Source organism: Filicampus tigris, chromosome 4, assembly GCF_054856515.1.
Source record: "Filicampus tigris isolate MCC_2025a chromosome 4, RoL_Ftig_1.0, whole genome shotgun sequence".
NCBI classification, from domain to species: domain Eukaryota; kingdom Metazoa; phylum Chordata; class Actinopteri; order Syngnathiformes; family Syngnathidae; genus Filicampus; species Filicampus tigris.
Genome location: NC_141220.1, coordinates 9,617,398 through 9,735,018, shown reverse-complemented (window position 1 = coordinate 9,735,018; position 117,621 = coordinate 9,617,398). Strand labels below are relative to the sequence as shown.

The following is a 117,621-nucleotide window of genomic DNA, read 5'->3' as shown; positions in this document are numbered from 1 at the left end:
TAATGGACCTTAAAGGAGGGGTATCATGCTGAATCAACTTTTTTAAGCATTTAGCCATGTTAAAATGCCTTTTCATCAGAAAAAAACACCCCCAAAGTCGTGTGTTCCTTCATTCATCCATCTTCGAGCATTCCTTCTGTAAGCACCAGCCCAACCGAAGAAAACGACATTGTTGTTACGTAACAATGGCCCGTACTGCCCCTGCCGAATAAACACACGCCCACTTTCTCCATAAGCCAGCAGTGGGCGGCCTAACGCGTATATTTTTGCACCAGAGTTGGGGTCTCTGTGGAGCATCGTGCACTACAAATTCATGGTCGGAATCTGGATCGAGAACGTATGGCTCCACAATACATTTTTCCATCCAGAGCTGGGCATCATCTATCCGTCTATAACTTCTGGCCGGTATTTCCGGCTGACCCATGTAGTCCCAGTCCGTAACTCGTCGGTGACAGCCAATCAGTGTTGAGAACATAATTTTCACTTCACACGAAGGCATGGTGAAATAAAAACAAAATTGGGCACGTCATAGCATCTGTGGGACTGAAAGGTCTACAACACTGTTTTATTATTATTATTATTTTCTTTATTTGGCTGCATGTGGAGTACCTGCGTGTGACGTGGTGCCGGTAAAGTCAGTTCTCTATGCCGCTTGGTTGACTCGGACCGACCGTGCAGGTCTGAAATACAGACGAGAACTCATATACGGACTAAAATATAGACGAATGTCCATGTTTCTTTACTATTTACTGTTTGGTGGGCGGTGGCACAACACCGGCTTTGGGACGTGAAAGAGGCACGACAGCCACACATGGGAGAGGCGGGGTTTTGGTGAACCAGGCCTCTTACTTCGGAGTTACAAAAACAGCCACCAAAATAACTAATCTTTCATAAGAAATTTGATCACCATTGTGCTATCATGATGTATATGCCTATAACTAACCGTGTAAAGCTTAAAATGACATGATACATCTCCTTTAAGATATACATATATATACATATATATATATATATATATATATATATATATATATATATATATATATATAGATAGATATAGATATATATATATATATATATATATATATATATAAGCTACACCCTTAAATGTATATTATAGACATTAAACAGCGCTGCTACCATGCTTTTCATAATGTTACAAATCAATCTGACGTCATAGTTGTAATTCTGGTTCACATAATTATGAAAGGTGGAGATCCATGATTGACAGATGAAGTAAGGAAGCTTTGGAATTAGTAAGAGCAGTTATGTTGTTAACTAAGTCATTACTCAACTCGGTCACGTCATGATCGAGAACAAATGAATCAAAAGAATGAATGGCGGTGTTGTAACTACTACACGACACTTGCCCGTTGGATAAAGGAACGTTGGGCGGAAGGTGATGAAACAACCGGTTGTACAGAATGTGTTATGCCACATATCCTTTATGTTGTCCTGACTAAAACCTGCCAGATGGGGGCGTGAAAGCCGCACTGATCAAGCAAATGATGGAAATAAACCACAAAAAAATAAGTTGCGTAGTAGGATAGTACACGCTTCATTAGGTACACGCTGTCTAACATACACATTCTCGGATGAAATAGTTCTAGCAGGAATTATGCTTTTGAAAGATAATTCAGTTTTATTTGATTAATTTATTCAATATAATGTATTTACTGGAGCTTCATTTTATTTATCTATTTTGGGGATAATAATTCACAATTCGTAAAAACCCCACAATACAATACAACGTGTATTTTTTCCCCCACTTTTTTCCAACTCAAACGTTTTTCATCTGTTGTTAACTTGTTGTTACATTATATTGATCTCAAATGGTTACTTAAGTAATTTATATATTTATATTAAGTTCAATTTGATCGTATGTATTGCATTGCGAAAAGAGAATCTTGTTAAAGTTAAATATAGCAAACAACACAGTACTATGACCTTCTGTACGTTCCGAACAATATAATCAAAGCACAATAGAGAGACAAATAAATAAAATTGTATTGTATTGTATTGTATTGTATATAGGTGATGGACTGTTAACAACACAATCATATTAAACAAAATTGTGCTTTTTTTCCTCTCCATTTGTCCTCAGAGCAGTTAAATATACATTATAATTTAACTATTCCAATGCGGTGTTGTGTGCAAAACATGAAGGGAAATGAATGGATTTCTTAACGTATATTCCGACATAACTTTCACCAATGAGCCAAGCCTCATCTTTACCTGTAATACGATGACGAAAGAAAGCGTTGCTACATGGCGTACGTGCTGTGGACACAATTAAATACGTTTTAAGGCACGCTAAATTGGTTAGTAATGTGACTACTTTCCCACGTTGTTCATTCATTATTCCAGGTGTTTGATCACTGTGGCTGTAGGAATTGCATTTTGGTGTCAAAAATTGTTCAGGATGTGTTTTTTCCGCATCGTCTAGGACGTGACACTCGGCACGGGCAGTGTTCCCGGTGGCCACGCCCTCGTCTCCCTTTTCTCATTAGCATGCGTAAACGTAATAAGGCGAGGGAGGAGGGAGGGACCGTGGAGGATATGTTTAAATAGCAACCCAAGCCTTCCCCCCAGCGGCACCTCTTCTGCGGGAGAACTGCGACAGCAACCAACGCAACGCAACCAGAAGCATTCCAGCCTTTGCACCTAAGCTTGAACGGTAAGGTGATTTAAAAATGCACTAAACCAGCTAGTGTCTTTAAATGGTGGTTAAAGTGAAAATGATTTCCGGGTATATAACGTTTATTTGACCGGAAAGGGGCGTGATAAGTTTGTTACATGTCGGGCTTGTATCCGAAAGAGAAGGCACTGCATCATGTCGGTGGCCAAAAGGTAAAACACTGTATGTATGTATGTAGGTATGTATCTAATACGTATGTATTATTGTTATTATCATAATTATTAGACAAAACTATATAAAAAAACACGTTAAAGATTACCAATATACACTAGTGTTTTTTGTTGTGTGTGTGTGTGGGGGGGGGGGGCGTGTTTTTAATATTACAACATGATGAATTGGATGCAGTAGTTATTCAGTCTCGTCAGGATCGTAAAGTGTCAATTGGGTAACCACCATAGTATCCAACAGTTACCTTTCCCACTTGTTGCCGACAGTGTATATACACAGCGACCACTTTTCGACCTTTGCTATATTTGCCCTGCCAACCTAGTGTGTCTTCTTATCACAAGGTTAAGCGAATTTCTATTGCTGCAGAGGGTCTTTGCGCGTCGCAGTGTAACACAAGTGTAAAATGGAGGCGCCCCTCCTCCAGTCTCAGACCACTGGCAGTAGTCTCCATCCTGACATTCCTGTTTGACCAACCGTACCTAGCAATTAATATAGAGACTCGTATCATCAATTCTGACGTCCAAAAAATGATATGCTGAATTTAAATGCCAATCGTATCAAATTGAGTTTTGGTTGTTATAGCGATACACTCGATGAGAAACAGCTCGTCTAATGCAGAGATTTTCTATATCAAGACAACCGTAATAATACTGTTAAAAGAAAATAAATCTAAAGCTAACCATTGCCACCTCTTTAAAGGCAGAATTAATGGTCCATCTCATCTATTGGATGTCATTAGCTTGCATGTGTACCAATGGTACCAACAAAATGTGATATTCCTATAACCAATACTTAATTTTCTCAGGTTGAGAAGCAAATAAATACCATTTACATACTATGTTCTAAACATATGTGTGATAGGCACGGCAGTGGGTAAAAAAACAGCTTTTCCAAGTTGCACTTAATGAATGCTGAGTGGAAAGTTTTGTCTGTCGTGTTAGTGACATTCTACTGCTGTGTGTCTATTTGCACTTGTTGACTGTCTCTCTGATCGCCTGTTGACCAGTGATAGGAGAAATGCCCCCCCCCCAAAAAAAAAAAACCCACACACATTGGTATACGATAATGTGCAGTCCTGGTTTGTGTAATGGTTTCCTTCTTTTGTATGCGTGTGTGTAACAGTTGATTGCCCTACACATTTCAGCTAAAAAGTATACCACAAAAGCTTGCGTACTATACAAGAATGACCTGTCAGTGGTAGTGTACACCTGTGCTGAAAGTGATCTTTTGTTGAAATCTAACTCCCCTACCAGTGTATCCTGCTATTGTCTGTGAACTCTCCACATTAAGAAGTAACCTCCACGTCACATTGACATGCAAAGGCTTGAAAGTAGTGAACTCTCGTGGAACCATAAATAGTATCTCGTGTGACGTCAGCTGGGGGATGGGCTGTGCTGCACGTACACATGATCCTCGACTGCCTCCCCCCACTCCTGAGAAACTCCGGGTGTCTCTCTAGGGACATTATGAAGCAGGGAGTACTTGTCCAGGCAGTGGTTGCTATGGAGATCTGGTGAAGTGAGACTCTGGGAATCAATGAGTACGCTCAGCAAACAAATCAATGGTAGTATCCATGCAGCAAGTGACAGGTGTAGAGTGTTAGAGGGATATTCTCATAATGATATGTTTATTATTGTGGTCCATAGTTTGTAAGCAATCACACAGAGCGCTGTTACTAATATTCTGCCTTTTGTTTATCCTCTTACTAAATAACCATTTCATGACAATACATTGCCATTCAAGCCGTCTATCTATTTTGTGTAGCGCTTTGGCTGAGAGGGTGGCTACACCCTGCATTGGTTGCCAGCCAATTGCTGGGCACATTTTGATGAACAAGTTACCATTTACACTCACTCACTCACTCACTCACTCACTCACTCACTCACTCACTCACTCACTCACTCAAGAACATGTTCAGGGAGAACATACATTCCACACAGAAAGGCCTGAATTTGAATGTGCTAACCATTGCTGCACTGTTATTCTAAACCACTCGCAACTTGTGACAATAATTAACAGTTTATTAAGATGTACCGAAAAAATAAAATCCCCCTTACTTGGGTTTCAGCATCATCGTGTCCATTTGACTGCCATTTCGCCGATCCATTCTCACTTTTCTTTCCGCAGATGGCCACCAAAGACAAACTGATCACTGAAGTGCTGAAGGAGGAGCCAGGGAGCAGCAGGAACAAGGTGACGGTGGTGGGCGTCGGCATGGTGGGCATGGCCACCGCCATGAGTGTTCTGCTTAAGGTAAGTGACAAAAAGCACAGGGAGAGCATCGGATTGTGAAGACAAGGCTATTGTTGTTGTGCTTTGCAATGTTGTTAACTTGCAATGCATTACTGTCTGTAGCATGGGTGGGCATTTCCGGCCCTTGAGGGACATTCTGCATGTTTTCTATGTCACCCTGGTGCAACCCACCTGATTCAAATGATCAGAATCGTTATCCAGCTTCTGCAGACCTTGCTGATTATATGATCATTGGAATCAGGTGTGTTCCAGCAGGGGGAGATGGAAAACAGGCAGGATACTGGCCCTCGAGGGCCGGGATGGCCCACCCCTGGTGTATAGTTAAGTCAGACGACTCTAAAGGCCTAGACCAATCAGACGTTGGCCAATTGTGACCGCAGCTTACCCCCTGTGGCGTCGGGCCAGCTGTCAGCACATCAAGCTGGAAAAATACACTGCAAGGACAGATAGCGACGCTGACTATTAAAGTACCTTCTGCGCATGCGTGAGATGTAATACCCCTCCATACCATCGGTGGCGGTAGTCACCATTCCTCATGGTTAGAAAAATCCAACCGGAAAGGCTCCGACGCTACGACGGTGGCCACTACACCAATCAGAAGGCACAATGTGCCGCCCTGGCACTTCCTGACCTTTGACGTCGGCTTGGTGTATCTAGGCCTTAACATTATGATCACATCTTAGTGTCAGACAATGCAGTTGTAGTGTAAACCAAGGCAAACCAAATCACAAATAATTAACGTATGATAATAATGGTATAAAATCAGGTGTATATGACAGTGTGGAGGAGAGGTCCACGTTGCATGTAGTTCAGATTGCTACCATTTGCATAGAAAAGGCTACCTTGGTTTTACTCAAGAACACATTTTCTTTGTAGTCTATGCAATTGCCAGTTGTCTGGTGTCCTGCCATCCATGTGGTGTGTACAGTGTGTGTGACCACACAGTATGGATTGGCCTCTCACTTTCTGTTAGCTGAATCTGTGCCAGAGGTGGGATAATGGAGGCACTGTTAGAGAGCGCCCCTGTTTTAAAAAACAAAAAATAAAAGCTGGGCAGCATGAAAATGCATGATGTGGCTCTTTGGCTTTCCAATACCCCTTTTGAATTTTAAGTGGGCCTCGCTGTAATTTAGATAATGGATCGAATACACTCTAGAGCAGCCCGCTTCAGCCAAACACAAAATTGTGAAAGACATAGCCCATGATACTGTGCACTGTTGAGTCAATATGAACGCATGACAATAAAATGACTGGTCAAGCCTATTTCTTGGTCACTGCTATTATGAATGTCTTCCCTTGATGAATAATCTGTTATGTTATAAAACATAGTATTGTGCTTTTTCAGTATCATGATTCCCCCCCCCCCATCCCCAATATTGTGAGTCGTATTACAGTATCATGAGCTTTTTTAGATCGCCAACGTCCCCACAATAATTATCGCATTATGAGGTTTATATCCTGCTCATATCGTATTGGGACATTTGGATATTGTTACATCCCAAGTATACACTCAATTTACTCACAAATTTACTTTGCGTAAACCTGGTCTTGTTTAGTTGAATACAAAGCTGTTATTCTGATTTATGAATGGCAACAGATGAATACACAGGTTAATTGTACCTCCTGCTAGCTATTGGAAGAGTCCTTAATTGTTCCGCCTGTCGGTACACATTGCTGGCATAGATCTATATGTCGTCAATAATTAGTATTTTTTTTTTTTTAATTAAGTCAAATTGGATAATTTCCCGCTACACAATTGATGATCTCACACTCAATTCTCACACTTGAACGTGTACGTACTGTATTTGCTGATCAGGATCTTTGTGATGAGCTGGCACTGGTGGACGTGATGGAGGACAAACTGAAGGGCGAAGCAATGGACCTGCAACACGGCTCCTTCTTCCTGAAGACGCACAAGATTGTGGGAGACAAAGGCGAGAAGAGTACAACAAACCAAATAAACGAGAACAGCAACAATGTGCTCGTCTATAATTAGGCACGCGTGTTTGAATTCTCCAGACTACAGCGTGACGGCCGGCTCCAGGGTGGTAGTGGTGACTGCCGGCGCGCGCCAGCAGGAAGGCGAGAGCCGCCTCAATCTGGTGCAGCGCAACGTCAACATCTTCAAGTTTATCATCCCCAACATTGTCAAGTACAGCCCCAACTGCATCCTGATGGTTGTCTCGAACCCAGGTAAGGAAGGACTACTGGCACTGGTTTGACAGACATTATCCATTACCCGCCGGAGTACTTCTCTGCTGTTAATGCATTTACACTCTATAAAAAAAAAAAAACTGTGCTACCAAGTCCATTTCATATAGGGTATGTAAACCACTTTGGGTTATTCATTTGTAGTAGATTTCTAATAGTTGTGTCATAATATTTGAGTATACAATGAAAGAAATGATGAATGATGACACTGCAGCATCCTACACCACAGTCTCCAAGCGGTCCAATTTCTTGTTGTTCCCAATCTGTCCGCACTCTTAAAACTGCTCGGGCAAAAGTAACCCAAATTGGGTGAAATCGTAATCCCAACGCTGGTTCCACGGGTGGGCCACCCCGACTTGAATTTGAACCTTGCTCCCCATGATGAAAACCCACTCATTCACCATATTTTTAAGAACGTTGCATTAAATTTACTTCAACTTCAGTACCCGACCAAAATGGCAAACAACTTCATAATATTTTTTCCCTATGCTTGATCTAAACGTTTCTTGAATTCAGATAGTTGCCATATAAAATAAATAACTTCAGTTTTTTTGTCATGTTATAATGTTGTTGTTGTTGTTGTTGTTGTTGTTATAATTTTTGCCAGGGGTTGTATATAGTTAACTCATCGTATTGTCCTTCTTTTCCCTCTCAGTGGATATCTTGACTTACGTTGCTTGGAAGCTGAGCGGTTTCCCGCGTCACCGCGTCATCGGCTCCGGAACCAACCTGGACACGGCCCGCTTCCGCCACCTCATGGGAGATAAACTGTCCCTCCACCCTTCAAGCTGCCACGGCTGGATCATCGGAGAGCACGGCGACTCCAGTGGTATGTGGCGCTTCACTATAAATAAAACAGGAGTTGGTAAACGGGGCGCAGCTTAAATTTAGCATCACATTAGTGGCCAGTCATTGAATTCTGCTTTATCTGAGCTATTTGGCTTCTCTTAGTGCCCGTGTGGAGTGGCGTGAACGTGGCCGGCGTCAGTCTTCAGGCCCTCAACCCGAAGATGGGGGCTGAAGGCGATAGCGAAGACTGGAAGGCGGTGCACAAAATGGTGGTTGATGGGTGAGTACATTTGGTGCAGCACTGTAAAGCAAATGGTCATGTACTTGCATGCCCCCTATTCCTCTGTGCGATTGCAGTAAAGTTGAATTTGCGCAAAGTCCACAATTAATTTTAGTGTAGCCGACCATCCTAAATGAGGAATTTGAACATGGCGCCAAGCCAACAGGAAGGTGGTTGTACGCTGTAGCACGACAGTAAAACTTACACTAGGGTTGGGCAAACACTTGTACTCCAGGGCCACATTTTTTTAAAACTGACAGATGGGACAGGTCATTCATTGATAAGGTAAAAAAAAAAAAAAATGCTTTGTAAATGATTGATGGGCTGGAACAAAGTGGGCTGTATTTGCCGCCACTTACTTATACCGCTACTACTGGGAAGTCACAGATCTGCACTTATCACTCAATTTCATTTACACAGCAAATTAAAAACAACTGCAGCTGAAAGAATGTGCTGTAGATAAATAAAAATCAAACATAAGACGGTTGAACACAAAGCAAATCCAAAACAATTCAACTAAGAGTCGGGACAATAAAAAGAGGGCGGAGTCTCATAATAGCCTCATGCTGTGTTGAAAGCCAAGGAATAAAAATGGGTTTTAAGGCAGGTTTGTCTGTTAACTTTATTATTGTACTAAGGAGGACCAGTTTGTCAAAACAGGTTGACATTAAAGCCATTAAAGACTTTTTATTTATCCTCCCGCCTTATGCCATGTGCCTGGATGCACTTTTTTCTTGTTTTATTTGGACAGTGAAGGGGCTTGTTTAATGTGCAGTCGGAGGACATTCCATAATAGGGACGGCCAACAGGAAAAGCTCAATCTCCTCTGAGCTTCCACTTAAACGGTAGTATCTCCAGGAGCAGCTGTCAACATTGAGATTGCAGCAATAGTTTGTCTTAGGACACATTTATAATGCAATGTCCAAGACTAAACTTTTCTGCTCGCAAAGTGTTCCTATGGCAGGACAATAGGGTTCCTGATATGAGATTAGAGGCAATAATACCTTATTATTATGTTATCAATACTGCTCATATGAAGAATGTTGGCATTTCGAAATGCGCATAATTGCATCACATTCTGACAATGTGTGTGTGTGTTCTACAGAGCCTATGAGGTGATCCGGCTGAAGGGTTATACTTCATGGGCCATTGGGATGTCTGTGGCTGACCTGGTGGCGAGCATCACCAAGAACATGCACAAAGTTCACCCCGTGTCCACACTCATCAAGGTAAGGACACTTCATTAGGTACTCAATCTGACAAGCTCCTCCACCACAGCTGTTTTGTTAATTAATCCCTTAAGTGTGCTATTCACAAAAAAAGTGGCTTCAACCCCTGTATGGGTTCTTCTAAGATTGTGCCAATAGAGTGGTATGTTATAACTAATACGTGTGTTGTTCGTCAGGGGATGTACGGCGTGAAAGAGGAGGTCTTCCTGAGCATCCCTTGCGTCCTGGGCAACAAGGGCCTGTCGGATGTCATCAACATGAGCCTGAAGCCCGAGGAGCAGCAGCAGCTGGTGAAGAGCGCCGAGACGCTGTGGGCCGTCCAGAAGGAGCTGACTCTGTGAACGGTGTAGCGTCCCGTGGTACCACATTTCGACCCCAAACTAAACGTCATAAAACACTGTGCATTAGCCCAAGCGACTCTCCTGTATTTTCTGTGTCCCGCTGTGGCAAATGGCCTCCATTAAGACCTATGAAGTTGCAAAAAAGTGGAAGTTACTTACAGATAATAACCAAGAATATGTGTCATTTTCTTTTTGCTGTCTGCTCCCATCACTGTATGTATAACCAGAAACACTCACAACTATTTAGCTTTAAAGGTCAGCCTTTGTTGAGAGCTAGGAATTTGTGTCTCAAATACAACACGTATGCTGTTACTGTGCAGTGTTATGGCTTCTTTCACACACTCCTTGTATGCTTTGTGTTTATTCTGTCTACAGTGTGATGGTTGTATGTTGGGTTATTTTGTCCACTCGTCAGCTTGTGTGTGTGTGTTTTTTTTTTTTTTTTGTGTCTGATGGAGACATTCCATTCTCAGTGGGGCCGGATTTCCTGTCCCAACTGATGTTGTGATAGTAATCTAAGGCCTTCTCCACACATATGACCACAAGTGCACTGACAAGTCAAATAAGTCAAGAGGCAATGGAAATTCATTATGCTCCTTTTATGTTTGAGGATGCTTTTGAATGGAAATCATCAATACAGACAACAAACTTATGTTGTTCGCGCCCCCTAACACCCTCTAAGAGAATTGTATTTATTTTTCTCCATATAAACTCTAAAGGACATTAACAAAGTGTAATGGTGTTATTTTCTCAATAGCCGTTACTGCAGATGATACATATTTATTGTTTCCAGTATTATTTATCATTAAGATGATAACCGAATCACTGTATCTGGACATATTTTTATGTACTGTAGCATCAAATAAAGCCAGGTTACAGAAATAAGTCCCTCACTTGTCTGCCTCTTCATTTCAATTAGAAAACAAAAATATCACATGCCAGTGTACTTTTATAAAAAGTAATTTTCATATTTACAGCTTGTTTTTGCAGTACGACTTTTAATAGGTCATAGCCATCTATGTAGGATGGGCAATAAATCATAGACAAGTCCTCACAGGTTCCAGGGTTCAGATTGCATCTTTTTAATGTTATTGACAATGGAGATCAAAAGATCGTGCTCTCGTATCGACGCAATTTGGGAAGTGCAAGAGAACAGTTAGCCCATGTTTGATGTTTCATTTCTTTGTATTCAGTTAGCAGTATTTTCTAGGGCTTTCGCATATTCAAATTTATTAAGACACTTTTCTACGGGGGCACTGATGGTGTAGTGGTACACACGCCTGAGTTGTATGCGGGTAGCGAGGGATCGGTTCCCGCTCAGTGACCGTGTCTATGCGACTGGCTGGCGACCAGTTCGGGGTGTAGTCTGGCCTTCGCCCATTGTCAGCTGGGATAGGCTCTAGCACCTCCCGGCGACCCTGTATAGGATAAGCGGCTTGGATGACATGACATTTTAATTCGTCCATAAACCACCCTTTTCTGAGCTTTCCCATACTCAAAAACGTCAACGTTACAGCAAGCACATGCAGTCATCCCAATGTTTTTTTTTACGGGTTTGTTTGCGTGACTGCCACCCACATCTCCAGAATTCTTGGATTATTCATTTACACAAATAAAGGTCCAAAACACTAGCTATATAACAACCCACATATCATTATTCATTTATACAAAGGCACAAAACCAGTTTCACTTACAGTAGTAGCCTCGCCCATCCCGAGAATATCCACCAACGAGTGTGAAAAACACAAAGCCTGAAAAGTTTAGAATTTAGAAGTAGTATGCCATTTCCCCTAAAGTTACTTCCAGACTGCTATCAAAATTTAACCACATTTATTAGACACATGGGTGACACTGAATTCACGAAAACCCTTGCATTTTTCTTCCTCGGTCTTCGTCAAAGATCCCTACACTTTATTACATTATTCAGCTCCACAAGGTCCCAGATGAAGAGATTTCTAGATGCCCCCTACTGGCAGACATGTATACATTCCCAACACTGCAATATCCTCCCAACTTCCTTGTTGAAATCAAAGCCAATGAATTTAGATAAAAAGTTGTGAATCATTGTTAACTCATTCACTGCCATGGATGACTTTCCCCGTCGTTTCACAGTCCAGCCATTCAATCCCAGGAATTTATTCATATTTTTTACCATTTTTTTCAAACGTTTGAGTAAAACAGGGTCTGAAAATGTCTGTCAGTAAATGACTTAATTTGTATGTTTTGCTAGGAAAGGAAAGCTTCACATTCATAAATATAAATTTCTAATCATTTTGACATCATTGTCAAAATTTGGAATAAAGAGAAACATTCAACAGCACAGCATAGCACTTGGCAGGTCTGCCTCACTGTTCTGAGTTTCAAAGTTCGAATCTCAGCTCAGATCTACCTATGTGGAATTTGCAAGTTCTCCCTGTGCATGCGTGGGTATTGTCACGGTACTGAGGCCTCCTCCCACAGTGCCACTTTCCAAAAACATGCATGTTCGGGTTAATTTGGGGACTCTAAATTGTCCTTTGTCGCGAATGAGAGCGTGAAAGCATGTCTATGTGCCCCACAAGACTAATGAGGTCAAATACTAAAGAACAGCGATTCCTAACCAACGGATGACATGTGGCAAAATAAATATAATGAGAATCACACACGGTGTGTTAAATTATCCAATTTACTTCATTTGCCAGAAAATTGTTTAATTGCAAATATATCCTTGTTCACCTAAGACAGTGGCATATCGTGACAGGCAGGCCATGTTTTTGTGACACTAACAATTAAATCTGAGTCACTGTCACTCCAAAACCGGTTGTAGTGGGGCGTATAAAGGCAAAGTCACTGAGACCAGCTTAAGCGCAAATAAAAATGTTGATTTGCCATCAAATCAGCTGTCTTTAATTTGAACGGATTTACACAAATCTACAGATACAAAAGATGATCTATGGTTTAATTGGAAACAAATAACAGCAGATACTCTATGATACATTTCAAAGTGCATTTAGTAGAAGGCTAAGTTAAATGAGAGGTGTTGTCATAACTTAACATTTGATTAGTATAATCCTCTTTTGTACCCTATAACACTCAAAATCCTTTACAAAAATGGTTTATACAGAGAACTAATTTCTCACCAGAAACAACAGAGTGGACAGCAAAAATAAAAATAGTGGATATACTTTGTAAAAATGTCCTCAAGAGAGACTGTACAGAGTAGAAGAGCTCCTGTACATGATTAGTTAATGCAGCCGAACAGTCAAATTGGAGGGCTAACCTGAGCAGCTGACATGTACAATGAAAGTGGAAAGAAAAGAGGCAAAACATGAGGGGAAAAACAAAACAGGTTCATGGATTAAAGCATATCCGTAATAGGAAAAAAAAAAAAAAAAAGCCTTCTGAATGTGGCTCAGGCTGCATGCAGCACTAAATCAAAGGTCTTCTTAAGGTTAACCACTTTGGGTATTTATATCAAGAGCTTAACCTTTTCATGACAAGGGGTGTCTCAACCGCGAGCCCCCGACATTTTGTGCTTACTCAACAAACAAGGCTGCCTGGCTAATAGATAGCCTCAGTACACATCATGTTGTCGTGTGTGTGTGTGTGTGTGTGTGTTGGGAAAATCTCTCAAGCATTTGGTTTGATCCAGGTCACAAGGACAAATCTTAGGAGTGTTTAAACAGCCCGGTGGTCCAATAAAGATGGAATACAACACAAGAGGGAGAAGAAAGACAACCAGAGGGCCTAAAGACATGTCTGTTTCCTGCGAGTGTCGCTCAGTAGAGGTCGCTGAGGCCAGCGGTCTTGCGGGCTTTCTGCATAAGGGCGCGGAGCTGGAACTGCTTTCTGGACAGAAGGCGTACGTGCTGCAATAAAAGAGGAAATGAATCAACACTGATAGACACACTCAACAGTGTGTGGCAGTATCTCAAAACTGTGTTGAAATGGCCACCTTGAGAAACACCTCCAGGTCGATGACCCCCCTACGGAGGGCCTCTCCAAGGTAGAAGATGGTGTCCTCAATGGCGTTTTCCTCAGCGTACAGGTTCAGGATCTGTTTGTACAGGGGGGCCGTGGGAACAATGATGTCATCGATGTCGTTGTTCTCCGACTGGTTCTCCATCTTCTCCAGGGCCTCGGTCAGCTCCTCGTCCTTGCGCTTCAACAACTCGATGTTCCTGTCGACGTCGGCCTGGTCCAACAATATTCGATAGGCAAGTTAGAACCACGGACGAAACAACAGCAGTAGTGAACCCCGTTCCAGACCCACCCGCTCGAGGTGAAATACCATGATGTAAACTTTTTCACAAATTCAGACATGCAGTTGTGAACATGATCATTGATGGACTGGATTCAAAAAATAAATAAAATGATAGATCATGATAAACAGCACATTTCTGTGACAAAAGCGGGGATTTACACGCTCCACAAAAATTTGCAATATGGCAGCGGCGCAAATGATGAACCGTGATATACGCAGCGCTGGAAGGCTGCATTAAAAATCAAAACAAAACTATGGGATTACCACTTCCTGGTCCAATCTGGAGATCATGTCCTCCAGTTTCTGATGGCCCTTCTTGAGGTCTTCTTCTGTTCGCTTGAGGGCATCCAACTCGGCTTGAGCCCTGTCCATCTCCTCCTTCATCCTCCAGCGAAGCTTGTCACTCACAGCTGAGATCAGCGACGCACGGATCGTGTCTTCACCTATGGTGCCATCTCTGTTGGAGCCTAAACAAGGTGACAGTCGCTTTTGATCCAAATGTCTTCTTTATCCTCCCTTTTTTCAATGTGGACTCCAAGCAATGGATTAGTCCAGTAAAAATGAATACAAAATGAATAAATGCATTTTACTTAACTTTAGGGAAAAAATGCTCAATGAACTCAAGAAATATTCGAGGACTCTTGAAAATGTAAAAGCTGGGTGGGCTGAAGAATGTAGGGGGCTGTGAGACCATCCTTTCCCAAACCAATGAGATAACTTTTATTTAGCCTTGCATCTTAAATCTTTTCTACTTTTTTTTTTACAGTCTTGGCAATATGCCAGGTCTGGCTCGGTCAATTCAAGTACACTTAAACTTGAGAATTTTAACTTGTCACTTTCTATGGATTAAAAATATGTTCATATGTACTTGACGCTTCCTTTGTACACTTGTCACAGCCTTTTTTCCCCCCACTAATATGTACAGCTAACCATCTATGTCGAAGTTTAGATTCTTGGATTAGAAGAGCAATGCCAGATGGTTTCTTGTGATGCATTACTTGCTTGAACGTTTTTAAATAGGTAAAAAAAAAAAAAGGCAGCTCCATCACCTGATTTGTGAAAGCACCTGAAGTATGCATTCATTTGCATACATTGTGAAAAAATGGACCACAACTAAGAGGGAATTATCATAAATGCAGACAAATATCATCTTATGTAAGGTACATCTCTTTAGAGTCAAAACCACAGCATGCACTGGTCAGTCTTGAATCAGCACTACAAATGTCAGAGCTGAGTTCTCCCCGCACTACTAAATATAGGAGACCACCAAAAGTCCTACAGATGGCAGACAGTTAGTTCACTGATGTTTCACAACTGCTTCCAAGGTCAGTCTTTCAGTTTTTGTGTGGAGTTACTGTTACATCCCCGAATATAGCACATATAACCAGAGAGCACTCTCTTCCTTGGCCTCTAGGCCCACACTGTACATGGCCTTTAATGCTCCCAACTCGAGTTACATCAAATGACCTTTCGCTGTCGGTTCAGCATGCCACCAAAGTCAGGCTCAGGGTGAAAGGCTTTCGCTAAGAAGGTCACATGGCTGAATTTTACTTAACTCCACACAAAGATGGAGAAGCTTCAGTCCATCTGATCAGATTCATTTGTCTGGCAATTTACAGAAAAATGCATCCAAACTAATCAGAAGGGGGGGGGGGGGTTGGTGGAAGGTCTTTGACTGGCCAAGTCAATCACCGGACCTCAACCCAATAGACCATACATTTAGAAAGGGAGAAACCTTCATAAACAAAAGGGCTGCAGTCAAGGCCTGGAAAAGCATTTGAAATGAAGAATACAACAGTCTGGTGAGGTCAATGGGTCGCAAGCTTGATGCACTTATTGCAAGTAAGGGTTATGCCACCGAATACTAAATGTGATTCACGCTAAGGTCATTTAATAATGTCTGTTCTAATACTTTTGCTCATTTGAAAAGTGGATGGCATCAAACACGGCACTCTGTCCTGAGTTTTTAACACACCTGGATGTACATATCATTGAATAAAAGCTGGAATTCTAAACTTTTGTCTCAGACTCATTTTTTGATCTGAAACCAAAATGTCTTCAACACACTACAAAATCAAAGTGTCCTCGTCATTCCAATACTTTTGGAGGGGACTGTATATATTGTACAGCAATATGTGTAACAGTGTAGTTGTGCTTATTTTTCCTGTACTGTACAGTGAACCGTCACCTACTTACTGTTTGCTATTCACAAATTTGAATGTTTTTTTATTTTTTTGCATCGGTTCCCCAATCACCGACAGATAGTGGGTGTTTTGCCGTATAGTCACTTAGAAATCTGTTGCTAAGAAAAAAGTAGGCTTAAATCGAAGTTTGTATTAGGTAAATAGTTGATAGCGAAGTTGTGGGGCTGGGTTGCATTGTGATCACGCTGAAGATGCTGTACAAGGGGTCCTCGGTTTACGACAGAGTTCCATTCCATGGGCATCTAGTACTATGCTAAGACATTAAGTCAGAATGACAGAAGATATTCATGTGAATAACACAGGCCAAATATATACAGTAAAACAACCAAAAGAAAAAACTAATAAATATGAGCCTTGTACCATGTCACCACATTCTTACGGCACCACTGCGAAAACTAATTTGCTGCGTGCTGTTTGTAACTTTGTATCGTATGTTGTTTGTATCGTAAGTCCTAAACAGAGTACCGGTACCTGCTGTACATTCAAGTACAGCAACACTATTGTCACAATGGGAAACTATTTGTATGTTGTTGGATTTGACGTAACGATAGAAGTTGAATCTTAATTGTCATTGCACAGTGTACCGTGTGTGTCATGATGGGAGATGCTAGATGTAATACATACCCACTGTGGACACGGGAGGCTGGGCAGGGTAGTGTGTTGGACCAGAAGAAGCTGGGTAAGAGTTACCCCCTGGGTACTGGTAAGCTGGGTAGCCGCTGCAAAGGAAATACAAATAATATTTTGTAATCATACTCAGACATTTTGTAGTGTTGGACGCAACATACAAGACTGAAGGTGTGAAGTAATAAAGCAGCTTCTGCTAATGAGCACGCTTGTCACACAAAACTAGTGTATGTACATGATTGTGAAACAGCTTACCCTGCATTCGGACTTGGGCCATAAGGTGAAACTGCAGGCATGCCAGGGACGTAAGACGCTAATGTAAGATGAAGAGTACACACAATTACATCATCTGAGTGTCTGTTTATTAATTCTTCTTCATAGTGCACCGCTATAGGAAATGGGCGCCACCTGGTGTTAAACCGGGTAAAACCAGTTATTTAAGTGCTTGGGGGAAGAAAATAAAAACACAGTGACTACTTACGATTGGGAGGTCCGGCAGCTTGGAAAGCCTGGTAAGGAGCTTGTGTGGTAGGGCGAGAAAACACCGGAGGCTCTTCACCGAACACCACGATCATCACCTGAATGAGACCATAGAGGTCTGACTGAGGCTGGAAAACAAAAGAGGAAAAGGTGAAAGACCCTCGCAGGAAAAAAAAAAGGCACGTTTGGTAGAATTAAACAACAACAGCAACAAAAAAACACCCAATAAGTTATGTCAGGTAAACATAAACGGTATTTGCATGTTGAAAGAACCTAATGTAAGACTTGCTACAACCACAAATTTAAGATTTAAATGAGGATTAAGGCCTTGATTAAAGAACATCCAAATTAAGATCTGAGGAGAACCAGACAGCATGATTTTAACAACTCTTTAACAACACTAATGCCCACTTCCTGATTAGTTGGACTATTTCATATGATGCAAATGTCTGTATTGTCTTGTGTGCAGGCAACTCTGCATATTTAAGCCATCATTATAAAGATGTTTCATTACATGTATACAGATGGCAATGTGTGTCATGCACAACACAACCACTTATTTGCCACCTATCTCAATTTTATGTGACCATCAAACAACAGCCACAAACCCTGCTGCTTGCTGTATTTGAAGCGATAAAAGGCTACAGTAACTTTTCTTAATGGAGTAAGACTAATACAAGCAAATCAAAGCTAAAGAAATAGCATTCATATAAATACTGATTTCTGTGTTACATATAGATTTGATGTTCTTTTTTTCATTTCGGTATATTGTTCAAACGTCAAGTTTGGCAGACTCAAGTGTTATGTGTAGACGTAAAATAATAATAATAATGATAATAATAATAATAATAATAAGTAGGGATATTCCGATCAGGTTTTATGACACCGATACTGATCATGCATGAGTGAGATCGGCCGTTATCGATATGGATTCCAATCACATGGAATATCTGTATATTTTTCCATTTATTTATGGTGACTGCTATTAAGCAATATTATCTGAAAAAAAGAAACCAGCCATATTATTACCGTCATTTTGACAAAAATCTATATATATTTTCAAAAGCACAGAGAAATACAAAAGCTTTACTGGCACAATACAACAATTACTCAGTCACAAAGATAACTGAAAAACTTAAATTTACCATCTTTTAGTAACACAGTTTTTAACAGATTAAAATAATCAGCAGTCTCAAAAGACTTAATTATGCAAAAAGTCAAATAAATAACATGCCACCTAAACGTTGCATGGTTCAGAATATAACCAAAGTAGAAAAAATAGTCACATGCCGGCTTCACTTGAATAAACTATTCAATAAGTTCATAAATTGAAACGACTCAGGAACTTTATCTTGTGTACAAACTATCAGTCCGTCTGTTAATCTTTTGGTGAGTTATAAAATGATATAGTGGGTCTGTTGCCCACAAGTGACCTACAATGCGTCTCCCTGTGGCAAAAATGCCACTTTTACTGCGCTGTGTCCGCCTTGACTTTATTCAATGCAGTGAGCCTCGTAAACCCACCATAGTCTCCCAATTACTTGTTCTTCAAATGTCGGATTAAGTTGGTTGTGTTGAAACTTTTGGCCGTGCTCCCCGTGCGAGGTACCTTTTCATGACATATACAGTATTACAAGACGCAAACTCCACACTCACAATGCTAGGTTCACACCAACTGCGGTGGTCGGAATATTCGATCAAAGCCTTTTATTGTCGATCAAAACATCCGATCACCCGCAGCTCATGCTTCGCAGCCTTGTGTTGCGTCCCTACCCTCTGCTCGCAGCGGAGGCGCGGCTGCGTTAGGGAGCCTTTCTGGCGGTGCGTTTCAATTGGAGTCAATGTAGCTCGCGCGGGCGGGCGGGCGGGCGGCCTCGGTTGCGTGCAGGGCGGCGCGAGTGATGCTTTTGCACGGAGGGACGTCGTCGCGTAATAAACAAATAAACTTTTTTGCCATTTCGTCTGACGGCAGCCAAGCATGAGCTGCGGGTGATCGGATGTTTTGATCGGCAATAAAAGGCTTTGATCGTTACTGTTCACGTAATTTTTCCCGAAAGTCGCCCGGTGGATGATTTCATGCTGCTGGAGTTTATGGGCGATTCCTTGAATAATCGATGGAATACTCGATTCCAAAAAGATCTGTTTGTGACAGCCCTAAACAGGCATAAATGGTGTTTTAAGGGAATGATATATTCAGTTCTGTAGAACTTCGAATACGTCATGATAAATTCATTCTTGTGTCATAGAGTTTGTTTTATGTCAAATGTAGGCCATTTTAAAAACATATGGTAGTTGCTTAATAAGGCCAGAATTCCAGCCCTATTGGCCAAACAAAGCGTGCAGTTGTAGACTCTACTGCTAACAAACTTACATGCTTCCACTCATGTAGATAGGGTAGGTAGATTTTTCCATTGGCATCAATATGTTTACCAGTTTTGATCATCATGGTGCTGGTTGGTTTAACAAAACAAATCGGCGGGTTGAAGGGATACGTGTCGAGCAACCAAAGACACACTGGGATGTTGTAGACGTTGCCTATAAGGAAACACACTCATTACCAAGTGCAGGCATATATCTATTGATCTACCACCTCCCCCAAATGACATACTTAAAGTAATTTTTCTCATTTGTTAACATGCAGCGCATCAGCATGAAGCTGACAAATGTTTAAGTGACTGGGAGCATGTGATGCTTTTCAAATGACTAAACAGAATAATTAATCATAATTTTAACAATGACATCCAAAATAAATATAAGAACACTTATGTACCTCTATAGCTTACAGGGACTGTTCCTGTTAAACTCATCAGGTCCCTTGTAGAGCCATCGTTGAACACTGAAAAGCAAGTTGACCGGTGAGGGAAGGACAAAATAATCACACATACTACTGTATATTGAGTCACACAAGAATGAAGTAGAGTGGAACCTCTAACGACTAACACCACTGAGTCGCACAATTTGGACTTTGGACTAACAGTGGGGATTGTGACTTTGGATTTGTATTTGATCTTAGGTTCCTATGAATATAAGAATTGATAAGGGTATTGGATTACCATAGCCATCCATTACGGGCTTCAGGTCTTTGTAATGAGAGATGACATTGGTGATTTCACGAACAGTCAGGTCCCTGTATTTGTATTGCTGGAAAATATAAAGGAAAGAAAAAATACAGAGTGGACATACAAAAGAATTTTCGCCAACTGCCACCTAAATGACTAGTTATGTAAGAATATTGACGAGGATTACAAATATATAACATATTTTAGTATATTCTGCACACAATAGTGTTAACTAGTAACTGCACACTCGTTACTTGCAACGTGGTTTAGACGGAACATACTGAAGAGCGGTTTAAGAAGTTCGAAAGATCCCTTCAATGTTTTAAGTGGATAATTGTACTAAATGATGTTAGGACATCGGAAAGTACACGTTCCAATTATGGCAACAGTTCATATTGACGACGCTGATCAGATTAGAGAGTACAGACATTTTATAACACATTATGATGTTTCACTTACACGCCATACCAGGAAACGGCAAGTCTACTGTACTGTCATATTACGTTTCGGTAATGGTAGCTATCATGCTAACAAATTACGAGACGGTTTTACCTTCAACATTTTCTTCAGAGCGCCTTCGTTGATAACCGCCATTGTTTCCAAGTCAGGCTGTCTTTCAAGGAAAACTGAGTAAATGTTAGACTAGCTGGCAGAATGCTAACACCCTGAAGCTCGCTAGCAAGAATTCCGCAAATGCTAGGCTAAGGTTAGCACAGCCTCGGGCCAGATTAAGCACTAATATCGAGTTATTTAAAATAAAACGTCCAGTTGAACAGACTGAATGTTTGTCTTGTTATCTCAGATTGAAGCAGTACAGGTACCAACAATGGTAAACTGACTGCTCGGTACAAACGACATATGCTTCAACAACACTAAAATACAAGATTAACAACAAAACGAATTTCCGGTACTACGCTTGACATTTTCCGGGGTAATGAATGACGTCATATTTTTGGAAAACTTTATTAGAAACACAAAATTAAACATCATCTGTTGTTTTAATGTAATACAGTACTGTAGTTGTAGTTTTTGGTTTTCTTTCTGAAGACTCTGAATATAAAAATGTGATGAATAATATATTATTGCTGGCGAAATATTTTATTCACACGTGTAAATGGCGCAAGATAAAGCCCATATTCACATCCTTTAAGAGACAGACGCAAGATAATCATATAGCATCCCTGAAACGCATGACATGTAAGAATGCTGTATCCGTGATGCAAAAACTCTCAGACTTAGAAATATTTGATGACCTCTGATGCATATTTGTGTGTGCGAGGAGTGCGTGTGTGTTTGTGTGTGTGTGTGGGGGGGGGCATGTGTTTGTGTAAGAGTGTATGTAACATGCAAATTCTCTTCTATTTAATCCAATAATGTTCATCGTGTCTTCTTATTTGTTAAGTAATTTTAATTTCAAGGTAAGAGAGTTTTTTCTTCAGTTAGATTATTGTCATTGTCGCAACAAAAGAAACTTGAAAATCACTTCTCTTCTATTTACTTCCTACTAGTGCCTTGTTAACCGCTGTTTAATTGTATCCACATATGTTAACTGCCAAGATGTTTGTACATTTGCTTTTCATTAATAATAAAAAAAAAATACATTACTGTAGTGAGATTTTGGTGAAGCGTTAGTTTTCATTTCTAAGTTTGGATCGTTGACATTTCAGTATTTACTCATAAGATTTGCTTTGGATTGAATACCCATTATACAACAACAATTGTCAAACAATAGAAAATCCATGTACCATGCATCCCCCCAACACAATAATTTTTTAATTTTTTTTCTGGGTCACACAAATGTCCTTTTTTTGGAAAAAAAAAAAAAAAGAAAAAAAAGTTCGTTAATAACATAGCTCAGAGAAGTTATAATAAAACATAAAACCAGAGTAAAATACATTTATTTACGTCATCCTGTGAAAGGACAAAAGGAACATTTTGTTTTAGGGGGGGTCAATGTCTACATCCGCGGTTGGTACATTTAAAATCAAAGTACAGTTTAGATAAATGTTTCATGTGGGAAAAAAAAGTAATTTAAACATTTATTACACCTAGATTACACAGATCAGTAGATCAGGTCAGAAGTCACAGGTGTTGACTACAGTATGTATATGTAAATGATGACAAGGAAATACATCTCAGCTTTACCGACATTTACATTGCAAATCATTCATAAAATGATAAAATGTTACATGAATCAAACAAAAATACAGCAACCAATCATGTCCATGTGGTACTGTGCACAATATATGTTTCACAAGCAACAAATCAATATTGAAATCTACTAACAGCTGGTTTCATTTCCTTGAAGGTCAGGTTGGCCATCTTGTGTTGATAAAGACAAATACAAACTGCCGTCTGGCCGGAAAAGCACCTGTGATTGCTTGTGGAACTGCAGTGAACCTAAAACAGGTATTGAGGACAGGTAAGTCTAAAGTTTATGAACATCATCATACGCAATCTCCCACTTGATCAGACATGACCCAGTTATTACTTTGCAGATTGCATATCTAGGACACAGAAGAATGTTTTGTTGTTTTTCTTAAATTGATTCGTTTTTTCTGATTCACCACAAACTTATAACAAGACACAACATTTCTGTACATGGAAATATTCCTTATTTATTGGTTACTTTTTTTTTCTCCATATCACAGCTTAGCCTGCATGCTATCTGCATGGACCGGTATGTATACATAAAAAAGTCTTTCTTTCACAGCACTCAAGAGTTTGTTTTCCTATAAAGCCGTCTTATCTATTTGATATAACCAACATATTGCACACAGTTGTCACTATGACTGTGTCAATCAACACTGATTTTTGAGGGCCTTTTCCTTGACACAGCACTTGAATTTGAGCTTAGCCTGTGCAAGTGAACATATTGTAATGTTGTGGCCGGTTGGCGAACAAGATGTGTCGGAAATGTTCCAGGACTGATGTCACAAAAGATACACATTATTTCAAATCCAAGCTACAAACTATAAGTTTTTTCCTTAAGTAAAGTAAAGTAATCCCCCTGGAGTCAAATTCACTTTCCCAGAGCAAGTAGCATGTTTTGGCATGTGGGAGGAAGCAACATGGAGAACACATGTACTGTATGTGGAAAAATTCAAGATTCAAACACAGAGGCACTCTATTTTTGTACCTGGTGCAAGTCTAGCATGGCGAGCTGTTGAACTCTGCGTGGAGGTGGCCAAGACAAAGTTTTGATATTTTCACAAAACCACGCAGCTTAAAACGAGCATTTTGTGCTGTTAAGGGCGTGAACACCAACTTGATTCTCCACCAATCCTAGCAGCTCTTCACATTCCCTTTATAATTGGCGTGCGTGACAAGCAGTCCTTGACATGGATGAAGAAACTGATTTGCTGGAGTCCATACAGGAGGTCAAGGCACACAAAGATCACAGATCTGTGAAATGGGGACTTAGAGATGGTCTTCAGCCCCAATCCTATGTTAGGTGTGTGTGCCACCTCGACTCCCCCTCACCAATCTGGCTGTGCCGCAGCCAGGGGCGTGATTTCAAAAATATAATAATAATGATAATAATAATAATAATAATAATAATGATAATGTGTTCAATGAATGGATGTCTATGGTAATTCAGAGGGTTTGATGCATGCTGTTGTCATATTTCTGAATGAAATACAATGACCAGATGTCCGCAGAAAGCAGAATCTGTCTGCCTGTGCCCTGATCAAATTCACCAAAACTACCTGCGCCCATACTTAGACGTGGTTCCAGTGGGCGTAGAGCTTAGTCTAATTTGAGCCACCAATTTTCCAGGTGTACCAGGAGCATGTCACAGGAAACACCCTCCATACGCCAGAACGGCCACTATGGTGAAGAGTGATCTGCCAACTTCCCAAACAGGCAAAATGAGGCCGGCACCGGCATGAAAATCAAGCAGGTATTAACCTCACGTGCATCTGCGCCATCTATGAATATAAAGCCCAGAATGTTGGGACGCACACATGCAAACTAAGAGGTCACCATGCTGCCCCTTTGTACACTATAAGAGGAAATAGAGTGAAGGTCCTGGTTTTATCTTTCTGGTTGTTCTGTATTTTTGCTAAAGCATACAGTACAGTACGGTGACATTTACTTACAGGACACTTGTGCAGGCTGAGGATGAGGCTGCATACAAATAGGAGGGAAGTCTCCAAACGTGGCAACCATCACCTGCAGGAGGCTCACCAGGTCACACTTCCCCTGAGAGAGCCATGGAAGGGTCAGTGTACCCTACGCATAGCTGTAAACCTCTCACATGTGCCGCTCACCTGCTTCCACTCCTGCAAATATGGCAGCAGGATGGCACCACTGCTGCAGACGTAGTTTCCACGCAGGATCATCATCTCCCGCGTGGGCCTGACGTAGCAGATGGGGGCCGACTGAGGGTAGCTCTCCTCAAGCCACACACATATGGGGATGTTGTAACTCATATCTAATATAGTGTCAGGGACAGTTAGAATATTTATCAACATTGGTGAAATGCTTTGTTGTGTGGACATAACAACTATTGCCCCTGATATAAAATGTTAAATCATTACCTTTAAAAAGGATGGGGATAGTTCCTGTTAGACTCATCAAGACCTTGGCGCATCCGTCATTGTAAACTGTACAAAGTAACATGACTGTTGAGTACTTGTTGAAAGCCACATTTACCAAATTCACTTTAGTTAAAAATTGACTTTTTGTTGTTGTTTTTTGTGGCGTTAAGTTTCTTACTGTATTTATCCACCATTGGAACAAGGTCTTTGAAATGGATCAATGCAACTTGTATTTCACGGGCCACATGGTTACGAAGATATGTCTATGCAATAGAAATGGGCATATACACACAAAAATGAATAACACCGTTAGAGATAATACTCGATGTCAATATGAGTGTCATGAAAGAATTATCTAACATATATCTATGTATCTGTATACATACATACAGTATATTGCAATATATTCCCTTACCTTCGGCAGCATTTTCTTTATGGCGCTTTTGCAGGATGTCATGGTTGTTGTTGTGTGGATCTAAAACCCCAAATTTGTCTTGGCCTGTCTTTTAAGATCACCAGCAGTCACTAACCTTTGAGTTTTTCTTTCCGTGTGTTTATGGACAAGCACACAATTTTATGAGCCCCTAGAAGCCAATAAGAGAGCAGCGTCATGATAGTACAATCACGTGACTTACAAACCATAATATAATAATTAGGCTACATGACTCAAACAAACATCTCGGTTCTGTGATAAAGGTCTCTTTTTTTTTCAACAAATAAACAGTATGTGATACTACTGTTGTCTGTTATCAGACATGAATTTTAAATCCTGACTAAAACAAATTCACCTGTTTTTATCAACTTACTAACAATTGTATGGAAACTCCTAATTCTACACTAACTTTAAAATGATAAATGAGTTGCCCTGAGGAAATTACACTCAAATTGTCCCAGTCTGTCATCTAATTTTCCCATTCTTGATTTTGAGTACACTGTAATTCTGAATCCATTCGTCAGCGGCTTAATGCCTTGGGCTTCCATTTATCATTCTTATTTATTTCGGTAGTAGTTTTGGTCTGAGAGTTACCACCACCAACAACAACAACAAAACATTTGTTCAACAATAACAATTGCAAGCCATTTTCTACACTTTAGATTTTCCAGTGGGCATCTGATCTCAATTCAACATCAATATCACATCAAAATCATTAAGTTGATGTCACATTGCTGTTGAATTTATGTCATATGCCCACTGGGTAACTTATAAAAGTAATACACACACGCACGTGTGTACTGACTAGTAGTATAGATTTGTGGGAAACATATGAAATTCACCAAATTTTGACATATTAGGTATCAGCCTGACGCCAATGATCTTATGGAATGTGGATGACTATGATAAACCCTTTCGCTTGGCCCTGTATATATGGATTCTCAAGGAGAATAATACATTTTAGAGCAATACAGCAATACCCTCTTCCGTCATGCGCATACAGACAGCACATTGAATCAGGGTGCTCTCGCTGGTCTTTTCCTGTAGGTTAATGGTCATGTTTTTTTACTTGCTGACGTGTTTATTTGCTGTTGTGTTTAGTTGTTGTGTTTTTTAAATTTAATTTACTGTTGTGTTATTTCTGTTTTTTAATTGCTGTTGTGTTCACTTATTTTTTGTTATGTTTTTTCATTTGCTGTCATGCTTTTTCATTTGCCATTGCGTTGTTATTTTCTGCAGAAACAGTCATAGTCAATTATTTTGATCTAAGTCGATGTGCCAGCTCTCGCCTGTAGGTAGCAGCAATTTGCAGATGCAATGGTACATATGAAAGGAGCACTCAATACAGTGACGAGACCACAAGATGTTTATCTTAACATCTTTATTCCTGCCCTGCAATACATTTGACACATTTTTTTTAAAGAGTACATACATCTTAAATAGCTAAACAGCCAACATTTTTACAAATTCCAACCACACTTTCATTCAATAGTGTTCAAGGGAAAGAGAAGCCCTTGAGACAACTGTATGAGGAGTCCAAACCTCCACAGGTCTGTACAGTCTTTTCGTGACATGTATACTCGGAGTTTACTGGCTAAGTATCCATGCGGCAAAAATACGACACATTCTAAGACGCTGAGAATTTATGCATAGATTTATGGAGTTGTGGCATTATTATGGATTTTATATATAAAGTTTGACAGGGAGACAACAAGCATTTGGGACATCACAAACTTTCCATCAAAATGTTTCACTCTAACAGTTGGAATCATATGACTTCAATACTTTCAAAAGACACATTCACAGTTCATACACCCTTCATTCAAGCAATGAATGAAAAGTTCAGAATTACTTAGCATTCACACTGGAGCATGGTTGTTCATGCTATTTATCGTTTATTTATATGTGTAGTGGTGAAAAAGTGACCTCACCTCCACAGTAAATCGAAAACAGTTTTATGTTTACATGGGTTGTGAGTGGGATTCATAAAGAAATACAGTCATTAAATATAACTAATTGAGCAAGACTGAGGCAATTTTGCTGTTATTGGCTATATACTACAGAAAAACTCATTCTTTCAGACACACTTAATGTTATAATTTGACCTTCAATTTCTGTACAGAGCATGTCTAAACCCAACATTTTCTGTAGTTGCATACAAAGTAAACAACAGACAGAACTTCTCGTGTGCATACATAAGAAGCTACAAAGTACAAACAGGTAAGAGCAGTCTTTTGAATAAGGTAGCAAATGAATACAGTAGTAAAGAACACACGCGAGTCAGCACTGAGAAACACAGCGACGCACCCCCTGATCCAGCATCCATTACACATATTAACCGCTCACATACATGTACAGTACACATATGGTTCTTGAGGGTTGTGAGGTGTGTGGGAAGTTGAAGCATTCCGAGGCATGTGTGAGTGTGTGTGTGTGTTACACTCTGCAAAGAATGACACTTCTTTAAAAATTATCTAATGAGGTGAAGAAGCACATGGAACAATGATAGCGAGTTGCTTTCTAAATAAGCTGTATCTCTACCTTAAACCTGTTGTGTAACTGTGCAAGCATAGCATGTTGCTCCTATCATATAGGCAAATGCCTCCAGCTGTAGCAACTGTGCAAAAGCACTGTACCCTCCCTTGCTAACAGTGCAATGTAAATTGAACAGATATGAATCCTACTATACCAGCACCAATATACTGAACAGTAACCATTGCTGTTATTAAGATACTATTATTATTATCAAAATCACAACTTTTAGCAAAGAATGTAAGGCAGCTGCATTCAGAACCAAAATGTAGAAAAAAAAATAATTTAAAAAAAAGAAAAAAAAAAAAAATATATATATATATATATATATATATATATATATATATATATATATATATATATAATGTGTGGGGGTGTGTGTGCGTGTGTGTATTAGGGATGGCACAATATCAGCAATATTGTGATATTGCAATATTAAAATTGCCACGATATATCGTCGTCGTCATGCCACAATTTTAATAGCAGCAAATCTGTCTAAAAGCCCAAGTTGTTTACCATTTGTGCAGTTCCGTCTCTGGTGGTTAGTTTATTAGTACAGTTTAATTTGATGCCGTCTATGTTTAAAGGCCTACATACACTAATCCGATGTTGGAGGTCGTGAAACATCGTGGCATTTGACTGCGCTGTCTGATTGGTGTAGTGACCACCGTCGTAGCATCGTAACCCCCAGATCAGGAAGCGTCTGGTGGGTGTTTCAGCATGTTGAATCGGCGTCGTGAGTCGTGACATTTGGCCACTCTGATTGGCTGTTAGCTAGCAAATCAGCGCTCGGAGCACCAACGGGAAGTGACAAATGCGGATAAACAGTGCCTTTGCTGCCTTAATCTTCTTACAGGTAAAAGAACGAAGGTTCATAATTTAAGTATTTCACAATACCGTGTCAAGAACGTGAGGGTGGGAGTTCATCGTGAGCGAAGAATATAACAGAATGTATTACTTATGTTTTTATAATCCGCCCCTGGCCAATAAGCTTTCCGGTTGGATTTTTCTAACCATAAGATATAGTGACTAACGCCACCGATGGTATGGAAGGGTATTACACACACACACACACACACGCACACACCCCCACACACACACGCACACACACACACACAGTATATACATACAAGTATAGGCAAGTCATGAAAAATGTTGAGTTCTTTTAACTCAATTGAGCTCAGTGATTTTGTAATCTTCCACCCAAAAAATATTTTCCAGTTCAAACCAAAATGCACATTTTTTACAACGAGGCTGTTAAACTGTTAAACAACAACAACACCTTCTACAAATTCCCAAGTCAGCCTCCATCTTTAAAGGGAGGTAGTCGGATTATTTTCTAAGTGGGTTACGTGAGTTGTTATTGAGCAAACAAATGTCCAACGCCTACCGAGGCCGAGTGCGAAACCAGGGTGCAAGTGGATTGAGTATTTCATGGTGAGGCGAAAGGGGGTTGGGAATCCGAGATGCTGCCTGAAGGACCAGTGTCGAGACTGAAAACAATAAATTAGTTACCCAGCAAGACCACATTGGGGTTGATTATAGCGATTAGTGGTTTTCTCACCCGTCGACATGGAGCGCAAAAAAAAAAAAAAGGAGAACAAGAGGGCTGGCCAAGCTTGTTCAGGTAGCCACAGAGGTTGTAGTCAGTCCAAAATGGCTCTGGTTCAACTTCTTATCGTGAGACCAAAATTATAATCTTTTATTTAATTTTCATTATTCAGTTTTTTCTTCCTATATTAAAGTCCATGCTGTGACTTCTTGTGCTGTAGCATTTCTTTCCAAGCTGCGAAGGGGAGCTGTGGAAAAAGGTGGCAGTATACAAAAGTATAAATATGCAGTATAATACAGAAAATGGAAATACTATCACAATGACTTCAGAATTCTATTGGAGGTCCTAGTTTTACAACAGTTCTGTCCCTATGGTGGAAATTTGTGGGTAATTTGGAATGAGCTATAGTATATCACTAACCTACGCAAAAGCAGTAGTAATATCATAATTACAGCAAATTATTAAGTATTTGTATGTAAAACACTTCGAGGCCGTGAACAAAAAATAATCAAAAGAAAAAATGCAAACACAGTGGTAAGAGAGCGTTCCTTTCTGTGATGCATGAATACGTTTTCTTCCACCACTGCGGAGTAAGCCTAAGGCTGCCTTAAAAGTAAAACTAGTCTCACCTTCATCATGACACCACACAACGACAGCTCATACAGTCCTGACCACTCTCATCTGGTGGGTTCAGCTTCCTCAGCTTGTGTTGCCTGATTTCCCTGACCAGTGTGTAGAAGGCATCCTCTACTCCCTGTACATAGCAAAGTATAGACAGAAATGACACTACGTTTACTTCGTCTTGTTTTACGTCTCTGGCAACCTGTTCCAGTTTACATGATTGATCAAAATGTAGAAGTGTTGATTTCTTATTCAGAAAAAAGATGAAAAGTTTCTGTGCAGTTGAATTATGACGAATCGTAAGAGAGTTGCACAACAAAAACTTGCCCTCAGGGAGAGGAAGGCCTTCAGCAGAGCACACCAGGGAGAAAAGTGTCAATGTTACCATGCATGGAAATCATCTCAACTACTGTTCATCAAGATATCATACTAAGTGGAAAAAAAGTCCCTCATTTATATCTTTGTATCTCCTGACAGACCTACTGCCAGTTCAGTGATGAATAGGCCAGCCTGTATGTAGACGTACATGATGTACTACTGTGGCTCAGAGAGCGTGCTATGCAGCTTTTGCTACTTTCAAATGTGTTTCTGCTCTCCAGCCAACGTAACCTGGAAAAGAGTGGATGCCTCCAGCACAACACAATAGTTCCAGCAATACAATCTCGATATATTTAACAGCTGTCATTACATGACAACACCAACAAAATAAAAATGTACAGATTTGATATCTAGGCTGGTATAACTTGAGAGGGCTTTAAAATGCATACTGCACATACCAAAACGGTGGTACTGAGAATCAAACAATTTTTGTTGGTATAGGCTTGAAGATACAATAAAATGGCCAATGTGATTTTATTTCTCAATTGAGTTCACAATATGTACCTGTCGTGTCTTTGCAGAGGTTTCAATGTAAGGGATGCCATAGGAACGGGCGAGTTCCTGGGCTTGCCTGGTGTCCACCGTGCGTGCCGGGAGGTCACATTTGTTGCCCACAAGCACCATGGGAACATCATCTGAGTCCTTCACACGCTTAATCTGCTCTCTGTCGTTCGCACATGAAACAAAACGAAGACATAATCAAACATTATGAGTCCTAAGTTGTTTTCCGGACTTGCCCCGACCATGCAACGTTTGATCGTAGTGGAATGTCCCTTGTCAGAGTGCTCCCTTGCTCATTCTGCATACCGCAGCTGTTTACCACTCCACCCGGGGAGCACTAGGACCCTGAGGAGGACCCACTCCCTGGTGGTGCAGGGGACTGCTGAACTGCTGAAGGAAGGAGCGTGCTGGGGAGCAAGGGAAGGGAAGGAGGGATGGAGATGGACGACAGGCAGGCGGCAAAAAGCATTACCTCATTGCTACAGCAGCCAGCAGCGAAAGGAAACTGACAGAGAGGAGGGGGTCCGATCAATCTATTAGCTCCTTCCCTCTCAGTTACAGTGCAGCAGGACACATCCACATTACTCGAAGCTAGACCACCTGTCACCGACACAACTAATGACATTTACCCGCCTCAGTTTATGGGCTTTGTTTTTGAAAAAACTATTTCATATACAGTAATTTGTACAAGATTGGAATAGTAAGAGCTGCAGTTCTGATCAGTGTTGTGTTGCAACAGTCAGGGAATTACTAAAATCATGTCAAAAACATTGAGTACTTTGACTACTTGAATGAAGTGAGAGCTACCAAAGATATATTGCCCTGTTAACTTGGCATGTCGCCAATTCAAAGAAGGATTAGGGGACTCCTCTCCTCATTCCTCTCTTTTTCCTTCTCTGTCCTTGGGAGTCCCATCTCCAGCTCCCCTAATTGAGTCAGGATCGATGTCATCCTCCAGTTGGGGCTAAGCTTTCTTTAGCTGTGTTAAATGCTACAGCCTGACATCACCTAACCACTGCAGAGAGCTGGCACACATATAAAGGAATCACATGCCTCTCCCTTTGGACTCTTTTGCACAGTGCCCATAGAAATGTGCACTGCGCACACACATACACATGGCAAAATCCAAGGCCAAAATTGGCCCACTTTTGTCATTTTGCCACACCTGTATTGATGAATGTCCTCAAAGGACTTTGTGTTGTTGATTGCGAACACGCAGAGGAATCCCTCCCCCGTCCTCATGTACTGGTCTCTCATTGCACTGTATTCCTCCTGACCTGCTGTATCCAGAATGTCCAGCAGGCATGTCTCTCCGTCAATCACAACCTGTTTCCTGTACGAGTCCTGCAAAGCAAGCGTAATAGACACAATTTCATAAAATACAGCATTGCTTTTTCAGGCACCTTTACTTCAACAGATTTGATCTCTGATGTCGCACAGAAGTTTGGCAACACCACACCCGGCGTCGGTTTCACATGCAACACCTCAGATCTCTCAGCATGACAGGTGTAACTCTGCTTTGCTTTTTTTTTTTTTTTTCGTAGGTATTTCATAATATGGGCCAGCCTCTTAGTTGTTTATGGAAGACGAATGAGATATTAGGTGAAGTACCATAGGTGTCATCACTTATCATAAACCTCTTCCACAGTTGCCACCTAAAATGACATTTACCTAGATTTTGCCCGACTCACTGTCCTATGTATAAGATACTGATGCAGATGAGGCTTTGAAGTCGACCCGGGAATTTTTTGGCTCCCATATTAAATTGGAGACATAACAGCGGGAAAGTCGCCAGCTGGGACCAGAGTAAGACACATCGCCCATGGCACTTTCTGTTGAAAGCCATTGACTTCACATGTTGTCACTAATCTAAGTATTCTAATCTAAGGTCTCCGCAGCACACTGAGTTTTGCGGTGAAAAGTGACTGAAGAGGATCATCAGAAAAATTAGGCGACTCTTCGCATTTGGCAATTATCGAATACCCATAGACTACGTAGACTACATCTGCGCATTTCGGCAACATAGACTTATATGCTCTACAGATATCCCAAATTTCTACTTAAAGTGGAAGGCAACCCAAACATATTTTTTAAAGAATATGTTTTATGCAGCGCCCACTAGTTGAAACAAAGCATTCTGATTAATATTGTGTTTGTGGAATATGAGTTAAATTGGAAATCAACCCAAACATGTTTTTTTCAAGTATATGTTCTATGCAGGCCCGCTAGTTGAAACACGCCATTCTGATTAATATTGCTTTTGTGGAATATGAGTTAAGCAGCAAAATCCACCCCTTTTCAGCCATCTATGGGGCTAGCCATTTTGTCACTTCTGTCAACTGAAAAAGACATTACACACCCTCAGGGCTCAGATAACGACCAATCATAGCTCAGCTTCAGAAAGCAGGTGAGCCTTTATTGGTCAGGGCTCAGGTAACGACCAATCACAAATCACCTGTTTTCTGAAGCTGAGCCAAGATTGGTCGTTATCTGAGCCTTGAGCAACTGTGATGTCATTTTCAGTTGACAGAAGCGACAAAATGGCCGCCCCCCGAGATGGCTAAAAACGGGTGGATTTTGCTGCTTAACTCATATTTCATATTAATCATATTGCCATATTGACAACTAACACAGCTGTTATGGTGGGGTTTAAAACTGCTTTGTAATTAGGGCTGCACGATATTGGAAAAACAAGCGATATAGATGTTGACTGTAGCTCAATATTATTGCGATATCTAACATAAGGAACTGACATTTTTAATTGTCTAATGAAAGAAGTACATGTTTTTCATGTAGCAAAATAGGCAAGCCCAATGTGTTCTTAGCTACTGTATTTTCCGGTCTATAAGCCGCATCTTGATATAAGCCGCACCCACTGTATTTAAAAAAACAACAACAAAAAAACAATGAAGAAAACATATATAAGCCGCACCTATCTATGTTGAAAAATTAGATATTTACTGCATTTACAGAACAATTTTGAACCGTAAATGTACATGTATGTACCTTATCAGATTCTTTCCTAACAGTGCCTTTTAACACGGCAGCAATTTTGCTGATTAAAATGGAACAGAATCCAGAGAAAATATTACTGCCTGCTGCCTGCTGCCACTCCAGTTTGTCAATTAATGTCCTTTCATTGCTCTACTTCCGCATACCACCCAATGCAACGCCTTGTGCTTGATCTAGTGCACAGCGCCCCTGCCTGTTTAACTCCTCCAACTTGTAGTCACATCCTGGTAATGGTAATTGTGTTGTATTTTATTGGAATTCCGGTTAGACCGCCCCTAGCGGTGGAAGAAAAATTCACAGATTAGGCCCAACTTTACATAAGCCGCATGGTTCAAAACCTAGGAAAAAAGTAGCAGCTTATAGTCCGGAAAATACGATATGTGATTGTAATTCCCATAATGTCTAACTATTGGGTGGTGATGCACATTTGACAGGTCAAATTCAGATTCATTCCTTTCAAATTCAAATTCATAAAATTCCATGAGAAAATTATTGCATGTCTTTGCGATATGCATGCTGCATAGGCCATTAATCACGATATCAATATTTTTTAGATATATTGTGCAACCCTATTTGAAATTTCAACAAACTGGAGGTTGGCACACATTCTGAAACAGATTGTGATCAATCTTTGAAGTTCCTCAGTGTTTGAATGAGAATCATCAATCTTCAAATAATAACATTTCACTATTACTGGATTACTACTGGGTGGTGAAAGATAAGTTATTTTGACAAACTGACTTTATTCACAGAGGGCACAAAAACGTTTTAATTTTAAAAGCTCTTTCTGGTTTGAAGAGACAGTGAGGAACTTTTTAAATTTCTGCAGCAATGTATACACAGCTCTATAGTTTCTCATTGGACTTAACCACTGATTAATTACTTTTCCACTTTCAGCTTATTCTAACACTAAAATCAAGAAACCCAGTCAGTATTTAGCCCTCCAATGTGCAGCCACAAAAACATGGGAGTGCCTTCCCTTTGTTTATTAGAGCACAGGAGCCAGGAATGCAAATACACAAAAAGGACATTGTCTGCCCAGAGGCAGGCGTGGTGAGAAAAGAGAACAAAAATGGGAGAAAATGGAGGTTGTGGGGGGTGGGGGGGGCATCTGCAAACCTTACAAGCAAGCATGAGAATTTCTTTATCTGTCTGATACATCTTTAAGTGAATTGTACTCACAAAAACATATGCCAGTCAACAATTTCAAGAATAATCCACTAACGTACATGTTTTAACATTTTTTGCACCAGATGCATTCATAAAGAAAGTAAATAAGTAAATAATATAAAACAGCAGGAATGTGCACCACTACAATGGCTGACATAGTCATTTCATATTAAATGGTTTTGCTCTCTCACTACGTTCTTACCCAGGATTTCAGTAGGACTGAAGCGGTAATATGTGTAGTGAAATAAAGAAAGACTGTTGTACCTCGATGGTGGGGTCATATTCATCCACAAAGTGGTTCTGGATGAGTTGGATGGTGAGTGCACTCTTGCCCACGCCTCCAGCACCCACCACCACCAGCTTGTACTCTGTCATCTTTGCCGCTGTGGCTCACACACACATACACACACACACTGCTGCTGCAGCTGTAGAGAAGAAAAGCAAGCACGGAAAGGCTGCCATTTAGTACACTGACAAACTCACTGCACATTAGCAACAGGAGACATTCAAAATGTTTACCGGTCAATGGATTTTTGGCTATGTTCCATAATCAGTGACACAAGAAGTAGAGCGGGGCAATATGACAATACAGTATACAGTATACAATATAGCCCAAAGATGATAGTAGTGTTTCAGTGTTACTTTTTCTCCTATCGTGTCTATCATCAGTTGTCACCTACAGTAAGATACCAGTAATAACAAGAGACAGAGGAATCTTGATTTGATTGGCAAAAGCTTTCACTTACCATTCTTATGCCGTGCAACTAGCCCAAGTACGGTAGCAGACCAAACAATAACACAGCGAAGTGAATCATAATACATATTCACTATTCATAATAAACCTACGGTGCAAAGATAAATCTAACAGTCAGTGAAAAGAAAGAAATAATGAGGTGGGTGAATGCAAATAACAAACTTGTCGTAATTATTAATAACAATTTATAACAAAAAAAATATGGCACCTCAGGGCATGCTGGGTACACCTTCAAACTATACAAGGCTGGCATATCAGTTTGCATTTTGAGCCTCATCAAAATACAAATAGCAGAACTGAGGATCACAAATGTTTATGTTTTTCCCATAATTGCATGACAGAGACCATCCCAAAAAGCTTCGCTGGGATGCTTACGTCACCTACGTGCGAGTAGTCAACTGGTCAAGGCGAGATCTGGGCTACTTACATCACAGCTAGCAAGCAACGAGTATTTGCTGACTACTACTGCTGTGCTTTCACTCCTAAATCAGTAACCACAGCTTCATGGCGGCGAATAAGATGAACTTCTTACAAGTATTGTCATCACAGAGCGATTACGGGGAATAATTAACTGAGGGAAATACGGAGAAGCCATGCTAATTCTTAGGCTAACCTAATCGTGAAAGATTGGAACTAAGTGCTTGGGTGACTGAGTACAATTTTCACAGAGGTCTCACTGGAACTGCGTTAAAGTGGAGCATATCGTTGCCGTCCTGTGAAAAACATGTCCATTTATTTCAATTTTCTTATTTTTACGGGAATGGTGTTCGCATTAATGTGAAAATTAAACATTTTTTCCAAAAGTGGACATAAGTGTTTTTCACAGGACAGCGACGATATGCAACTTTGAACAGTAAAATAGGACGCAAATTAAGACGTTTCTGGAAATAAAATTATGCTAAAAATAAAGCTACAAACACATCTCAACAGGTAATGATTGTTATGGTGTCCCATATGTACCCGGTAATTCATTAATACTGAGGATAAGTGATTCCAAAAACGGATGGATAGAAGATAAGTGGTTCATATAATGGTTGGATGGATCGCAGAGCTGGGCATTTTACCCAAAATTAAGCGTCCGTTATTCGTCATCCGTCTGCAGTGTGGGTACCTGTCATAGTATGTCTTTTGAGTTTGGATTTTGACTCTAGTTTCATGTTTTGTCTCTCGTTAAGTTATAGTCCAATTGTGCTTTGTCATCCCGGTCGATTGTGTTTGCCAACCAGCTCCCTCCTGCCCTCTGTGTCTTGTGCAGGTGTTCCTTGTTGTATCGTCAACTTTTCTGTATTTAGTTGCCCGCTTTCTTTCAGTCCTTGTTGGTTCGTTGTCATTTGTTGAAGTCTAGTCCTAGTGTTTGTTTTGGTATTATCCCAGTACCTTGTTTGCCTTGTTATTTTCTTCAAATTAAACACAGTTAATTTTTGCCTCCTGCTTTTGGGTCCTCTTCCATGCATACCCTGACAGGTAACCTTCCCTCGTCCGTCAGTCGCCTTGTTTTCCGGGGGGAAAAAATAGTGCTCGTCTATAGGCCAGTCTGCCTCTAATTTTAAATAAACGGCCATCCGACGTTTCTGTCTATGCTTAATCCATCTATTTTTAAAAAATGCTCCCGTCATTCATCAACCGTCAGCAAAATGGGCGTTCGTCAGTGACGGATAGACGGGCCGGTCCGTCACATAGACGGAATGCCCAGCTTCGATGGATAGTATATTGAATATTACGAATGTGTTTTGTTTTTACAATACAGTCCAGATTTCGAATTTTGAGATCTGCATCAAAACTACATTAAAGTAGAGGTCATCTTTTTATTTTTAATTAATTTCTGTCAAACATTTATTTTCTATGCCTCTTATTGAGATTGCGCTGCACATTTGTGCAAAAATATGTAGGGTACTGTGCTTCTGTTTACATTTAGTTATAAATAAAAGCACTACTGTATGCATTTCTCATTTGATACAGGTCTGTTTAACTTCAAAATAAAGTGAGAAATGGTAAGCAGTCATAGTGTGTTGTATACTTTTGTTTTACAGAATAACTGAAAATATATCGTGGTGTATCGTTATCGTGATATAAAATGGCATACATCGTGATCATTTTTTTTCCCCATAACGCCCAGCCCTACAGAGATGGCATATATTACTATTAGAACTGAATGATGAAATGAGAGAGAGAGAATAGAGAGGGGCTGTGTTAGGATCCTCACAGGGGAATGTTAAAAATGTGCTGAAGGTACTCAACATTCAACTCTCCCGCTCAATGTGAGAGGACAGAAAAGGAACATGACATGGGGAGATTTCTAGACTTCACATTCCTAAAGTTGGGGTCATATCTGTGCTGTTATTGTCATTTATCGTTACAGCTTAGATGTTCTGGCAATATTTGACTTTTCCTCCTCGTTTCTAATTTACTTCCTCGAGAACTGAAAAATTTTAAATGGTGACATTGAAGGACTAGCCTATTTATAAATCTATCAATCAATATCAGAAAACAAAAATGTTTGCCTCATGTAGAAAAAAATGATATCATCTCTCCTAAGACTTAGATATCACAAAACCATAAGACGTGTAAAATGCAATATAACTCAGGAAAATGTACTGTATAGGTTTTTGAGCTCATTTTAATCAAATGTATAAAAATACATGGCTGTTTTAACAATTAAATTCATTAAGATGGTAATAATGAAACAAATTAACACGTTTGGGATATAATGTGAAAACATCAAAGAATGAAACACATGGCTGTTTGTTTAAAAACAGTGAGGAAGTGAAATTTACAACCATTAAGAGTATAAAACGACCTGCACATTTGGAAGTTGACGTGAAGTATCAACGAATGAATCGTGTGATTTTGACTTCAGGGGTTCCACTGTATTTTTACTGTGGAGACCAATATTTAGATAACAGCATAACTGTGACATACAAAATACTCTGCCATTTGCCTGGCTTTTTCTAATTTACCAATATGGCCAACCAGGACATTTCTAAACATTTATTGCTGTTGTGATTAAATCAAAATGTACACAGAGCAGTCATAGGGGTGTAGCTATTGCATGCAGTGGCAACATGTAACTCACTCTATTGCAAAGTAACCACAAACGTACTATGGCCTGAAAATGACCTGAAAACAGAGCAGTGCCAGGCATGACGGTACATGATGAGTCAGCGCTACGAAGAGGAGAAGCTTCTATGGAGGTTAAGCAAGATTACATCAGATGCAAGTTAGGGCTAGTAACCCATGGAGAACCGCACACTCAATCTGCCAAAGGCCCCTAGCAACCCTACGGTTACAATCACAATTTGACATACTGTACATAAGGATGATGAGTGACAATGCAATACCGTCATAGGAATAATGTCTCAATAGATCTTACAAGGGGAAAATTACTGTGAATCCCTGCAACATTTTAGGGTGCAGCTGCCTTCAGCATTACAGATCCCTTTTTTTATATACAGTGCCATGAAAAAGTATTTGCCGCTAAAATTCTCTTTTTTTGTGTAGTTTCCCCACTTTAATGTTAAAAGATCATCAAACAAATGCAAATATCAAACAAATATAACCTAAGTAAACATAAACTGCAGTTTTTAAAGGGTGATTTAAAAAAAAGAAAAAACTATTCAAAGGTACCTGACCGTGAGCGAAAAAGGACTTGCCCTCCTTGTTAAACTGAGAACAGTGAGCAAGCTCAGAGGAGGAGAGTATAGAACAGACCTATTCAATAGAAAGGAGTACATCGACAGTAAAGTACAACTTCACTAGGTTTTCATCTTCATTCTTGGATTTTTTACATTATTTTTGTAATTCGATCTTTTTTGTGTTATTGGGTTTATTGATATGTCAAAAATCCTAATATCAGCCCAATAATTATTGGGTGGATCCCTAAGAATTACTAACGTACATCTATTACATGGGGGCAGCTATGGTTAAGATTGCGGCCTGTGACCAAAGGGCCTCGGATTGGACTGTGTGTATTTCTTGACTTCACTACGATTAAATGCCTATGCTTTTATGTATGTAAAAACCTGTGCACAAAAATACATTCATAATCTTAATGTTGCTGTTACGCAGCTGTAGTGAACACCACCTTGATTTCCAAGCATTTACAGTAGGTGGGCACCTGGATAAACACACACATGCAGTGTTCAGTATACTGTATCTTCCTTTGAGTAGTTTGTCTTAAATAACCTCTGTGTCAAGCACGCTAAGATTAGCCATGCCTTGCTCACTGATGTTAATGATTGTCTAAAAGGCAGACTCCATAACTAAGGACATAGCCATTAAGCTGCAGCAATAGATCCTCACATCACTAAACTGTTGCTGAGCCTTGCAGGAACAGGTGGCTCTGAGCACCATAACCAATGTTCACGGAGGCCTCCTTGTATCACACGACATAACAGGAATCTGTCTGAGTTTCTGAGCCTCATGCTTTTGGCAAAACATTTACAGTATATATATGTATTAACAAGTACTTGCACACTTGTACTTCAGTCATTTTAATAAACTTCTACTTCATGACAATATAATTAGTGTTCAGGGGCAATTCTGTTGTTTGCTGGCTACTAATAGAAAGAACACCTAAGGCAAATAATTTTTTTTTCAATAAAACCTCTTACTGCATTGTCAAAGGAAAACAACGTGTAATTTTGAAAGTCATCAGTCGTGTGAAATGAGATGAGAGCAAACATGCACCAGAAGGGTGGGAAAGAAACGGAATTTGTCAAGAACCAAGGCATTATAGATCACATGCCAAATGTGCTGGAGGCATGGCATAGGACGGGACGTCTGGCTGCCAATGGAACTGAGTTGTCAATAATGTTTATTGATGAGGCGTCTGCTGATAGAAGCAGGAGTTGTGTCAAGGTGTACAAAAATGTTAGATGCTGGAACACCTTTAGCCTGAGGTGAACCTACATTAAGATGTGTTAATGCCGACAGGCTAACATGAATACATTACATGGACGAATTGGACATTTATTCAACGGACTACTTCATCATGAATGTCCCCATGAATGTCAAACAAGATCAATTTGTGCAGTAATGAATGAAACATGACTTTATCTTCTTTTAAAATCAGCTACATGGATAGCAAACAACACTAAATTAGCTATATTCTCAGAATTCACTGGATTAGGTCGAAAAACTATGTAAATGTAGAGAGGTTGCACAAATGGCATCAACAGTGATACCTCCCTAAACAGAATTGACACAAATGGTTATGTGTAGGCGCCACACAGGATCGAAAGCACGCACCTGCCCAATGGATGTAACTGACAGTTGAAATTTCAACAGAGCCATGACTGCTGATGGAAGATTGGAGGCAGGAAGCCAGACAGCATTGCTATCTCCTCTCAAACTAGGCCATGTCAGCAACTGATAAATAATCCACACATGGAGATGAATAAAAAACTTCATCATGTTTAGGGATGCTTTTGCTTTCTTCTAGACACTTGTCAGTATGGGCTTACACCGAGCTGCTGCTTGGGCTGATGTATCAATAGGATGAGGATCAGCACATCATTTATGTAATAGATTTCATCACACGGTGATAAAAACCATTGAGAGTTTTGCTGTATTAATCCCTCAGTCAAAATCGTGGTTATGCTCTGGTAGCTCCAGGTCTGAATATCCTCCTCTTCTGTTTTAAATTGAGAGATTAATGTGATAACAGGCGAAGGAATTCGTGATTTAAAGATGTAAATATCGCATGCTCTGTGAAAAATTTTGACTGAAAGTGTGCTGTCTGGCTCTAAAAAACTTGCAAGATGTTTGATTTGACAGTAGTTTACTTCCTTAAAGATTGGGAATGGATAAATGAAGATGGTCCTGTCTGTTTATTAATCAATAAAATGACTACAACATTTCAGTCTTTTGAATAAAATTAATTGTTGATCAAAAAAATAACATGCAGGGCTTGGCTGCAACCTGAAGGCACAACACGTCTGATGTTTAAAGAAGTACATCATGACATTAGCTACGGGACGATGGACTACCAGGGTTTTTCTTGTGTTTAAAATTGCGAGGCAGTTTAAAAGTACAACATGACATTAACTTCCAGAATTAATGTGTTTAACCCTGTGTTTAAAATTGCGAGGTCGTTTAAAGGTACAACATGACATTAGCTATGGGACGATGAACCAGGGTTTTTCCTGTGTTTAAAATTCAGCACGGGAAAATAATAGTTGGACTGTGCATAGTCGGAAGCCTATTTTTATCTATGTAATCGTCTATTTTGGTGCTGAGGTGAGGTTTCTGCAACAATGGTATTGTTAGATTGAGTTGTTGTTGACCGACCTACAGGCGATTACTATGTTTTCCGGCCAGACAAAAAAGCGGATAGGCGGACGCCATAAGGGTACCCCAGATGTAGGCAGTAGGCGATAAACGGAAATGCCCAGCTCTGTGTGTGTATACATACATATACTGTATATACATAGATATACTGTACATACATATATACATATATATATATACTGTACATCCATCCATCCATCCACTATTTATATATATTTATATTGTATATATACGGCCATTTTGTCACGTCTTTCAACTGAAAATGATATCACAGTTGCTCAGGGCTCACATAACGACCAATCACAGCTCACCTGTTTTCTGAAACTGAGCCATGATTGGTCGTTATTTGAGCCCTCAGTGCATCTGTGATGTCATTTTCAGTCGACAGAAGGAATAAAATGGCCGACCCTCGAGATGGTAAAAAATGGATGGATTTTACATCTTAACTCATATTCCACAAACACAATATTAATCAGAATGGATTGTTTGAACTAGGGGACCGGCATAGAACATATTCTTGAAACAAAAAATGTTTGGGTTAACTTTCCCTTCAATTGAAAAAACAAGCATTAGATTCAACTCACGCAAACAGCCCCTCAACCCTTTTCAAACACACACACATACACTCACACACACACACGCGCGCATCTTTCAGCTGTTCCTAAAAGCATGCTACTGAACACCAATTGATTGGCTAACCTTGTCTTGCTTTAGAAAGAAAATATATATGACAAACACAACGCTGCATTTTAAGGGCAAGCAAGGAAAGTCTATCTAATCTATGCAACCATAGGATGTATCTGTATGTACAGTATTTTTGTATATGCTGCAGCTACGTATGATATAAGATAAATATTAGCTGGATATATGTGCATTTGTATGTTGAACTTGTTGGCTCAATGTTGCAATTAGACGTACTTAGCCGATTCTGACTTTGGGTCATGAGCCGCATCGCGTCATTCTATGGCTCGGCGTCGGCCGAATGAGCCGGCCAGGCCGGCCTGGGCAGGATGACCGAGCCCGTGAAGGGCGATTGCTGCCACCGCGGTGTCCAGCGGCCGCTGCAGCAGTGGAAATCCGTGGGAAGGGCCTGGCGCATGCTCAGAGTCACCGCCGCTGCCCACGCTTGCCGGCGGGACGAGCGGGCCCAGGAGCTGAGCGCGAGTGTGGACGAGCTAACGTGCTATTGCTACGCAGCTTCGGCGGCAGGAGCCCGAGGCTGCGCACGACGCGCGCACACATTTTTTTTTTTTTTTTAATTGGTCGTACTTCGTTAGTAGTACTTCCGCGCGGCTACCTAGGAATCGAAACTTAGCACCGACATTCTAAAATCTGAACGGTTCCGGCTGAACCGTAATGATGGAACCGATTCCACTCGATTCCGGGTTTTTGGTGGCCACCCCTAAGGGGGACACAGCCATGCATGTGTCTGCCGAGCAATTCATCCTCATCGTCAATATTTTGAAGCAGGTGTAACACCTCCTCTACTCTAAAGCTTTTATTTTAATATACATATATAGATCGTGGTGACCAGCAGCCTTGATCAATGCAGCCGCTGGTTGCTATGGAAACCTTAATCACGTGATCAAAAGAATTGACGGTGTCAAAAGGGGGTTGGATTAACGCCGAGAATAGCGCACTAAACTGACAGCCCTAATATATATATATATATATATATATATATATATATATATATATATATATATATATATATATAACAACACATATACTATATTATTAATATTATATAATTATTACTACAGATTTTTTGTTGTTAATTTTGGGATCTCACTCTGCATTGTCTCAACTATCTCAATTGCAGGCCAATTAACTTCACTGAAATCTCACTGTGACAGCAGCAATCAGCAGTTGGCCATTAATGCACCTCTTTTCTCACAAGCAAGTGCGACAACGTTTTATGAATACACTTTATGTATAACGTGTATTTATTTATTTATACATACATGTGCAGCTCACAAAATCTATGCACGGCTCTGCCGTGAGCAAGGATCACTAACAGTATGTCTGTGTTTGGAGTTATTTATAATTTGGCACCTCCAGCCTGGGAAATTAACAGTTGGTTTTGAAACCCTAGACCCCTGCCTGAGTCACGAAGATAATCTTACATGACAGTTTAAGGTGGGCGCTAGTGAAGGGAACTGATGGGCAGTGGCTGAATAAGAGGGACGCGGGATACTCTTGCACAAGAAGTTAGGATTATTGCAAAACAAAAGGGACACTGAAATAAAAAAAATAATCATTAAACTTTTAAACCAACTTTCCGCTCAGCTCTTTCTAAGATCTCCATAAACACTGTATAGATTTCAGCACTATTCCTACTATAAGACAAACCTGTTTAAGAAGAATTGTGCAAGAATGGTAATCATTTCTAGTATGATTTCTGCTCTCAATATAAGTGCTTAATTGGTTAAAGAATCCATACTGGCAGAGCCACAAGTCTACTGCTAGAGATAATAGATATTTAATGGAGTGTTGATGGTAAGGAGACCCTCTCTGGGGAGGTATCACAGTCCAATACAAGGCTCCACGACAGCTCGCCACACCCTCCTCCTGCACTACTGACATCATCCTCCTAAATGGCATCCAAACAAGTGTTGACTGGCAGATGGGCCAGTCAACTATCCCTATTCTCTTTTCTGACGCCACAAAATATTTGAACATTCCAGAAAGACTATGTATTCCGAAGTAATGCACATTTTTAAAAAATGTTAAGGCTGACTTACATTCACTATGTTTACATGCCGTCACTATTCGAGTTAAGGTCAAAATTCCGCTTTCTGAAACATTCGGGATAATATCCCGTTTGCATGTGTGAGCGGACAGAGTTAATCACTCTGATTTACATGGCAATTGGAATATCCCGATTCAAACAGCGACACACGGACAACGTGATGACGCAAATAGATGTCTTTTCTGCTTTTTACTTTCTACTATCAACAAAACTGATATTCATCGTGTCACTCACCACACTAATAAAGCAGTCGGTTTCCTCCTGCCTCCAAAAGTACGGTTCTGTGCTACGTCTGAATTTATGTATCTCTGTTTGTGTATTTCCAGGGCTTTGCGCACCAGACGCCACGCATACAAGTATTTCCTGTACGCAAAAGACCAAGATTCCTGTCGGATAAAGCATCTGCATAACCTTAACCAATGCTTCGTTAGAAGGACGTAACCCGATCGTGTTTATGTGACCAAATATTTGGGTGAGAATGGGGCTAACTCTTATTGAGGTTTTTGCATGTTTACTTTCAAATGTTGCCAATATTTGGGTTTTGAAAGGGTTATCGGCTTACCCTTGCTTTATCCAAGTGGAAGCCTGACCAAAAATGCAATGCACGAAGGAAACCCGCCATTTTGCACTTCCGCTTTAAAAGAAGTGCCATCTCAACAGTTTCTCTCCTGCAGATTTTGTGTGCAGGTGACCTTTTCCCTACGGGGGTCATTCTTTGGGCAGCTGGAGCAGAGTGAGACCATGGAGGCAGCAGCAGAGATGAAAAGGCCAGCTGACCTCCACAAAGGACAATTGGTTAAAGGAGCCAAGTGGCTTTTCATCAGACACAGAATGCTGCTAAACTCACTGGTTGGTCTTTCTTGCAAGCAGCGGAGTGGGCCACTGTTCGAGAAACACAGATGAGCCCTCCTTTGATACAGATAAAATGATTCAAATCTTTCACAACTCATTTAAATGTATTGCATCTTCGAAGATATTCGAAAAAAAATAAGCAGAACCGTCCCTGTAAATTGTACTCATTGACAAACAAAACAGCTTATCCCATTTGGCAGCTACACATTTAAAAAAAATACATCTGGGGAGTGAGGAAGGACATCTTTAGCATCTTTACAGTACATGTGAAGAGTCACTCTCATACTTGGCATAGGCTATTAGTTGACAGGCCCAGCTGTTCACAGAAAAGATTGACAGATCCACACCACATCGAGCTGGACTTGATCCAGCTGATTCACTGCACCCTCAATTCATGCGTGACTCATTTAGACCTCGTCAATGGACTTTGATGCTCCCTCCAATTAGGGAGGGGCATTTGACTAAGTCACACTGATTCACTATTGAGAAAATGAATACTCACTTTACTGTTATTTATTAAAATACCATTTTGAATTTGATGGTACAAATGATCTCTGAATGTTCTGAACTCCTGTTTCAACGCCAGTGTTGTCATGAGGAGTGTAATGGTGCCTGGAGGAGTTGTACTACAACTTCCCATTTACAATAAAACAATTGTATTGTGTAGAGGGCCAACACCAAGACCATCCAACCCGAATCGCTGGGGTCAGGCCAAAACCGTGTAACTCCGAAACACTTTTCAGGAGAACCCCAAAACGGCAGGTTTGTTCAACCATCAGCATTGCATCATGAAAGAGAGCTAGCTATTTTCAACACTTTAGATTGGTCAATAATGTGTCAAACCAGAGCTGGGCATTCCGTCTATATGTGACGGACCGGACCGGTCGGGGAGTGTTCGTCGTCGCCCGTTGTAGTGTGTCTTCAATGACCGCTCCGCTTGTTTGACTGCGCTCATCTTGATTCTGTTGGGAATGTACAGGTCTTTCTGCCTTTGAGCCACTTACGTGACTAGAGGAGCCTCCCTGTCACACTGCTTATAATGAGAGCTGTGCGGTGCCAGCGCTTCTTTCTGATTGGTGGCCCGTGGCAGGGAAATGGTCATCCAATCAGGGCTTGATGGGAGGGCTCCTGCACATGGCGCGCACTGATTGGATGGCCATTTCCCCCGTCGCGGGCGGATCAAAAGACCAAGGTGATGAAAATTGGCAGAAAGTCAAGAAAAGAAGTACAAATAGAGAAGGAGAAAATCGTGAAATTTAACTCATTTACATAGCTAGGTAGCACAATCTCAAGTGATGAAGACTCACAAAAAGATGTGACCTTCAGAATTGGGAAAGCGATGGGAGTGTTTCAGCGACTGAGAAGTATGTGGCAAGCCAAAACACTGACAATGAAAATCAAGATGCAACTTTTCAACTCCATAGTAATACCAACAGCCACTTATGCAAGTGACACTCGGAAGATGACAGCAACAATAACCAGGAAACTCAATGTATTCCAGCAGAGATGCCTGAGAAGAATCTTGAAAATCACATACAAAGACAGAATCACAAATCAAGAAGTTTTAAATAGAACCCAACAGCAAAAACTCACAGAAGCAGTAACTGAAAGAAGAATCGAATTGGCAGGCCATGTACTGAGAATGAACGAACATCCACATGCCCTGACTGCCCTGAAATGGATCCCAAAAGGCAAGAGAAAGCCGGGATGCCCTAAGAAGACCCGGCGAGCAACTTTCAAAGATCTGAAAGAAATGAAAGTCAAATAGGATGGAACGGAGAAAACTTGCCGCCCAACGCTAGTAGGACTAAGGTCTAAGGTTAGGATTTATTTGTTTATCTATCTATTTATTTTTAGCAGGTTCATTTTCAAACAATCTGATGCCTTGCTAGTTATTACGGCATACACAGGAAGCCTGCTAACCTGTTTTCCAGGTTTGGTGATGTGATCTTCAGGATCTACAGGATAACCGCTTTCGGGATGTTTCATGTGCAAAACCACAGAGACGACAAGCCTTGTTATCCCTAATCAGGTGGCCATACCTTATGCATACAAACGACTCGGTACTTCAAGTCACCCCGAAAGGAGGGAAATTAAAGGAAATGGAAGTGCGTATTGTCCTGGGCAGAGTATAACGAATGGTACTCAGTTTTACTGATGCTGAGTTTTAGCGAGTAGCATCGCATGCCTAGTCTACACCACTTTACTGGATGAAAAAACAGCTATCCGAACTTTTTATTATCTGACTGCCTGTGAGGTACTGGAGAGGGTGTTGAAGTTGAACCGCAAATTTGTAAGTAGAAATGCTCAAAAAGAATTGTAGAATGTAAGGCAAGCAGAAGTTTAACACCCAAGACTCACTGCCTATGCCCCTTATGTTGACGCAGATTGTAGCTGTTGCGCTGACATTGCCGTCCAATTGCATCTAATTATCTGAATGCACAAAGCTACAAAAGCTAGGTGAACGTGTACGGGCATGACAATGTTCTGCTTCAACTCTACTGTTACGCCTCTGATGTGCCAGTTTACAGTTTTATATATGAGCATTTTTTTTCTTGTAATCCTAAAGAACTGCATACTCACTTGGATGTAACACCATTGCTATCATGGCTTGGTCAGACTTAAAAACCTTTGTGAAACAGGAAAAAAGACTAATACAGAGTTAATCCAGTAGAACTTTATTGCCTACCTGGTATCGGAGACAATAAGTGGATAAACTCTTCTGAAACCTCAGCGTTTTGGCTCCCTAATGCCAAGATAGTGCAATAATCATGTAATTTACATGTACAACAGTAGTGCAACAATAAGTAAAATTAAATCAAAATAAGAAATAATATACACGAGTATCTTTGAGAGGGATTGTGTCGGATTAATTACAAAAGGTATAGGACATTATTGTAAAAGTTTTTTTGAGTACTAGTGACCCATCGCAACAAGTTCCGCTCCCAAACCCACTTTCAAAATCAAAAACAAGCAGTAGAAAAATCCAACATGTTCAACTCAAAAATCCAAAATTGAGGGGTTTGTTGTTGCGGTCCATTCCCCTTGTTCATGCTCGCTGCCGCTGCCGCCGCAAGCTCTTGGTGCTTGTTAACGTGTTTCGTCCTCAAATGTTTTATCAGGTTTGACGTATTGAACCTGGCCACTTTAGTTCCACCTCTTCCAACTTTCGCACCGCCAATTTTGCACTTAGCTGTTGTACTCGCTGGAGCTTCTATGTTGAAGTAGTTCCATATCGCCGACATTATATCGCCTGTACCCCACTGTTTTTTATTTTCTTTCAACATGAAAAAGCAGCCCCGCCATTGGTTAAGAGCGTCTACTCTGGGCCATTAGCGACGGCTAATACTGAACAGTCACCACACATCAGTGTTGTGAATGAGCGAGATACAAGGCGCTGCATTCAATGTAAATTGAGCAGGGTTTGTTGTTGCGGTCAATTCCCCTTGTTAATGCTCGCTGCCTCCGCCGCCGCAAACTCTTGGTGCTCGTTCACATGTTTCGTTCCCAAATGTTGCATCAGGTTTAACGTATTGAACATGGCCACTTTGGTTCCGCCTCTCGCAACATTCGCTCTAGCTGGAGTTTCTATGTTGAAGTAGTTACATATTGCCGACATTATAGCTCCTGCACCCCACTCCCACAAACACACATGAAAAAGCAGCAGGGAGCGAGATACAAAGCGCTGCATGCAACGTTCTTTACCAGTACAGCATCGGGAAATGGCATCGGCACGTTATTTGTAAGTACTCGCAGATACCGATACCAGTGTTTTAATATGGCATCGGGATACTTCCCGATATCAGTATCGGTATCGGAACAACACTAAAGAAAAGGACGCCTGATTCCAACTTCTGACATATAGGGACAGTCATGTCTGGAAGCTCCTCTTTGCGGGCACTGGTTACGATCTGCATTTGATGGGAGGTTGTAACACGTTGTCAAGTTTGGTTATGCTAACATTTCGTAGCGTCTACTATGGATTACAGAGGCATTAGTCAGTGAACTCCTGTATATTAACAACCGAAACACAGCTACTGCATGGCTATAGTGAAAGTAGCAGAACATGATGAGTGGACATTTTGCCACTTTCTGTCAACTGAAAATAGCGTATTGTAAAGACAATGTTTGGTTTGACTTCACTTCACCTTTAACATCTCTACTTGTCATATACATGTAAAAGGGCCAGAAAAAAAACTTAAGTACTTATTGTACTACATTATAATTACACAAAATCTGTGAATTGACACCGCCGATCACCTGAAGTGTTCTTTTATTATTATATATTCTTTTATTATCTTCCATAACCAAGGGTGGAACAGACATTTTTACGTTTTCCCCTACTTTAATAATTAATGTGGCACTACCTTTTTTAAGTTGTGCTCACGTCTTTGACTCTCCCCTTTTTCTGTTGATGTCCATGAGGAGGTAAGCACCTTTACAGCTGGAGAAACTTTTGTTGTTTTCATTTACAAGTTTAAGTATTTTGATGCATTGCTGTGGCATATGATTTGTGTAGGGGTACATTTGTATCGCCACATTTGGCAGGATTTAGATTTGTGTTGTTGTTGTCAGGTATGTTGTGTTTCTGTGCGCAATGTATGTCTCCCTTTTTCTGTTGATGTCTATGGGGAGGGGCACGTTGCATCACCACATTTGACAGGAGGATTTTGATTCGTGCTGTTGTCGTCAGGTTTGTGATTGAGACGATTAAACGCACCAACACAGGAAATCCTGCTGTGTGTCGTCACTACTATGAAACACAACACCGCCGAACACAACCAGTGAGATTCAGTATAATGGATAGATAGTTGGTTAGATGGATGGATGGATGGGTGCCTAGATAGATAGATGGATAGATAGATGGATGGATGGATGGATGGATGGATGGATGGATGGATAGATAGATAGATAGATAGACCAAACAGCTTTCAGAATAATGCAGTGCAGTAATCAATGTTCCCTCTAAGATGCGCGTGTGAACAATTGCGCACTGATCTCACCCTCTCAGTGTCCACCCCAGTTTAATCCACAAACAGGACACCTCACCATTCCGACTTCCCTGAAAGTTTCAGTGGTGCGACTGAGGGCGCACACTCTGTACTCTAGTGTGAAGCGTACATGGACACACTTACTGTACACTTACTCTCACAATTGACATGACGCTGCAGGTGACGCGTGGACTGCTCCATTCAGGAAGTCCAAACATGAGCGTCGCTTTACGATCCCATAAGTGAGGCTCTTTCATGGGTTTCAGACGTCAGGTGACTAGAAATGGGTGTGTTTTAGAAAATGACGTGATTTCCATTATATATGAGTAGACAATGTGGGACCATATTATTTTATACCCATTGTAATGACACTTAATTACTGTAAATATGCTTAAAATGACCTATGTGCTAAAATAAAAGTATCATCATCATCATCATCATCATCATCATCATGTCAATGAGCTCAGGTTTTGGACAGGTACTGGTTTGGCTGCTGTGTGCATGTCTGATGTTGCTCACCGTGGTCCAAGGGATGCTCAGGGAGTTTGTGAGAATGCTCAGACGCATGGAAAATTAGAGGGGCCATCGGTGCAGTTGCACATCACTTACAACTACAACCAGAATAATCAGTATGTTGTTACATGAATACCTGAGTGACAGTGACAATCAAAATTCTGCATTATTATGTATATCAGGGCGGGCGTTTATAATGCCGCTCCTACCTAGTAGCCTATATGGATTATCGTTGAACTGCGCAGGTGCGCCGAATGTCGCCAATGAGCATACTGTAGAAGTTCCTCCAGCCCTTTAGCGATGATTTGACAATGGCACTGCCAGTCAGCCCCTCCTCATGCAACATTTTAGGCAGCATCATAACAGTCTTCAAGCCTGGTAAAGGAATCCAACTTCCGCAGTGATACATTTGCAGTTTTCCCACAGTGTGACAGGGTGTCTCCCTTTCGTCTGCGTGGCCACCGTTAGCGACAACGGCGGTCTTGTTTATGTGCATTTCCTTAACAATGCAATGAATTAAACTGCATTTTAATGACTTGGTGGTCTGTTTTAGGGGCAACGGAGACATCCAGTAGCCTCCTCCCAAGTTGAACACTCTACTCAGGGGTCGTTGTTCAGAATGATAATTGCCCGAATTGCACATGTATTATTTATTAGGAACACATACGTAGATAGAACTAAATCCACGCGTGTAAATTGAAAATATGTCTGGTTGTCAATTAAAAGCTCACTATGGCTAGCTAACATGTAACTGTGAGCAACAAGACACAACACGCGCTACAAAGGCGGACACATTATTCGTAATTAACATCTTTCGGAGACTGGAACGTGTTCATTGCATACTTACAACGAGCGGGGCTCTAATTAGCGATGTTTCGTCTGCCAGAGGAGAAGAGCAAAAAAAAAAAAAAAAAAAGGATCCAACTCAAGTTCCCTCTTCAATTGATTATATCCAAACTGTCCAGCGTTTCCGGTCGATAACCGAATTGTTATTATATGCCACGAACGGTTCACTTTTCCTCCGCTAAATAGCACCGAGCGACTCGGAGGCACTCATTGGTTCGAGCGAAATGTGCCCTCGTCGAACAATGTGGCTCCAGTGTGAAAGCAGGAGAGAGGATGGGGAGTGGGGACTGGGGGGGTGAGTGTAGCCCACGCCCAGCGCAGACCCACGCAGAACCGCCCCGATGTGCACGAGCCGTGGCCGCTCGTCGCGCGCATTTCGCGGGAGCGCGCACAAATAACAGGAAAACTAGCACACCGACGCATTGTTTTCAGCAAATGCTCAATCAAACTTCAGAGAACAAAGGTTGTCTTTGCAACCAAAGTAAAGCTCCGCGTGTTTTTTAGGCAGCGATGAGACTTTTTGTATGATAACCCCCTTTTCTTTTTAAATAAAATAATTTTGAAATAAAAGAAAACTGATACTTTGAATTACAATGAATCATGACCCCTTCTAAGATTGATTTGCGCAGCTGTAGCTTTCCAGAGTTTTCATCAATGACTTCCGTATTTTGGGTTGGCGTAAACTACATTTCCCATGAAGCCACTGGACCACCCTTGCCGTATCCAGGAAGATGAGTGGTTGTCAGGCAAACATTTGACAGAGCGCACCGAGTGGCGTTCGTTGGATGAAAAAACATGGCTGAATTCTCTTTTTCACAAGACGAAGGTAAAAGCAAAGCGAGGCACATAATTTCAACGTAGACATTGCTAACAAAGAAGAATGGATCGCGCGTGTAGAAAGCGGGAAGTTCGGTCCGGTTTTGGCCGGGTGCAGGTGACTGTGACCGATCAAACTGGACCCTTCAACCCAGCTCCTGCCATAAAAGCCTGTGATGAGGCTGAAGCAACAGTGGAGCTCTATCTGTCCCAGGAGAAGCTGGTAAGGTCACAAAAAGACACAAGGATAGGTATTCTCTGTTCATTGGTATAAGCTCAGTGCATTTTGCAGAAATGATATCTAATGGGTTGAGAACATTTAAATGTACATGGTTAATGAGTTCATCTTGTCTTCTTATATGTTCAATAATTGTTTTTTTTTCCTTAAGACAATGAGTTTTTTTAAAAGGTAAAGAAAAAAACCTCATTGTCTTAAGAAAAAAAATAATTATCTAAATTAACAAATTGAAATCAATTAAATTAATTCACTGGAGTAGTGGTTGGCATATCTGTTTCACATTAGAGATATTATGGGCTTGAATCTTGGCTCTTTCCTTCCTTTGTGGAGTTTGGATGTTCTCCTCAGGCTTGTAGGTTTTGTTGTTAGGGTATTTGGGTTTCCTTGCACATTCCCTACAATGCATGTTAAATTGCTCACAGGTGTGAATGTTCAATTTTTGTTTGTCTATATGTGCCTGCGATTGACCATAAGAAAAATCTCATGGCACATCACAACATGTCAAGCGGCATTGTTCTGTGGGCGAAAACCGGATGTTGCATCATTGTTTGAGACGCCAGAGATAAATGAATCAATTTCAATCATCAATAACTATAAACTATTTATCATGCTAATCCAAAAACAGATATACATATAATTAGAAGTACTATATTTTAATTATGCTATTTCATTTTCATGATTTAGGGGCGGCACCCTTGTGCTTTCTATTGACAAACCACCATTGGCTGCTGTACAGTTTTATTTTTATGGCTCACATAGTGTATATGTTGTATCTAGATCAAAAGTGTGAATTTCCTCCAGTATAATATATACCTTTGCAGTTCCCACCATTTGGGTATATGCTGGTTGTTTATTATAGATAGGAATCCTGTCTAATATCAACACTACATCTTCGGCAATTGTGCTGAGTTGAGTCTGTCCTTCACAGGAATTACTGTGCGGAACAAAAGATCTGTCTCAGGTGACCTCATTGGAAATCTGCGTGGACACTCAAGAAAACAGCCTCGGTAACTTTGGTGAGCTACAGAGCAAATCGAGGCATCTGCATTAACTACCATGTTGTTCGTTTAGAAAAATACACTAGCTTTTCTATGTATGTGGTGTTTGTTATTTTAAAGTATAGTCTTGCTTGTGTGATAAATATTGATATGGAAAGTTAATATGCAACTGTAAAAGTCACACAGTTTTCATCAGCATAATATTATGAGGACTATATTGACATTTTACAAAAAAAAAAAAAATTCAGTAAGAAGCAAAAGTGGAGTACTTGCATGGCTGGAGATAGACTGATATGTTTTTTTTGAGGGCCGATACCGATACCGATTGTTAGTAGCCGAGGAGGCCGATAACGGATATTTGGAGCTTATTTTCATTTGCAGTAAAAAGGAAAATATTGAAACTTAAATGTTTATGTACATTAGCTTTATTCACTTTATACTTTCTCAATCTTAATATTATTATATTATTAATTTTTTTTATTCACTTACCTTTGTTTTAAGTTGAAACAAAAAAAGTGCATGGAGTTTCCAGCCTCAGCACCATCTCTTGGAATGTTAAGTGAAAATGAAAAACAAACAAACAAACAAAATAATTCCCTGAGGTTTAAACATTTTAAGATAATCTCTAGCGGGCAGATTCTCAAAAAGGCCAATGTCGATATACGTCAAAAGGCCAAATATTGGCGCTGATAATCGGTCTATCCCTGCACCTGGCTGTCTGGAATTTAACTGAGGGAATTGGTATGACTCTTGAAAAAGGTCATCTTATTTGTCATTTAAATAGCTGATGTCATTCTGTAGGTTTTTACTTGCCTAGGCTGGTGCAGCTCAAAATGAACAACAGTGTGCTCATGTCCATACGGTGAGTAAAAGTGACACAGTACACAAACTTAGTCTTCAAGTTTTCAACCTGGTTTTTAGTCGGCATGCATGCACTTAATCCATCCATCCATTTTCTGTACCACTTGTGCTCAATACCAGAGATGGGCATTTTACTAAATTTTGCTGGTCTGTCATTCGTCAGCGGCCAGGGTACCCGTCCGTCATTCGTCAGTCCATCATTTTTCATGAGGAACTAAATTGTAATTGTCAGTCCATCAGTCAGTCAAGTCCGTCAATTAGTCCGTCAGAAGTCCATTGGTCCGTCAGTTGGTCCCTGCAACAAACGTCAGAAAAACGGGCGTCCACCAGTGACAGACTAACGAACAGTTAGTGACGAATCATCAATCATTATGGGCATGCCCACCTCTGCTCAATATATAATATAATGTACTTAAATACTATAATGAAGTAAATGTGCAGGCCTGACTGGCGAACAATTGCAATGACATAGCAACTAAAAATTATTTATGTCCTCAGTTTCCAAACGTTTGTTGAGTGTGGTGATGTAACATATTGGTAAACATGCCACTGTCACAGTTTTTTGGGAACGTGTTGCAGGCTTCAAAATGAGTGAATATATGCAAAAATACAAAGTTTATCAGTTTGGATATATTCCATTTTGTAGTGGATTCAATAGATTATAAATTAACAAGAATTTGCAAATCATTGTATTCTGTTCTTATTTACATTTTACATAATGTCCCAACGACGGCACGGTGATCGACTGGTTAGCACGTCCGCCTCACATTTCAGAGGTCGTGGGTTCGATCCCGGCTTCTGCCTCCCTGTGTGGAGTTTGCATGTTCTTCCCGTGCCTGCGTGGGTTTTCTCCGGGTACTCCGGTTACCCCGGTTTCCTCCCACATTACAAAATCATGCATCGTAAATTGATTGGACACTCTAAATTGCCCCTAGGTGTGAGTGTGGATGTTTGTTTGTCTCTGTGTACTCTGCGATTGGCTGGCAACCAATTCAGGGTGTCCCCCGCCTACTGCCCGAAGACAGCCGAGAGGCTCCAGCACGCCCGTGACCCTTGTGAGGATAAGCGGTATGGATAATGGATGGATGGCTAATGTCCCAATTTCATTGGAATCTGTGTTTGTCCATTTTTGCTAATTTTCGGCGTGTCCTTTGTAAGTAAAGTCTAGTCAAGCTTTCATCTAGATCCGGGTTTTTTTAAGTCTAGGAAAGTGACAAAATAAGACGTCCGAGCCTCTCCTACTCCCATCGCACATGGTGTTGTGTGTTAATCTTTTCAATAACATATCTTATTAACAAATCTGCAGTATTTTGTGATGATTTTAAATTCTGAGTATTGAAGTCTCTCTGCAGAAACTGAAAATGAACATTGCGTTTAACCAGGGGTAATCTTAAAAAAAGAAATAGTTGTTAGGTGTTTATGAGTGATACATCAAAAAACATGCAACAGAAAGTAAGGTCTAAGCATAGAATTTTGTGGAACTTGTGGGTAACAACTGCTAATATTTAGAAAAAGAAACTATATATAAAAAAAAACTGGGCCCAGATCTCACTACAATATGGATACAGTGTAATGTAAAAGTTTTATTTGTCCTATTTTGTTTGTCATAGAGACTTGGGAACCACGCTATCCCATCTGCAGGTTCTATGGATGTCTTGTTGCTGCCTACAAGACTTGGATGGCATTTCGACCTTTTCTTCTCTCAGGGTACAGTTCATAAGTCAGAATGTGTAAATTCAACATTTACAAGCAGTTGTTTTTGATTTTGTTGTTTTTAGCTATTTTATCTTCTGCTTTTCAGGAATTGTACTTGGCCTTTAACAAAGTGTCAGACTTGAGTCAGGTTGGCATGCTGGAGAATCTACAAGTGTTAGATCTGGAAGGAAATGACGTAAATGATCTTGTCCAGGTTCAATATCTCAGGTTGTGTGGCAAGCTGCAGACCCTCACCTTGGAGGGAAACCCTGTGTGTCTGAAGCCAAACCCCACTACCACACAAGTAGGTCAATTTGTTTTTATACTGTAACTCAGGGATTCTCAAACTGTGGTATGCATACCACTTCTGCTACGCTGGCTCCTTCTGGTAGTGTGCTAGATAATTACTGAAAATTATATGATGATAAATTATTTAAAACTTGAAACACAATCAAATATATTAGAATGAAGCTTACAGCTATGCATACAACCTGTTTACATTTTTTAAAATCCAATTTAGTACATTTTTTTTACTTTTTAAAGCGGAAGTCAACCCAAAGATATTTTTTCAAGAATATGTTCCCAGCAGAACAACTGGTTGAAACACGGCATTCTGGTTAATTTTGCGTTTGTGGAATATAAGTTAAGCAGCAAAATGCACTCTTTTTAGCCATCTCTGGGGGCGGCCATTTTGTCTTCTGTTGACTGAAAATGACATCACAACTGCTCACAACGACCAATCAGGGCTGACCTGTTTTCTGAATCTGAGCCGTGATTGGTGATTGTGAGCAGTTGTGATGTCATTTTCAGTCGACAGAAGACAAAATGGCCGCCCCTGGAGATGGCTAAAAACGAGTGCATTTTGCTGCTTAATTTATATTCCACACACTCAAAATGAATCAGAATGCCATGTTTCAACTAGTGGGCCTGCTGGGAACATATTCTTGAAAAAAATATGTTTAAGTTGACATCCGCTTTAAGAACAGTCCCTTTTTTACAGGATAAGTCAACCCAAACATTTTCTTTTTTTTTCAAGAATATATCTTATGGCGGGGCGGCACGGTGGTTGACTGGTTAGCACATCCGCCTCGCAGTTCAGAGGTTGTGGGTTCGATTCCGGCCCCGGCCTTCCTGTGTGGAGTTTGCATCTTCTCCCAGTGCTCAGATAACGACCAATCATGGCTCAGCTTCTGAATACAGGTGATCTGTGATTGGTCATTACCTGAGCCCTGAGCAACTGTGATGTCATTTTCAGTCGACAAAAGTGACAAAATGGCCGCCCCCTTAGGTGGCTAAAACCTTGTGGATTAACTCTTATTCCACAAACGCAATATTAATGAGAATGCATTGTTTCAACTAGTGGGCCTGCATAGAACAAATGCAGTTGATTGCCAGCCAATCGCAGGGCACACAGAGACAAACAAGCATTCACACTCACACCTAGGGCCAATCAACCTACAATGCATGCTTTTGGAATGGGGGAGGTAACCGTAGTACCCGAAGAAAACCGCCACAGGCACGGGGAGAACATGCAAACTCCACGCAGGAAGGCCGGGGCCTGATTCGAACCCACCACCGCTGCACTGTGAGGCAGACGTGCAAGCCAATCGACCATCATGCCACCTGTTGTTAGAAGTCAATATGTAGAAAAACTGAAGATGTTTGGGGGATTAGAATCACTGCTGGTATCACAAAATAAGATTTGTTATTTCTTATTGACTGATTAGAGCACCCATAAACAACACTGGTGTTTGCCATTGTTATGAACACCGAACGGACTTTACGACTATTTTGCCTCTCGACATCGATCTCACTCAGACATGGAAGCCTTTGCACACGGCAAACAAATGTGACGTCGCGCGGTAAGGGTCTATACACAATATAAGTTGAAAAGGATCTGGAATTTATTATATTTTGTTTTCATTTACATGTTGCACAACATTCTAACTTAATTGGAACTGGGGTTATATAATGGTGGCTCTAGGATCTCTTCAATGGCCAGTTAGTGTTGCTGCACATTTTTCATATGGCACAGCCATGGTTTCCGCCTTCTGTTGATTTATAACAGTATGGAAAGTTTGGGGCCACTGTAAGAGAGTTTATTTATGCTCACCAACAGAGAATTAATTAGGAAACTAGGGCAAAGAAGGGAATGGCTGAGCTGAATATGTATTAGGCCTGCTCTTTGTAGGAGCTGAGGGTTTGACTTGGCAACTTGAGTTTGCCAAACTCTCTTTCCAATGTACAAACAACCGCTCACTTCCTCTCTCCCTAAGCCTCACATTTTCTCGTTGCTTTCATTTTCCCCCTACTAGTTATTCTCTTTCTTTGCACGGTGTCTCTGTTATTTGGTGGAAGATGACAAATGTTCAGTTCAAACTTTATGACGTTTGATATTATCATTTAAATCAATAATTCTGTTGTAATTGTGCCATTTATCTAAACCTTCAAATTGCAGTCACATTACTTTATTTTGCCTATTTTCCTTTGCTCACCACAGATCGATTACAATTATTGGAATGCAGTGAGGGAGTTGGTTCCACAGCTGCGTTACCTTGACAATGCAAGAGTGGAGGATGGCAGGTTGAGCTCAAGTAGCACCATGTGGGAAGACTGGGCTATTCTCCGGAACTACCTAAGGGACTCCTCCCCAGCATCGACCGAATACCGTATGTATATGTTTTTGTTGTGGACTAACCTGTTGTTAAAAAGGTTTTTAATGACACACTTATCATTTTCTATGTAGAAGCAGATGCAAACGGTGCATATAGCTGGCCCACCTCAGCCAGCCGCCCTGCCTCCTGCCTTCGGCCCCTCTCATCAGCAAGCACAACTGGATCCAGACCATTATCAGCAAGTTCATCTGGGTTTCTTTCCTCTCCAGTGTCCACACCTGGTTCTGTGGATTCAGACTTAACTGAAGTCAAAGAAGACAGCAGCGTCCTGACGCATGGTTACATATCCTGATGGTTCACATGAATGTTTACTTACGGTTCACATGAATGTTTACGTACTATGGTCTTATACATACATACATACATAAATACATACATACATACATATAATATGTATATGTATACGTGATACGTGTCTTCTGCCGAGCAATTCATCCTCATCTCATCGTCAATATTTTGAAGCAGGTGTAACACCTTCTCTACTCTAAAGCTTTTTTTTTAATATACATGTGTAGATCGTGGTGACCAGCAGCCTTGATCAATGCAGCCACTGGTTGCTATGGAAACCTTAATCACGCGATCCAAAAAATTGACGGCGTTAAAAGGGGGTTGGATTAACGCAGAGAATAGTGCACTAAACTGACACCCCTAATATATATCTAGATATATATATATGTGTATGTATATATAGAGCTGGGGAAAATATTGTATTACATTGATGAAGTATCAATATTTTCGATACCTTATTTTATGTTATGTTTTGCACGTTCTATAACATACTTTTGGAACATTTGAGGTCCTGAAAGTTGAGCTTTGTGAATGGAGTTTTATTTATTGCACTCCTGTGTATCAGGAACAGTTACTGGAACAGTATATGCACTTTTCAATCGTGACACTTGAATAAATGTCAAATGGCACTTAAGTTAAAATTTTGGCAACACATGCCACTGTATATTTTTATAATATTTAAGTATCACAATCACAACCCAAGTGTATGTGTATATACATATTATATATATGTGTATATATATATATATATATATATATATATATATACATATTATATATATATATATATATATATATATATATTATATACACACACACACACATACACATACGGTATATGGCTTTTTAGTATTGCTTCATGATGAAACAAAAGCAATGCAATAAACAGGACTTAAATATTGAAATAATTCCATTCTGTTTTCATACTCTAGGAGCTGGTAAGATTGTGTTCTGTGGAAACCCTGCCAAGGCTATACGAGCAAGACGTGAAAAGTTGAGGGTAGGTGGCATGAAATAACGGTCTATTTGACTTTGTTGTGAAACTACATCCAGATGAACTGCAATTTCAATATGTTGGTTCTGCATTATTTGTCAAGGGAGACATTTTCATGCATATCTTGTATTCGGTTTCATTAAGTTATTATATTTGTACTTATGTGTAGCCTCTGCTGTCATGCTTGTACTTTTCATTTTTGACTCTGCTTACTCAGCTGTCGTTAGAATGCATTTATACACTGTATTTGAATTTGTTTTTCCTCACAGACTGCACCCTGTATGTCTGCTACCCCCCTTGGCCTGCCCATAAATGTACCAGAGCACATGCTTAACCCTCATGACAGAAATGGGAACGAGAGCAGTGATGTGCTTGCTGAACTGAGAACTTGGAGGGAGAAACACTGCAGGTATACAGCTCACTCTTTATTAGATGGAAACAATACAGTAACTCATTTTCAACATATGACTGTGTAAATTAATGGAAATATGAATAAATATTAAGGTTGGGACTCGATTAAAAAAAAAAAGACTTCATTATTCATTCATGCTTCCTTTTCTTCTTTCACTTTCTTTTGGTGATTGGCAAACACTTTTGGTGCATAACTGCCACTTTCTTTAGGATCCTATAATTTATAAAGCAGGTGTCCACCGGCAGTAATGCATGGCAACTTTCTTCTTCTTTTTCTTTTTCTTCTTCCTCTTACTCTTCCCAGTTCTTTTGGCGGTTGGAAAATACTTTTGCTGCATTATTGCCAGTGTAATGAAGGTTGCGGTAATTCAAATTTGCCTCCGATCAGTCATAGCAATGCTGTCGATTTCTCTGTTTTGGCATACTATTAAATGAGCTGACGTGTTCGTCAGTGTGATGCACAGGTGTCAAACTCAAAGCCCGGGGACCAGACCCGGCCCGCCACATTACAATTTGTCATCACTTTAAAAAATGTTCTGATTTCATCAATTTGTTGTGTATGTGTATCGTTGGCATCGGGTAGAACCCACGTACCTCTAAAATCATCACTTTTCAGCAGACCCCAAAAATTGCTTCAACCATTAACATTGTAGCATCAAAGAGAGCAAGCCATTTTCAACACTTAAGATTGACTAGGAATTTGTAAAGCTAATACCCACACATGTGGACTGACCAATAGTATATATTTACGAAAAAAATGGAAATGTACCAAATTGTGATACAGGAGGTTCTGGCCCAATGCCAGCTATATGTAATATGAGGCGATCATACATTTATTTGGGTTCAGAGTCATAATCCTCCTACATTCTCAAAACATGCATATGAGATTAATTGAAGACACTAAATTGTCCATGGGTGTAAACGTGAGTTTAAATAATTGTTTGTCTATACATGCCTTGCAATTAACTGTCGAGTATACACCACTTCTTGCCCAATGTCAGCTGAGCTGGGTACAGATAGAGTTGGCCCGTCTGCCTCTCAGTTGTACTGCATGCATCCAAATGTACAGTTTATAGGAAGGCCCTTTTCTGTCCTGGCATGACTGTACCCCATTGCACAGAGCAAGGCCCAGGAAGGCCTGATTAGAAGAGTGTGTTGTGGAAGAATTTTACTCATCCAATAACTTTGGGATGAATAGAGATTGTGTTCCATCCAATTGGCACTTTCTCTCGGTGTACTTAAGACTTTCATTACTATAATGTGTTATCCAACTTTGTGAATATTAATAACTTTGTAATTTAAATGTGATACATCATGTTAAATTAATCAGCTTCAAATGACTACTTTCTTCTGCATGTACATGACTCACACGTGTTTTCCAGGCATCTCGAAGAAATACAAAGAGATATACTACCACAAGTACTTGTTGTTCGACATGGCAACGACGACGACGAGCCCAATGATGATGAAGGGGCGGGGTTTGACAGTATGAGCAGTGACAGTTGTGATGAAGTACATTGTGAGGATATCCTAGACACAGGTCCATCTGTATGTAGAGGTAAAAAGACTCTGAATGAACAGTTTCTAACATTTCTTTTAATGATAAAAAAAAACATTAGATCAGAGGGGTATATGATGCCAAGTTGTAAAAGTTGACTTACTGAGAGTGCCTAATTTTGCCCGCTTTCTTACATATCATTTTCAGATGAGCTTAAATCGATGACAACTGATGTGGATCCCCTTTTCTGTGACTACGCACATTTCCCTTGTCCTCCTCTAAGTTCCAAGTCAGCCTCTGGTAGGAAAAAGCCCATTGGAATCCGCGCACATAGGATTCGGATCAACTCGGCCAATTCAGAACACAAGCTTCATTCCTGCAGCGAAGGATACAAAGTTGTGAAGACCACAAGCACAAGGCACATTCTCTTTCTGTCTCTTTCACTCTCTATATGTACACCCCTCCGTGAGCTGTCACCTTACGATGGAGGAGGGCTTTGTGTGTCCCAATGATCCTAGCAGCTAAATTGTCTGGGGCTTTCCGCCCTTGGTGGGTCACCCATGACAAACAGGTCCTAGTTGAGGGACCAGACAAAGCATGGCTCAAAAGACCCCTTATGATGAGTACAAATTTTGGACCTCATTTTTCCCTTGCTCGGATACATGTCACCGGGGCCGCACTCTAGAACCAGGCCTGGAGGTGGGGCTCGCTGGCAAGCACATGGTGGCCGGGCCTGCACCCATGGGGCCCAACTGGGCACAGCCTGAAAAGGCAACCTGGGCTCCCCTTTCTGGCTCACCCCCTGTGGGAGGGGCCAAAGGGGTCGGGTGCATAGTGAGCTGGGCGGCGACCGAAGGCGGAGACCTTGATGGTCCAATCCTCGCCGACAGGAGCTAGCTCTATGGACATGGAATGTCACCTCTCTGGCAGGGATTGAGCCCGAACTGGTGTACGAGGTAGACTCGCCTCCATACAAAGCTTGCAGTCTCTGGTACCAGCCCTCTCGTGAGGGGTTGGACTCTTTCACTCTGGAGTTGCTCACAGTGAGAGGGCAGAGCAGGTGTGGGCATACTTATTGCCCCCCAGTTTAGAGCCTGTACTATGGGGTTCACCCCGGTGGACGAGAGGGTAGCCTCCCTCCGCCTTAGGGTGGGGCGGACGGGTCCTGACTGTTGTCTGTGTCTATGCACCAAACAGCAACTCAGAGTACCCATCCTTTTTGGAGTCCTTGGAATGTGTGCCGGAGAGTGCGCCCCCTGGGGACTCCCTCGTTCTGCTGAGGGACTTCATTGCTCATGTGGGCAATGACAGTGAGACCTGGAAGTGCATGATTAGGAGGAACGGACTCCCTCCCCCAACCACAACCTGAGTGGTTTTGTTACTGGATTTTGTGATATAAAAAAATGTACCAAGATAAATCACTTCAACTTTTTACACCATTAATGTGACCTGTAATCTGTAAGAGTCAATTGGAAAAAAAATATGTAAAAAATAAGCCTACCACTTGAACAAGGGTGTGTAGAGTTTTTATATCCATTGTGTATGTACGTACATGTGTAATCGTCCAACCCTTTTCTTTTATTTCAATGAAAATAACACTGCTTGTTTTTTGGGTCACTTCTCTGAATTAGTTCAAAACCATTCAAATCCAATTACTTTGTACTTGACACAAATAAACAATACAATCCCGTGAAAATGACCGCCTGCTGCTGCTGCTGCAAAAAAAAATGTTCCAATTTAATTGTGTTTGAATTTAATTAGATTATATCTGTCTGTCTTTCAGTTTTGAGATGGATGTGTACAGCCTGGCAACAAAAGTGAGCTGTCAAAGATCCAGGACAGAGCAACAGCTTCAAGTGTCTTCAGAGTGAACACAAATTAAGACCACCAGAATTAGCATAATTATAAAGTCTGGACTGGAGAGATATTATTTATATGCTACATTGGCACCTTTTCCTCACAGGATTTTTTTTTACACTTGAGTTGAGACCCTACCACCAAGGTGTAAAAAGAAAGACAAATCACTTGAGTCATTGTGTTTTACCCTGAAATATTACAGTGTTACATCTCTTGACACGACCTCTTAATAGGAATGAATAACCGCATAACTGGAAAAAATGCTGTGCAGCAATGGTAAAACAGTAGTTTTTGCACTTTTGTTTTGAGGATAATTGCTTCTCATTTTACTTGAATTTTTAAAAAATATTTTTATGCAAATTATATTGCGCTAAATATAAATGAACACATTGTCATTACATTTAAGCTCAGGTTTAAGGTAAAAAAAAAAAAAAAAGATTGTTTTGAATGTTTCTCTTCTGTACATATTGGTGACTCATGGCGTGATAGCCTTTTGTGCCACTTGGGGGCACTATGTCTAAAGGATATATTACAGCAGTCTTTAAGAACAGATAAGAGGCGGTAACCCGGTAAATAGAAGTTGTTCAAGCTGTAGATAGCCAGAGTATCTTGTTGGGTAAAAGGCAATACAAATGTACTCCAAGCTAAACTCATGGGGATGCTATGGTTTGTCAATGAAAAAATGGGTCATTTAAGTCTCACTGCATGGTCCTACTGAAGTCTGTAGTGTTCCCACCCAGGGCACTGCAAGAGATCCTCAAGTCACGTCAGTGCCGCGAATTAAATATAGTATTATTTCTCAGGCGCTCTGTCATTCTTAAGCCTTTGGAAATGTCATCAATTTCACCAAGTTACGGTACACCTGGGTCCAACTGCATGTATATCTTACGCCAGGTAGATCATTGATAATGTAAAAGATGATGTAAGACGTAAGAGTTGATGTTGCCAGTGGTTCGTACACAAGCAAAATGAACGAAATGTTACCAAAGCTTATCACAGTAATCATCTAGTGCAGTGGTTCTCAAACTTTTTTCACTGTTGTACACCCTATGAAATATATTTTATTCCAGCTAAGTACCCCCTACCTAACAAGCACAAAGCATGTTTTCGATGAAATAAAAAAAGTCTTAAAACAATTTTGCAAGTGGTATCTTTACAAGGCACTATTTAGAAATACAATGAAAAGATGTAACAAAAAAGAGAAGTAATTAACTCAATTAGAAATAAAGATTTGTGCACATAATTTAAAAAAAGAAATTAAACAATTATCAACAAAGTGTCCTCCTTTGGGATCATAGTACAGACCTGTTCGCAAGAAATCATTCATTTAATTCTAAATACAAGAGAAACTGCAAAAAAAAAATCATCTAACAACATTACCAACTGTTAACACTGATTATAGCATTGTTGCAAGGAACTGAATGTTTTTGCATTTAGTGAGATATTTTAGTGTGACATTTGTGCTTCAATGAGGATCTTTTGTCATTCTTGGTGGCAGGGAGGCAACCGGTCTGATCAAAGTCTTTTTTGCATTGATGCCACTTTTAAAATATATTTTAAAATCTCACGTACCCCTATATGCTTGCCCTTACGTGTGCTCAATCTCAGGGCTGGGTGGGCTATTAATTGTGCTTCTAACCCTGCTATGTAGGACTTAAGAGTAAAACCTCTTTGGACTTCTCTCACGACACCCCAGTTTTTGTTTTTTATTTCATTTCGCTTATATTCTCCTAGCTGCAGAACAGATAATGTGTAAAAAATGATCAACACACTATCACAAATAAAGAATAAAATGTCAAAACTAAGGTGTTTAGCTAAAGCTGTTGCAGTGGTAGTCTGGGAATAGTTTCTGAAAAGTGATTACAGCTCAATGGATCTTTAACCCAGCTACAAGCATCTACAAGCATCTTTGTTTTCCTGTCATTTGGAGAAACAGTACTGTAGATGATATTCGGACCGAGTGCTATTTTGGGATTTTTACCTCTTGTTCTGCCTCTTCCCATCTTGAGACAGATTACAAACGTGTATGGTCCTTGACTGTATCAACGACAATCCAATTGAAGTGCGGCCGACAGAGCTCTGATAAGAGCTCTCAGATGAACCTGAGTGAAGTCCAGTAGAGTTCAAAAGCTTCACGGGAAATGTCCACGGTTGTTGTTGGGAACCAGCTTGAACCTTTACACAGTGGAGGCTTTGCTTCTGATAGTGGTGGGCACACCAATTTATCTGGTTTCTGAATGCCCTCCTCCGAATTGTACAGATGAATGAGTCGAGCATCTTTCTGATTGTTGGATGGACAGTTTGCAGACCGCACTAGAGTGGGGTTATCTGAAGGCACTTAGAAATGGGTTTTGGGTCAACTGGCCGAGTGTGTTTGGTACTCTTTTTTTTACTATTCTTCTGATTAGGACAAAAATCCACCCAAGTGAAGTGAGAGCATTTTTCACAAATATCCTTTTGGACCGATGTGTGGACAAATGGATGATCTGTGTTGGACTTGACTTCGGTTATCTGAAGGCCCATGCAGATGGCTTCGGGAATATCTTGATGAGTAACTTTGGCGGGCTTGTCAGTTGGTCGGCAGACACCGTGCTGATTGGAGCTACTACGCAGTTGGGGGATTTCAGGGACCAAGGTGATAGGTTGTACAACAGCTTGTTGAATGTCTTTGTCACACCTGTGGAATGGGGGCACAGTATGCCTATTCGGACATTCCAATTGGGTTATCTGAAGGCCCTTTGAGATTTCTTGATGACTGTATTCACAATCCTTGCGCATTGGTGGAAGGACACGGTGTTGATCGGGCCTGAATTCTATACAATTTTTCTTCTGCTGATTGGACCTGGATTGTGGTATATCTTGACTAATTGGTCTTGTGTCAATGAGGATTGGTGGATGGATATTCTCCTCATATGGACTACACTGCTGGTTGGTTTTCTGAGTATGTGTCCTTGGTGGGTGTGTACTCAGCTGTTGGATGGGTCGATTCTCTTTGGATCTGTCAAAATCCAAGGTGATGGTTTGACATAGAACTTGCTGAGTTCCTCTAGCATTCTTGTAGTTTGGTGGTGGAGCATTCTGCTGTTTGGGTTTAACATCCAGCTTGGTTATTTGCGGACCAATGGCCATTGGAAGTGTGGAAGTCTCCTTAATGTGCTTGGGAGCTCGATGTATCGATGGGCGGATATTTTGTTGATGTACTCTACACTCCCGTCCACCACTCTTCAATTTAGTTGTCCTTGGTAGATGAACACTCTTTTCTGGGACATTATACCGCAGTTTAGTTATATGAGGGGCCACAGAGATAGGTTTCAAGACAGCTTGTCTCACAGGTTTGTTGTTAGGCTCGCTCTTATGTCGGAAGACACTCTGCTGGCAGGGGCGGCAACTTAGTTGGTTTTCCTGCAGGCCGGTGGTGATTGATTGCAGAAAACTACGTAATGTTTTTAAGGTTTTGCCAGAGAGAGGTAAGCAGATCTTCTTGTGACTGGGTATGTACTCCAGAGTGTTTTTTGCATCAACCTTGGAGACAAAAATAGAATGCAAGAATTCAAGTTTCATTTGCTCATTAAAAATGAACACATTTAAGAATCCATAACTTACTTTGAAACCTTAATATGACACCATATTGTACCACTCTGCACATTTTTCAATATGTGATTTAATTTGCTATTTAATGGCTGCCATGGAGATGATTATTACTCACTCAGGAGCGAATCCAAAACATATTAATCTACTCTAGTGGTCAGCAAAGCTTATTGCTAGCTAACTGCGACACACTGTGGCATTTTCGCCATAGAGACAAAAAACACCAAGAAAACGCAGAGGAGAAATCAATGTATGGCGAGTGGCAAAGTAAGATGGCCGCCAGTAGCTCACTTCTCGCTACGTCGCATAAGCCGCATTGTTAGTCCATTCATATATGACAGGGGTCGTTTTTGTGGCGGGCCACATCGTAGTTCTGATTTCCGAAGCTAGTAAATAATTTGTTATTTTTCGAATGCATTTTAAAGGAAGGATTGGTAACAAATGCTTGAAATATTGAATATATTATGTTAACAGTGAAGGCAATTTAAAAAAAACATGTCAAGTCAACACATGATTTGTCTTCGCAGGCCACATAAATTGATGTCGATTGATTCATTTATACAATATAATATAATAATATAATTTATAAAACATTTTTTGTAGCGACTACAAGTTTAACTTGATATATATATATATATATATATATATATATATATATATATATATATATATATATATATATATATATATACAGTATTGGGTAGCAGCACAGAAGTAGGAATATATATATACAGTAAGTATTCTCTAGTAAGGAATCATATTTGCATTGTCCAATCTTTCCTTATAACGGAATTTCCTTATGTGGGAAACGACTACGGTACATGTCCTGTATAAATGTGCAAGTATGTTAACAAAATACATGTGTAACAAGTTAACAACACAAGCAATATAATAATAATAAAAATGTTATTAAACAAAAACTGCACTATAAAGTACAGGTATATGAACAAAATACAGTACAGTATAACAAACATGGTCCAAATACTAATAATGAAAAAAATACTGTAACACCACTGTACTTAACTAGAGTAAACTGTACTGTATTTTTGTTGACTTTTCTCAGACTTAGGAAAAAATGAGCCTATTTTGAGTTGTTGTGTTGGCTTCATTCTTTGCTGTATGAAAATGTTTGTCTGCGTATCATACAGTTTTGTTGCTAATTGCAAGTAACTGTCCCGTTGATCATCACTGCATGTCTGGTGATTCTTGTGCATACAAAAGGACACGTTCATTTACGCCACTGTACTTCGTCCGTCGAGCCGGAAGCAATTTCCTTTCTCGTAGATTTGAGGTTTTTTCGGCTCCAAGTGTCTCCTGGATGTTTTTTACTTTGTGTCCAGCTTCGTTTAATCGGATGCATTTCACTCTGTCTTCCACGGTCATTACCGTTCTTCTTCGTTTGGACGCCATGAGCTACAGACGAAAATGTAAATGAATACATTTTAATCTTTTGCAATTTCAGCAAAACGCATGCCAAAGAAGTAACTTACATGTCACCGTTTTGGATCCGATGATGATGGAGCGGTCAAAGGTTTTCCATAGTATCGAGTGGGAACTGGGAATTGCTTGAGTTTGCGCTACTGCGGGCTTCGCTATGGCTTTCGGATACAATACCGGAACTTCGTTGTAAGGAATCGACCGTTAATGTAATATAGAAGTAGAAAATTTAATGCATACGTTTTTTTTCCTAGTGAGGGAATTTCCGTTTGATCTGATGATGTCGGATCGGTCAAAGTTTTTCCGTAGTATAGAGCGAGGACTGCTTGAGTTTGCGCTAATGCGGGCTTCGCTATTGGTAGGAGTAGAAAATTGAATGCATACGTTGTTTTTCCGGGTGAGGGAATTTCCGTTTGACAGAGATCCGTAGGTGGGAATACTTACTGTATATATCTATCTATCTATATCTATCCATCTATATGTATATATATATATATATATATATGTGTATAAATGTATGTATATATATATATATATATATATATATATATATATATATATATATATATATATATATATATATATATATATATATATATATATATATATATATATATATATAAAAAGACCAATCGCGATTAATCGCATTTTTCAACAAAATTTTTTACGAAGCTTTGAACCGTTATTTACTTGGGTAAAATCTAGGAATTAATGTAGAAAAAAGTATATTTTAATTCAAAGACTGTTCTAATAGCTTTCTTTGACCCTTGAATACGATTCTTTTCCTGTATAATACAACAGTTGAACGATACACCAAAGATGTACAACAAATATAGTATTTGAATTTGGCTGTGCAAAGTGTGCAAATTATTTTGGATTTCTCCAATGAGCCGTCAAGTAACTTTTTTAGTAAAACTACGTAAAAGTCCGTATTTGCGAATAATCGCGATTAATCTTTTGGCAGCCCTAATATATATATATATATATATATATATATATATATATATATATATATATATATATATATATATATATATATATATATATATATATATATATATATATATATATACCTATATACATATATATGTGTATATATATGTATATATGTATATTTATATATATATATATATATATATATATATATATATATATACACGCATGTTTACAATATCTGAATTCAGCTCAACTTTATTTATAGAGCACTTTAAAAAAACACAGCATACAAAGCGCTGTACATAACTTCCAACAGAAAACATCAAGCAATGTGAGTGAGCAGAAATAGAGCACTGTATATGGCAACAGTACATAAATAATAAACACTATACACTATATATAGTATGCAGATGTAAATGGCAGACTAGGGCTGAGTGATTATGAAAAAAATAATAATCAAGCTTGTTTAGAGAGATATTCATTCATTCATTTCCAAACATTTTATCCTAATGAACAGAGCCGAAAATATATTTTTCAAGAATATGTGCTATGCAAGCCCATTAGTTGAAACAATAAATATTGTTATACTGATAAATATTGCGTTTGTAGCATAAGAGTTAATCCACCCGTTTTTAGCCTACTATGGGGGGCCGCCATTTTGTCGCTTCTGTCGACTGAAAATGACATCACAACTGCTCAGGGCTCAGGTAACGATCAATCACAGCTCAGCTTCAGAAAACAGGTCAGCCGTGATTGGTCGTTACCTGAGCCCTGAGCAGTTGTGATGTCATTTTCAGGCGACATAAGTGACAAAATGGCCGCCCGCTGAGATAGTTGAGAAGGAGTGGAATTTGCTTAATTCCACAAACGCAATATTAATCAGAATGCCGTGTTTCAACTAGTGGGCCTGCTGGGAACATATTACTTGAAAAAAATATGTTTGGGTTGATTTCCGCTTTAATGCATGCTCAGGGCAGACTCACATACATGTCACACGCTTGCTGCACAAGCAACATTCAGGGTACTTCCACAAAGTTGAGAACTTGCAAACACAGCACACCGTTGTGCACAGGGATCATATTTCTTCCATTATCATTTTTAAAATCACAAGTAGCCAAAATAGAAATCGCGATTAAATGTCTATTAATTTCCCAGTCCATTCTATATGAATAAATACAGGAGTGAATGTGAACAGCAGCACAAATAGTCAGCAACATTGTATGTAGCATATAACCCAAACTATACATGCATCAATAAATCGTTTATATTGCTGGCGTCGGGCCGAAACCTTGTACATCCAAATTAGTCACTTTTCAGAAGACCCCAAAAATGGCAAATTTGTTCAACCATTTACATTTCATCATAAAAGACAGCAAGCCATTTTCAACAATTTAGATTGGTCAGTAATGTGTAAAAAATAACACTCACGTTGACCAATAGTATACATTTTTGAAAAAATATTAAATTCGCCAAAATGTGACTTGGCCCGATGATATGCAGTATGAGAAGTTGGGAATGAAATAAACACAAGCAATAACAACTAACTACTAACAACAGTACAGTAACAGCATTATGTAACTAACTATATACCGGGTATACAGAATACTATACTATGCATACATAGAGGTATTGTATGTGATGAGTTTACATGGCTGAACAGTTGGGAATAAATCCAGCAAGAATGACTGTTAGCTGAGTGACAACTACAGGTATATACTGTTTGTATAAATGGTTGAGAGCATGCTATGGAGAGCATTATTGGTTGTAAAGTCCAATCAAACAATTTGCTAACCTAACCTTATCCGGTAACATGATTGGCAGTGTCTTCCTTCAGGGGGACTTCATTTGAGATTCACCTAGTTCTTATCGTTATTACATTGGTGAACTAGATTTCTCATAAGGTTATGCACTTAACCACAAGATATTCTCCCAACGCTATGTTTGATGGCATCATAGCCATGATGTCATCATAACAAGACGAGCTCACATTCTGTGACATCATCAAAGCCATGTGATGTGAAGTAATCCTTCTAAATAAAAAAAACTAGATGTGCTTTGTTTTGTAAGATTATTAGCAATGTCTTGTCTTTCAGGGTTGGATATTTTTCAGGCAGCCACCACCTATGTTAACAGGATTCAATTAATGCCGTTGGCTGTACGTCCTTGAGGCTTCCTTCGACAGTGTGGATTAAGGCTTGTAAACATGTTTCGAACAGGAATGTTTGAAGTACAGTATTTGAACTTGTGTTGGCTCATTGCCATTCAGCCATGACACTGACTCTTGCATAACATGGTGCATCTTTTCCATGAACTCTTTCCATTTCTTAAGTATACTCAAAGCGGAAGTCAACCCAAACATATTTTTTTTCAAGAATATGTTCCCAGCAGGCCCACTAGTTGAAACACGGCATTCTGATTAATTTTGCGTTTGTGGAATATAAATTAAGCAGCAAAATGCATTTATTTTTAGCCATCTGTGGGGCCAGCCATTTTGTCTTCTGTCGACTGAAAATGACATCACAACTGCTCACAACGACCAATCATGGCTGACCTGTTTTCTGAATCTGAGCCGTGATCAGAATGCCATGTTTCAATTAGTGGGCCTGCTGGGAACACATTCTTGAAAAAAATATTTTTTGGGTTGACTTTCACTTTAAGTCATTTTACACAGTTGCTTCATTGTTTTCCTTTTTGGCAGTGGGTTTGTGTCAAGATGTAGTATTCTTTGACACTGTAACAAGAAATTATGATAGAATGAAAGAAGACTTCTTGTAGTTGAAAAATAGCATCGTGTCCATACTTACACACAGGATATCGTGATATCCTATACTTTCTTTCCTTTGATATAAAAAAAAAAAAACGTTATGAAGTGGATCCACACATACTTGCATTCACCTAGTTGCATTTTTTTCCCCAATATTCCCAATATTTGAATAATATTTTTTTCTTTTTTTTTCTTGTGCTTGCAGTTCACATGAGTTCTTCGTCACCAATGTACGAGATGCAAATGACCATACTTTGGCTGGCTCACTCAAACATAGTCAGAGCCCTTGCCTCCCCTATACTTCAGATCAATTTTTACAAAAGGTGAGAGTAGAAACTTGTATGTTCAGTGTGTGTGTGTGTGTCCAGGATCACACTCTCGATGAGTAAAGCAGATAGACCCTATAGACAATATACACACACAATATATGTGTATCTATCTGATAGAGGGAAACTTTTGGACAAGCAACACAAACTTACCTCATACCTTGAAAACTGATGGAATGTGTTTTCGCCTCAGGAAACGTCTTTGTTTTGACTGCAGATGAGTCATTTTTATTCAGGAACTCTACCTTGGAATACCTGGAAATACCAATAGTATGAGTTGAGACAGGTTTGGGACATGTTTGTCAAATAATGTAAAGGCAAGACCACAAGTTCGTTTCAGGAGGAACATCCTATTTTCAGCTAAGATTTACTTATTTTCTGATGACACATTCACAACTAAGTAAAATGCATTTGACAACTCAAAGCATTCAGATTTGAAATCTTCCCTATTTGCTGGATGTTGCACTGCAAGTAGGTAGTCCTATTTTTACCAGTTGTACGCATTATGAAATTGTACTGCTGCAAACAAGACAGTAGTTTAAAAAAAACAACAACCTTGAAAACTATTTCAGTGTTAAAGAAATAATAATTAAAACACTCTGGAATGGTAACAGATGTTTTGTTATTTTTGTAGAACATTTATTTTGTGAACAATGCTTAATAGAAGTAATTAAACCACCTGTCATGCAAATGACCAGCGACCATGCATCATGATGCGCTTTATTTTAATTTCAGTGGGCTCTAAACATTTTACCGTTAGATATCATTATTGATGTGCGTCTGTTGTATTGCCCGGCAAAAGACAGTTTGCTGTCCATGGACATTTTTTCATCAATGAGGGGTGCTTTGCCCGGTACATCGCCCCGTCAGCCACCCTTTGCACGCCACTGACTAGAGGTGCAACAATTAATCGATAACTAAAACTCATGATTAGTAAATTAATTCACAACTATTTTGATGATTGATTATTCATTTGGAGATCTTGTTTAACTTAAAATTGTCCAAATTTTAGCCTCTCAATAATAAATATTCCTTGATATCTGTTGTACTGCACGGAAGCAGACTGGTTTTCTGTGTTTAATCAAAATAAGACAGTTGCAAATATCTACATATACCTTGGAAAAGAATGACTAACATTTTTGCCAATTTTCTCACGTTATGGACCAAACCAGAAACCGAATCATAATCAATTTATGTTTGTACATTTTCCACACTGTCCATTTGAAATAATATCTTGTTTTATTTAATAATGGAATGGATTCCTTTAAAAATCAGATTAGTCAAGTCATTGAAAAAATAATTGTCATATTAATCGATTACTAAAATAACACTGGTCAACAAATGTTGACTTATTTAAAAAGTTTTTTTTTAATCAGGCATGCAAGTTTTCTAGACTAATTTTTTAGTGCTGATTCCAAATCTTGTTTTTTCGCACTACATGTTTGAATAATAATAATAATAATAATAATAATAATAATAATAATAATAATAATAACAATAATAACAATAATGATAATAATAACTACTGTATTAACATTTATAAATTAAGGGGTAGGTTCAGCAGCAGGTGGATTTTTTTCCTGAAATGTCATAACACATGGTAAAATCCACATTGCACAAGCTTTTTATTGGTCAAACATAAAAAACAAAAAAAATTAAAAATACAATTAGGGATATGAAGCCATTTTTGATTAAAATTTGTTGACCAGTTTAATCGCTGGTTGAAGCCCTACTCACAATTTGAACAGGCTCACTGGATTTCTATGACAAGTCAAAAATTCAGTATGTGCAACATTCACATTAAAACATTTTTTTCTGTTCAGGAATGCAAGTAAATCAAAATAATTCGACAATTTACAAATTTTAGTATGCCTTTGCTGGGTATATAATTACATTTTAGCATAAAAAAATACTTCGAATAACAAGGTTCAACATGCTGGTGTTTTAACACTAACAGAAACATAAAATCGTGGCGGTCTAATACATTTGTTAAAGCAATGTATCATCTGCATGTTTTGATTTAAGTTAAAATTATTCATGCTTTGCACTTATTTCTAATTCCAGCCCCATGAACATGTTTGTGATTTATGCCTTCGAAGCGCTTTAAATTTGAAATGTTGTCGTTTGAAACATAAACCGGAAGTCTCTTAATTCCACTTCCGGAATGGCGTGACAACCATGGACTGTCGTCAGGGGACAAGAGTCGACTGTTAATCGTGTTCAAATTTTACTGCCTCTCGACGTCTCAGTGTAAGTTGTGCCCAGTTGTCTTCCGTCGAGTGTTTACGTACACTACAGTATTGTTCTGTTCTGTATAAAGTGACAGTCGCTCATCGCTCGTTGATGCAACAAGTGGTGCACCTGCCGATTCAAACTCGGTAAAAACTTGAAATTGGACTCAAGTTTTAATAGATTTAGGTGTAACATTACAGTGGTTTAATCAAGGCACAACCAATACATACGCAGTGTTGTGCTATTTCTCATGTAGCTTAAATAATTGAACCCCCCGAAATAATGGAACCAAAAATGTTAGAAACATCTCAGTACTACCAACAGTGGTACATATACAAAATGACAAATTCACACCTTATCTGACAATGTACATAAGCAAAAGCTGAGTATTTTGTTGTACTTATTGATAATAACAATAGAATTAAAAATGTTGATGCAACACTGCTACTTCAGATGCAGTCTAATGAGATACAGATTCTGTACCTAATATTGTGGTTTATAAGTAAACATGATATCGCTGCTCATTTTCTCTTGACATACAGTGATTAGTTAAGCATGGACGGGGTGGCAGCAAGTGGCAGAGGTGCATTGTTGTTATTTTGTGAGGCTGATTGGATGGACAATGTATCGACATAAAAAGCATCACGATACAATGCGATAGGATATTTTTTCTTAGCCCTTGCGATGAGCATAATGTTAGAGAAAAGATCATTTAAAATGATTTGTTGTTGTGTAGTCGTCTTGATGTTGTCCTGTGAGATAAGTTTAAGTGGATAAACTCTGAAGCTTGGGAAGGCAAGTTTAATAAGAAGAGTCACAATTTGGTATATGAACTCACATATTCTGGGTTCCCCCACTGATTAGGCGACGTAAGCCTTCATGTCCAGCTTGGCTGTTTTGCATCTGTCCTGTGCCTGCAATCAGCTGCAGAGACCTCTGATAAGTCGTCCATGGGTGGCAAATATGATTCACAAGCATGTCTCAAGACGCACAACAATGGGAAACGCAGGCAGTTGCTTGGTGTGGGGCTAATCTTTAATTGCTATTAATTAGGAACACACCATGCCCTTCAGCACATTCATCATTTTTTCTTTGATTGTAATGTTTATATGATCGTGAGAAGCCAAAATTGAAATGACAATCAAATTTTGATGACTTGCTCAGCCCTAACTTTTGCCACTCAGCAGTAGCACTGTCTGAGTCACTGTCCTATCCTGTCCCCTGCTATTTTCTATTTGTTATGCTGTTACCGGTATATGGTATATATTGTTCGTTGTGTTCTTTGCTACGTTCACTTTTCTTTGTCCCCTCTAAAACCTTGTTCTGTTTGACTGCATTTCCAATAAATATCAGACACAAACGACACAGTGAGTATATCAAACTTTGCTGTTGCACAGCAAAACAGTTACGGCATGATAAGGCATACAGAGCCACCTTTAAGCATGATTGAATAGCCAAACAGGACAGGTTAAAAAATCATTCAGATTAATTCTTTCCATTCTTTCGTTTTTAGTTGAATGGGCTGGAATTTTAAATGTCACAAGTATATGCGAGAGCGTTTTTTTTTACAACTTAACCTTCATCAAAACTTGAATTATTATAGGCTACTTGACACATTTTTACCTTAATATCCAACTTTAATCTCGTTTCATGAATGCATTTGAACGTGTTTCTTTTCATGACTTAATTTTACTCTGTGAGAAGATAAATTTAATGTTGGCATGTTATGGTCAATGATTTTCCTTCCTGATTAATGTGGTGTTGGTGTGTTATGGCCATTAATTTTCTTTGCTGAAATATGTTTTCTTATGTAAAAAAAAAAGGCTTGATAAGATGTAGCGTCACTCTACACCTGGAAAAACTCTGCACTGTCTATTCTGTTGAATTTTTTTTATTAAGGCTGATTGAATAAATTTACGAATTAAGCAAACTCTGCGTTCACACACACAAATTCTGCATTCTCTATTGGAGCATATCGTCGCTGTCATGTGAAAAACACTTATCTCCATTTATTTTCCTTTTCTTATTTTTACATGAATCATGTTTCCGCCTTACAGACATCGCCTTAAAGTGAAAATTAAAAAAGTTTCCAAAATTGGAGATAAGTGTTTTTCACAGGACAGCGACGATATAATATGTTTGGCTGCAAATTAAGCTTGATATTCTAAAGATGCACTATTTGTGTTGTGCTAGCAAGCATTGCTAGGTCCTCAACAATCATATTTTTTGTTTAGTTCCCCCCCGCCCCTTTTTTTTCCTCCTCGCCTTGTCTTCACATGCCACCCACAAGCACCACGCTGGTCTCCCCCTCCCTTCTCACGGCAGCCATTTGGGAGTGGCGTTAGAGCAGTCATGTGACTTTTTGTCTGAAAACAATCGCTTATGTTTGCTATTGGATGATTTCTTTGAAAGAGCGTCGGTTGCGTTGGCAACGGGGAATGGCGGCACCACTTCAGTTGCTCTTCAGCTGCCCCCCTCCCATCTGCACTGCTGTAAGCATGTCTGTGTCTGTCTCTCCCATAGGCAGTGGTGGATCAGGTAGCGCAAACTGTCAGTAGCAGGTTTGTGTCTCTCTTCCTCCCCTTCCTCTTCTCCTTTTTCACCTGGCAGACACTCAGAGACAGGCTGCAAGAGGTGAGTGGCAAAAATGACCACATTGTCGCCAACATTGTAAAATATTGTAACACGGAACAAAGTTCAGGGTTATGCTATTTTTTTCCTATTATTCAATTGTGCCTTTATATACTGAGGTTATATTGTGGAACGGATTAAGAGGGAAACTGGATTAGGTTTGTGTTACTAAACGGATGGTGTTTTTGAAAACTGTAAAATAAATATGCAAATTATGATGAAAACAATATTCATCCCCAGCGGGTGAAAATGGTAAATTTAGAAACTTACCTGGTTTGTGTTTGGGACAAATTCATTTGTTATGCTTAGGCACTTGAACTTCATTTGACTTCGGTGAATAACCATTAAGAAATGTCTGTGGTAATGTTTGTTCTGTGGTCCGTGTTCTTCTTTCCATGCCCGAAAACTGCCCATCAGATCACAAACATTCTGTGCTGATGAATCAAAAAATGTGGAGTGGATTTCTCTTTGCATGGTAACCAACCTGAAGTGGTAACTTCTCTGCTCTCCTTCATGGGCTCAACCAACCAGGTGGTTGCATCTGTATCTGGTTTCTATGGAAACGTTAGACGCACACTCCTGCCCCTCCCTTTACGTGCACTCTATCCGATGACCTGAAGGACCTTCTGCTATTCACATACCCAGCATCTGTTTGGGAACACTTCACCCTTTCATCAAAAGGCACATATTGAATGGAGGGTTTGTTACTGGCAGAAGTCACAAATTCTACTGCGAATAATGTGTGTCATGTCTCTGTGGTCTATCTTAGCTGTTATTAATGGGTAGTCAATTGATTTAATAGATTACAGTGGACCTTCGCATACTCACGGTTCGAAACCCGCAATTTTTTTTTTCAATCTTTATAAAATATTTTTGGAGACTTTTTGTGTTTTTGTTTCCTCATCATAGGTAACTAGTATCTTATCCATTAACTAATCCACTTCCTACACGCTCTGGATGTTGTCTGACACGCCTCTACAACATTGTATGGACATCTGGGACAGTACCCCAGGATTGGCAGATTGGTTTGGTGGTCCCTGTTTTTAAGAAGTGGGAGAGGAGAGTGTGTTCCTCCTGCAGAGGTATCACACCCCGCAGCCTCCCTGGTAAGGTCTATTTAGGGATGCTGGAGAAGAGGGTCCAATCGGGAAAAATCTCAGATTCGGGAGGAGCAGTGTGGTTTTCGTCCAGGCCGCGGAACAGTGGACAAACTCTACACCCTCAGCAGGATCCTCTAGGGTGCATGTGTTTACATGTGCATTTTGCAGAGCTGGGCAGTCCGTCTCTGGGCCGGACTGGTCGGACCCTACGGATGCCCATTTTTAGGGCGGGTGGGGCGACAAATTATAAAAAAATTCGGAGTGGATTTTAGTCCGGCCCACTAATCAGCCCTCATGCGTTTGACGTGGTCGCGAGGCGGCCAAATTTCATCTCAGCCTACTCGGTGAAAGGCTTCTTTTTAGGCTTCTTTCTACTCCCGCATCGGCGCGAGCGACAACTGCCGCATTGATTCACGTGACCGCCGCATCGTGCTGTTGGCGACAGGTCTGCAACACATGCCACGCACCCATTAGGAATTGTTGCTGCTCTGATCGGTCTATTATGTCACATGTTGCAATGACATACAGTTTCCCACATGGAGAGAAGAGAGAGGATGCAGCACGCAGCTCGTTGCTGCTGCAAAAGCAAAATAGTTTGGCAATATAATTCAATGCATAGTTTAGTCATCTCGATCTCTGGGATATCTGTGGGGGGTGCTTCGGTAGTATGGGGTACCGAAGCCCCTGTTACGGGCTGTTCTGTGCCTGTACCACCGATGTCAGAGTTTGGTTAGCATTGCATTGCATTGCTTTACAGTAAGTCGGATTTGTATCCAGTGAGGCTTGGACAACGCCAAGGCAGCCCTTTGTCACTGATTCTGTTCCTAACATTTATGGACAAAATTTCTAGGCGCAGCCGAGACGGTGAGGGGGTCTGGTTTGGTGGCCTCAGTATTGCATCTCTACTTTTTGCAGATGATGTGGTAGTATTGGCTTGTTCTAGCCGCAATCTCAACTGTCATTGTGGAGCCATTCGCACCCGAGTGTGAAGCTGCTGTGGTTTGTGTTTCTCTAGATAATATTTAGGTTTGTTTCTTGTTATGGCTTGTTTTCTTGCCCTCCTGCCCTGCTCGTTAGGTCTTTTTTTTTTTTTTCCACCTGTGCTTGTCAACCCGGTCCCTTGTGTCTTCCAATCAGATCCCACAGCCTCTCGTGTCTTGTCTTGCTGTTCCTCGTTGTCTCATCAGTTGGCTTGTATTTAGTTCCGTGGTTTCTTTCAGTCTTTGTCGGATCGCTGTCATCGCTGTTGTTTTGTTTCTCCTCGTAATGTGTTTTGTCCTAATATAACCAAATTGTCGGTTTATTCCTTCTACTTCATGCTAAAAGTTTTATTAATAGATTGTAAATACATTATGGTAAAAAACATACTGAAAAGAATATCACATGTACTATTCAACTATTCTTGTTTTACTTACTGACTCTCAGGTGATGAGAAAGAAATATTCATCAACAGTGGGAACCAACAATTTTGTAGCTAACATATTTACAAAATAAATCTCAATACTGCCAAGCAGTGTAGTGATATAACTTTCACTTCATTTTGATAACACGAACAAAAAGGAGCACAGTGATGTGTGTTATTGAGCCCATTTTCCCTTGGCTGATGCAACAAAGACGAAACTGGCACCAGTGCCCTGTTGAAGCATTCGACCAGCTGCCATTGTGTCACCACTGCTGGCCAGACAATCCTAACGTATCGTCTTATGTACGATACGTAGGCAAGGCATGTGACAGAGAGCGGCACAAACCTTCCCACAAATGGCCATTGTCAAATAGCTGATTTGTAATCGAGCATATCTGCTAACACAAATCATTAATTCAGTGCCACGTACGCCGGCTCGCGCACACACTCCAGTTCTGAAGAAGATGGCGATGGGACCCTTTAAAATTCAACAGGTCTTTAAGCTTGTAGTTTGGGTGAATCTGTTTTGCATACGGCGGCACGGTGGTCGACTGGTTAGCACGTCCGCCTCACAGCTCAAAGGTCGTGGGTTCGATCCCGGCTCCGGCCTCCCTGTGTGGAGCTTGCATGTTATCCCCGTGTCTGCGTGGGTTTCTCCGGTTTCCTCTAAATTGCCCCTAAGTGTGATTGTGAGTGCGGATGTTTGTCTCTGTGTGCCCTGCGATTGGCTGGCAACCAATTCGGGATGTCCCCCACCTACTGCCCGAAGACTGCTGGGATAGGCTCCAGCACGCCCCGCGATCCTTGTGAGGATAAGCGGTATCGATAATAGATGGATGCATACGTTTGCTGCTTTAAAATACAACACCTGTTGCAATTATATGATTAGAGTGCGCCAACTCTATTATGCACTCTTGTCATCATGTCTGTGTGCATGTGGACATACCAGAGAGGAAGAAGTGACTTTTCTTGTTTTTTTTTCTTTTCCTATTTCTGTCTATGTGCGTAATGCATGACTCAAGCTACAAAGGACTTTCTAACTTTAACACAGCTTCTACAGCTTGACTTTGATCCAGAAAACCACAGAGGGAAAAGGCTGACTAGACTGGTCCAGTGAAAGCTTTTACATGCTGTTGTTCCTGCAGGTGTTTGGATCGTTCTTTTCCCCAGACACTCAGTGGCAACCATGTTATAAACAATGTTGGGAGAAAATAGACAGACGACTAATGTGTTGAAGGACGGCACTTGTATGACCATTCAGACTTGACAAATTGAAGCAATACCTCAGTCAAACAAACGCACTAAAGTGTGCGGGTGAAGGTAAATGGAGAAAAAATAGTGAGTGAGAATGTCCGGTGGCCTCCGCCTTGCTCTGTGTGGGGCTTATGAAGCTTTTGTTCACCTTTGACCCCTGACCTGTTACCACCTGACAGCTCACAGGCCACAAACCCACATTTCCTGTCGCTTTATCTCCCCCCCCCCCCCCCCCTCTGCCTTTTGTTTTTGTTTCGGTCATGGTGAAATCACTAGTTCTAACCCCCCAGGCCACCATCTTGTTTTACAATAATGCCTCAGTGTTTGTAGTGCTATTAGTGTGCATTTGCTAAAGGTTTAGCCTATAGGTGGGAATTAAAACTGTTCTTAATAGGAATGGATAAAACACAATGTTCGATTCTTTCAGATGCAACAAAAGCATCTCCAGTATATGAGTCTGTGCATTATTTCATTGTACTGAAACACCCGGCCATCTGCTAGGGTGGCTCATGTTTACTTCTCTTTTGATTATCTTTCCTTTATTTGACAGTAAGTATATATTTTCTTCCTGTATTTGGTCAGTGTTTTCCTTGTGAATACTGAGTCATGAACTGAATTAGATTGCAAACTCTCTTAGCTATGAGCGATTGAAGATGAAGACCACGACTGAAAAGCAGTGAAGAATTTGAGAACTGTTTTTATATTGATCAATTTCCATTTTTTTTTTTTCTATTCAACCATCGTTTGGTTTACGATGATGGTATGATATACCAAAGCAAGAATACACCGAGTCAGATTTGGCGTCGTGCGCAACGTTGAAACACTGTTCGCAGGAGATATAATGTCAGCGATATGTAACTACTTCAATAGAAACTCCAGCTAGAGCGAATGTAGCAAGAGGCGGAACCAAAGTGGCCAGGTTCAATACGTCAAACCTGATAAAACATTTGAGGACGAAACATGTGAACAAGCACCAAGAGCTTGCGGCGGCAGCGAGCATGAACAAGGGGAATGGACCGCAACTACAAACCCTGCTCAATTTTGGATTTTTCTACTGCTTGTTTTTGGTTTTGAAAGTGGATTAGGGAGTGGAAGTTGTTGCGGTGGGTCACTCATACTCAAAACAAACAAAACAAAAAGTAATGTCCTATAGCTTTTGTAATTAATCCAACACAATCTCTCTCAAAGATACCTCGTGTATATTATTTTTTCCTGTTTCACAAAGGTTTTTAAGTCCGACGAAGCCATGATAGCAATGGTTTTACATCCAAGTGAGTATGCAGTTCTTTAGAATTACAAGAAAAAAATGCTCAAATATACCTTTTTTTTTTTTTTCAGAAAGTCTGGTATCAATACTGTATCAGCATCGTCATCGGCCGATACCGCACAGCTGGGTATTGAAATCTGTATCGGGGCATCGGAACAACGCTAGTTTTTACCATGCAATTATGTGGCATGAATCTTGAAAATGCACACTAAAAGCTAAAATTAGTCTGTAAAAAAGGTAGGAAATGTATATTTATGTGATTTGTTCAACTTGGCATGTTTGAGTATCTGAACAGTAAGGGATAGACAGAGTTCTGTCGTAGTGTTTGTATTTGTTCAGCGTTGTGTATTTACAGTTCTAATATATCCATTGGAGTCTGATTTACATAGCTTTGTAAAGTCTTCATTCACATAACATACTATACGTATATGCCAACAAAGGCTATTCAAAAGTTTTTTTTTATTCCTCTTCCCCTTTAGGACACGCAGAGGCATGTACAGTTTCTTTGCAAAGTACCATCACTTTTTTTTTTTCTTATTTTTTTGCTTCAATGTCAATCGGGATTACAGTATTTTCACAATGTTTGTGTCTGCAAGAAAAACATTCCCTGCCTTGTATTTTTTTTTTTCATTTGTTTCATTTCCACGTCCTCCAGTTCACCTACATTGTCTCCTGGGAAGTCTTAGTTCATTTTCATTGTGAAATGCGCTTAATTTAAAATTCAACAGTGTAATTACCCTCTCTGGTGGAAGTAATAATGAGACACAAGGAATAACTTAACAAGCGAAGCAATAGTCATGGCCTAACCATAATTAGACAGCCGTACTATATTGAGGCATTTTTCACATGAAGCGACAAGCATACTGCCTCGCCTTCCTGTCTTTAAAACCGATGATAACCGTGGTTTAAAGTCTTTCAAGAGTGTTTGGTGTTGAGCATTTTATAGTATGATGCTACTTTATGTACTGTCCAGGTTTGGTTGACTAAATGGCGAAGGAGAGGTGGATAGTGTCAACAAGGATGATGGGAAGAGCCAAAGTGTGTTTGGACCTTAATGCTATTCGTTCATGGTGCATAAAGGCCAACAAAGACACGATCAGCATGCATTCCCCTCTGCCTGCCACTATTCTGAACCTTTTTAATCCCAGGCAAACTCAACCATCTCTCTTGCCATCATAGCCTTTGCCTCATGCCCTCTTAGTAAAGTTTAAAAAAATGAAATAGTGGACACTCTTACATATAACTTGTTATGCGGGTATTGTGTTGCGATTCATGTAATTCTGGTTTTGCATTATTCATCATGTGGTGATGAATAATGCAAAACCAGGAATGGAATCTTAGGAAAGCACTGGTTGTAAAGCTTTTTAGGGGTTGGTTGTCTGTTGTCTTTTGCTTTTCTGTTGAATGGAGAGTGGCAGGCAAGTGGGAGCAAAGGAAGGGGTGGTGCAAGAATGTTTGAGTCACACAGAAAATGAGGGATGATACGTGGGGTTTGACAGAGGAGGGTGGACTGACGACGGCACAGCAGTAGGAGGTGCCCTGAGGAATGCCTGGAAGGTGTCAGTAAACCTTGGACTCCTAATCCAGCACGTTACACTCGGCAGCCCTGTTGTGTTTCTATCTTCTGCTCTATAACCCATTGACGCAGGACTTTGGGAGTCTCACAAAAAGCACTTGAATGAAATCTGTGCAGATTTGATGATCAGCACGCATCCCCTTAAGCTTTATGGCTTGTAAGGATTTACAGTATTTGTGCTTACTTTTCTGCTCCTTCAAAATGTCACCCCTCAGTGGCACCTTTTCTCACTTTGGCCTTTGCTACGGTAATTCCTCAGGAGACTTTTACTCTTGACTGTCCTTTAAGTGATTTGTCTGACAGTACAACTTAGATGTGCCAAAAGCATTGCGTGGTAGACAGAACACTAGAGCCCTCAAAAGTGAAAAGAATTCACCATGGAGCCAGGCTGACTAAAAGGTGTGTGTGTGTGTGCTCTTTTATTTGCATTATGTAACTTCCTGCAGTTTATCATATACAAACATATTTTTCATCACATAAGATATTTATAGCAGCATTATTTGGTTGTTGTGTGTGTGTTCGGAATACTATATTGTACATCAGTTGTCTTGTAAAAAAAAATAGTACGAAGCAGGTTTTGACTGGCCCAGATTTATTCAGCATCTGATTAGTCTTACATATGAAAGGGTCATTCATATGGCATGTCATTTTATGAAACAACACTTCCCATCTTGTTTAAAAATGAAAGTTTGTCACGTTTTGCAAAAAATGAAAAATAAAAATAAGCAAATCCCCTGGAAATGTTGTTCCTCAGTTTACACATGCTTGCACATCTTTACTGTAATTTAGGAAAGTAATGTGTGGTGTACATCTACAAGTATGCTTGCATGGGTGTACTCCCGAGTACTGTATTTCGACAACCCCCACATTCCATTAACATTAAAACAACAACTAAATAGACAAATTGAAACTAACATAAAGATACAATTAACTAATTCAGTACCAGACTTTTTCAGACCCATTGTGAAATGACATAAATATGTCATTGGGATAGAATGGGTTAAAAATAAAATTTAATTTTACATGTTTAAAAAGGAGTAGGAAGAAGTACAACTAAACTAATGACAATGTTGTAGAAAACGGATGGATCAATTATTAATGCTCCTTCAACAATATTAAAACGGTATTCATCGCCAACATAAAAAGTAAAGGAACAAAGCTAGTGGAACACAAATTTTGGGGCATGGTTGGAAATCTGGCACTGCACTAATGTTGTAAAAATGTGAGTTCCTTATAACTAGAGCTGGGCATTTTACAGAAATGTGGCAGTCCGTTTATTAAATAGTACCCGCCGATGATTTTAAACGGGCTTCCATTAGCGTTTCTGACTACAAACTGTGACCAACTGCCACTAAATTTTGATTCGTCTATCTGTCAAATATCCCCCCCTCCCAAAAAATAAAAAAACCCACGTCGCATTCAAACAGATATGTTGTCAGATGTGCACTATTCTGCGGCTATTTTGTGCTACATCATCTACATCATTCTGCCCAAAGAGCTTTAAAAAACTTACTATGCACTTATTACTATAACTTATCAGTTCTATAAATGTGCCATTTCCTTATACGCTATATCCCTCCAATAAAAGACAATTCAATACGTAGCTCAATATATTTTATAGTGGAAGGATTCGGTTGTGATTCGGTGCACTCGCACCTTTTAAATCCAAAACGATTTTCCAATTCAAATCGTTTTTTTTGTTGCACTTTATCTAGGTTTTCACAATAAACAGCAGTCTTTATTTGTTCCACGGAAATTCTTGTTGGTATCGGGTCCAGTATCACTCACCAGTTTTAAGTTTCATGTTTGGGCGGTGGTCAAGTCCTCAAGTTGTGATTTGAAAAGATACACACGCGTTGTGTCTTTGGGTGGGTTTTTAAGGTGTGCTAGCAACAAAGTTGAGTTGAGTAGTTTCATTTTCATGCTGTTTTATGTTGGGTCTTTACTGGCTTTTACTTAAACACATTCTTCTCTCCAGATTCGAATTTGGGCCAGGGTGTTGCCCAGTTCAGATACAGTAAGTACAGCAACTTTGCTGTCGCACCTGCTCACCTGTACTATGATGTCACTCTGGAGAAAAGGAAGCAAAAAAACACCTGACAGATTCTCATTTGCGTAATCAGCTGCTCATTTCACACAAGGTCAGGGTTGGGTCGCTTGATGCCTCGGATTATAGATTGTGCAAACAGTTTCAGCTGCGCATCTTTTCTATTGACTCTTCATTTTATTTTATTTTTTTTTTTATGTACATTTGTCTAATACAAAACAAGGAGACGATATGAGGAAATGGATACAGGGAGAACATGACACTAAAAAACACTCGTACCTGAAAAAGAAGGAGTTACCTGATCTGTCAGCACAGCAGGAAAGGGTGGGGAGAAAGAGTGACAGAAGGAGGAGTGACTGATTGGGTGTGCTTCTCTGTGGGTAAGAGAGGAGGACGTGTGTAGTCAGCCAGAGAGAGAGAGAGAGAGAGAAAAAGAGAAAAAAAAAACTCTTCCAGGCTCTCAGATCTTGACTGTGGTGGAGACACCCAGGAGCAGTGCATTCCTGAGGCAGGCAGGCAGACGGAGCGAGAAAAGAGGCGAGCCACATCCTTGATATCGCTTTCTCACCACGTCCGACTGCCTCTTGACCACTTCTTCTTGACCGTCATCGTCCTACACGCATATACGATTACACACTCTTGCGCGCAAACACTGCTTCACACCGGACAGATTCTGCTACTGTGCCAATTTTAAAGGATTTTGCTCAGCAAGGCAGAGGCAAAGTGTGGTCTAAGGAGACGAAAGGCAGTGAAAAGATATTCTTCCTGGTGAGTGGAAATGTTTTTTGTTTGTTTGAATGTGTCCTATCTTGTTTGAATGTCAGTTCAGGGAAGTTTCTCTGAAGTCAACTGTTTGCTGTGTGGCTTATACTGTTGCCTTTGCACCTTTGCACATGGAATAATGGCACACTGCAGTATAGGCTCGATATGTTTTTTAAGCAGATAAATAATTCGACTTTTAGTTAGTGAAGCGCTGTCTCAACAAGTATAACTTTCCAGCTGTCTTGACAACAAACTGCCGTATGAACGACTCAAACCAGTTTGGCGAAACTTCTCACTTTGTGCTCTCATGATTTTTTACTATGTTCTCCATGTGCTTTTTGTTTTGATTTGCTCCATGCTCAAGAGCAGTGTTCATGTTTTTTTGCCCTCCATTCAGTGTTCGAACTATGAGACAAGTGCATGCTACTTGTAGTCACACACAGGCTGCTGCTTTTATCACTGGAGGATTAAAGATTAATTCATTGGAGTTTCGGCCAGAGTTCAGTGCTGCATGCCCCAACCTCAGTTAACTGTTAGTGTGCTACACATCTCAAATAATAATATCATGCAATGCAAGTGTTAAAGCCCATTTAAACATTGACTTAAGACCATTTAAACACTGTTTTATTATCATGCACACCAGGCTTGTTGTTAACGATCCTCAGCATGGTCCAGACCAAGAAGAAAACTTCTGATATTAGCCTAACATTCTTTCTATCCAATTTGGGTATCAATGGGAACCTCCTCCAACTAACAAGTACTGTTTTTATTTTAAATCATGTCTTCCTCTTAGTCATAGTTAGACCTCGCGTGTCATCTCAACTAGGCTTCAGATTGGTTATAAATTGATAATAGCTAAACATAGCTTTTGATTGCCATAACCACAATTTTAGCTAGAGTGGTCTTGTGTAATTGTTGCCACTCACCCCATGTCACTCTTGAGTGCCTTTAATTTACTGTCTGACATAATGATATCATTGGTTACTAGGACTAGATCCCAGAATAAGTCAAAAGTAGTCAACTTTTTGCATTGTTTACCAGATTATCTCTTCCAAAAAGACATTTCCAACAATTTACTGTCAAAAATATAAAATAGTTTTTACTCTGCTTGGACTATGAGGTTTTTACATCTTATGCAACACTGCTATTATAAAAAATGTTCAATTTCTCTTATCCCAAATTGGATACCAGCTCTTATAAAGTCACAAATCTTCTAGAAAAGAAAAAGCTATTGCAAAGTGGAGAACCAGCATATGGTATGTTCTTCCATTTTTAGTTCCTGAAAGCGTATCAATACTTTTGTCTCTGTAATTGATATGTGTTTGCTATTATCACGCAGCAGGGCAATGGTATGTTTTACGGTAGTGCGATCTCAACTTTATGTATTATACAGCTTACAAATGCTTATTTCTTCTCCTCTCCTACTTACTGTACAGCTCCCTCACTGCTTAGACTTTTCACATTGTCCTTGAATGAGCCCGTTTAGGATGGTGAGAGCTGAGCATCCGCAGAGAGTGATGTTCTCTACTCTCTCACTTTACTGTTCTTTCACTGCTTTATTACGTAGATGGATTTCCATCAAGTAGTGCCGGGTAGTCTGTCGCTTCTGTCAAAGCGCCTGTCTGTCATTTAGCTCCCGTGGAAAGGAAAGCGAGCCTGGCCATGCACAGCACGATATCTTTGGGGATTCTTGATGGGAATTTACAAAGTAATTTTTCATGGTGTGAAGTGGCTTCATTTCTCGGGTCCTTATCAGGCATGTTTACCGGCTCCCGCAGATGCACTCAGGGCCGGAGGTAATTGGATGACGCTAGGACATGAAATAATACGTCTGCATCGTTTCGGGCTATGATTATTTTGGGAATGTGGTTCAAACCACTTTCTTTGCTTCTCTACATTTCTTTTTTCTTAAGTGTAGCCCCGTCTAACTCTCACACTCCTTGTTCCACGTGTCTTTCTCCTGCCTGTGCAATGGGACGGAAGGCAGTGCTGTGCTCATGTCATATCCATTAGGGATAAAAGTACACTGCAGTGATAAAAGATTGATCCGGTCCTCCTTGCATCACATTCTCATCTCGCACCCAGCTCCGTCATCGTCCCTCACACCCGTTTCCAATCCAAAGTCAACCCAGTTTACCATTCATCAAATCGTTTCTACTCATTTAAAAAATCCTCCTCGCCGAGTTTACTTTTCCTAGGTTTTGATGAACGGGCAACATACTGTTAATGTGTAGGATGCCGCCCGTTTAGAAATGACACAAGCTGGCAGATATACACTGACAGTATTTCCATCCCATTGATTTGGGGGTGCTGAGAGAGGCTTCTCGTCTCTCAGGTGTCTCCGTGGAGCTACGATGGGTAAAACACACTTGGCTCACAGAACTAGTGAAAAAAGAATGGCATACAGCCCAGCAAGCCCCACTTCACCTGTTGTATCGAAAGAGGCAAAGACAAACACAACAGACCTATGCTTTGCCAGCTGGGAGACTATAATCACTGAGAGGAAGGAGGGGGTTTAGAAAAGGAATTTCATTGTGGTTCTGCTTTTAGACCTTAAGACGTTTTGAGTGCATTTGCAAACACATTATTGTTGGTTGTTTGAAAAACCCATTCCTGAACCAATGGCTTGATGACATCTGCGAGGAATTGTGCGTGTATATTTGATGTATTTGTCATGAGTGAACACACAACATTAGTGGTCCCGGTTTTATGCTGCCGATGTTGATACGATCATACATGAGTGAGAACCGCCGATACCAATTCTGATACCGATTTCATGGATTAGCTGCACAATTTTCAGTTTTAAAGCTGCTCACTAATCATTATTTTAATATGTTTGCAAATGTATTATTTTCAAAAAGCACAAAGATAATCAGTCTGCTTTCATGGAGGACCACACAAATCTGAGAAAATATAATGTTGAGGCTGAAATTCCAAGAATTTGGACAATTCCAAATTAAAAGAAAGCCTCTAAGCAATTGATTATCAAAATATGTATCAATTTATTTGATAATCGATTAGTTGTCAATTAATCGATGCACCCCAAAACCCTGAAGAATCATTGATGTTTTCTTTATTGCCTATCTTAAAAAAAAAAAAAAAATATATATATATATATATATATATATATATATATATATATATATAATATATATATATAGAATATAGCTTTTAATGACTTTACCTACACTGATGATTTGGTTTAGCGTGTAAATAGACAAAGCATAATCAAAGCGGCCCTTGCCTCTTTGTATTTTTCTGTATGTAGCCCTTGAAGGAAAACGTTTGCACACCCTGGTTTAAATGAAGAAGCTAACCAGTTAATTTTTGGATGAAGTAGTCTAAATTTGTGTATGAATTTGAATTCTGTAGATGTTTTAGTTTTTATGAACTTTATAATGAATTTCTCACACAAAAGTCAGCACAATTAGGGAAACGGGGATTTTGGGTACCAATCCGAGTGCTAATTTTAATATATACAAGTATGAGTACGCTTTGTAAGTCGTAGGACCAGACAAACTATTAAAAAAAGTGTGACTTATTTTCGGAAAAACACGGTATGCGGATCATAGTTGGTTATTTGCGTTTGAGTTTACTCACCGCAATGTTGGCAGTATGGCAGAATGTTACTTTGGGTTCCAGTCGATTGTCGCAATCCACTGCCCAACCATTGTCTAACTTCCCTGCTCAACCTTACTTTACACAGCCGTCAACACACTGAAACAAATGTTAAGTTCTGCAGAAAAACACTCCACAAATGGACTTGCTGAACAAAGTTAAAGGGCTAAGGCTTCTTTGAGCTCCCTTGTCTAAATCCCTTTTCACTGAACCAACATATGCTGCTTCGTGGTTGGATTACATCAATGATTCTCAGGATGAACTTTCGGAGCTTTGTCCACCTAAGGTCATGTTCCCAAGTCAGTCCAGCTGACCGTAAAGTTCCGCTTTGAGAATGCTGCCATGGCCTGTCACAGGAAACTTGTCGTTGTCTTAATGGGTTCACGGTTCTTTGTTCCGTCACGTCACCAAACCCATGGCCACATATCTTCTCTTGTAATTCTTCAACAAGAGAGACATCTTATAGTTGAAGGGGTTATGGGTGTCTAAGTCTATTTGCCTCCCTGTCCTTTGAGGTTGTAGTGTAGTAAACATCTCTGCGCCCCCTTGGGATGGCCACGTAGCGTCTGTGTGTGAGTGAGCAGCAGCAGGTTGCTCCCTTGCTCAACCAGCCATGCTGTTTTGACTTTGTGCACACAGAATTCTCTTGGCAGTAAATAAAAGGAGGCCTCAGTCAGTGTGGGGATGGAAGGAGAGGGGGCGGGTGGAGGTTCAAGACACCCAGAAGAGAGAGAGAAATGTCTGCCTTGGGACTTGGAAGTACCAAATCAACCAAGTGGACAAGGGGCAGGCAGGTGCATTTGACAGCCTTCTCCCCCTTTTTGAAAAAGTTTGTGGTCACGTTGAACATACGTAGATGTAGAGGAGCAGTCTAACTTGTTCCTACAAGTACTTGAAACATTTTGAGGTTAATTGTTTGAGTGTGTGTACAGAGGTATACAGTATGTATGCTCCCTGTGATAGAAAAGGCTCTGAGGTGCCGTTGGGTTTTTAATTTTCTATCTTGGCCCCAAAAATATTGTCAAAAAGGCACCATGGCTGTTTCTCCACCTTCTCTCGGCATGCTCGCTTGCACACACATTCATGCACACACACACGCAAAACTCAACTCACACATCATTGGCAGGCTCGATGCCTCCTCTTAGAGTAATGACAGGGCAGTGAGTCCAGTTGTGTATGAGACATCCTCATCAAACTATCCAAACTATACATTTGGGCCTAACCTAGCCACTTGTGGTCCTCGCCCTCCACATGACACCCATTAGTTTTTCTGAATTTGAATAAATACAGTTCAGAAGCTGCGATAATGTACCACTTTAGTGAGGCATAGGAGGTGATTTGAAATAAGAACGTGACATGACAAATCTTGTTTACATAACATGTGTTTCTCAAGACTGGCATATTTTTTTAGAATATTAAACATTAACTGTATGCTCAAAACACCTTTTAAAGTTTAAAATCACATAGTATTTAGCTGTCACTACAGTATTATTAAACATTTTTGTGCCTGCAACTGTAATGTAACATAGCCAATTAGATTGGTGAATGGAAGATGGCCGTATGACCATCTACTGTATGGTCAAAGGCCGAGAAAAAAACAATTTGTTCGGACTGTGCCACAATAAGTATAAGTGTGAGTGTGTGTGTGTGTGTGTGTGTATATGTACAGTATATATATTAGGGGTGTAACGGTACGCTAAATCACATTTCGGTTAGGTTCATTTTTTTGGAAACTTCGGTTCAGTATATTTTCGGTACAAAAAAAATGATTTTTAAAAAAATATATGTTTATTTTATTTAAGATGACAAGTAAATGGTACATATTTTAGAAAAAATAAATAAAAGGGAACCATTTTGGTGATATTCTAAGAAATTACACCCGAATAAAAAATACACTAACAATAAAGATCTCTTAATTTAGTAAATTATTAAGACACTGAAATCTTTCAACACTCAGCAGCAAAAGCCTAAGTATTCAAGTTAAAGACAAGTTGTCATTACAGTACATGTATACACTTTGTGATAAAAAAATACATACAATAATAGTTCCAATTATTGCTAACTATATTAAAACTGTTTTTATAATGAAAAGTTTTTAAAAATTCTTTATGAAATTGTATACACCTTTTAGGCATTGAAATCTTTGAAAGTTCAAAAGCATATTGTAACGAATTTGGTTATCTGTGTTGTGGTCGGATTTGTGTGTTGCTGAGTTGTGATGTTTCCGAGGTTCATGAATGCATCGCACGGCAAGTGAGTGGAGCAGCGGAGAAAGAAGAGCGTGTTGTACAGTTGTACTTTGATGAATAAAAACGTGATAATTAAACTACGTCTGACGGCGTGTTCCTGGAAGACGCTACAATATGAAAATCTCGCTATTTAAATTTGGCGTTTTTGCTCCCCCGTTTAAGAAACATTCACAGTCAGATGATGCCGTGCATGTTAGACGTGCTACCTGCCGCCCATCTCATGTAGCAATGTCGGCACGCAATTTTCGTCTCGGTATAGACATGGTGCGGAGCTTAGTGCCTCGTGTTCCCTCCCAAGGTCGTGAGCCAGCTGGGAAAGTAGGGCCACTTTTTAACAACTCGGAACTGGTTGGTTCAAGTAGCATGCTGCTTCTGATTCGTGAGCTTGGGGAAATAAGAGCACTGAAAAAGACAAAAGAAATGCAGCTTTAGTGATCTTTTTTTTAGCGATCATATCTCAGACAACAAAGTCACGATTTTGATCAGAAATCAACAAATCGTTCAGCCTTACTGTACCTTGAATACACATGGCCTGAAGTTCTGCCTCGTTACATCATACTTGTGTTTACCTATAATACGTCTCTCCAAGGGCCAAGTGTGTTGGAACTCCAAAGGTAAATATTAAATGGGTGTGAGGGAAGACATTCTATATGTCAGACCTACCTTAGCCATGGAGTAACATTCTAGACTTGCGGGGCTGTATTTTTCTGCTGGATTTGTTTCAGGTGTTCAAAGACTGCCACAGTTTAAATTAGGGATGCTCATGATCGGCCGATTTTCGTGAAAAAGGACGTGATCGTTGTATTCGATCAAAGCCTTTTATTTCCGATCAAAGAATCCGATCACCCGCAGCTCATGCGGTGTGCTGTGTGTAGTTTGCGTCTTGTAATTTATGCCGTAAAAAGATACCTGGCCATGCATGGCCACAAGTTTCAACACAACCAACTTAATCCGACATTTGAAGAACAAGCAATTGGAAAACTATGGTGAGTTTACGAGACTCACTGCATCGAAGCAACAGCAACAATCAAAAGGCAGCTAACGCAGCCCATGCTGACCAACTCAAACCCATATCAGCACGACAGGCAAAAGGCAACGCAAATAACCAGGAAAATAATGACATTTATGGGACTTGATGACCACCCATTCTCGGTGGTGGAAGACACCTAATTCCGCCGTCTGCTCGCCCACTTCGAGCCTCGCTAGCTACGTGCTACCGGGACGCAAATACTTCACAGACGTAGCGCCAGCTGCTTTTGAAAATATCTATAGATTTTTGTCAAAATTATGGCAATAATATGGCTGGGTTTTTTTAGATAATATTTCATAATAGCAGTCACCATAAATAAATGGAAAAATATACAGATATTCCATGTGATTGGAATCCATATCGGTATCGCCGATCTCACTCATGCATGATCGGTATCGGTGTCATAAAACCTGATCGGAACATCCCTAGTTTAAATGAGTTCAATCAAGTCAAATCCAGCAGTGGCTGGGTTTCTCTTGCCATGATGGTTTTTAAACATCCCTCAGGTGGATTGGGACAAAATTGATGGAATTCTTGAAAACCATTGAATCAGCACACAGGTCAGTGTTTTTGATTAAATCACTTATTTGGCAGTAAAGCAGAATATTAGCACCTCCTCTGTTTTAGGGTGATACCTGCCTTCAGATTGAATCTGAGACTGAGACTGATGATGACACAAATGCCTAATGCTCTTTAAAACATGTTAAATTGACACTATGAATTTAGCCAATTGTGTTGCTTTAGGTTAGGCAAGGCACATTTATTTGTATAGCACCATTCATACATCAAACAATTCAAATTATTTTACACAATTAAAACCAATTAAAAGCAAACATTAACATAAGACATTAAACCAATAAAAATATGCAGTTAAAAGAAACAAACAGACTTTGAAAATATATTTGAATCCATTTAAATAGAGAAAGTATCGGAGAAAATAAAGTTTATCTTTGACCTAAAAGTGGTCCGTGTGGGAGCATGCCTATCACCCTCAGGGTGTTTATTCCAGGTTTCTGCTGCATAGTAAAAAACAAAAACAAAAACGTCGCCATATGTATTTAGTTCCAACTCTTGGGACAGCTAGAAGACCAGCCCCAGATATTCTCACAGATCTTGATATGGCACAAGGGTGTTAGAGATGTATTTGGGTGTTGATCCAAAAAGAAATTTTATAAACCAGCTGAGATTTTGACATCAGTTCTCTGACTAATAGGTAGCCAGTGTAAAGATTTTAGAACTGGTTATGTGGTCGTATTTCTCAGGGCTCAGTTAACTAACCAATCACAGCTCTCCTGTTTTCTAAAGCTGAGCCATAATTGGTTGTTAGCCCTGAGCAACTGTGATGTCATTTTCAAACAACAGTAAGTTGCAAAATGGCCGCTGCCTGAGATGTACAGAAACGGGTTGATTTGACTGGATTTTACTCATATTCCACAAACGTAATATTATTCAGAATGCCGTGTTTCAACCAGTGGGGCTGCCTAGACCATATTCTTCTTCAGAACATTTAGGGGGTTGACTTTCCCTTTAAGAAACCGTCTAAGTGATGAACAGAAGTGACTCGGAAATAAATGTTTAATACGCTTTGCAGAAACGCGCTGCAATTTTTCCAAAAGGCGTTATGAAAATATTCCTCTCAACTCAGTTAAACACCATTAACAAACACCAACTCAGTTAAACACCAATGTATCCACTCGATCAGGTGTGAGCGTATTTACAGCTTGGCTTCCAAGGTACTTTTAGATGTCAACACGTAAATCATGCATATTGAAGTCCATCCAATATAAATCCAAATGCACTAATAGCTATCACTTTTGTCACCTGCCATAATGTGCGCAAACCTATTTCTTTTTCTTTTTTTTATATCCTGAAAATGTTTTCTTTAACAATATTCCAAATGAGTTTGAAAGAATATTTGGTAAGAGTAAAGAAAAAAGCTAAATGAAAAAACAGTGGTAAATAATTCATATGAGAAGATGTGGAGGAACGTTTTAAATTACTAATGAGTTTGAGCTTCAAACCTGTGACACTGGACGCTGTGGCAGACGTGAATCCCCCGTGGCAGATGCAAGCACGCATACAGGAAAGGAGTGGTACACACGCTTGTTCACCTGCAAAAAAGTCAATATTTTCTGAGATTTAAAGTTACAAACGACTCTACAGAAGTTACTTTTGTCGTCAATAGAGCTTTGATGACAACTGTGTATCATTTCATTTTTGGCTTTATGCGTGTGTGTACTGTACTTCACACTTAGGCTGTGTGCTTGCGTGTTTGAGTTGATTGGGAAAGGAGCAATGTTCTTGTTCCCTGGCAGTCATTGCTGACTCAGATCGGCGGTGTATAATTACACATGGGCGCCCATCAGCAGTCTGAGAACTTGCTTCCTTGGCTCATCGGACAGTACGAACTCGTGTGCTTGGAGGGCTAAGCCTGCGGCTGGCCAACCCACTCATCCTGAGCCCAGCTCTCTGTGGAGGCCGGCGCTGCCTGTGCAATCTGCCGTTATCATTCGAACCATTTGCTGCTGGCTGTGTGTGTGCGTGTGTGAGAAAAGTGTGAGTGTGTACCCATGAGTCAGCGCAAACAAAAGCTCTGTCTCTGATATTCTCTGCTCTGCTCGGCTTTCCCAGCTGACGCAAATAGCCAACTGACGAGCCAGGTATTAGTTAGTCTCTTGGTCAAATAATTTATGCAGCGGTATTGGAGTGAGAACTGTTTAAAGTATTTTGGCCACCGGCTCTGGGGAGTTCCCTTATTATCGTCTAATAGAACAGAAAGTGTCACCTTTCAACAATGAATTTCTCCATTGCGCCCTGTCCCTTGCTTGCTTCTTGCTCAGGCCAGTTTACCATCGTTGTGAAAAGGGCTGGTGGTGATTTATGGTGACTGACACTGCTCGGATGTATTTTCCACAGTTAGACTTGGCTGAGACTGTCAGTGACAGGTGATAAACAGACTCTCAATGACCATGTCTAGTTCTGCTTTAGATCATCAACATCAGCCACAAAACCCCCTCAAACATCAATTACATGCCGTGTGATTTCATGGTCTTGTCCATTTTTACCAGATGTTGACGGACCACACAATGTTTGTAGCAGTGCATAAGCTTAGCCCTATCCCACCAGGAGTATGCCATGGATTCATACTATGTGTTTGAAACTAGGGATGGTCATATTGATCAATTGATAGTCAATAATTTGGTTGATTATGTGCAATAGATAAGTAATGAATTGTGTTTTCAACCAATTGACGCAAGATGGTGTCCACTATGTTGGAACCAGCAGAGGCTGTGTTGTTAATTCATTCTCAACTGGTTTGTTGTTTAAAGAACAACAATATGACATCAGGCTTTGTTCAAGGATGCAGCTACATTCTTGGAGACTTATGCTATGGTGCAACTCCTCAGGGAATTATGTTTATTATAACACGAGCATGGAAACTGGAGTTGTTTTTGCATGGCTATCCGTGCCATTCAAATGACAGTTAATTGTTACATAGTTAGCTCATTTATTTGAGCTGACCTTATTGAAACCTGATTGTTTTGTTGACCAGCTGGTACATACACTACAACGACGCTCTGGTGTGCTCACCGAAGAGACCAACTCTACTGCTTTTTCTTGTCTCTTCCCGCATCCTACGCTTTACTTGTAGTTTTTTGGAGACTTTTTAATTCTTACAAGCAGAGGAGCATCAACGTTTTGTCCACACCCCTTTTTGGACACTGGACAAAGAGGGATATTTAATGGTCAAACTTGGCATCTCATAGGAGCATGTTCTTTGCCAACTCTTTTCTGAAGCTGAGCCATGATTGGTTGTTACCTGAGCCCCGAGCAACTGTGATGTCATTTTCAGTCGATAGCAAGTGCTAAAATGGCCATCCCCTGAGATGCATAAAAACAGGTGGATTTTACTGCTTAACTCATAGTCCATAAACGCAATATTAATCAGAATCCCGTGTTTCGACTAGTGAGGCTGCGTAAAACATATTCTTGTGAAGAATATTTGGGGGTTGACTTCGTCTTTACGGACACTATTCTGAGTTTTGATAAGAGTGATTTAGCAAAAAAACTTGCCGTTATATTTAACTCAACTCTCTTCTTTCAACTGCACATCAAGAATATTATTATAACTGCATTTTTTTCATCTCCGCTGTACTAGTAAGATACGTCCCATTTAGGGGTGTAGCGATCGATCGGCCGGGAACGTAATCGGTGCAGATGTCCTTAATTTTGGGTGATCGGACGATCCCTTAAAATAAAACATATCTTCTCTACCAATCTTATCTCCCGCCACACAGGTCTGAAAAAGTCAGCCTTTGTCCTCTTGCTGTGAGATAACGAATAGAATTTTCATTTTTATTTGAGGGAGCTACTTAAACAACTCCTTTGTATTGTTTCATTGGCATTGTTCAATGTTTTAAAAGAAAACAAGATCAGAACACTGAAGGCGTACGCTGTTGGTTTTGAAAAAAAAAAAAAAAAAATCAGGATTGGCAAAAATCGAGTTTGGCAGCTCAGGCTTCTTAAAGATCGGGGCTCGGCCACAAAATTGTGATCGGTGCTCCTCTGTGAGGCAGAGATCATAGTTCATCTGTGTGTTACGTCTCGCCTCTACTCTTGTAACATGCTCCTTTCTGGTCTTACCATGCATGATATTAAAATCCTGCAGTTAGTACAACATGCTGCTGCAAGTGCCCTGACGAGGTCAAGAAGGTTAGCGGCCGACTTGTATTGGCTCCTCGCTCCACTTGAGTTGCAATTTGAAGGTTTTTTTTTTACTCACTCAACTATTAGATGACTTAGCGCCTTTCTACTTTGCCGACGCAATTGAACTGCATGTTCCATCCCGAAAACCTTCGTCTGCAACATGCTGCTTTTGGTGACTTTGAGAGCTAAAAAGTAGTCTGCAGGTTCTAGAGCATTCTCTATTTGGGTTCCAGTGCCCGCGGAAATTAAAGCTTCTACCACAGTAGAAATATATAAAATACGCTTACATTTTGTAGCCCTTTTTTTAACTGTCACTCCTCTCCCTTGCCCCCTCCTCTCCTGCTTGGAGAGTGGCTTGGTGGCACTGACTGTATCTGATGCTTTTGCTGTATGGATTTAGCACCGATCAACCGTGACAAGATTTGAGGTGGACCACATATCGGGAGGCTTTGCTAAAGGGAATTCTACGTTGACCTACCTGGCCAGGTCCTGTGGAAGAACCACTTCCCCAAAGGCACATGTGGCACTTTTTAACTCATTAAATGGACATTCATGCTGTTCTAATTAACATTTTATAGCACTATAATATGTGCTAAATGTTGCCCATGTGGCATCCACTGCAGCCTGATCATTCTGGAAGGGATGTCCCTCCATCTTTTTTCCCCAAATGGGGTATACAGTTTTCTTTTGCCCAGTTGGGGGTTTAGGTCTGGGGATTGCTTATCTTTGCCAACTATGGGCTTGTGAATCCCTGACTTAACTTGACTGCTATCTGTAGATGCCCGGCTGGATACATTGTGGTCATCTACAACCATGCTTTTTTAAATCAGATTAAGATTTGCTACACTACAATACTTTAAAAGTTATTGCTTCCATGACTGTAAGTGTTCTTGATTTTATAGAGAAAGTGTTATCATGAAGAACTAATCCACTCTGATTGAGATTTCACACTTGGTCAAGCCAATCATTACAGTGAGCAGGTTACATACTGGAGTGCTTGATAGTGGGTTTCTATGCATCTATGACGACTTAAGCTTATTAGGTCTGTTTTTGATTCCCTTATTCTAGGTCAATTTCCTTACCAATAAAAAGAGAGGCTCGGGCAGACTGGGGACATTTTCAAAGCATTTGTTGGTTATAAGCACATTTTTCAAAGAAATATTTCCCAAATGAATGTGCTTTGAGAAAAATGCATTATTTATCACGTGTGTCTTAACAGTGAGCTGATAATAATTGGTATTTTAAGAAAGCCAAGCCACGGTTCTGAGAAGGATTAGATCTTAAAATATACAACTTTTAATGTGTATGTACTATTGTTTGTGTGAAAATTGCATGGCCTCATAAAGCTCAAACAAAAACCCTTGTGACCTAGTTCTCATTTTAAAACCAGTTGTGCTTGTATCCCTTGAGTTTTGGTGGCAGCCCCTTGCTTAACTTTACTATTCAGCTGTCATTTCTCCAACAATTTACCACTATGACATACACTTTAAACCTCAGTGATTGAGAAAATGAGTAATCTGGACCCTCCGCTCTCTGATTTAGTTTCCTGACCCAATGGTGCACTTGCCGCTGTCTGACCCACACACTGGACCTTGTTGTTACTGATTTCTGTTTGTGTAACATTGTGCTATTTTGAAGCCAGGGGTCGATTTTTGCTTGCAGTTGCTCGAACCATCATACATCTTGGATGCACTTGTATTATGGCAGAATTATTTACTTTAACTCCCATTGGTTTCATAGATTAATTAAAAATGTTCTAAGTTCCTGTTCATCGACAAGCATCGAGACTCGATGGTAGTGACATAATGATTATGATGATGAAGGCTGACATCTGAAACCGAAGAGCCCATGAGATGTGTGTAAAAACAACTATGTATTTAAGTTTAAAGGAACCGTTCCCCCCTTTCCCTCGAATGCAAATTGGAGCTTCCTATCCATCTGTGCCCAATGTTTTACATAGATTTTGTCTGGTTCATTAAAAAATAACTAATAAATATACTCAGACAGTGACAAATGTGGCACTGTTGTTGTTTTTTACCCTTTTGCAGATCTTGTTACGACTCAAAACAAAACCAAAACAATATGACTTCCCTAAAATAAGAAATGGTGCGGTCTCATCGCCGAGAAGCAACCTACTGACCTTGCTACAAAGACAAATGCAAATACAATATACAGTACCACTTTATCACCCACTTTCAACAGTTCAACCTTGGTGAAGCTGCTCAGAGCTATTATCATGTTGTTTGTTTTTGTAAGTGCTAAGTAACAATGTTCCATAGGGATGTCTTTTTAATTCTTATATCGGCATATGCAGTAATTGACACAGTGAGTAAAGAGAATAATATGGATGCACTCCTCCTGTTGACAATTAGAAAAGGTTCAGCATTTTTCCACATTGGATACATCTTACCAAGAGGTCGCTACTGCTTTAGTACTGCTCAGGAAAATTCAATGGGTTGAACTATGAAAGTGAAAATGTTTGGTCAATAAAGGTTAGGGGAATATGGCCTTTGGGTTCTGAATTAAAAAAAAAAAAGGTAGTCTCTTCCAATACTCCTTAGATGCAGGCAAGGTCTGTTTTAAAATTATACTCTAAAGCAGGCATTAATCACTGAAAGTATTTGTTGATATGCATGAAAAAAATGTATGACTCATTCCCCCGATACAATTTCTCAGCCAAAATGGTTTTGTGGATGATAATTAGTACTGCTCCTGACGACGGGCATGCTGTGGACTTAAACTGTTTGTTTTTGGTCTCATGGGTATTTGAACACAGCAACTGTGTTCTCCCAGCAGGCAGAAAACTTTGGATGACAAAGAAGGAGGGGCAGAATAAAGAATGCAAATCGGGCGTCGGGGAACACAAAAGCAAGCCCTTTATTAGTTTTATCAGTCTTAACATGTGGACGCAGCAGAATAGCCGCAATAATTGGCACTGCGCATGATACTAGAGGCCACAAAAGAGGCAACTGCCTGCTAAGAGTGAAACCAGAGCAACAATAGGGCGTCTGCCGTTGCGATGAGAGCGAGCTGCTCATTGCCAGTGTTACAAGGTCTTTGAGTGTCGTCGGCATGTGCCAACCTCGAGCGGAGCGCCACAGTGGTTCCTCCACCACTGTTCATTGTCATCAAGCAACAATGTCTGACCTAGGACATAGTCTTTAACCAGCCTGGGTCATCGCTGTCTGCTCTTACTCATACGATTTTGACCAAACACAAGCGCAGTGTGGCTGTGTGTGTGTGTGTGTGTGTTGACACTGCTGCTTTGTGTTGTATGAATGAGTACCCATCTGTGGTTTGGCTCAGATGCGGAGTGTGATGCACACACTGCATTGTTTCTTGGCCTCCTGTTGCTGCAGCGATAGCACTGTGAGCTGGAGCAGCCTCTCATACAGCTGAGCATTAATGCATGAATGCATGCATGCATACCCAACCTGTGACCAATGCATTGGCATAGCACACTTCTCTGTGTCTCTCTCACACTCACAAGCTATTCCCGCAGGCTACAGATGTTGAAAAGCTGCAGAATATCCAGTCTTGTGCATCATTTTTCAGATACCTTTAGGCACGGTTAGGGAAAAACAAGTTGTTTTATAAACATTTGATAAAATACAGTGCAAACACTCACCTGCCAAAGTATTATTCAAACCTGCTCATTGTGATGGGGTCCAGTTCAAGTAACGCATCAAACAAGACGATGTTCAATGTCGTCTGACAATGTTGGAGAGGTATTAATATAATATGCTATGGACAAAAATCTAAACACATTTCTGTTTTTGGCCCCACTTTTTTATGAGCTGAACTCAAAGATCGAAGCCTTTTTTGTGGTCACAAAAGACTTTTTTTTTTTTTTGCAATTCTGCATTAATCTGTTGGAAATCAGCACTTCTACCATCCACCACGCCGTTGTGGCATATCAAATTGATGATTAGACAGCATTATTATTGCACAGGTGTGCCCTGAGCTGCCCATAATAAAAGGCCTCTCTAAAATGTTTGTGCAGTTTTGCTGTATTTGTGCAAAACACTCATTTCGACAGATCTGTGAGTGATATTTGAGGGAAATGGGCCTTTTATGTACATATAAAAAGTCATAGATCTTTGAGTTCATCTCGTGAATAATGGGGCCTAAAACAAATGAGTTGCATGTATATTTTTGTTCACTAAAGTGTATATGTTCAAGTGTCTTTGTGTGCGAATTCATCTGCCATTTTTAGAACTGACTTTGCTTTAGTATCATTAAATTGGTGGGAATTGTACACAACCTTTGTTGCCCACTCAAGAGTGGCACACAGATGGGCTGAAATATGCCCTGTGTATATGCAGGGCTGTGAGCGGCGGTGTGGCTTCAGTGGAATTCAGTGAAGAGCCGGCAGACTGTTTTTGAAGAGAGACGGAAAGAGGTGCAGACGGGGTGATAAAAGGCGCTAGGCGGTTTTGCTAGATGGCTGATGAAAGGGGAGAGAATGGCAAGCACATGGCTCCAATCATAGCTATTTTCTTAGCCGCTCTTCCTCTTCCTTTATCTATTTTTCACATGTATCTCCCCAACCGCCTGGTTCATTTGCTCATTGTCTGTCTTCCAGTCTCACTGTTTCTTTCCCTGCCTTTCATCATAGATTCAGCAGTGATCAGTGTCCTTAAAGCGGAAGTCAACCCAAACATACTATATTTATTTAAGAATATGTTCTATGCAAGCCCACTAGTTGAAACACAGCATTCTGATTAATATTGTGTTTGTAGAATATGAATAAACAACAAAATCCACCCGTTTTTAGCCATCACTGGGGGGTCAGCTTCAGAAAACGGGTGAGCCGTGATTGGCTGTTTTCTGAGCCCTGAGGGTCTGTGATGTAATTTTCAGTCGACAGAAGTGACAAAATGGCCGCGCCCTGAGATGGTGGATTTTGCTGCTTAACGCATATTTCATATTAATCATATTGCCTTGTTTCAACCAGTGGGCCTGCATAGAACTATTCTATTATTCTTGAAAAAAATATGTTTGGGTTGACTTTCCCTTTAAGTACTTTTTATCGCTAAGATTTTGTTTTGAATGTTTGAGGTTGCTGATTAGCCGCAGTGAAAACATTGTCTTCATTCCTTGCACTGAGTCAACATGTGGCATGTGAGCAGGACCTGGTTTCAAGTGAAACTGGGTGTCCGGTTGCTTTGGTGGATAGGGCCAGGATGTATACTATATAGTGGTGGAAGTGATTATTATTTGTACACTTTTTCACAAGAGTGCAGCATAAAGTATTGTCATGTGGATAAAATTATAAATTCCTAATGTTGGAATGAGTGGTAGTGATGGAAGTATGTGTGTAGAATTATTTGCATGCCCCTGATAATTCATAGAATTTGCATGTTCACTCCAAATTTCATACAGGGATCCTGGCAGTCATACTTTTATGTAAAGCTTCTGCCGTATTTCCTTCTATTCTTTCAGTGTTCAGGGTCATGGCAGGGTTTGGGACTAGTTTTCGTAACTTAGTTGCAGCTAACAAAATAAGCAGCAAGAGCAACCAAAAACATGTGAGATTTTCATACCAGGCCAGTTTCATGTGCGTTTGCTTGTCCTCCTGGTCTTATCCAAATGCATATAATGTGTCTCTTTTTGTCACAGCAAGCATTGCTGCAGAGGAGAAGCATTATCAAGCACATTTTGAATGACATGCCTACATTAACTCCACTGGTTCCGCCATTCATGAATGAATGAATGTGATGTATAGTCATATGTGCACTTCCCCCATTTTTGAAAAGCTGAAGCTTTGGGTTTTACTTCTCTGTAGTCTAAACGAGTGGCAAAAACTACTTGAAGAGGGGAATTAACCCAAACATATTTTTTTCAAGAATATGTTTCCAGCACGTCCACTGGTTGAAAACAGCATTCTGATTAATATTGCGTTTGTGGAATATGAGTTAAACACCAAAATACACTCGTTTTAGCCCTCTCTGGGTGCGGCCATTTTGTCACAAATGCTCACGCCTCAGGAAACGACCAATCATGGCTCCGCTTCATAAAACAGGTGAGCTGTGATTGGTCGTTACCTGAGCACTGAGCAGCTGTGATGTCATTTTCAGAGTTGACAGAAGTAACAAAATGACCGCCCCCGAAGATGGATAAAAACTGGTTGATTAAATCTTATTCCACAAACGCAATATGGATCAGAATGTCTAGTTTCAACTAGTGGGCTTGCATAGAACACATTCTTGAAAAAAAACACGTTTGGGTTGACTTCTGCTTTAAGTCAAAAGTAGCCCTGTGTGAATGGCCATTTAGGGTGAAAGGTCCTGGACTGGTCAATCATGGGGGACCTGTCAAAAAGCAGATGTGTTGGAGATGATGCTACACTAGTTACCTGGAAAAATCAGCTATGTGAGCCACTACACTACCAGTGGTAGACATTAGACTCAGAAACATTATCAGGCCGTTGTTTGGTTCACAGGGTTGTTGCCTGAGACAGAGGGAAGAGATCGCAACCTGAAACTCACATATCTGTTTGATTCTTGTTAGTGCAGCTTATTGTGTTTCACTAACCATGAGGAACTAGACATAAATAACATGGGAGATTCATGGCATTCTTGTTTTTGTTCCCTTTTAAGTTGTTCTGTTACATACTTTAGAAACCTTAGACTGAAATAAAGACTTATTTAAAGAATATTTGTATAACTGCATATGTGTATTTAGGTTAAAATATAAAACCAAATTAACCTGTAAAGGCAGGGCAGGGTAGAGTTCATCCTCTATCTGGGCCTCACTTGTTACAGGTATTCTCTGATTGTGCAATTGCTTTGAACTCAGTTCAGGTGAGGCACTTTACTGTCACGTGGCTGGCAAAGTGTCATTCCTTTGCTGATGGATCCAAGATTTGAAATGTTGCTTCCTGTTCATCAGATGGAGGGGGAAAAAAAGCCTCTCTGCCAAAGTAGATGGTTGTCTGACTACTCACTCTGTGACTCAACCAGTCAGGTTTAATGATGTATTGCAACACTGTTTGCCCTTCTGGATAAAAATATTGACAAAGGAAAATCAAGTGCATCACTGCATTGCCGTTTAGTTTTGCTAAGCACTCCCATGTCATAGCTGCTTTTTTTTGACAGATTAATTTACCTACATTATATTACAATTTATACAACATGTGTGATATTTTACAAAGATCATTTGCCAATGAGGCTCCAGGTCCAGTCTTGTAGGAGTGACATCAGACCTTCTGTGTGTGATGTCATGTGGGGCTGAAGCGTAAGATGTTTTTGCCATATCAGTGTGTTTGCTGTCTAAACAAGTTGCGAAATCATGATGGCGCAGGGTGGCGAGGTCACCGGGTGGGCTCGGCAGGGCTGTACTTTGTTCAAGAAAGTAGGGATTCTTCCGGCTGGTTGATGAAGTCAGTGCATTCCTCAGAAGCAGCTCCTTATTGGCAGCCAACAGAGCACGGCCAGGCACTGAAAGAAGACCAAGATAAGCGGGGTGGGGTTGCCTAGAGTTAAAACACCTCCTACTGAGAATTAAAAAGTCAGACGGAAAGAGAACGCCATCTGTCTTAGTGTTGTGTTTTACCCACCTAAGACTACATGGTTTCCTTCTCAGCACCAACTTTTGTAGATAATCCTTCACTGCCTGAGGCTTTTCACCTTTTATGAGTATTGTAGTATTTTATTACCTTAATTTGAAGTTTGGCTGCAAAAGTACAAACTGACAGGCAGGCGTCCACATAATGTTAATTTAGAGTCAAACCTGCTTTCTGTAAAGGCCTAGATAGACCAAAAAGACGCTGGCCAACAGTGACAGACGCTTCCCCCCTGTGGTGTCCGGCCGGCTATCGGCACGTCACGCTGGAGGAATACACCGCAACGACAGACAGGGAAGCCGACCATTAAAGTACCTTCTGCGCATGCATAACATGTAATACCCTTCCATACCATCGGCGGCGGTAGTCACCATTTCTCATGGTTAGAAAAATCTAACCGGAAAGCTGTTGGCCGCGGTCGGATTATAAAAACGTAAACAACGCATTCAGCTATATTCTTTGCTCACAATGAACTCCCACGTGAAGTAACCCATCATGTTCTTGACACGGTATTGTGAAATACTTACATTGTCAACCCTCGCTCAAGGCAGCGGAGGCGTGCTCACTGTTTTTCCGCATTTGTCACTTCCCGTTGGTGCTCCGAGCGCTGATTTGCTAGCTAACAGCCAATCAGAGTGATCAAATGTCACGACTGGCGACGCCGATCCAACATACGTAAACGCCCCCAAGGCGCTTACAGACGGGTTACGACACTACGACGGTGGCCACTACACCAAACAGACGGCGCATGCAGACGCCACGACGCTTCACGACCTCCGACGTCAGTTTGGTGTATCAGGGCCTTAAAGAGTGTGTTGATTTGCCCGCTCACGTCACTTTTTGGTCTTTCTGAGCGGGAACAAATTAGGAGGACACATACAAATACACAAACCCCTCTTTTCTAGAGGTTTCTTCCACCTGCCACCAGATGCATACAAGCTTGAGTTGCTCCACTTTTCCTGTCCATTCCCTTTGGCAGTAAGCTATCATAACGGCTTTGAAGCAGGGTAGCAGAGCGTTTAATTGGGTTACAGATTGGCATTTATGCTGCTAGCGCCACAAGATCTTGCCTTAGCTCTTAACAAACCACTAAAATTGCGGCTACACCCTTTGCCTTCTGGTGTGGTCATGAATGGTCGAGCAGCATAGCTGCTTCTTGACGTCAGTATAAATTAGTAATCATATGATGTAGAATGTGAATGGAATGTGTAACTTTGAACAGACTGCATTGTGTGTAAAATGGACTCAAAGTATATCTACAACTGTCAACACCTATGTGTCTCTGTGCTCCATCCCATACAGATTTGGGGCCATGCAAAGCTGAGCTGAGGCAAGCCGAACTATAGAGATCAGTTTGGAACACCATCTTGCCAGTCGCCTTGCTTCGTTCAGTCGCAGATGGAGCTCAAAGTGTGGGTGGACGGAGTGGTGCGGGTGGTATGCGGATTATCAGAAGAGACATCCTGCCAGGATGTGGTCATCGCTCTGGCCCAGGCAATAGGTGAGTATCCCCAGCTCTTGACGTGACAGTCCCACCGGATTTTACTCACTTTAAAACCTGTGTCCACTAAGCTGTATGGGGCAGTCAACCCAAGCTTTTTTTTTTCAAGAATGTGTTCTCTGCAGGCAACTAGTTAAAACATGGCATTCTAATTAATATTGCATTTGTGGAATATGAATTAAGTAGCAAAATCCACCCGTTTTTAGCCATCTCAGGGGACAGCCATTTTGTGACTTCTGTTGACTGAAAATGACATCACAGTTGCTCAGGACCAATCATGGCTCAGTTTGAGAAAACAGCTGAGCCGCAATTGGTTAAATAACATTTGGATTTCGAATTAAGCAAATTGAAATAATGTCCTCCAGGGTCAAACTGCCTCTGTCATGAAAAGTTCATGTCTGTACTCGAAATAAATTCAGAATAAGGTAGCCACTGTTAAAGTGGAAGTTAAAAACAAAGTCTTAGTTAGAAATTGCTGTAAAACTAATTTTTCATGGTTGATCAATTGTGGAATCTAATAATTGATATGATTAATTGTTTTGATGTTGTCTAATGTTATACTCAGTCCACTCCAATTGGCCAAATTTATTATCAATGAAACAATCAATTTTACTGAAGTGTAAAAAGAAAGTAGTCCCTATTTCGTGGTTCCACTGTGCTTCCAATTATGATTGAGAGATGATTGTTTGTCTTTGTCGTTTCTAACTGCTATGACGTCACACTAATAATGGATCGGATGAACCCACCTTCACAGCCCACAATGGAAACTGTACTGCGGTGAAACCAAAGGAACTATACTGCTTCATGGAAAACATGGCTGGATTACAAAAAAAAAAAATCATGCGGACAAAACAGAGCATAATGTTTAATCCCAAAGTTGCAGCTTTGCACAAAGTTAAGAGCTCCGCTGGATTGTCATGAGGTCATTTTGGATTTGAGCCTGCCCCTGTATCCTCTGGCTTTATTCAAGCCATACGCTGCAGCAGCATTAAACAACATAAGACCAGATTTAGCACTCTCTTCCTTCCACGAGTGAGCTGCTTGCCGAGCCATAAGGGAGGGTTTGTCCTAATTTCAAGGTCCTTGTGGAAACGTTAGTTTATTTGAGCATCTTTACATGTCGGGAAAATTGTACATCCTTTTTATTCTCAGAGGCCTATATTTAGAGGTATCATAATGCAGCCGATGATGTAATTTGTTCACTTAGTATTCTTTACACAATGGAATAAGTCGAAAAGAAATCCATTGCTTTAATGACTTTGAACAAATGGAGGCGTTTAAAATTTAAATTAGCTACAACCATTTCTTGTTTCACATTTGTGAAAAAGGTGTAAGTATTTTGGAAAGGTTCCGGTAGTTTATTTGCTTAACCAGTATATTCACTTTTTTTTTTCTTTGTTCCCAGGTCAGACAGGCCGCTATGTTCTGATCCAACGTTTGCGGGATACAGAGCGACAATTGTTGGCCACAGAAAGACCTCTCGAGTCTCTTGCCAAGTTAGGCCAACGCGGCAGTGAGGTTCAGTTCTTCCTGCGTCGCACCGGCCCGAGCAGCAGTGATGGGCCTGGCTCCAAACCGGACAAAATAAGCCCCCTCGCCCTGCCCAAATATACTGAGCCAGACCTTTTAAAGCGCAGCCAACCCAAGAAAGCACTCACGTTCAACCTGGGCCCATCATCTTCTCCCAGGGCCAAGCAGTTTCCGAGGTCTCCTCGGGACTCCCCAGACCAGAGAGCCTCACCTTCCTCTTCTCCCATCCCTGCATCGCCTCACGCGCCATCTCCCTCGCCACCAATCGGCCCATCCAAAGAGGAGGTTTTTCGGGCGGTTCTTCAACAACAAGAGAGGCTAAGGGCCATTGAAGCACAACTCGAAACCCTAGAAGGGGAGTCTGATACTTGGGAGCGCCACTACCCATCTCTGTCTCCTTCACCCATCGCCGATGCTCACTTCCTAGAGGAGTTGGACACTCTGGAGCAAACGATGCGGATGAACCAGGCTGAGCTCGCCCACGAGCAGTACTGGGAGGAGGAGTTCCAAGCTGAGTCGGAGCGGGAGCGAGGAATGAGGAGGAAGCTCGGGGACCTCCACGCTAAGCTAGATGATTGCGGAAGGCGGCTCCATGAGTTCTCGGTGCGCTCCGCTCAACTAGAGCAAGAGATTCAACGCGAAAGTCAGCTGGAAGCCAAAAACAAAGGGCCAGAGGAGTCCCTTGATGCCGTGAAAGCGGAGCTCCACAGCCAGGAGAAGCACGCAACCGAGTTAGAGGAGCACCTCTCTGAGACTGATAAAGCTCTGGGGAAGACAGAGTCTCTGCTGCAGGTAAGGAGAGAGGCTAGAGTTGTGGAAAAGGGGCTGTAATGCCTTTGGTGTTTTTTTATTTGACGGTGTAAAACAAACCCTTTTCGACCAAGACTGTGGAATGCACTGTGTCCCTCTCCTCCATGTCCACTGCAGCAGACAGTACAAAGACATTGAACAAATATAAAGCATTGCTAAGTGATATTAAATCTTCCTGAATTCATCTTTATGTATTGAACTAACAATATTCAACCAACCATGTTATATACTCAGAATCTAACCCATGAAAATGTTATTACAGGAACATTAGGAGGTTTGCTTGGCACCTCTCATTTTGTATACATGTTGTAAACACATACACATAGTGATTATATTACACGTGACCATGTCTAACTATTCTTGTACTGTATAGAAATGAGATTAAAGAGACGTGTTTTGTAGCACAAGAGCTTCACTTTATTGGGTCAACTGAGACTTATCTGAATGTAGTTATTTATTTAGTGATGAATATTGTCTTGGGTGCGGCTATGTCAATAAAAGCTTAACCCAGTTTAAAATTTTCCTCCTCGTCCACGTGAAACCAGAGACTCTGGTATCCGTGTCGGTGAGCTCACGTATTTGAGGTTACGCCATTTGGAATGTTCCGCTTGGAGGAACTCAAGTACAGGGACAACTTTAAGTCAGGTGATTTGGTGGCAACCATTGTGTCCTGTTCCAGTGGGCTCCAAGTCATAGCTAAGTGGTTGCAAAACTGATTAAAGAATAATTAGGAGCTCATTTGCCTTTCCGCAAGTCATTCCCTTGGAGGACCTCTGATTGATGTTCTGAGACTGGCTTTTTGTCATAGTCATCAGTGCAACTATATACAGTACATTGGATACCAGGAGCAACATATTAGGCTTCTGTTTTTTTCTGCTTGCAGGTTTATAGAACATATTTTAATTTAGAATATAAATTGTTATTATTATACAATTATAGTTGAGATTTATCACTAGAGAAAAATGTGTATTAATGGGCCACGGCCTGTAGTCTATTTACTGCTTTGGGTGTGATGAGCTCAAGACAGACCTGCTGGTGTGAACTGCAGTAGGCTGCCACAGTTCAATTACCCCCTGCCCCCCCCCCCCCCCCCCCCCCGCACCCCCACAACACATGCACATATATACTGTATGTATATAAACAAGCACAATGTTGGGGGAATCATGGCTCGCAGCTGTTTTTCCACATGCAAACACTAATTAAACGGAGTGAATCAGTTCATCGATCTGTGAACTTTGCGTTTTCAATACCTGGATACATTTTTTGCATTCCCCCATGGGTATAGTAAGAGAAATCAATGCCTGACACTGTCTCTCTGGCCTCAGATCAGTTAAATGAGAAACAACTGAGTTTAGCCGTGCATGTTGGATGTTGACATGATGAAAGCTAATGGAAGATTATAACGTTTCTGAAATGATTCACTGCAAATGCATATGCTAATGGTGACTGGTGGCTGATGATGCCAGAATGGCAAAACCTGCAGGCCCAGTAGTTTCCTCTTGCTTACTCTGATGCCCCCTTATGGCAGGAAATAACACTTGCACCAGTAAGAAGCTGAATCCTCTTCTTCTACATTAAATGCCATATTATTTAACAGTTTGTGTTAAATGAATTACTACTAAAAAAAATCTTCTGCTCTCTCAGCACATTTTGTGCCACTTGTGTTTGGCACTATGTGCCATCTCTTATTTTTTTTTCTTATTTTTTTTTTAAATCTCAGGCCAAACAGGACGAGCTGGAGGAGTTGAACAAGGAGCTGCGGCAGTGTAACCTGCAGCAATTTATTCAACAAGCCGGTGTCCTGCCTGTACACAGCCACTCGCGCACGGACCTCCAAGAACAACTGGAGCAGTTGGAACTGGCGCATCTTCTCCAGGAAGGATACAGGAATGGCAGTAAGGGCACAAGTCAGAAATATTGAACACAGTTTCCTGTAGATTTAACCTTTATGCATGTTTTTTTTTTCTGGTCCCTGTAACTCTAGCGGAATCCCCGCCTCGCCCTACTGCCAAGCAGTTCCTGGGACATCCGCGCAACCTACAGAACCCCCTCGTGTCCAGCCTCAACCCTGAGGGTGTGTATGTGTGAGACCCTGCCGCCTTCCACGTCCATCCCACTCTGCCCCTCTCCTGCCCCGCCCGCACCCCCCTGGTCCCCGGGACTATTGCCCCCTCCCATACTTTTCTCCATCCCGCCTTGTTTTTGGGTTTGAGGCTGCTGTTTTTGGTGTCGGGTTTGGCATTTGTAAGGTGGAGGGTCCTGCAACTCCTCAACTGCCTTCCTTGTGCTCTACTTTTCATAGCTGCACTGAACAATCCTCTCTGATTCACCATTGATTTGGTTTGACAAAATTTCACATTCCCTCTTCCAATGTCATTTCCTTTATTTTGCTATTTATTGTCCTAATCTGTTATCTTCCCTTCTTTATTTTTTTCCCTTCTGGACTAACTGCTTCCTGTCTTATTTTACTCGTGTGTATCGGCACACTTAACACTAACACAGCCCAAAAAGATTTGTACCCTGGCCAACTTTTCAACAACAATGACTGGAAAAATGACACAAGAACCTCAACACCCTAAGACTTGTGATAGGAGATATTAATGATAGAAAACGTTCAATAATACATTTTCTGCAGCACTTGGCCTCGTTTTCTGGTCACGGGTGAGCAGGAGCCTATGCCAGGTGACTTTGAGTGAGATTGCAGGGCACATAAAGAAAAAGAACCATTGACTCTTACATTAGTCACACACAGCTACGGACAATTTCGAGTCTTCAATTAACCTAGCATGTTTCTGGGATGTGTAAGGAAGCCGGGTTGCCCAGAGAAAACCCAAGCAAGCACAGAGACAACATTCAAACTCCAGACAGGAAAGCCGAGATTCAAACCCAGAATCTAAGAACTGTGCGGTCGACGTGCTCATCACAAGTTCAGCGTGTTGCTGAAAATATAGTACTTGTTTCCATAACACCATTAATGTCCAAAATATCTTCCACCATTATTAATACTCTTCCTTACCACAGACATACTATACAATAATCCTTGAGATTATGATCAAAATTACCAGGATCCTTTAGAATGGTGCACAATAATTTACCGGTATATGATAATGACAAATATGTTGTGGTTCATAATTATAAACAAACCTTTTGTCACTTTTGTATCTAATTTCAAGACAGACGATACAGCTTCAACTAAAAACATGAACAATTTGGCCATGGTATTAATAATTTGGGGCTTTATGTGTATCTCTTTCCAGGACAACCTTCCTTTCATATTGATAATTTTCATTATCTCCTGACAGCTGCCTTTTCCACTGTGTTGCCGTACTGATTGCACATGATGTGCATTTTTTATGATATGGAAAGATGTGATTCATTTGATGTCTGAATGCTATTTATATGTAAGTGGGTGTATCTCAACTCCAATGCCTTGTACTTTGGGAGCCTCTCACAAAGGGCTCTGCATGTTTTGCACTGTCCCATTCTCTTCCTGTGTAAAACCTTGGCCTGTTTGCACATCAATAGAAATGTATTTCTACTGTATTTGTTAACCGGCTCTTTCTTACACATTTATCTATCAGCTTTTAAGCTCCACACTAAAAGAAGGGAATAGGTCCTTCATGTGTGCAGAGGCCAAGGTATAAGATACTTATTTTTTCTGCTTGTTATGAATGTGCTTGGTTGGTTGTTTGCCATTGTCACACTTAACAGTTGACTTTACATAACTTACACTGGTTCTCGGTGTACTGTAGCTTTAGGGTGTGTTTATATAAAGTGAACAAGAGTCGAAATATGAACTTTAAATCCCTCAAGCCACTGTTGATCGTCTGCTAAGCACTTAGGTTGTGGTGACGGGTCAAAAAATGAAGCCTGTGTTGTGGTAGTACTTTCCTGATTTTGTGGGATTTTTGAAGCACTCTTTTCTGCCAGTTGAATCCATTTTTTACCTTGTTTTACTCCTACTCCTAAGAATCTCATTTTGTGTTCTTACTGCCATGTGTGAATATCCTGATGGCATGGGTTTCGCCTGAAGATTTTTTTTTTAAACAAAGGGATCATTATCCCTACTTGTTTTTGTGTGTCTTGCAGTCCTGACATCCAGAGAGTCATCATGGCGATAAAACATGGACCACAGGGCCAAGGGAAACTTGTTCACTTTTTATCTCACCATCACCTCTTATTTAACTCTTTTCTTTGCAATTCTCTTTATTATTAGTACCATGATATACATACTGTAAATACATAAGACAAATATATTTACAGAGTTTTCCTACGGTAAGCGCTACAAATTGTCTGTGTAAAATGTAAAATTTAGTAACCTTTTACTTAGAGCAATTATTACAATGTATTTAAATGTAATAAAAAATGTCTTAATGTTTTAGAGAATCTTTTGTGCTTTTATTGTATTTAATTACCTACAATAAGTCATTTTAATTGTACAATGTAAAGTCATGTACCCACAACCTCCAGCAGTAAACATGGAATTCCAAAAATGAAATGAAATATGAATATATATGAAGTTTTGAATTATTCACACTCCTTTCCGTTCTTTGTGGCATAGTGGGTCCAGTGATGTGTTGTGATTATTACTTAGTTTTTTACTGGAAGCATTCACAGGTGACTGAAAAGTGCACCCTTGCATGCAGCAGCCGCAAACGTGACATCCATCTTGGCCTCACATCTGCTTTTCCAGGCGATGGAACATAGTGGACTGATAAAGTGTGACATGAAGGCACACTACACATATATGGGCCTCTTAGGAGACCACAAACAGTTTATTACCTCAGCCAAACAGGTAATGTATCACTATATTTGAGTGCAGGTCTAAGTGTAGATATATACAGTCATTGAGAACCTTGGTAACAAAATTTCATATCATACTCTTCAAAGTTTTGTGTCATTTCAGTAGTTAGTGTAACACACATAAACATACAAATTCAGAGTTTCCTCCCTACAGGGAGTGATTTGTCGGGCCTTCACTTGCTTTCACTTTTGTTTTTAGTAACTGTAAAGCATCCGTTGGGGATTATAGGCTGATTTATCTTTTGAAGAATAATCCTTACCTTTGTCAAGTATTAATTGTATACATATATTTACAATTATTCCAATATTATGCCCCTGAAATTCAGGCACATAAGATTAATTAAAAATAGAATCGTACCTACAATGACTACTTTTGAGCTAAAAAAAAAAATACATAAAATGGTCATGACTGCTGTATTCTTTATGCTGGCAGCACATTGGACCAGTGAAGCATGTCTGCCTCAGCCTTCTCGTGTGGAATTTGCACATTGTACTCGTGCTTGCGAGGGTTTTTATCAAGACACTTTTGGCTTCCTCCCACATTCCACAAACATGCATGTTGGATTTACTCAAGACTAAATTGTTCTGAGGTGTAAATATAGTACAGTATTGGAATGTCACTGGAAACATCATAGGGTTTCTTGAAAGTGTGGTGATCCCATAATGAAGACAGCTCTTGATATTTCAATTTCATTGTGCTAGTGGATAGAGGCAAAATCATGAAAACCATCATGGTCCAAATACTTCCTAACTCTCTTAAGGGAGGCCTACTGTTGTTGCATGATTATGTAGCTGCGCACGCAATTTCATCAGAGACCACAGCTCTTGATCGCCTAAGACCTGATTCAGTGTACAGTGGGTACGGGAAGTATTCAGACCCCTTGAAATTGTTCACTTTTTGTGTCATTGCAGCCATTTGCCAAAATCAAAACGGTTCATTTGATTTCTCATTAATGTACACCAGGGATAGACCGATATGCTTTTTTCAGGGCCGATACCGATTATTAGTAGTCAAGAAGGCCGATCACCGATATTTGAAGCCGATATTTATTTGTAGAGAAAAGGAGTAAAATGGTGTCAAATTTATGAAAAATAAAAACTCCAACACTTGACTTAGTTTTAATGCCTAAAGCCCATGTTTATTAAAGAACTTTAGTGATGTATAAGATGTTGAAGCTTTTCTAGATCTTAAAAAATAGACAACTTTGTTTTAAGTCTCACAAAAAAGTGGAGGGAGCTCCCGGGCTCATCTGCATGTCTGATAGTTCAATGAAAACAAACATCTCCTTACAGTAAATAGTTTTCTAAAAATCCACTATAACTGAAATGTTTATCTTTCACACATCTTTGTTTTAAAGTTCAAAAATATAAAAGTGTATCCTCAACGCAGCTACTAGCCAGTTTCTAAGACCGGACTTTTATGGATCCTCAAATGGTAGAAGTTTGGGACGACCACAACTCTTCCTAGACCTATCCGTCCAGCCAAACTGAGCAATCGTGGGAGAAGAACCTTGGTGAGAGAAGTAGAGAAGAACCCAAAGATCACTGTGGTTGAGCTCCAGAGATGCAGTAGGGAGATGGGAGAAAGTTACACAAAGTCAACTATCACTGCAGCCCTCCACCGGTAGGGGCTTTATGGCAGTCCGTCAGTGTGGATTGTGCAGTCATATTTACTTATAGCACACTACTTTTTTGTTGCGCACTCATCCCTTTTGTCTTAATATGGGATCTGGATATAAATAGGTTTTATTTGCTCATTTGTGCTGAAAATCACCTTAGTGTGAGCAACACCACTCACTTTCTGATTTTTTTTTTACCCTTGGTGTGCAAAT

At 40.3% G+C, this 117,621-nt stretch overlaps 6 protein-coding genes and 2 long non-coding RNA genes across 11 annotated transcripts; 4 read left to right on the top strand and 4 right to left on the bottom strand.

Annotated features, from left to right (window-relative positions):
• The first annotated feature begins 2,510 nt into the window (after positions 1–2,510).
• ldha (lactate dehydrogenase A4) lies at positions 2,511–10,854 on the top strand. Its single transcript, XM_086027389.1, has 8 exons — positions 2,511–2,677; positions 4,994–5,119; positions 6,936–7,053; positions 7,139–7,312; positions 7,986–8,159; positions 8,282–8,399; positions 9,505–9,628; positions 9,805–10,854. The coding sequence occupies exons 2-8, from the start codon at positions 4,994–4,996 to the stop codon at positions 9,967–9,969; spliced, it is 999 nt and encodes a 332-aa protein (XP_085883515.1). The 5' UTR covers positions 2,511–2,677; the 3' UTR covers positions 9,970–10,854.
• A 1,974-nt stretch (positions 10,855–12,828) lies between these two features.
• On the bottom strand, positions 12,829–21,498 carry tsg101a (tumor susceptibility 101a). Its single transcript, XM_086027388.1, has 10 exons — positions 21,135–21,498; positions 20,577–20,664; positions 20,294–20,359; positions 19,895–20,058; positions 17,525–17,651; positions 17,299–17,356; positions 17,041–17,135; positions 14,477–14,679; positions 13,904–14,143; positions 12,829–13,817 (listed from the first exon to the last, which is right to left on the bottom strand). Exons 1-10 carry the CDS (start codon positions 21,174–21,176, stop codon positions 13,728–13,730), a joined length of 1,173 nt encoding a protein of 390 aa, XP_085883514.1. The 5' UTR covers positions 21,177–21,498; the 3' UTR covers positions 12,829–13,727.
• A 1,365-nt stretch (positions 21,499–22,863) lies between these two features.
• Positions 22,864–25,757, bottom strand: LOC147148421 (tumor susceptibility gene 101 protein). Its single transcript, XM_086027390.1, has 6 exons — positions 25,542–25,757; positions 25,305–25,389; positions 25,127–25,192; positions 24,857–25,020; positions 24,686–24,788; positions 22,864–22,982 (listed from the first exon to the last, which is right to left on the bottom strand). The coding sequence occupies exons 1-6, from the start codon at positions 25,581–25,583 to the stop codon at positions 22,864–22,866; spliced, it is 579 nt and encodes a 192-aa protein (XP_085883516.1). The 5' UTR covers positions 25,584–25,757.
• Positions 22,891–25,824, top strand: LOC147148420 (uncharacterized). Its single transcript, XR_015086393.1, has 3 exons — positions 22,891–23,004; positions 24,363–24,486; positions 24,688–25,824. It is a non-coding gene; the product is annotated as an uncharacterized LOC147148420 (long non-coding RNA).
• A 1,097-nt stretch (positions 25,825–26,921) lies between these two features.
• hrasa (HRas proto-oncogene, GTPase a) lies at positions 26,922–52,663 on the bottom strand. The gene is made up of 6 exons (XM_086027758.1): positions 52,323–52,663; positions 35,590–35,750; positions 32,309–32,487; positions 31,147–31,306; positions 30,273–30,397; positions 26,922–29,890 (listed from the first exon to the last, which is right to left on the bottom strand). Exons 2-5 carry the CDS (start codon positions 35,698–35,700, stop codon positions 30,278–30,280), a joined length of 570 nt encoding a protein of 189 aa, XP_085883884.1. The 5' UTR covers positions 35,701–35,750; positions 52,323–52,663; the 3' UTR covers positions 26,922–29,890; positions 30,273–30,277.
• A 401-nt stretch (positions 52,664–53,064) lies between these two features.
• lrrc56 (leucine rich repeat containing 56) lies at positions 53,065–65,895 on the top strand. 3 transcript variants are annotated; one of them, XM_086029003.1, is made up of 13 exons: positions 53,065–53,360; positions 54,304–54,391; positions 55,175–55,235; positions 56,845–56,941; positions 57,036–57,077; positions 57,144–57,233; positions 59,430–59,598; positions 59,676–59,882; positions 60,825–60,892; positions 61,156–61,295; positions 62,680–62,855; positions 63,003–63,213; positions 64,579–65,895. In XM_086029003.1, exons 1-13 carry the CDS (start codon positions 53,202–53,204, stop codon positions 64,664–64,666), a joined length of 1,596 nt encoding a protein of 531 aa, XP_085885129.1. In that variant the 5' UTR covers positions 53,065–53,201; the 3' UTR covers positions 64,667–65,895. The 3 variants fall into 3 exon arrangements, with proteins under 3 accessions (XP_085885129.1, XP_085885128.1, XP_085885127.1); XM_086029002.1 differs by having other exon boundaries at positions 54,304–54,382; positions 57,036–57,233; XM_086029001.1 differs by having other exon boundaries at positions 57,036–57,233.
• On the bottom strand, positions 65,717–70,019 carry LOC147148417 (uncharacterized). The gene is made up of 3 exons (XR_015086584.1): positions 69,731–70,019; positions 69,487–69,653; positions 65,717–68,174 (listed from the first exon to the last, which is right to left on the bottom strand). It is a non-coding gene; the product is annotated as an uncharacterized LOC147148417 (long non-coding RNA).
• A 5,825-nt stretch (positions 70,020–75,844) lies between these two features.
• Positions 75,845–115,471, top strand: rassf7a (Ras association domain family member 7a). 2 transcript variants are annotated; one of them, XM_086029004.1, is made up of 7 exons: positions 75,845–75,953; positions 78,459–78,569; positions 108,448–108,646; positions 110,052–110,968; positions 112,707–112,881; positions 112,971–113,060; positions 115,076–115,471. In XM_086029004.1, the coding sequence occupies exons 3-7, from the start codon at positions 108,544–108,546 to the stop codon at positions 115,105–115,107; spliced, it is 1,317 nt and encodes a 438-aa protein (XP_085885130.1). In that variant the 5' UTR covers positions 75,845–75,953; positions 78,459–78,569; positions 108,448–108,543; the 3' UTR covers positions 115,108–115,471. The 2 variants fall into 2 exon arrangements, with proteins under 2 accessions (XP_085885130.1, XP_085885131.1); XM_086029005.1 differs by having other exon boundaries at positions 112,707–112,883; positions 112,957–113,060.
• The last annotated feature ends 2,150 nt before the right edge of the window (positions 115,472–117,621 follow it).

Excerpts from the sequence above, each read along its gene's own strand:
- ldha (XM_086027389.1), top strand. The coding sequence starts at position 4,994 with ATGGCCACCAAAGACAAACTGATCACTGAAGTGCTGAAGGAGGAGCCA. Across the intron at positions 8,400-9,504 it reads CACAAAATGGTGGTTGATGG|AGCCTATGAGGTGATCCGGC; the intron begins GTGAGTACATTT and ends TGTGTTCTACAG. Across the intron at positions 9,629-9,804 it reads CCGTGTCCACACTCATCAAG|GGGATGTACGGCGTGAAAGA; the intron begins GTAAGGACACTT and ends GTTGTTCGTCAG.
- tsg101a (XM_086027388.1), bottom strand. The coding sequence starts at position 21,176 with ATGGCGGTTATCAACGAAGGCGCTCTGAAGAAAATGTTGAAG. Across the intron at positions 17,652-19,894 it reads ATCTACATGAGTGGAAGCAT|CCTCAGTCAGACCTCTATGG; the intron begins GTAAGTTTGTTA and ends TTTGTTTTCCAG. Across the intron at positions 17,357-17,524 it reads AGCTGCCGGACCTCCCAATC|CGTCTTACGTCCCTGGCATG; the intron begins GTAAGTAGTCAC and ends ATCTTACATTAG.
- LOC147148421 (XM_086027390.1), bottom strand. The coding sequence starts at position 25,583 with ATGACATCCTGCAAAAGCGCCATAAAGAAAATGCTGCCGAAG. Across the intron at positions 25,193-25,304 it reads TCCAATGGTGGATAAATACA|TTTACAATGACGGATGCGCC; the intron begins GTAAGAAACTTA and ends TACTTTGTACAG. Across the intron at positions 22,983-24,685 it reads TCAGCCTGCACAAGTGTCCT|GTTCACTGCAGTTCCACAAG; the intron begins GTAAGTAAATGT and ends TACCTGTTTTAG.
- hrasa (XM_086027758.1), bottom strand. The coding sequence starts at position 35,700 with ATGACAGAGTACAAGCTGGTGGTGGTGGGTGCTGGAGGCGTGGGCAAG. Across the intron at positions 31,307-32,308 it reads GAGGACATTCATCAATACAG|AGAGCAGATTAAGCGTGTGA; the intron begins GTGTGGCAAAAT and ends TGCGAACGACAG. Across the intron at positions 30,398-31,146 it reads CCTCTGCAAAGACACGACAG|GGAGTAGAGGATGCCTTCTA; the intron begins GTACATATTGTG and ends TGCTATGTACAG.
- lrrc56 (XM_086029001.1), top strand. The coding sequence starts at position 53,202 with ATGGATCGCGCGTGTAGAAAGCGGGAAGTTCGGTCCGGTTTTGGCCGG. Across the intron at positions 57,234-59,429 it reads CAAACCCCACTACCACACAA|ATCGATTACAATTATTGGAA; the intron begins GTAGGTCAATTT and ends TGCTCACCACAG. Across the intron at positions 60,893-61,155 it reads CAAGACGTGAAAAGTTGAGG|ACTGCACCCTGTATGTCTGC; the intron begins GTAGGTGGCATG and ends TTTTCCTCACAG.
- rassf7a (XM_086029004.1), top strand. The coding sequence starts at position 108,544 with ATGGAGCTCAAAGTGTGGGTGGACGGAGTGGTGCGGGTGGTATGCGGA. Across the intron at positions 108,647-110,051 it reads CGCTCTGGCCCAGGCAATAG|GTCAGACAGGCCGCTATGTT; the intron begins GTGAGTATCCCC and ends CTTTGTTCCCAG. Across the intron at positions 112,882-112,970 it reads GGAAGGATACAGGAATGGCA|CGGAATCCCCGCCTCGCCCT; the intron begins GTAAGGGCACAA and ends CTGTAACTCTAG.